Source organism: Hevea brasiliensis, chromosome 2 (genome assembly GCF_030052815.1).
Source record: "Hevea brasiliensis isolate MT/VB/25A 57/8 chromosome 2, ASM3005281v1, whole genome shotgun sequence".
Taxonomy (NCBI): domain Eukaryota; kingdom Viridiplantae; phylum Streptophyta; class Magnoliopsida; order Malpighiales; family Euphorbiaceae; genus Hevea; species Hevea brasiliensis.
Genome location: NC_079494.1, coordinates 29,478,188 through 29,622,366, shown reverse-complemented (window position 1 = coordinate 29,622,366; position 144,179 = coordinate 29,478,188).

Here is a 144,179-nt window from a genome sequence, read left to right as displayed (position 1 = left end):
TAATTTACATTGATATAAATTAGAGGAAGAAAAAATAATTATTTTGGGTTAAGAACTCAAAATTAAGACACAGGGGCATTTTGGTCATTTCACAGTGTAACACGTGGCACCATGAGATGGTGACACATGGGATTACACATAAGCTTGCCAAATATTTTTTAATCATATAAGATGATTAAAATCAAGATTAAATATAGGTTTGACACTTGGCACAATGTGATTGGATCACTTAAACCTAGAGCTAATCAAAGAGTGACATGTAGCAAGGGTTTAATGTGTTAACCTAGCTATATAAGTGTTGTTATGAAAAAGAAAAACAACCAGCAGCTACTCCTCTCCTTTGTCATGCCATTTTGAGGCTCTCCATCTATTCTTCTTCATCTCTCATCAATTCAAAGAAATTAGCCATCAATCTCTTGAATTAAGAACACTAGAAATTGTTTCTAGTGTCCTGTTTATATCTCTAATCTCTTAAAAGGCAGGACTTGAATTTCTAATTAATAGAAAAAGCTTTAGAAGCTGTTCAAGGGCTGCCATAGGTGTTCTGGGTGTGGACAAACTAGAGGGACAACATCTGGTTTCCTGAAGACAAATCTCAAAGGCGCAGACACGCTGCAGTGCATCAAGAGGTTAGTATAATCGTTATTGATTTAATCTAGGGTTCTAAAATTAATCTGATTAATTTTTAGAATCTTAAATGGCAAATACAGATCCAACAACATATTAAAAGAGTTTTAATATGTTGTTTATCATTGAAATCAAATAGATAAAAATAAATATTGCATGATGCATGTGACCCTAGGTGAAAATTTTTGAATTCAATGGTATAAACTTGTGCTTTTCACGCTTCCGTTCCTTCAATTGGTATCAGAGCTACTATATTTGCCATTTAGATTGATGTTTATATGATTTAATTGTGTGTTTGATCATGACATCGAAAGTTCATTGCTGGTTGCAAAGCCAAGGTGGCGGCACAAATGATGAACACCATGGTGCGCATGGTTGATGCACCATAATGGTGTACAAAGGTAAATGGATGGTGAATGTGCAATTGTTGCATGATTTAAGATCCATTTTATGTCTAATTAAATTCTTTAATTAGAATTTTTATCACACAATTAAATTATGATTCAAATCAAAATTTTAAAAATTGTTTGAATGTGATTCAAATCTGAATTTTAGAAGTTGTTTGAATGTGATTCAAATCTGAATTTTTAATGTTGTTTGAATCATATTTAAAACTGATTTTTTTTTTTAAATTGATTGAATAAAATTCAGATCTGATTTTTTTAAAAAATGTTTGAATGTGATTAAAATCTAATTTTTTTAAAAATGTTTGAATGTGATTCAAATCTGAATTTTTAAAGTTGTTTGAATGTGATTCAAATCTGAATTTTTAAATTTGTTTGAATGAGATTCAAATCTGAATTTTTAAATTTATTTGAATCATATTCAAATATGGATTTTTAAGTTGAATATGAGATATTCAATTTAATTTAAGTATCTATGTTTTATTTAATTGTTAAATAGTGATATGCATGATGGATGATCATGGACTATAAAAGACCAATGTGATTGGCTTTATTTCTTTTATGTTTCTTTGGGATTGTAAATTAATTAATTTATTTTAATTTATTTTGGGCATGTATTATTAAGTTTGTAATAATTTTTGGATTGTAATTTCATTTATTTAAGTTCTTATAAATTCGCCTTGGTATGCCAAGGATTACTATGTAATATTGGATTGCAAGAAGTTCAAGGAGGTCAAGAGCATTAGTGGGACCAGTGGGAGGAATTCAAGATCAAGTGTTGATTATGTAATCTTTCAGCAACTCTTGTAAAATGAATGAATGAAATGCACCTAGGAATACCCTGATTCAATTCTTGGTGGCTCAGAATTGAATCCCTTAGAAAGTCCATGATCATACCATATTTATTGCTTATCCATGAATGCATGAGATGTATGGGAATGTATACTATTATATGATATATGCATGCTAATTGGATAATGTGCAAAGTGAGACCTTAATAGTAATTAGAATGACGATAAAATCTTCCAAACAAATGATTAAGTTGGAAATGCTATAATTAAAGTAATTATAACATAGGCCCTCCATTGGGACAATTATTTTAAGAAATTTTAAATAGTTGCATAAGATGCAATTAATTTAAGAGATTTTCTTAAGAATAATGGTTAAGCATGAGATGTTGTAAATATGTAAATAGTTTGGTGACCAATATTGGATGTACCCGAGGACATTAAAATTATTGCATAATTACTGGCTCAATGGGATCAACTTAACTAATGCAAGATAAGTCAATGATGGATGTATCTGAGATTTTGAGCATTAGGGGCTAGGTAAAGGATTGAACTTCACATGAGATGTGATGGGCAAGGAGTTGCTCACTTATAGTTTATTGTAATTCCAATAATGGATGTACATGAGGATGATCAATAGAATTATAAGAATTCAATCACCCACTAGAAATCCATCCAACTAGGATTTCCGTTTTCTACTTTGGAAGTGTAGGATTCACTAAGTTAGTGGGAGGACCAATTTGATTAAAAGACCATAATCATTTTGATTAATTACATGATATATTTACTAATTAATCTAGTTATTTTCTGCAGTTAATTTTCTGATAAAAATGAGCACAGAACAACCACCACCATCCAATATCCTTGCAAGCATACTTGATCGCAATAGGTAAACAGGACCTAATCTCTCTGATTGGCTCAGAAATTTGAAACTTGTCCTGAACCTTGAACATATAGGATATGTTCTAGACTCAAATGTTCCTGGTCCCTTACATCCAGAGGCCACACAAGAGGAACATGAAACTCTGGATAAGTGGAAGGAGCATGATATGAGAGCTAAGTGTTACATGCTTGCTTCCATGAGTAATGAGTTACAAAAGCAGCATGAGAACATGTTGAGTGTGAGTGAGATCCTCCTTCACCTACAAGAGTTCTATGGTGAGCACAGTAGAAATGCTAGGTATGAGATATCTAGACAGCTATTCCGTATGAGGATGTCTGAGGGACAGAATATTGGGGATCATGTCCATAAGATGATTCGGCTGATTGAGCAGTTGGAACATCTTGACTTCAACATGGATTTCCAACTACAGACGGATTTGATCCTTTAGTCCCTTCCTGAGTCTTTTGGCAATTTTGTGACAAATTTCCATATGACTCAACAGGAATGCACCTTAGCTGGTTTACTCAACATGCTGGTTATTGCCCAAAAGAATATGCCAGGCAATAAAGGAAAAGTGGTAGCTTTGATTGCATCTTCTTCTGTTGGAAAGTCCAACAAGAAGAAGGGCAATAAGAAAAAGAAACCTCAGATTCCTAGTCCTTCCAAGAAAATAGCTAAACAGAAAAGGAAGACTAAAGCTGATGGAGGCAAAGGAAAGTGTTTCCACTGCCAAAAGGATGGGCACTGGAAAAGGAACTGCCCAGAGTATCTTGCTCTCTGAAGGACAAGAAGGATACACCTTCGGAAGGTATGTCCATATCTTGTTATTTAGATTCTAATGATACTCATAGTTCATCTACAGCTTGGGTTTTAGATACTGGTGCCAGTTCTCACATTTCTAATGATATGCAGGAACTAGCGAATAGTAGCAGCTTGCGTTCTCAAGATATTAGAGTCCGGATTGGCAATGGCTCAACTGTTGAAGTTTTAGCCATAGGATCTAAATCTTTTTACATGTTTGGACATGTTTTGTGTTTGGATAATATTTTATATGTACCTGATGATTTTAAGAACATCATTTCTATATCTAGTTTGACTAGAAATGGCTATGAATTTCAGTTCACATATGATGTTTGCAATATTTATTTTGGAAATAAATATGTTGGTTTGGGTTAAATTAATGATGGTCTTTATTATTTGGATAATAATGACAAACACAAATTGAATGCAAGTGATCTAAAATAATGCAATGCCATGGTGAAAATCAACTCAAGTTCAAAATATATTTGGCACTTAAGGTTATGTCATGTTGCAGAAGATAGGATTGCAAAACTGGAGAAAATGGGGATTCCATCCTCATTGGGCTCTGAGCCTACTCCAACTTGTGAATCTTGCCTTCAGGGCAAAATGACTAGATCACCCTTTGTTGGACAAGGGCTAAGAGCTAAAAGTATTTTGGAGCTAATACATAGTAATGTATGTGGTCCATTTAAAGAAATGGCTAGAGGGGGCTTTATTATTTTATTACCTTTACTGATGATAAATCAAGATTTGGGTATTTGTATTTTATGAAATACAAATATGAATCCTTTGAAAAGTTTAAAGAATTTAAATCTGAAGTAGAAAATCAAACAGGAAAGAGTATTAAAGCTCTTCGATCAGATCGTAGAGGTGAATATTTGAGTACTGAATTTGATGAATACTTGAGAGAGCATGGCATTGTTTCTCAGCTGACTCCTCCAGGAATGACACAGTTGAATGGTGTATCTAAAAGGAGAAATCGTACCCTATTGGATATGGTACGTAGTATGATGAGCTATACTGATATGCCAATCTTCTTTTAGGGATTTGCATTAGAATCAGCTTTGTATATTCTGAATAGGATTCTATTAAAATCAGTTTCTTCCACACCTTATGAGATATGGCATGGAATAAAATCAAATCTTAAGCATGTTAAGATTTGGGGCTGTCTAGCTTATATAAAAAAACTGAACACTGATAAATTGGAGACCAGATCAGAAAAAGGTCGATTTGTTGGATATCCAAAAGGTAGTTTTGGATATTATTTTTATTTGCCTACTTCACAAAAGGTTGTGATAAGTAGAGATGCCACATTTCTTGAACAACAGTTTGTTCAAGAAGGAGGCAAAGGAAGACAAATAGAGTTAGATTTGGAGAATTCTGACCAACCAACAGATCAGATGGATATAGATCCATCTATTCAACCTATACCCGTTTATGAAACATCTACAACTGTTCCTCATAGAACAACCAGGGTATCTCACCCACCAGTGAGATATGGTTTTCTTCATGAAGAAGAACAAGAGTTGTCTACTCATGAAGAAGTAGATCATAGAGATGATCCACTTACCTATGAAGAAGCTATATCAGATATAAACTCTTCAAAATGGATTGATGCTATGAAATACGAGATTGATTCCATGTATAAGAATCAAGTTTGGGATCTTGTTGACCCACCTGAAGGTATTGTACCTATAGGGAACAAATGGGTTTTCAAGAAGAAAATCGGTTCTGATGGAAAGGTAGAAACCTATAAGGCAAGGCTAGTAGCAAAAGGGTTTCGCCAAAGGCAAGGAGTCGACTATGAGGAGACTTTCTCGCCTGTTGCCATGCTTAAATCAATTAGGATTTTATTACCACTAGCTGCATACTATGATTATGAGATTTGGCAGATGGATGTCAAAATAGCTTTTTTCAATGGATACATTGAAGAAAACATTTTCATAGAACAACCTCGGGGTTTTGAATCCCAAGATGGTTCCAAGGTATGCAAGCTAAAGCGATCCATTTATGGGTTGAAACAAGCTTCGAGGAGTTGGAACATCTGCTTTGATGAAGCCATTAAATCCTTTGGTTTTATCAAAAATGAGGATGAGCCATGTGTATATAAGAAGGTTAGTGACAGTGCTATCACTTTCCTTGTCTTATATGCGGATGACATACTGTTGATGGGTAATGACACTGGTATGTTGACAACTATAAAGGTATGGTTGTCCAATACATTGTCCATGAAAGACTTAGGGAAGGCAACCTATATTGTTGGGATTCGCATATATAGAGATAAGGCGAAAAGAATAATTGGTTTATCCCAAAGTCTATGCTTGGAAAAGGTGTTAAAGAGGTTTAACATGCTTGATTCCAAGAGAGGATTGTTACCAATGAGACATGGTATCCACCTTTCTAAAGAGATGTCTCCAAAGACACCTGAAGAAAGAGATAAGATGGCCAGGATTCCATATGCTTCAGTTATTAGATGTTTAATGTATGCAATGTTGTGTACTAGGCCGGATATCGCATATGCTATTAGTTTGACTAGCAGGTATCAATCCAATCTAGGTTTGGAACATTGGATAGCTGTCAAGAATATCCTTAAGTATTTGAGAAGAAATAAGGATTTATTCTTGATTTATGGAGGTGGAGACTTGCAATTGGATGGTTATACTGATTATGATTTCCAATCAGATATTGATGATAGAAAGTCTACCTCTGGATATGGGTTCATTTGTAATGGAGGTGCAGTCAGTTGGAAGAGTTCCAAACAGAGCACGACTGCAGATTCCACTACGGAGGCTGAGTATATTGCTGCATCAGATGCTGCAAAGGAAGCTGTTTGGATAAAGAAGTTCATGACAGAACTTACAGTAGTTCCTTCCATTGAGTCAGCAGTTCCACTACACTGTGACAACAATGGAGCCGTCATACAGGCTAAGGAACCAAGGTCTCACCAGAAATCCAAACACATACAAAGGTGCTACCACATTATCAGAGAAATAGTTGGGTGAGGTGATGTAGCCATGCAGAAAATAGCATCAGCTGAAAATCTAGCTGATCCATTCACTAAGCGTATGTCACAGACTTAGTTAGACCGACATCTTGAGAAGATAGGTGTAAGATATTGTAATGAATGGCTCTAGTACTAGTGGGAGATTGTTAGTAGTATGTCCTAGAGCATATCATTTAGTATGTATCTTGTATATATTTTTATTAATAAAAGGCATTTCCACTTTTTCGTTTACATAATATATTTATGTGTAATAGAAAAGGTCCATTGATATTTTGTTAGAAATATTATTCTTAAGTTGTTAAGAATATGAGTGACAATATTTCTAGCACAAAGTATCATAAATAGGTTCACAATCGAGGATACTTCATAATAAGGACATGACCTATCCAGAAAGATTGTATTCATGTTTGTTCCCAAGTTATTTATATGAGATATAAATAAGATGGAATGGTGAGTCTCATGCCATATAACAAACATGATAGGCACTTATAAATGATAAGTAGGCAGAACCAGTGACACTTATGACAAACACATGGAGTTTACTCTTGTCAATGTTTTGTCATAAATCATATAAGTGCATATAATCTTTAGACCTGAGATAGCACAGTTATCTTGTATATAGGTAGTTTGAGCATGATACTGCTTTCATACTTGTACTGTGTATGGGTATATGGGCATTTGTTGGCTCCTACTAGTTATATATGGAGGTAGGTGTTGATCAAGATGGAATCTGTTCCTCTAAGTAAATAAAGATAAAATCCTATGTTCATTTAATTGTTCTTGATGTTACAAATTCCTGGCCAGGACAGATAGATTTATTCAGAAAAGAATTTCTGATGAGAAAATTTTTTTAAACAAGAACTGGAATTAAAAGAGAACATAATATTCATAACAAATGGAGTTTGACATAAACCATGACTCCAGCTTTAGTTGGGATTTTGTAACAGAGAGATTTTAGTGCATGGTAACATATGATTATAGGTTCATTTAAGGTAAACCTTCTTACTAATTGGGTGGCCATGGCATGCTATGCTAGGTGTTAACCATGGTCTATGAGGTTCATAAAATGATTTAGAGAAATCATTTATGGTAAGAAAGAGTTCTGATGATATTAAGAGTTGATATCATGTCTCATTGCCAATTAGTGATGAGCCTAGTAAGTCACACACATGCACAAGTTATCACCTTTTTAAATATGATTTAATTAATTAATTAAAAAGTTTAATTGATTAATTAAATAGGTTTGGTTTGCAATTAAATTGCAAAGTCCCTAGCATGACTTGAAACCAAATCTAGATTATTGGATGTATAGTATAAGTTAAATTTATATTTAAAGTGTTTAAATATGAATTTAATTAATGAGAAATTAATTAATAGTGATTAATTAATTTATTTATATTTGATATAAATTAGAAGAAGAAAAAATAATTATTTTGGGTTAAGAACTCAAAATTAAGACACAGGGGCATTTTGGTCATTTCATAATGTGACACGTGGCACCATGAGATGGTGACACATGGGATTGCACATAAGCTTGCCAAATGTTTTTTAATCATGTAAGATGATTAAAATCAAGATTAAATATAGGTTTGACACTTGGCACAATGTGATTGGATCACTTATATCTAGAGCTAATCAAAGGGTGACATGTGGCAAGGGTTTAGTGTGTTAACCTAGTTATATAAGTGTTGTTATGAAAAAGAAAAACAATCAGCAGCCACTCCTCTCCTTTGTCACACCATTTTGAGGCTCTCCATCTATTCTTCTTCATCTCTCACCAATTCAAAGAGATTAGCTATCAATCTCTTGAATTAAGAACACTAGTAATTGTTTCTAGTGTCCTTTTTACATCTCTAATCTCTTAAAAGGCAGAACTTGAATTTCTAATTTATAGAAAAAGCTTTAGAAGCTGTTCAAGGGCTGCCATAGGTGTTCTTGGTGTGGACAAACTAGAGGGACAACATCTGGTGTCCTAAAGACAAATCTCAAAGGTGTAGACACGCTGCAGTGCATCAAGCGGTTAGTGTAATCGTTTTTGATTTATTCTAGGGTTTTAAAATTAATCTGATTAATTTTTAAAATCTTAAATGGAAAATATAGATCCAAAAACATATTAAAAGAGTTTTAATATGTTGTTTATCATTGAAATCAAATAGATAAAAATAAATCTTGCATGATGCATGTGACCCTAGGTGAAAATTTTTTAATTCAATGGTATAAACTTGTGTTTTTCACGCTTTCGTTCCTTCAAGGACCAATTTGATTAAAAAATCATAATCATTTTGGTTAATTATTTGATACATTTACTAAATAATCTGGTTATTTTCTGCAGTTAATTTTCTGATAATAATGAGCATAGAACAACCACCACCATCCAATATCCTTGCAAGCATACTTGATCACAATAGGTTGACAGGACCTAATCTCTCTGATTGGCTAAGAAATTTGAAACTTGTCCTGAACCTTGAACTTATAGGATATGTTCTATACTCAAATGTTCTTGGTCCTTTACCTCCAGAGGCCACTCAAGAGGAACATGAAACTTTGGACAAATGGAAGGAGCATGACATGAGAGCTAAGTGTTACATGCTTGCTTCCATGAATAATGAGTTACAGAAGCAGCATGAGAACATGCAGAGTGTGAGTGAGATCCTCCTTCACCTACAAGAGTTATATGGTGAGCACAGCAGGAATGCTAGGTATGAGATATCTAGGCAGCTGTACCGCATGAGGATATCTAAGGGACATAATGTTAGGGATTATGTCCACAAGATGATTCGGCTGATTGAGCAGCTGGAACATCTTGACTTTAACATGGATTTTCAACTACAGATGGATTTGATCTTTCAGTCCCTCCCTGAGACTTTTGGGAATTTGTGACAAATTTCCATATGACTAAACAGGAATGCACCTTAGCTGGTTTACTCAACATGCTGGTTATTGCCCAAAAGAATATGCCAGGCAATAAAGGAAAAGATGTAGCTTTGATTGCATCTTCTTCTACTGGAAAGTCCAATAAGAAGAAGGGCACTAAGAAGAAGAAACCTCAGATTCCTGGTCCTTTCAAGAAAATAGCTAAACAGAAAGGGAAGACAAAAGCTGATGGAGGCAAAGGAAAGTGTTTCCACTGCCAAAAGGATAGGCACTGGAAAAGGAACTGCCCAGAGTATCTTGCTTCTCTGAAGGATAAGAAGGATAAACCTTCGGAAGGTATGTCCATATCTTATTATTTAGATTTTGATGATACTCATATTTCATCTACAGCTTGGGTTTTAGATACTGGTGCCAGTTCTCACATTTCTTATGATTTGCAAGAACTAGCAAATAGTAGCAGCTTGCGTTCCCAAGATGTTAGAGTCCGGATTAGCAATGCCTCAACTATTGAAGCTTTAGCCATAGGATCTAAATCTTTTTACATGTCTGGACATGTTTTGTATTTGGATAATATTTTATATGTACCTGATACTTTTAGGAACATCATTTTTATAAATAGTTTTGTAACACCCCTATGTTCGGTAGTGCGTTCTACTATTCCGGTGACCAGTGTTTGTCTGGATAGCTAGAATGCCTAGAACTACATTTAAATGTTAGTGAGGAGACATAGAGCAATGAAATAAAAGAAAGGAAAATACAAGAAAAACAAAGGAAAAAATAATGGCAATGAAATGAAACTAAGTTAAACGAGCCAGCACTACAGAGATGGGTGACCGCACAGAGAAGTTACGGCACAGGCAATAGCTGACCCTAGGACTGTAGGGAACCCTCAGAATTTAGTTTCAAGACATAATTAAAGACTTATTGAAGTATAAATGTCATTAGAAATATCAAAGAAAAACTAATTAATTAGTACAAAGAAAAATGAGAAATCGAGAAAATGACAAAACTCGGTGTTACTGAAAAATCAAGAATACAACCCGAATAGGGGCATTGTGGTCATTTGACACCTAGAGTTGGCTTTTGACCTAAATGTCAATGAAAAATAAATGGTATTACACTTGGGAAAATCAAATGAAAAGTGGAATTAAAGATTAAATGTAAATTAAGAGAAATTAAGGTTAAAATTACAATTTTTTAAACCTTAGATTATAATATCATTAATCTAGGTTTAGTGGAGCACTAAGTGAATCAATTAATACTTTAAATGAGGGTAGAATCTTCCACTCACTTCATCATCCTCACCAAGCTCTCCCATGATTGAAAATGGTGTCCCAACTTTCCTCCATGGAAACAACCCATGCAAGCTTGAGATCACCTTTATTTCAAGCTAAATTCTTGAACTTCCTTCATTAATCTTTGCCTACACACCTTGGGCAGCAATAAGGGAGTAAGAAAGATAAGTTTTGGTGGAGTTTTGAAGAAGTCCAAAAGAGGTAAGTAGTTATTTTCAATTCTTGTTTCATTAAAAGTGTAACTAAGGTTGTGGGTAGTTGAATTACGGAAGAATATTTTAGGTTTGGTGAATTGTTGGTGACGGATGTAACGATCGGGCTCTAACCACTAGAAGAATTGTCCGCTTTGGCCATAAGCCTCACGGTTTTGTCCCATAGGTGGAATGGAGAACTTTCCAGGAGGTCACCCATCCTAAGATTTCTCTCAAGCAAGCACACTTAACCCTGAAGTTCTTCCAACTGTCCAAGCCATTCCACCAAAAGGTGCCTCTAGTGATTATTTCTCCCATTTTACATATCATTACTTTTTGAATCCAAGGCAATCTCCATGCTTTGCAGATGTGGGATTTCCCTAAAGAACCTTTCTTCCCCCATTTTGGGACTCAGCGTCCTCGCTGAGGTTTGCCCCACCATCGCTCAAGAGGACACTTGAGCGGCTCTGATACCAATTGTAACGATCGGGCTCCAACCACTAGAGGAATTGTCCACTTTGGCCATAAGCCTCACGGTTTTGTCCCATAAGTGGAGTGGAGAACTTCCAAGGAGGTCACCCATCCTAGGATTTCTCTCAAGCGAGCACGCTTAACCCTGGAGTTCTTCCAACTCTCTAGGCCATTCCACCAAAAGGCGCCTCTAGTGATTAGTTTCCCTATTTTATATATCATTACTTTTTGAACCCAATACCATCTCCGTGCTTTGTTGATGTGGGATTTGCCTAAGGGACCTTTCTCCGCGCCCTTTTTTATTTTCCTCTCTTGTTGTTTGTTTTCTTCATTATGTTATAGAACTTGAGCATATCCTGTAAACGAGCTAGCTTCTAGGTTTATGGATGTAATATGATGAATACATTCTGATCTGAAACTCTGGTGGGTCAGCAGAAAGGGAGTTAGGGCCAACGAGGAAGGGGAAAGGGAAATAAAATAAAAGAAGAGAAAGATTACCATGCATATTATTAGTGATGTTTTGACTGTGAATTTCTGTCAGAGTAATGATTTTATATGGGATGTGTAAATTAGTAATTTTCATGATGTGAAGACATGCATGTTAGTCAATGCAAAATGCCCTTCATTTATTTATTCATCAATTTTTACCTTCTAAGTCAAAGGGCTTTTCATTACAAAATTAAGTGGATTTGTTTTGACATTGGTGCAGAGGTCCCTTAAGCAAATCCCACATCGGCAAAGCACAAAGATGGTCTTGGGTTCAAAAAGTAATGATATATAAAATGGGGAAAATAATCACTAGAGGCGCCTTTTGGTGAAATGGCCTAGAGAGTCAGAAGAACTCCAGGGTTAAGCATGCTTGGTTGAGAGAAATCCTAGGATGGGTGACCTCCTGGGAAGTTCTCCATTCCACCTATGGGACAAAATCGTGAGGCTTATGGCCAAAGCGGACAATTCCTCTAGTGTTTGGAGCCCGATCGTTACAATTAGTATCACAACCGCTTGCGTGTCCTCTTAGACGATGGTGGGGCAAACCTCAGCGAGGACGCTGAGTCCCGAAAGGGGGGGAGAAAGGTCTCTTAGGCAAATCCCACATCGACAAAGCACGAAGATGGTATTGGGTTCAAAAAGTAATGATATATAAAATGGGGGAACTAATCACTAGAGGCGCCTTTTGGTGGAATGGCCTGGAGAGTTGGAAGAACTCCAGGGTTAAGCATGCTCGCTTGAGAGAAATCCTAGGATGGGTGACCTCCTGAGAAGTTCTCCATTCCACCTATGGGACAAAACTATGAGGCTTATGGCCAGAGCGGACAATTCCTCTAGTGGTTGGAGCCTGATCGTTACAATGGAGCATTTTGGCAACCATGGAACTTTATCATGTACAGCTTGTCTTTGCGTGTAAATGGTTGCGTGTAAATGGTTGTTGAGATGTTAAATTAAGTGTTTAGATGTATTGGAGCTGATTTTCATGTATAAAGTTTGATTTGTAAGCTTGAAAATTAAAAATGGAAGTTGATGTGTATGTGTAATTTTTGGGCAGCCTCAAAATGGAAATTGGTAAGGTTCAAATTCATGAAATGTTGTTGAAATATTGTACAAATGAATGGTAGCATATATGTGTGTGGAATAATAGTGATAGGTATGTAATTTGATGATGGAACTTTGTGTGATAATTAGAAGTATTTATGTGTATATATTGTTGGGATTGGACTTGTGAATTGTGACTGCATTTGGTGTATTTTGGAAATGGTTATATTCTGTCCAAGTTGACATATAATGTAGAGAATTGAATGGTTTTGGTTAGTGCCAAATGCATAATGGTATGGAGAAGTGAGGAGGTAGTTGGTGAATGTGTGCGGGTTTGGTGTTTGAAAAGCATGTAGAAGGCAGTGTACAAATGGACCAATAACCCTAAATGTGTGATTCCAATTGGTATGAGGCCAATTGGAGGTGAAACTAGGCACAAAATGTGCCAACTTTCATGAAGAAAGCCTACCTAAATTCTGTCAAGAAAGTAACTTGAAAAATGACCAAATCCGGATTAGTGACTTGAAAGCCTGAAAATTGACCATTTGAGCAGCAGTTAGTCTTTGATCATAATTTACTCAAAACAGGCCCAAATGACCTAAAAGTTTTACCATGAATAGTTTAGACATAGATCTACAATTCTTATGAAGACACCAAAGCCAGAAATAGCAAGAACCAAGCCAAATAGCTTGCACAAGTTCAGGTACCAAATCTGGCCGAACCAAAAGTGACCTAAAAATGACCTAAGCCTACCATTTTAGTGCATTCTGTCCAGCATTGGCAAATTGACCATATCTTGGTCTACACAACTCATAATGACCTAAAATTTTAGCCTGCGTGCAATAAGACATGGACCTACAAGTTTGTAGTTTGGACCGGAATCTAAAAACCGAGGGAACTAGGTCGTCCGGCTAGGTCAAAATAATACACCGAAATTAGGTAAATTGCAATAAAATATAATACACTTGGAAATGAAATTGGTAACATATACCAACACTAAAGGGCTATAAAATGTGTCATAATAGTAACATTAAAATTGACTCAGAGTTCATTAAGGGTCAACATTATAGGTTGACTAATGAAATGAATTAAAGGGAATAGTACCAAGAAAATTTAAATATTGGATTTTATTGTTAAAAACAAATTCATTGAGTACTGAACACTTTAAATTGTGTGTTTCAGTTGAAAAGGATATTGAGAAGCATTAGGAACATTGAGTCAGGGCCAAGAGCCATATATCAGAGGTTTGTGCACAATACTTTTTATATTCACTGCTTTTACCAGAAAATTTATTTGGAGAAATGAGTTATGAATAATTTTTTATTGTTTTGGCTTTAGAAATATTATTTGGAAATTATTGTGTTGCCTACTTTGCAAATGGAAATTTTGAGTTAAAATGTGATTTGTGGTTTGTATGAAATATTTAAATATTATGATTTGGAATTGTTTTGATTCACACTTGACATGATAATATTAATTTGTTCCTCCTCCATTTATGGGGTGAGTGTGATTATATTCCTCCCTCTTTGACTTGCTAGTTTGAGGTGAGTGTCGATAAGTACTCACTATCTAGCTAGCTTCCTCCCTCATTGATTTCAATTAGTGGGGTGAGAGTGCCTTGTCGTGGTGTACAACATGGCATGTTCGGAAAATTTGTGTCATGACCTAAGTTGTGTTATTGATCGGCAACTTTGTGTTATTCAATTGTTTGATCGAATTGTGTTATATGAGCTTTGAAAAATTGTGAATTGTTTGGATTGTAAATTGTCAATAAAAGTTTTACATACCACATTTTAAATTGTTATTGTGCACCACTGAGTAAATTTTACTCAGCGATAGCTTTTTCATTATTGTCGCAGGTAGACAGACGGATAGAGCAGCAGAGTAGGCTGCTTGTACCACATTTTGAGATTTCGCCGGGTATATCGAGTATACCATATTGTGTAGTTTTTGTTGTAATGTATGTGCACTGTATGTATATATTGTACTTGGTCTTGAGTAGTTGTAAACTAAAATTGTAAATTATTTTGGCTTGTAAAAATATTATGACATATTTCTTTTATCTCATTTTTTGGGAACACTGGAAAATTGATTGTTGAACTGAGTTGATAATGTTGAGAAAATTATTGTGTTGAATTATTATTAGAGTTTGGGATTGAGCAATTATATTTTTGAAGTGCTTTTTACAGGTTTTTGAAGAATTGTTTTATTCAAAATACAGATGGCACTCTACCAAAAATTTTACATAAATTATTAATACTTCAAATGTGTTTTTTGGTTTCACTTTAGTTAAAAGAATTTTCAACACCTGTCAATAGTGCTCACCACTGTAAAAAGAAGTAAGAAAAGTTTTAAAATCCCTTGTAGTGTATTTAATGGGTTATCAGTAGATAAAGTTCGTAATTTTTTAGGTATAGTATGGGATCATGTTATGCCTTACGGAGGGGTAGGGTGTGACATGTTTTAGTGGTATCAGAGCTAGTTTTTTTTAAAAAAATTTTGTTTTCAATTGTAATTTGAATATTTTTTCTTCATAGTATAACTGCTCAATGTCATTGTTTGATACATATAGTACATTACATTATAAATATGCACTAACAGGAGGAAATCTCCTTGTGTTGGTTGTATAGGAAATAGAAAATCCTGTGAAAAGATATGGAAGAGTTTATCAGAGAAAAGTATTTTCTAACACACCATAAATTATAAAGCTAAATGGCAAGCCTACTTAATGTAAGGCAAGAGGACGTAAAAGTAAGTTGCGATAATAGACTTACTCTAGATGAGGGCAAAGATGTTACAGTTAGTAATTGTCAGTGGATATTGTAATTAGAATAAGTTTCGGATATTAGTGAATTCGAAAAGGATAAAAGATAGGAAAGTTTGATCTATTGGGATGTATCGTAGTAACTATGCAATGTTCTTGATGTTTACACTGTAAGTTGTAGATTACATTACTGACTGGAGATTATTGTGTAGAGCTACATACTATCCGATAGTGTACCAAGATGAGAATAGTTGCCAACGGCGTCTATATTGGTATAGTTATCCCAGGACAAATTTTGTTATTGGAAATGAGTTTGCAAATCCTACTTAGGGATTTATAACTTAAAAGTTAGAATATCGAAAGGTTATAGTTTAGTACAAAAGGAAGTAAGTTAGAGAATATTAATAGACAAAAAGAGTTGTGGAAGTAAAAATTTAAACAGTTGATTCAGATATAACAAAAAAATGTTACGAATATGAGTAAGATTGTTGACTAGAATGGTCGAAGGACCCATGATTAGATAAATAATTTTAACATGACCTCTGTCACACCTTACCTCTCTGTAAGGCATGACATGATCCTGTAGAATACCTAATGAACTACTGATTTCACTTACCGATAACTCATTAAGTACTCTACAAGGGATTTTAAAATAATTTTCTTACTTTTGATAAGTGGTGAGTATTTTCTAATAGGTATTAAAATATTTAATTAAAGTTGAAAACTAGTTAAAATTTTTGGCCCATTTTATTTTTCTGCAAATTTTATAAAAATTTCGGCAGAGTGCCATATGTATTTTGAGAAAATAGTTCTTCAAATACCTGTAAAAAGCACTTCTAATAATTTATCTGAATAATTTCAACAACTCCACAACAATCCCAACCAATTTCTCAAGTTTCAAAATTCAACAATCATCATTTCTCAATTTCTAAAAATTCAGTAATCAATAAAATACTATCAATCAATTTCATTCAAATTAAAATAAAATATTTCCATTCGTTAAAGATAAACTAATTTATATACATCATACTAAAAATTTACATTAGGAAAATCCAAACTAAAATTTATTACAAACTTTATACAAGCTTTATACAAGCTGCTCAAGACCAATTTTACATATCCATACATTTACGTACATTACATACATCAAAATAAATACTTACAGTCAGGGTATAAATTGTACCCGATAACTTCAAAGCAGGTAGCTTCTCTGTCCTCAGCAGCTCACTTTGCTGCTCTTCTAGTCTCTATATCTGCGACAGCAATAACAGTCATCTCTGAGTACTAGGACTCAGTGGTGCACAACATACTAAAATAATCTTTATACAAAGTTTAAATCATATTTATTCAAAATTTGGACTGAACATGAGAATAAAATACAAAACATGAATTATGAGATTTTAATCCAAACAATTTCATTTCAAAGTACCAAAAAACATTTCATAAAACCCACAGTTATATCATGCCATTCCAAACAAATATAATCTCAATAGCCAGAGACTAAGGAGAAGTCACATCACAATGCTAGCTAACTCAAATATATGGATATCCATTCAATTTCTTCTTCTACTGGCACACACCTCAACACTTCAGCCAGAGAAGGAATCAAAATTCGAAACTGATTACCCCCACTAGTCATGCTCGTGAGGTGTTCAAATATATGGTCATGACACTGTGGTTTCAAAACTTATCTTAACAATTTACTAAGTATTGCCATTTCAAATATACACAAATAACTTTTAACAATTTAAATAAAAAACATCATAAAATACTTCATCATAGTAATGTCACAATTCAATATTTCAAATTATTCAAAACAATATGTAGAAGATAATTTACAAAAATTATACGTTGTGCACAAACCTTAAGCGAGTCGCCACTTGGCCTGGACTCGATTCCTCAGGTTCTTTCCTGGCATTCTTTTCCACTAAAACACATAGTTTCATAGTGTTTCAATATCATAACTTAGCATAATTTCAAAAATAAATTTAAATTCACTTTTACCTAGCTTTAATATGCTAAACTCAACGTTCTTTAAATTTTGTGTTTTGGGGTTACTATTCACTATACTATTCAAGTCAATTTGTTGACTTTCTAAGGCTTAATAGGTATGAGAATTCCAACTTCACCCACATACCACATTTTGGTCACTAAATTTGTTGGTTTTTGTTGTTTACTCAAATTCTAAGTCTTTTAGGCAAATTTGCAAATTTTCAGTTTTGGTGTCTTAAGTTGCACTGTTCCATTAGTCATTTTGCTGTTAGAATTTGGCAAAACTTCCTTCATAGAAAATGTTCCCTATTGTCTTAACTTCATTCTTCTTTTTGGATCACTCCAATTAGAGTTTTGTAGCTCAAGTTATAGCCATTTGAATCATGACTGCCGGATTAGACTTAACCCAGATTTCTAGGCAAATTCTGGTTCTGGCAATTTTAGGTCACCAATTTTGGGTGGCCAAATGACTTGGTTAATGGCATAATTTGGGTTTGTGTTCTTCATGAAAGTTTTAGGTCTATATCTCATCTATCTACTAGAAAAATTTCAGATCATTTAGACCTTTCTAGCCCAAGTTATGGCCAAAGATCATTTGGTCATTTTTGTACAAGTCAGACTGAGAAAATCCGGATTTAGTCAATTTGTTCACTATGTTTTGGTCACTTTTTGGGCATGATTCCTAACTGAAAATTGTGTCATTTTGTGTCTACTTTCATTCCCAATTGGTCTCATACTAATTGGACTTGTAAATTGTTAGTTTTGGTCCTTCAAAGGGACCTTGGTCCTGCTGCCTGCAGCATGACCATATTGAATCCGAATTTAACCTCAATTCAAACACTTCCAACACACTTCATTGTTAGTAGTATGCCCTAGAGCATATCATTTAGTATGTATCTTGTATATATTTTTATTAATAAAAGGCATTTCCACTTTTCCGTTTACATAATATATTTATGTGTAATAGAAAAGGTCCATTGATATTTTGTTAGAAATATTATTCTTAAGTTGTTAAGAATATGAGTGACAATATTTCTAGCATAAAGTATCATAAATAGGTTCACAATCGAGGATACTTCATAATAAGGACATGACTTATCCAGAAAGATTATATTCATGTTTGTTCCCAAGTTATTTATATGAGATATAAATAAGATGGAATGGTGAGTCTCATGCCATATGACAAACATGATAGGCACTTATAAATGATAAGTAGGCCGAACCAGTGACACTTATGACAAGCACATGGAGTTTACTCTTGTCAATGTTTTGTCATAAATCATATCAGTACATATAATATTTAGACCTGAGATAGCACAGTTATCTTGTATATAGGTAGTTTGAGTTTGATACTGCTTTCATACTTGTACTGTGTATGGGTATATGGGCATGTGTTGGCTCCTACTAGTTATATATGGAGGTAGGTGTTGATCAAGATGGAATCTGTTCCTCTAAGTAAATAGAGATAAAATCCTATGTTCATTTAATTGTTCTTGATGTTTCAAGTTCCTGGCCAGGACAGATAGATTTATTAAGAAAAGAGTTTCTGATGAGAAAATCTTTTTAATCAAGAACTGGAATTAAAAGAGAACATAATATTCATAGCAAATGGAGTTTGACATAAACCATGACTCCAGCTTGAGTTGGGATTTTGTAACAGAGAGATTCTAGTGCATGGTAACATATGATTATAGGTTCATTTAAGGTAAACCTTATTACTAATTGGGTGGCTATGGCATGCTATGCTAGGTGTTAACCATGGTCTATGAGGTTCATAAAATGATTTAGAGAAATCATTTATGGTAAGAAAGAGTTCTGATGATATTAAGAGTTGATATCATGTCTCATTGCCAATTAGTGATGAGCCTAGTAAGTCACACACATACACAAGTTATCACCTAATTAAATATGATTTAATTAATTAATTAAAGAGTTTAATTGATTAATTAAATAGGTTTGGTTTGCAATTAATTTGCAAAGTCCCTAGCATGACTTGAAACCAAATCTAGATTATTGGATGTATAATATAAGTTAAATTTATATTTAAAGTGTTTAAATATGAATTTAATTAATGAGAAATTAATTAATAGAGATTAATTAATTAATTTATATTTGATATAAATTAATTAGAAGAAGAAAAATAATTATTTTGGGTTGAGAACTCAAAATTAAGACACAGGGGCATTTTGGTCATTTTGCAGTGTAACACGTGGCACCATGAGATGGTGACACATGGCATAACACATAAGCTTGCCAAATGTTTTTTAATCATATAAGATGATTAAAATCAAGATTACATATAGGTTTGACACTTGGCACAATGTGATTGGGTCACTTAAACCTAGAGCTAATCAAAGGGTGACATGTGGCAAGGGTTTAATGTGTTAACCTAGCTATTTAAGTGTTGTTATGAGAAAATAAAATACAACCAGCAGCCACACTCCTTGGTCACGCCATTTTGCAGCCCTCCCTCTATTCTTCTTCATCTCTCATCAATTCAAAGAGATTAGCCATCAATCTCTTGAATTAAGAACACTAGAAATTGTTTCTAGTGTCCTGTTTACATCTCTAATCTCTTAAAAGGCAAAACTTGAATTTCTAATTAATAGAAAAGGCTTTAGAAGCTGTTCAAGGGCTGCTATAGGTGTTCTTGGTGTGGACAAGCTAGAGGGACAACATCTGGTGTCCTGAAGCCGAATCTCAAAGGCGCAGACACTGCAAAGGCATCAAGAGGTTAGTGTAATCGTTCTTGATTTAATCTAGGGTTCTAAAATTAATCTGATTAATTTTAAAATCTTAAATGGCAAATACAGATCCAAAAAACATATTAAAAGAGTTTTAATATATTGTTTATCATTGAAATCAAATAGATAAAAATAAATCTTGCATGATGCATGTGACCCTAGGTGAAAATTTTTGAATTCAATGGTATAAACTTGTGTTTTTCACGCTTCCGTTCCTTCAATTGGTATTAGAGCCACTATATTTGCCATTTAGATTGTTTATTATATGATTTAATTGTGTGATTTGATCATGAGATGATTGATCCATTGCTGGTTGGATCAAGAGGTGTGGCGGCATGCTTGATGAACTCCTACATGGTGCGCATGGCTTTGGAAGATCATGGTGCGCATAGTTGTTATTAAATTCTGCAATTGTTGCATGATGAAAGGTTCATCATATGACTAATTAAAATGTTTAATTAGGTTTTTTAATCACACAATTAAATTATGATTCAAATCAGAATTTTAAAAAATTGTTTGAATGTGATTCAAATCTGAATTTTAAAAGTTGTTTGAATGTGATTCAAATCTGAATTTTTAAAGTTGTTTGAATCATATTTAAATCTGATTTTTTAAAATTAATTGAATAAAATTTAGATCTGATTTTTTTTAAAATGTTTGAATGTGATTCAAATGTGATTTTTTAAAAAATGTTTGAATGTGATTCAAATCTGAATTTTTGAAGTTGTTTGAATGTGATTCAAATATGAATTTTTAAATTTGTTTGAATGAGATTCAAATCTGAATTTTTAAATTTATTTGAATCATATTCAAATCTGGATTTTTAAGTTGAATATGAGATATTCAATTTAATTTAAGTATGTATGTTTTATTTAATTGTTAAATAGTGATATGCATGATGGATGATCATGGACTATAAAAGACCAATGTGATTGGATTTATTTCTTTTATGTTTCTTTGGGATTGTAAATTAATTAATTTATTTTAATTTATTTTGGGCATGTATTATTAAGTTTGTAATAATTTTTGGGTTGTAAATTCATTTATTTAAGTTCTTGTAAATTCGCCTTGGTATGCCAAGGATTACTATGTAATATTGGATTGCAAGAAGTTCAAGGAGGTCAAGAGCAATGGTGGGACCAGTGGGAGGAATTCAAGATCAAGTGTTGATTATGTACTCCTTCAGCAACTCTTGTAAAATGAATGAATGAAATGCACCTAGGAATGCCCTGATTCAATTCTTGGTGGCTCAGAATTGAATCCCGTAGAAAGTCCATGATCATACCATATTTACTACTTATCCATGAATGCATGAGATGTATGGGAATGTATGCAATTATATGATATATGCATGCTAAATGGATAATGTGCAAAGTGAGACCTTAATAGTAAATAGAATGACCATAAAATCTTCCAAACAAATGATTAAATTGGAAATGCTATAATTAAAGTAATTATAACATAGGCCCTCCATTGGGGCAATTATTTTAAGAAATTTTAAATAGTTGCATGAGATGCAATTAATTTAAGAGATTTTCTTAAGAATAATTGTTAAGCATGAGATGTTGTAAATATGTAAATGGTTTGGTGGCCAATATTGGATGTACCTGAGGACATTAAAATTATTTACATAATTACTGGCTCAATGGGATCAACTTAACTAATGCAAGATAAGTCAATAATGGATGTACCTGAGAATTTGAGCATGAGGGGCTAGGTAAAGGATTGAACCTCACATGAGATGTGATGGGCAAGGAGTTGTAATTCCAATAATGGATGTATCTGAAGATGATCAATAGAATTATAAGAATTCAATCACCCACTAGAAATCCATCCAACTAGGATTTCCGTTTTCTACTTTGGAAGTGTAGGATTCGCTAAGTTAGTGGGATGACCAATTTGATTAAAAGACCATAATCATTTTGGTTAATTACATGATACATTTACTAATTAATCTGCTTATTTTCTGCAGTTAATTTTCTGATAAAAATGATCACAAAATAACCACCACCATCCAATATCCTTGCAAGCATACTTGATCACAATAGGTTGACAGGACCAAATCTGTCTGATTAGCTAAGAAATTTGAAGCTTGTCCTGAACCTTGAACATATAGGATATGTTCTAGATTCAAATGTTCCTGGTCCCTTACCTCCAGAGGCCACACAAGAGGAACATAATACTTTGGACAAGTGGAAGGAGCATGATATGAGAGCTAAGTGTTACATGCTTGCTTCCATGAGTAATGAGTTACAGAAGCAACATGAGAACATGCAGAGTGCGAGTGAGATCCTCCTTCACCTACAAGAGTTGTATGGTGAGCACGGCAGGAATGCTAGGTATGAGATATCTAGATAGCTATTCCGTATGAGGATGTCTGAGGGACAGAATGTTGGGGATCATGTCCACAAGATGATTCGGCTGATTGAGCAGTTGGAACATCTTGACTTCAACATGGATTTCCAACTACAGACGAATTTGATCCTTCAGTCCCTTCCTGAGTCTTTTGGGAATTTTGTGACAAATTTCCATATGACTAAACAGGAATGCACCTTAGCTGGTTTACTCAACATGCTAGTTATTGCCCAAAAGAATATGCCAGGCAATAAAGGGAAAGAGGTAGCTTTGGTTGCATCTTCTTCTGCTGGAAAGTCCAACAAGAAGAAGGGTAATAAGAAAAAGAAACCTCAGATTCTTGGTCCTTCCAAGAAAATAGCTAAACAGAAAGGGAAGACCAAAGCTGACAAAGGCAAAGGAAAGTGTTTCCACTGCCAACAGGAAAGTGTTTCCATTGCCAGTAAGAAAGTGTTTCCACTGGCCAGAGTATAGCAATCTAAATGAATACAATGCCATGGTGAAAACCAACTCAAGTTCAAAATATATTTGGCACTTAAGGTTACGTCATGTTGCAGAAGATAGGATTGCAAAATTGTAGAAAATGGGGATTCTATCCTCATTGGGCTCTGAGCCTACTCCAACTTGTGAATCTTGCCTTCATGGTAAAATGACTAGATCACCCTTTGTTGGACAAGGGCTAAGAGCTGAAAATATTTTGGAGCTAATACATAGTGATGTATGTAGTCCATTTAAAGAAATGGCTAGAGGGGGTTTTCATTATTTTATTACCTTTACTGATGATAAATCAAGGTTTGGGTATTTGTATTTGTTGAAATACAAACATGAATCTTTTGAAAAGTTCAAAGAATTTAAATCTGAAGTAGAAAATCAAACAGGAAAGAATATTAAAGCTCTTCGATCAGATCGTGGAGGTGAATATTTGAGTACTGAATTTGATGAATACTTGAGAGAGCATGGCATTGTTTCTTAGCTGACTCCTCCAGGAACGCCACAGCTGAATGGTGTATCAAAAAGGAGAAATCGTACCCTATTGGATATGGTACGTAGTATGATGAGCTATACTGATATGCCAATCTTCTTTTGGGGATTTGCATTAGAATCAGCTTTGTATATTCTGAATAGGATTCCATCAAAATCAGTTTCTTCCACACCTTATGAGATATGGCATGGAAGAAAACCAAGTCTTAAGCATGTTAAGATTTGGGGTTGTCCAGCTTATATCAAAAGGCTGAACACTGATAAATTGGAGACCAGATCAGAAAAAGGTCGATTTGTTGGATATCCAAAAGATAGTTTTGGATATTATTTTTATTTGCCTACTTCACAAAAGGTTATAATAAGTAGAGATGCCACATTTCTTGAACAACAGTTTGTTCAAGAAGGAGGCAAAGGAAGGCAAATAGAGTTAGAATTGGAGAATTCTGACCAACCAACAGATCAGATGGATATAGATCCATCTAGTCAACCAATACCCGTTGATGAAACATCTACAGCTGTTCCTCGTAGAACAACCAGGGTATCTCACCCACTAGTGAGATATGGTTTTCTTCATGAAGAAGAATAAGAGTTGTCTACTCATGAAGAAGTAGATCATGGAGATGATCCACTTACCTATGAAGAAGCTATATCAGATATAGACTCTTCAAAATGGATTGATGCTATGAAATCCGAGATTGATTTCATGTATAAGAATCAAGTTTGGGATCTTGTTGACCCACCTAAAGGTATTATACCTATAGGGAACAAATGGGTTTTCAAGAAGAAAATTGGTTCTGATGGAAAGGTAGAGACCTATAAGGCAAGGCTAGTAGCGAAAGGGTTTCGCCAAAGGCAAGGAATCGACTATGAGGAGACTTTCTCGCCTGTTGCCATGCTTAAATCAATTAGGATTTTATTTGCAATAGCTGCATACTATGATTATGAGATTTGGCATATGGATGTCAAAATAGCTTTTCTCAATGGATACATTGAAGAAAACATTTTCATGGAACAACCTAAGGGATTTGAATCCCAAGATGGTTCCAAGGTATGCAAGCTAAAGCGATCCATTTATGGGTTGAATCAAGCTTCGAGGAGTTGGAACATCCGTTTTGATGAAGCCATTAAATTCTTTGGTTTTATCAAAAATGAGGATGAGCCATGTGTATATAAGAAGGTTAGTGACAGTGGTATCACTTTCCTTGTCTTATATGTGGATGACATACTGTTGATGGGTAATGACGCAGGTATGTTGACGACTATAAAGGAATGGTTGTCAAATACATTCTCCATGAAAGACTTAGGGGAGGCAACCTATATTCCTGGGATTCGCATCTATAGAGATAAAGCAAAAAGAATAATTGGTTTATCCCAAACTCTATACTTGGAAAAGGTGTTAAAGAGGTTTAACATGCTTGATTCGAAGAGAGGATTGTTACCAGTGAGACGTGGTATCCATCTTTCTAAAGAGATGTCTCCAAAGACACCTGAAGAAAGAGATAAGATGGCCAGGATTCCATATGCTTCGGCTATTGGAAGTATAATGTATGCAATGTTGTGTACTAGGCCGGATATCGCATATCTTTGTTAGTTTGACTAGCGGTATCAATCCAATCCAGTTTGGAACATGGATAGTCACAAGAATATTCTTAAGTACTTGAGAAGAACTAAGGATTTATTCTTGATTTATGGAGTGGAGACTTGCAATTGGATGGTTATCTTGATTACGATTTTCAATCGGATATCGATGATAGAAAGTCTACCTCTAGATATGTGTTCATTTGTAATGGAGGTGCGATCGGTTGGAAGAGTTCCAAGCGAGCAAGACTGCAGATTCTACTACAGAGGTCGAGTATATTCTTTGCATCGAGATCTTTGCAAAGGAAGCTGTTTGGATAAAGAAGTTCGTGACAGAACTTACAGTAGTTCCTTCCATTGAGTCAGCAAATCCACTACACTGTGACAATAATGGAGCAGTCATACAGGCTAAGGAACCAAGGTCTCACCAGAAATCCAAACACATAGAAAGGCGCTACCGCATTATCAGAGAAATAGTTGGGCGAGGCGATGTAGCCATACAGAAAATAGCATCAGCTGAAAATCTAGCTGATCCATGCACTAAGCCTTTGTCACAAGCTCAGTTAGACTGACATCTTGAGAAGATGGGTCTAAGGTATTGTAATGAATGGCTCTAGTGCTAGTGGGAGATTGTTAGTAGTATGCCCTAGAGCATATCATTTAGTATGTATCTTGTATATATTTTTATTAATAAAAGGCATTTCCACTTTTCCGTTTACATAATATATTTATGTGTAATAGAAAAGGTCCATTGATATTTTGTTAGAAATATTAATTTTAAGTTGTTAAGAATATGAGTGACAATATTTCTAGCACAAAGTTTCATAAATAGGTTCACAATCGAGGATACTTCATAATAAGGACATGACTTATCCAGAAAGATTGTATTCATGTTTGTTCCCAAGTTATTTATATGAGATATAAATAAGATGGAGTGGTGAGTCTCATGCCATATGACAAACACGATAGGCACTTATAAATGATAAGTAGGCCGAACCAGTGACACTTATGACAAGCACATGGAGTTTACTCTTGTCAATGTTTTGTCATAAATCATATCAGTGCATATAATCTTTAGACCTGAGAGAGCACAGTTATCTTGTATATAGGTAGTTTGAGTTTGATACTGCTTTCATACTTGTACTGTGTATGGGTATATGGGCATGTGTTGGCTCCTACTAGTTATATATGGAGGTAGGTGTTGATCAAGATGGAATCTGTTCCTCTAAGTAAATAGAGATAAAATCCTATGTTCATTTAATTGTTCTTGATGTTTCAAGTTCCTGGCCAGGACAGATAGATTTATTAAGAAAAGAGTTTCTGATGAGAAAATCTTTTTAATCAAGAACTGGAATTAAAAGAGAACATAATATTCATAGCAAATAGAGTTTGACATAAACCATGACTCCAGCTTGAGTTGGGATTTTGTAACAGACAGATTCTAGTGCATGGTAACATATGATTATAGGTTCATTTAAGGTAAACCTTATTACTAATTGGGTGGCTATGGCATGCTATGCTAGGTGTTAACCATGGTCTATGAGGTTCATAAAATGATTTAGAGAAATCATTTATGGTAAGAAAGAGTTCTGATGATATTAAGAGTTGATATCATGTCTCATTGCCAATTAGTGATGAGCCTAGTAAGTCACACACATACACAAGTTATCACCTAATTAAATATGATTTAATTAATTAATTAAAGAGTTTAATTGATTAATTAAATAGGTTTGGTTTGCAATTAGTTTGCAAAGTCCCTAGCATGACTTGAAACCAAATCTAGATTATTGGATGTATAATATAAGTTAAATTTATATTTAAAGTGTTTAAATATGAATTTAATTAATGAAAAATTAATTAATAGAGATTAATTAATTAATTTATATTTGATATAAATTAATTAGAAGAAGAAAAATAATTATTTTGGGTTGAGAACTCAAAATTAAGACACAGGGGCATTTTGGTCATTTTGCAGTGTGACACGTGGCACCATGAGATGGTGACACATGGAATAGCACATAAGTTTGCCAAATATTTTTTAATCATGTAAGATGATTAAAATCAAGATTACATATAGGTTTGACACTTGGCACAATGTGATTGGGTCACTTAAACCTAGAGCTAATCAAAGGGTGACATGTGGCAAGGGTTTAATGTGTTAACCTAGCTATTTAAGTGTTGTTATGAGAAAATAAAATACAACCAGCAGCCACACTCCTTGGTCACGCCATTTTGCAGCTCTCCCTCTATTCTTCTTCATCTCTCATCAATTCAAAGAGATTAGCCATCAATCTCTTGAATTAAGAACATTAGAAATTGTTTCTAGTGTCCTGTTTACATCTCTAATCTCTTAAAAGGCAAAACTTGAATTTCTAATGAATAGAAAAGGCTTCAGAAGCTGTTCAAGGGCTGCCATAGGTGTTCTTGGTGTGGACAAGCTAGAGGGACAACATCTGGTGTCCTGAAGACGAATCTCAAAGTCGCAGACACGCTGCAGTGCATCAAGAGGTTAGTGTAATCGTTCTTGATTTAATCTAGGGTTCTAAAATTAATCTGATTAATTTTAAAATATTAAATGGCAAATACAGATCCAAAAAACATATTAAAAGAGTTTTAATATATTATTTATCATAGAAATCAAATAGATAAAAATAAATCTTGCATGATGCATGTGACCCTAGGTGAAAATTTTTGAATTCAATGGTATAAACTTGTGTTTTTCACGCTTCCATTCCTTCATTCATTTGGTCACAAATGGCCATTTCCCACTTCAAACTAGGTCAAATACATCATTTCACCATTTCTCCAAATTTTTTACTCTTAAACCCTAAGTGTCCAAAACCCTAACTCAATAAATTGTTGCATTTAACCAATTCAATACCTATATACATGCTTCTTCAACCCAATCAAGATCGCATACACTTTTAAGTCCATCAAATTTATGCATACACACATCAAAAACCTAGTTGACTGAAATTGAGGTTTGGTCCCTCATAATTATTTTTATTTCATTTCTTTAGTTTCTAAGTTCATTTAAGTAACTAAACATGCATTTAAATAGAAAATTAAAAGTTAAAATATTAACCTTAGGTGAAGTCTTTGATCTTCACTTTTTCCTCCAATTTCTCACTTTTTTTTGCTCAATTCTTTCTTTCTAGGGTAATTTAGAAGTTTTCTAGGGTTCAAGGTTAAAATTTATGGGAGAGATTCAAGTTACTCAAGTTTTAATAACTCATCAATGGTGGAAAGCTATGGAGTTTAGAGAGAAAAGAGGTTCGGCTAGCTTGATGATAGAGGAAGGAAAATGAATTTTGTTTCTTTAATTTGTATATTTATCTTCTAATTGACTTAGTCAAATTATCAAGTAAATAAAAATTATTTATGACCTCATGTATGATGTCACCATGATGATGTCGTAATCCTTCATTAAATTTGTTTTCTTTTCCTTTTGTTTTTCCATAACTTCATCAATTTAATTATATAATTCAATATTTTCTTTTCCCTAATTTTATTTAACAGTTAGGTCAGGAGTCAGCTCTCGGGGTCAATTAAACAAATTGCCCCTCGCCGGTTCAATGCATTTGCAAATAATTTAATATTTCTTCCGGATCCCTGACCTAATTATTTGACTGGCTTAACAATTCTTTTTCATGATTTTCTATTTTCCACTGTGTTTGTAATGGTCCTAAGGACCGCGGCGTCACATTTTACGGTTCGAAAATTGAGTTTAAATCGACTTTGCAATCCTTCCCGAGAAGGTCATCCATCGCTATGACTCTCGGCTCGTTTAACTTCTTATGTTCTGTTTTTCTTATTTATACTTAACTAATTGACAATTACTAATTATTTGTGTTTATGACTTATCTAGTTGTCTTAAGTGTTGTTTTAATCCCCTTAATTGTCTGGACCGACTCTGATCACCAGAACAGTGAAATATACCAGGCTATACAAATAGGAGTGTTACAACCTCAATGGTCTTTCAAAAAGGGAACATGAATCGAAATATTAGATGGAACGATAGTAAGAAAAGATTAGTGCAATATAAACAAAGTAAATATTATATTAGATTGTTAAAAGTTTTACATAAATTCAAAGGAAAGAAGATTATACGATCATATAGAAAGGAGAAAATAAATGTGTAAATATTTTAAGACAGCCATTGGGTAAAATTTCGCGGACGAAATTTATTTTAAGGGGGGGAGAATTCTAACACCCCTATGTTCGATAGTGCATTATATTGTTCCAGTGACCAGTGTTTGTCCGGACAGCTAGGATGCCTAGAACTACACTTAAATGTTAGTGAGGAGACATAGAATAATGAAATAGAGGAAAGGAAAATACAAGAAAAACAAAGGAAAAATAATGGCAATGAAATGAAACTAAGTTACACGAGCCAGCATTGCAGCGATGGGTGACCGCACGGGGAAGTTACAGCACAGGCAATAGCCGACCCCAGGACTGCAGGGAACCCTCAGAATTTAGTTTCGAGACATAATTAAAGACTTATTGAAGTATAAATGTCATTAGAAATATCAAAGAAAAATTAATTAATTAATACAAAGAAAAACGAGAAATCGAGAAAACAACAAAACTCGGTATTACTGAAAAATTGAGAATACAACCGGAATAGGGGCATTGTGATCATTTGACACCTAGATTTGGATTTTGACCTAAATTTCACTGAAAAATAAATGGTATTACATTTGGAAAAATCAAATGAAAAGTGGAATTAAAGATAAAATGTAAATTAAGAGAAATTAAGGTTAAAATTACAATTTTTTAAACCTTAGATTATAATATCATTAATCTAGGTTTAGTGGAGCACTAACTGCATACATTAATACTTAAAATGAGGGTAGAATCTTCCACTCACTTCATTATCCTCACCCTCTCCCATGGCTGAAAATGGTGTCCCAACTTTCCTCCATAGAAACCACCCATGCAAGCTTGAGATCACCTTCATTTCAAGCTAAATTCTTGAACTTCCTTCATTAGTCTTTGCCTACACACCATGGGCAGCAATAAGGGAGCAAGAAAGATAAGTTTTGGTGGAGTTTTGAGGAAGTCCAAAAGAGGTAAGTGGTTATTTTCAATTCTTATTTCATTAAAAGTGTAACTAAGGTTGTGGGTAGTTGAATTATGGAAGAATTTTTTAGGTTTGATGAATTGTTGGTGATGGAGCATTTTGGCAGCCATGGAACTTCATCATGTACAGCTTGTCTTTGCATGTAAATGGTTGTTGAGATGTTAAATTAAGTATTTAAATGTATTGAAACTGGTTTTCATGTATAAAGTTTGATTTATAAGCTTGAAAAGTAAAAATGGAAGTTGATGTGTATGTGTAATTTTTAGGTAGCCTCAAAATGGAAATTAGTAAGGTTCAAATTCATGAAATGTTTTTGAAATATTTTGCAAAAGAATGGCAGAATATATGTGTGTGGAATAGTAGTGATAGGTATGTAGTTTGATGATGGAAGTTTGTGTGATAATTAGAAGTATTTATGTGTATATATTATTGGGATTGAACTTGTGAATTGTGACTGCATTTGGTGCATTTTGGAAGTGGTTATATTCTGTCCAAGTTGACCTATAATGTAGAGAATTGAATGGTTTTGGTTAGTGCCAAATGCAGAATGGTATGGAGAAGTGAGGAGGTAGTTGGTGAATGTGTGTTGGTTTGGGGTTTGGAAAACATGTAGAAGGCAGTGTGCAAATAGACCTATAACCCTATGTGTGTGACTCCAATTGGTATGAGACCAATTGAAGGTGAAACTAGGCACAAAATGTGCCAACTTTCATGAAGAAAGCCTACCTAAAATCTATCCATAAAGTAACTTGAAAAATGACCAAATCTGAATTAGTGACTTGAAAGTCTGAAAATTGACCATTTGGTCAGCAGTTAGTATTTTGACCATAACGTACTCAAAATAGGTGCAAATGACCTAAAATTTTTACCATGAATAGCTTAGACATAGATCTACAATTCTTATGAGGAAACCAAAGCTCAGAAATGTCCAAAACCAAGCCAAATAGCTTGCACAATTTTAGGTACCAAAACTGGTCGAACCAAAAGTTACCTAAAAATGACCTAAGCCTACCATTTTAGTGCATTCTGTCCAGCATTGGTAAATTGACCATATCTCTACACAACTCAGAATGACCTGAAATTTTGGTCCGCGTGCAATAAGACATAGACCTACAAGTTTGTAGTTTGGACCGGAACCCGAAAAACTTGGGAACTAGGTCGTCCGGCTAGGTTAAATTAGTATACCGAAATCCAGTAAATTGCAATAAAATGCAATACACTTGGAAATGAAATTGGCAACATATACCAATACTAAAGGCCTATAAAATGTGACATATTGGTAACATTAGAATTGACTCACTTAGAGTGCATCAAGGGTCAACATTATAGGTTAACTAGCGAAATGAATTGAAGGGAATAGTACCAAGAAAATTTAAATATTGGATTTTATTATTAGAAACAAATTCATTGAGTACTGAAACACTTTAAATTGTATGTTTCAGTTGAAAATGATATTGAGAAGCATAAGGAACACTGAGTCAGGGCCAAGAGGCATATATCAGAGGTTTGTACACAATGCTTTTTATATTCACTGCTTTTACCAGAAAATTTATTTATAGAAATGAGTTATGAATAATTTTTTATTGTTTTGGCTTTGGAAATATTATTTGGAAATTATTGTGTTGCCTACTTTGCAAATGGAAATTTTGAGTTAAAATGTGATTTTTGGTTTGTATGAAATATTTAAATATTGTGATTTGGAATTGTTTTGATTCACACTTAGCATGACAATATTACTATGTTCCTCCTCCATTTACGGGGTGTGTGTAATTATATTCCTCCCTCTTTGACTTGCCAGTCTCAGGTGAGTGTGGATGAGTACTCATTATCTAGCTAGCTTCCTCCCTCATTGATTTTGATTAGTATGGTGAGTGTGCCTTTTCGTGGTGTACAACACGGCACATTCGGAAAATTTGTGTCATGACCTAAGTTGTCTTATTGATTGGTAACACTGTGTTATTTAATTGTTTGATCACATTGTGTTATATGAGCTTTGAAAAATTGTGAATTGTTTGGATTGTAAATTGTCAATAAAAGTTTTACATTGCACATTTTAAATAGTTATTGTGCACCACTGAGTAAATTTTACTAAGCGATAGCTTTTTCATTGCTGTCACAGGTAGATAGATGGACAGAGCAGCAAAGTAGGCTGCTTGTATCACATTTTGAGATTTCGCCGGGTATATCTAGTATAACATATTGTGTAGTTTTTATTGTAATGTATATGCACTGTATGTATATATTGTACTTGGTCTTGAGCAGCTGTAAACTAAAATTGTAAATTATTTTGGCTTGTAAAAATATTGTGACATATTTCTTTTATCTCATCTTTTGGGAACACTGGAAAATTGATTGTTGAACTGAGTTGATAATGTTGAGAAAATTATTGTGTTGAATTGTTATTAGAGTTTGGGATTGAGGAATTATATATTTTAAGTGCATTTTACAGGTTTTTAAAGAACTATTTTAATCAAAATACAGATGGCACTTTGCCAAAATTTTTACATAAATTATTAATACTTCAAATGTGTTATTTGGTTTCACTTCAGTTAAAAGAATTTTTAACACCTGTCAATAGTGCTCACCACTGTAAAAGGAAGTAAGAAAAGTTTTAAAATCCCTTGTAGTGTATCTAATGGGTTATCAGTAGACGAAGTTAGTAATTCTTTAGGTATACTACGGGATCATGTTATGCCTTACGGAGGGGTAGGGTGTGAAAAATTTGACTAGAGATGCCTATGAATTTCAATTCACAGGTGATGTTTGCAATATTTATTTTGGAAATAAATATGTTAGTTCGGATTATATGAATGATGGACTTTATTATTTGGATAATAATGACAAACACAAAATGAATGCAAGTGATCTAAATGAATGCAATGCCATGGTAAAAACTAACTCAAGTTCAAAATAAATTTGGCACTTAATGTTATGTCATGTTGCAGAAGATAGGATTGCAAAATTGGAGAAAATGGGGATTCTATCCTCATTGGGCTCTGAGCCTACTCCAACTTATGAATCTTGCCTTTAGGGCAAAATGACTAGATCACCCTTTGTTGGACAAGGGTTAAGGACTGAAAATATTTTAGAGCTAATACATAGTGATTTATGTGGTCAATTTAAGGAAATGGCTAGAGGCGGTTTTCATTATTTTATTACCTTTACTGATGATAAATCAAGGTTTGGGTATTTGTATATGATGAAATACAAACATGAATCCTTTGAAAAGTTCAAATAATTTAAATCTGAGGTAGAAAATCAAACAGGAAAGAGTATTAAAGCTCTTCGATCAGATCGTGGAGTTGAATATTTGAGTACTGAATTTGATGAATACTTGAGAGAGCACGGCATTGTTTCCCAACTGACTCCTCCAGGAACGCCATAGCAGAATGGTGTATCTGAAAGGAGAAATCGTACCCTATTGGATATGGTACGTAGTATGATAAGCTATATTGATATGCCAATCTCCTTTTGGGGATTTGCATTAGAATCAGCTTTGTATATTTTGAATAGGATTCCATCAAAATCAGTTTCTTTCACACCTTATGAGATATGGCATGGAAGAAAACCAGGTCTTAAGCATGTTAAGATTTGGGGTTGTCCAGCTTTTGTCAAAAAGCTAAACCTTGATAAACTGGAAACCAGATTAGAAACAGGTTGATTTATTGGATATCCAAAAGATAGTTTTAGATATTATTTTTATTTGCCTACTTCACAAAAAGGTTGTGATAAGTAGAGATGCCACATTTCTTAAACAACAGTTTGTTCAAGAAGGAGGCAAAGGAAGGCAAATAGAGTTGGAATTGGAGAATTCTGACCAACCAATAGATCAGATGGATATAGATCCATCTACTCAACCTACACCCATTGATGAAACATCTACAACTGTTCCTTGTAGAACAACCAGGGTATCTCACCCACCAGTGAGATATGGTTTCCTTCATGAAAAAGAACAAGAGTTGTCTACTCATGAAGAAGTAGATCATGGAGATGATCCACTTACCTATGAAGAAGCTATATCAGATATAGACTCTTCAAAATGGATTGATGCTATGAAAGCCGAAATTGATTTCATGTATAAGGATCAAGTTTGGGATCTTGTTGACCCACCTGAAGGTATTGTACCCATCGGGAACCAATGGGTTTTCAAGAAGAAAATTGGTTATGATGGAAAGGTAGAGACCTATAAGGCAAGGCTAGTAACGAAAGGGTTTCGCTAAAGGCAAGGAATCGACTATGAGGAGACTTTCTCGCCTGTTACCATGCTTAAATCAATTAGGATTCTATTAGAAATAGCTGCATACTATGATTATGAGATTTGGCAGATGGATGTCAAAACAGCCTTTCTTAATGGATACATTGAAGAAAACATTTTCATAGAACAATCTAGGGGTTTGAATCCCAAGATGGTTCTAAGGTATGCAAGCTAAAGCGATCCATTTATGGGTTGAAGCAAGCTTCGAGGAGTTGGAACATCCATTTTGATGAAGCCATTAAATCATTTGGTTTTATCAAAAATGAGGATGAGCCATGTGTATATAAGAAGGTTAGTAACAGTGCTATAACTTTCCTTGTCTTATATGTGGATGTTATACTGTTGATGGGTAATAACACAGGTATGTTGACAACTGTAAAGGTATAATTGTCAAATACATTCTCCATGAAAGACTTAGGGGAGGCAACGTATATTCTTGGGATTCGCATCTATAGAGATAGAACGAAAAGAATAATTGGTTTGTCCCAAAGTCTATACTTGGAAAAGGTGTTAAAGAGGTTTAACATGCTTGATTCGAAGAGAGGATTGTTACCAGTGAGACATGGTATCCATCTTTCTAAAGTGATGTCTCCAAAAACACCTGAAGAAAGAGATAAAATGGCCAGGATTCCATATGCTTTGACTATTGGAAGTTTAATGTATGCAATGTTGTATACTAGGCCAGATATTGCATATGCTGTTAGTTTGACTAGCAGGTATCAATCCAATCCAAGTTTGGAACACTGGATAGCTGTCAAGAATATCCTCAAGCACTTGAGAAGAATTAAGGATTTATTCTTGATCTATGGAGGTGGAGACTTGCAATTGGATGGTTATACTGATTATGATTTCTAATCAAATATCGATGATAGAAAGTCTACCTCTAGATATATGTTCATTTGTAATGGAGGTGCAGTCAGTTAGAAGAGTTCCAAACAGAGCACGACTGCAGATTCCACTACCGAGGCTGAGTATATTACTGCATCAGATACTGTAAAGGAAGCTGTTTGGATAAAGAAGTTCGTGACAGAACTTACAGTAGTTCCTTCCATTGAGTCAGTAGTTCCACTACATTGTGATAATAATGGAGCAGTCATACAAGCTAAGAAACCAAGGTCTCACAAAAAATCCAAACACATATAAAGGCGCTACCACATTATCAGAGAAATAGTTGGGCAAGGCGATGTAGCCATGCAGAAAATAGCATCAGCTAAAAATCCAGTTGATCCATTCACTAAGCCTAAGTTACAGACTCAGCTACATCGACATCTTGAGAAGATGGTTCTAAGATACTGTAATGAATGACTTTAGTGCTAGTGGGAGATTGTTAGTAGTATGCCCTAGAGAATATCATTTAGTTTGTATCTTGTACATGTTTTTATTATTAAAAGGAATTTCTACTTTTCCGTTTACATAATATATTTATGTGTAATAGAGAGGTCCATTGATATTTTGTTAGAAATTCTATTCTTAAGTTGTTAAAAATATGAGTGACAGTATTTCTAGCACAAATTATCATAAATAGGTTCACAATCGAGGATACTTCATAATAAGGACATGACTTATCCAGAAAGATTGTATTCATATTTATTCCCAAGTTATTTATATGAGATACAATTAAGATGAAATGGTGAGTCTCATGCCATATAACAAACATGATAGGCACTTATACATGATAAGTAGGCTGAACCAGTGACACTTATGACAAGCACATGGAGTTTACTCTTATTAATGCATTGTCATAAATCATATCAGTGCATATAATCTTTAGACCTGAGATAGCACAGTTATCTTGTATATAGGTGGCTTGAGTTTGATACTGCTTTCATACTTATACTGTGTATGGGTATATGGGCATGTGTTGGCTTCTACTAGTTATATATGGAGGTAGGTGTTGATCAAGATGGAATCTATTCCTCTAAGTAAATAGAGATAAAATCCTATGTTCATTTAATTGTTCTTGATATTTAAAGTTCTTGGCCAGGACAGATAGATTTATTCAGAAAGAGTTTCTGATGAGAAAATCTTTTAATCAAGAACTGGAATTAAAAGAGAACATAATATTCATAGCAAATGGGGTTTGGCATAAACCATGACTCCAACTTGAGTTGGGATTTTGTAACAGAGAGATTCTAGTGCATGGTAACATATGATTATAGGTTCATTTAAGGTAAACCTTATTACTGATTGGGTGGCCATGGCATGCTATTCTAGGTGTTAACCATGGTCTATGAGGTGCATAAAATGATTTAGAGAAATCATTTATGGTAAGAAAGAGTTCTGATGATATTAAGAGTTAATATTATGTCTCATTGCCAATTAGTGATGAGCCTAGTAAGTCACACACATACACAAGTTATCACCTATTTAAATATGATTTAATTAATTAATTAAAGAGTTGAATTGATTAATTAAATAGGTTTGATTTGCAATTAGATTGCAAAGTACCTAGCATGACTTGAAACCAAATCTAGGTTATTGGATGTATAGTGTAAGTTAAATTTATATTTAAAGTGTTTAAATATGAATATAATTAATGATAAATTAATTAATAAAGATTAATTAATTAATTTATATTTGATATAAATTGGTTAGAAGAAGAGAAATAATTATTTTGGGCTGAGAACTCAAAATTAAGACACAGGGGCATTTTGGTCATTTCACAGGGTGATATGTGACACCATGAGATGGTGACACATGGCACTACAGATAAGCTTGCCAAATGTCTATTAATTGTGTAAGATGATTAAAATTAAGATTAAATATAGGTTTGACACTTGGCACAATGTGATTGGGTCAATTAAACCTAGAACCAATCAGAGGGTGACATGTGGCAAGGGTTTTATGTATTGGCCTACCTATATAAGTGTTGTTATGAAAAGAGAAAAAACAACCAACAGCTATTTTCTTTAGTGCCGCCACCCAAGAAGGTCTCCCTCATCTCTCATCTATTCTATGAGATTAACAAACAATCTCTTGAATTAAAAATACTAGAAAATGTTTCTAGTGTCCTGTTTACAACTTTAATCTCTTAAAAAGGCAAAACTTGATTTTCTAATTAATAGAAAAACCTTTAGAAGCTGTTCAAGGGCTGCCATAGGTGTTCATGGTGTGGACAAGGCAGAGGGACAACATCTGGTGTCCTGAAGACTCATCTCAAAGGCATAAATATATTGCAGTGTATCAAGAGACTAGTGTATATGTTTTTGATTTAATCTAGGGTTCTAAAATTAATTTGATTAATTCTAAAATCTTAAATGGCAAATACAGATCCGAAAAACATATTAAAAGAGTTTTAATATGTTGTTTATCATTGAAATCAAATAGATAAAAATAAATCTTGCATAATGCATGTGACCCTAGGTGAAAATTTTTGAAATTCAATGGTATAAACTTGTGTTTCTCACGCTTCCGCTCCTTCACATTAATCAATACAAAACCCTAATTCTCAAAGTCAAGGTCAACAATATATACTTACAAACAATTAGTTAATACTTGAAATTTTCATTAACAAGTTACAATACACTCCCACTAATCTATTAATACCATAATTCAACAATAAAATTCATGAATTACTAATCCCTTAAGTACCTTAAAGCTGCTACAATTAAGCTCGAATGTCCAAAGTCTCTAACACTTATTCAAACCCCAAATTCAATTATCATTTTAAACATACACATGCCCATAAGCTCTAATTCATCTATTTACTTAAATCAACATGTCTAACCATCAATTACAAGTAGAATTAACCAACTTCCCATGGACTTCCTTGGCTGCTAAATCTAAATCCCCACAAATACTCATCCAATTCTTTCAATTTCTCCATTATTCAACTTATCACAACATCAACTCAAAGTTTAATTAAGCAAGGGAGGAAAAATAAGCACTAACATTTGTTTGGAGCTTGCTAAACCTTGAAATTTTCTCTTTTTCTTGCTGCCTAAAGCTTTCCCATGGTGTGTAGACTAAGTTTAATGAAGAACAATTGTAGAAATTACGGCTTAATGATGGAAAGAGAAAGCTTCATGCATGGTGCGGCCATTGAGAATTTTTGGGTTCCATTTTCAGCAAAGAAGAAGATGAAAGTGGCTGAATTTTTGGCATTTTAATACTTATATGTTAGCGAGACATTCCACTAATCTCCACTAAGTTCCACTAAGTATAGTTTAAACATTATAATAATCCAAGGTTCTCATAATTATAATAATGCCCTCATATTTCTTTAAATTACATTATGTGTAATATTTCTTATATTCATGACATTTTTAAGATTTAATACTACTTATTTTTAATAGACATTTAGGTCAAAAGTCAACTCGAGGTGTCAAATGAGAAAAATGCTCCTACTCAGGTTATATTTCGAATTTTTCGATACTACTGATTAACTATTTGTACCGCCGATTTCTTTAATTTTCCTTTTTTTTTATATTGACTCACTCATTTTCTTTGACATTTCCAATGTCAATTACACCTTAGTAGACCTTTAATTTGGTCCCGAAAATTTTTCCCTGGGTTTTCCGCAGTCCAGGGCTAGTCAACGGTCCTCGCCGTAACATCCCAGTGCGGTCACCTATCGCTACGGGTTCGGCTCGTTTAACTTAGTCACATTTTATCTCTTTTATTTTTCCTTAATTTTTCTCATCACATATTTCATTATTTTATGCTTCCTCACTGCCATTATAGTGTAGTTCCAGACATTCTGACTTTCCGGAGTAGACATTAGTTGTCAGAACAGTAGGATGTACGAACTAAAAAAATAAGGGTGTTGCAACTCTTCCCCTCTAAAAAGGAATTTCATTCTCGAAATTCATCGAATTTAAACAACTGAGCTTATCGTTATCTTATAATTCTATTCACTTTCCCATCATTGTTTTCTTTTGCCTTTATTATATCTACTCATGAAAGTCTATTATTCATTAGTTTTCTGATTTCTCATACTGGAATCCTTATTGGTCATTCAGTCTCTTTTACCAATTCCAACTCTATTAAATTACCCTTTGTCTAGGTATTATGCATTTATCTCATACAAGACCTTATACCTTGGTATCTTAATGCTTATTTAATAAATATCACTACACACAAACTCCATCAATGGAAGGTATCTATTCTTGCTTCCAGAGGGAATAGCACTACAACTTCTAAATATATTTTCAAATACCTAAATCATTCTTTTCTAACAAAAATATCAAAATAATTATAAGACTCTATATCAATGTCTAGATATCTTTACCCAACTCAGTTCAATGTACTGGTGTTCCGCACTTTTTCCCTTACAGTGTTTCATAGGGTGCTGTTTGTATGCTAGCTTGACACTTATTATTGTATACAAATTCTGTTAGTGTGAGGTATCTGTCCCATCTCCCCTCGGATTCAATGACACAAGTTCTCAGTATATTCTTGAGGGCTTATCACATATTATAGGTTATTATTATCATTTTATTTCATTGTTTATAAGAACTTAATGAGTTTCAGAATTTACCTGAATTACTCGTTTCGACTGTCCATCCGTCTGAGGATGATAAGTCGTATTGATATCTCTAAGCTTATAGCAATTACTGTGGTACAGGTAGTTCACATTAATGTAACTGAGTCACTGACTCTAGCTACCTTACAAGTGTAGTCTTTTGATAGGCTAGTTCTGAAGTTTTAAATTTCTGATTAAAATTTTCACATTTATTTCTCGTAATAGTACTCTATTCAGGCGTAACTGTATCAATTTATAGATTACTTACAAATATTCTTATTTTATTGTACCACGAGGAAACATGTAGCTCTATACAATAATCCCATGTTGGTACTGTAATCTATAACTTACAATACAAAGATAGAGAACATTACTTAGTCACTATGTTATAACATCATGAACTAAGTTTTCTACTTCTTTTTCTAATTCCCTCTATGAATCTGAGTCCATATCTTAACTTTGAATAATTAAAAGTAAACAGATCTGTATTAGTGTCACCTTGACTCTTACGAATGCAATGCATATATGCACACTAGTTCTTTCTACTTATCTGTGCCTAGGAATGCCTAAACCGTGCTCTGATACCACTAAATATAACACCCCTCACCCGTCTACATTGTAGCTGAGCAAGGTGTGTCGCACGGAGTGCCGGAGCACCTGATCTTATCTGATTTCATTACAGTTCTTAATTTATATATTAAAAAACTTTATCTAAGGTTTAGGTTATTTTTTACTTTTATCAAAATTTAACTAATTTGGAAATTTCAAAAATTTTAATGACAATCCAGCAGAGTGGACTAACAGTTCTTCTAAACCTGCCAAAAATAATTTCAATATATATGCTCAAATTCACAACTCAGAATCAATCTCAAAATTTCTCATACTCAATCTCAATCAGAATCATCATGATCAGATACTTAACTCATATATTAGAATTCTTACATTTCATTAACTTACATAATTTGCCAACTAATTACATAAGTTTGTCAAGTATAGGATATACAAATAATTTATAATATACTTAGAATGAACAAAATTCATAACATGTGTAATATGAGCCCTATCCACATGCATTACTGAGGAGGTGACAACCTTGAACTATTCTGAAACTTCTACAAATCTGGACTCCAAAATCTCAGTCGAAGCACCTACACGAGGAAAACAGTTCCATCACGCTAAGCATTTCTGCTTAGTAGTGCAATAGTATAACAAGAAATACTATATATAAATAAAGAAAGAAAGAAATCATAATTCGGATACTCAGGAATCAATTTAATTTTGTATGATATTTTTAGTATCAACTATCTTATATACTAGTTTGATCTTCTTTGGAAGCACTAAGTTATAACCTTTCAGTAATAATGCCTAGCATATAAATTATTCTAATTGTATTGTATTTTAAGTCTCTATGGTTTTGCAAATTGTATTTTTGTTATGTTTCTATTGCTAATCTCTTTTACTCATTTCATTCAATACTTAACTTAATTGTACTGAAATTTCATTATACTTAACTTAACTTAACTGCCTGAATTGAATAATGTTTTAATTGACTGCCCGTGTAGCCTATACACTGACCAAACTGGATAAACAGATATACTAGCACTGGGTATCTAGTACCTCGGGCCGTCACACCATCGGTCACAAAGTATCTCTCGATGTGCAAACAATGTGGCTAAAAAGCCATATAATCAATCAGTAAGGCAACAAGCCAAGTATAATAACATAATCCATATAGCCATAGGATATTAAAATCACAGTGTCGCATAATAAGCCATAAAACACAATATAGTGTAAAGCCATTTACAGAATAGCTGTCAGAACCCTATTGGCAAGTCAACCGATCCAAACTAGTCAACTTGGCAAAATAGGGCATATTACAATGTTACATATTCAATTCTTTATTCTTAGGGTTTATAAGTCTTGATGCCTTTCACTAGTCAACAAAATTGTTAACCTTTTTATGCATAATGGATAGATTGATTCTAGTATCAACATTTCATAATTATTCAGTAGATCATCAGACAGATCACATTTCATATCAATTGTTCTGAAGTACCATTATGCTCAAAGCATTTTTCCTGTCTCTGATAATAAGGACTAATGTCCCATTCATACATTTATGTGATTTATTAAGTCATTATGTTTCTTATTCAGATTACTAGTTAAACATAAACATTTACTTTTTCACACTGAACAGATATGTTGGTTCTAGTTGCACTAGGATTCCTAATTTTGAGTTTATACTTGTTGACATTGATTTCCAAACTCAATTCAAGGCTAATTATATGTGATTCCAAATTTTCAGATTTCATGGCCAATAGTTACTGTTCCATTGGGTCAGGCTATAGGGTGAAATTAACAAAATTCTCTTCATCAAATTGTTTCTTATTATGTCTTCTTTAATTCCCTTTTCGAATTACTCCATTTTGCGTTATATAACTCAAGTTATGGTCAATTAACCATAACTAGGTCAAATATGAATTTTGGTTCCCTTAGTAGTCATTTTGATTCTGGAATTTACTAATTTATTTGAATTGCTTATAATGATATTTAGGCCTAGTGTACTTCATAGGATTTGTTGCCCTATGTCTTATATTCATTTAGAAATTTTACTTGTAATTTTTCAAGTCTTATAGAATTATTTATAGTCAAATTGTTGACTTGGACTCAAAGGTCCTATATTGGTATGGTCCTCAATTAGGTTAATGTCCTTGACCTTAAATTCTGGCCTTATATATTTATAATCTGAGGAAGTGGCCTAAAATAAAGTTTTAGGTCTCTTTCTTAGCTTTCCAGATTGGTATGGATCATTACGTTGGGAGACTTCTTGTGGGAGATATACCTATTTGAATTTTCTGGACTTAATGGTCAATTGTACCAATTCCATATTTAGTGTGTCAAATTAATCAACTTAATTGGCCTAGTTCCCTTGATTTTTGGGTTCTGGTCAAAATTTTAATATTTTAGGTTTGTCTTATTGAACTTTTGGCACTGATTTTAGGACATTCTGAGCTGTATAGACCAAGATATGGTCAATTTACTAAAGCTAGACAGATTGCATTTTCAATGCAACTTTAGGTCATTTTTAGGTTAAGTTCAATTCTGGCAGGTTTGGTACCCTAAATTGGGCAAGCAATTTGACTTGGTTCTAGTCATTTTTGGGCTTTGGTGTCTGCATAAGAGTTGTAGCTCTATGTTTAATCTTTCCATTGATATAAAGTTTAGGTCATTTGGGCCTGTTTTGAGTGAGTTATGGTCAAATGAGTGACTACTGTTCATTTGGTCAAATTCTGGGCTGTAATGGTTCTGGACAGCTTTGTTACCTCAACTTGTGCAAGCAATTTGACTTAGTAAATGACATTTCTGGGCTCTGTATTTTCACCAAAGTTGTAGCTCTATGTCTAAGCTTTCCAACGGTATAGATTTCAGGTCATTTGGAGTTATGTAGACCAAGATATGGTCATTTTACTATGGCTGGTCAAGTTGCACTTATATTGCACTATTAGGTCATTTTTAAGTCGAAGTCAATTTGACCAGTTTTTGTAACCCAACTTGGGTAATCAATTTGACTTGCTTAATGGCATTTTTGGGCTTGGTAGTCTCTACCAAAGTTGCAGCCCTATGTATAAGCTTTCCAATGATATAAATTTCAGGTCATTTAGACCTGTTTTGAGTGAGTTATGGCCAAAATACTGGCTACTATTCATATGGTCAAAATTTTTGGGTTTCAAGTTACCAATCTGGATTAGGTCACGAAATTGGTCATTTTTTGGACAGAATTTTGGCAAGTTTTCTACATGAAAGTTGGTCCAATTTAGGTCTAGTTTTACCTCCAATTGGCCTCAAGCCAATTGGGGTCACACAAGGTCAATTATGGCCTAATTTATACACTGCCTTCATCAATCACACAACCTGCACACAAATTGCACTTCCAATGTTTAATCCTCCTTATCTCAAACTACAATAAAACATTCATAGCACTTCTAATCTCATTCATCAAGTCTTAAATTGGTCAATTCCCAATAGTTTACTCAAGTCCTCATTAATCAATACAGAACCCAAATTCACAAAGTCAAGGTCAATAATATATACTTGCAAACAATTAGTTAATACTTGAAATTTCCACTAACAACTTACAATACACTCCCACTAATCTATCAATACCATAATTCAACAATAAAATTCATGAATTACCAATCCCTTAAGTACCTCAAGGCTTCCACATTGAAGCTCAATTGTCCAAAGTCTCTAACACTTATTCAAACCCCTAATTCAATTATCATTTTAAACATACACATGCCCATAAGCTCTAATTCATTTATTTACTTAAATCAACATGTCTAACCATCATTTACAAGTAGAATTAACCAACTTCCCATGGCCTTCCTAGCTACTGAATTTAAATCCCCTCAAATACTCATCAAATTCTTTCAATTTCCCCACAATTCAACTAATCACAACATCAACTCAAAGTTTAATTAAGCAAAGGAGGAAAAATAAGCACTAACCTTTGTTTGGAGCTTGCTAATCCTTGAAATTTTCTCTTTTTCTTGCTGTCTAAAGCTTTCTCATGGTGTGTAGACTAAGTTTAATGAAGAAAAATTACAGAAATTATGGCTTGATGATGGAGAGAGAAAGCTTCATGCATGGTGCGGCCATAGAGAATTTTGGGGTTCCATTTTCGGCAAAGAAGAAGAATGGGGAAGAAGAAGATGAAAGTGGCTGAATTTTTGGCATTTTATGTACTTGTATGTTAGTGGGACATTCCACTAATCTCCACTAAGTTCCACTAAGTATAGTTTAAACATTATTATAATCCAAGGTTCTCATAATTGCAATAATGCCCTCATATTTTTTTAAATTACATTATGTGTAATATTTCTTATTTTCATGGCATTTTCAAGATTTAATACTACTTATTTTTTATAGAAATTTAGGTCAAAAGTCAAGTCGGGGTGTCAAATGATCAAAATGCCCCTATTCGAGTTATATTTCGGATTTTTCAATACTATCGATTAACTCCTTGTACCGACGATTTCTTTAATTTTCTTTTTTCTTTATATTGACTCACTAAATTTATTTTGACATTTCCAATGTCAATTACACCTTAGTAGACCTTTAATTTTATTCCAAAAATATTTCCCCTGGTTTTTCGCTGTCCAAGGCTAGTCAACGGTCCTTGCCGTAACTTTCCGATGCAGTCACCCATTGCTACGGGTTCGACTCGTTTAACTTAGTCACATTTTATCTCTTTTATTTTTCTTTAATTTTTCTCATCACATATTTCATTATTTTATGCTTCCTCATTGTCATTACAGTGTAGTTTCAGACATTTCGACTTTCTAGGGCAAACATTAGCTGTTGGAACAGTAGGATGTACAGACTATGAAAATGAGGGTGTTACAAGTGCCCGTAGATTTGGGCCATCTTCTACTACTACAGAAGGATCTATTTAGAGTTCTACTACTAGAGGTTCACAAACTTCTAGAGGTTCACAACCAGTTAGTAGAGGGAGGGGGCAGAGATCAGGGCAGCACTTCAGGTAGTCAGGGTACAGTAAACTAGTCAAAACAAGGTAGTGCTCCGGCCAGAGTCTACACGATGGGACAGAGGGAAGAAGCTGAGACTTTTAACATTGTAGCTGGTACATTCTCTACCTCTGATCAAGAAGTATTTCTATTGTTTCACCCAGGTTCTACCCATTCCTATGTTAGTGTTAGCATTATTAGTTCTCTTATTGTTCCATGTGTCAAAATGAATTTTGAGTTGTTAGTAACAAGTCCATTGGGGAAAGAGGTCAGAGTCAATAGAATGTATAGAGATTATCCTTTGGTGATCCAAGGACATGTTTTTTTATTAGATTTGATTGAAATGCCCTTCAGAGATTATGATATCATCTTGGGCATGGATTGGTTAGCCATGCATCACGCTATGATTGACTGTAGACTGAAGACAGACACTTTTGGTCTCCCTCTGTACGGTGAAGTGGTAATACACAGGGAGAGGCTGTTATTGCCATCAAACATCATTTCGGCTGCACTAGCCAGAAAAATGATCAGAAAAGGATGAGAAGCATACTTGGCACATGTGATAGACACCTAAGTAGAGAGTCCAACATTGAGGGACATCCCTATAGTATGTGACTTTCCTGATGTGTTCCCTGATGAGTTGCCAGGATTACCTCCGGAAAGAGAGGTGCAGTTTGAGATTGATGTAATGCCTGGTGTGGACCCAATCTCGATAACACCATACAGAATGGCACCAGTAGAATTGAAAGAGTTGAAGGTGCAGTTGCAAGAATTGCTTGACAAGGGCTATATTCACCCTAGTGTGTCACCTTAGGGAGTGCCAGTGTTATTTGTTAAGAAGAAAGATGGCACTCTCTGCTTATGTATTGATTATCGACAGTTGAATAAGGTGACAATAAAGAATAGATATCCATTGCCCCGCATTAATGACTTGTTTGATCAGTTAAGGGGTACAGCTGTGTTATCCAAAATTGACCTGAGATCGGGTTATTATCAGTTGAAGGTGTAAGAGCAAAGTATCCCTAAAACTACTTTTAAAACTCGATATAGCCATTATGAGTTCCTGGTCACGCCATATTGGTTAACCAATGCTCCAGCTACATTTATGTATCTGATGAACACTATCTTCAGACCATACTTAGATCAGTTTGTGGTGGTGTTTATTGATGACATCTTGGTCTACTCCAGGAGTGCAGAGCAGCATGATAGACATTTACGGAGTGTACTGCAGACCTTAAGGGAGAAATAGGTATATGCCAAATTATCAAAGTTTGAATTTTGGCTGAAGGAAATATCCTTCTTGGGGCACATAGTATCGGCAGAGGGCATTAAGATAGATTCCAACAAGATTGAAGCTATCCTTAATTGGAAGCCACCCAAGAATGTCACAGAAATTCGTAGTTTTCTAGTTTTAGCCGGATACTACCATCGATTTGTGAAGGGGTTTTCCATGTTAGCTTCTCCACTGACCAAGCTACTTCGAAAAGATGTGAAATTTCAGTGGACAGATAAATGTCAATAGAGTTTTGATGAGTTAAAGAAATGTTTGACTAAAGTTTCAGTCTTGACTTTACCTACACCGGGTAAAGAATATATAGTTTATAGTGATGTATCTCACAATAGGTTAGGTTGTGTACTGATGCAAGATCGAATTGTTATTGCACATGCATCACGCCAGCTGAAACAGCATGAGAGGAATTATCCAACACATGACTTAGAGCTTGTAGCTATTGTATTTGCTCTTAAGATCTGGAGGCACTACTTATATGGGGAGAAGTCTTACATCTACATAGATCATAAGAGTTTGAAGTATTTAGGCACCCAGAAAGAGCTGAATTTGAGACAGAGGAGATGGTTAGAATTGATTAAAGACTATGATTGTCTGATAGACTATTAGCCAGGAAAAGCTAATGTGGTGGCTGATGCCTTAAGTCGTAAGACTATGGCAAGTCTAAGAGTTTCTTCTTTGTCCATGGTGCATGAATTGAAAGTACTGCAAGCTAGCTTAGAAGTAAATGATGAGGGACAGATAGTAGTTGCATGGCATGTACAGCCAGTATTGATTGATCAGATCAGAATGGCTATGTCACACCCTACTCCTCCCTAAGGCATAACATGATCCCGTAGTATACCTAATGAATTACCATATTTTGCCTACCGGTAACCCATTAAATATATTACAAGGGATTTTAAAATAATTTCTATTCATTTTTAAGTTGGTGGGTAAATTTTTTTCACAAATATTAAAACTTTTAACCGACATTAAGTCATAAATCAAATTTTTGGATATTTAAAACTATCGCAATTTTTACAAAAATTTCAGCAGAGTACCGGCTGTATTTTGAGAAAATAGTTCTTAAAAACCTGAAAAGAAACACACTTCCAATATTTTTACTCAACCATAACTCCAATACAAATCCATTTCATCTCACAATCTCATACAAGATGCTCAACTCAAAATCAACCGCAATTCAAAGCATCTCATTTCAAAATAAAGAATAATTTATCATTCACAATTTACAAAAAGAATTAATTATTTACATTAATCACAAAACTTAGAGATAAGTTTGAACACTATAATAATATGCATTTTAATTACATGCCCAAAATAATATTACAAAAGTTCTTGTACAACTGCTCAAATAAATAACATACATATAATTACATGCATACATCAAAATCTATGTACAAGGGTATACCTATGATATACCCGGAGCTAATCCAAATGTGTCTTTAAGGCGCAGCTATAGGAAATCTCACTCGGCTACTCTATCTTTACTTTTACCTGTGACAACATACAAAGCTATCGCTGAGTGGTGAACTCAGTGGTGCACAACCATAATTTAAACATAATATATAATACCTTACCAAAATTTTAGCAAAGAATTTGGGAATCTTGAAATTCAATAAAAATTCTAAAAATCAAAATATTCATTGCTGATAAAATAAATCATTTGTTAAAATGACTCTGCTCAAGAATTTCAATTTATCAAATCATAACTGAATATTTAAAGTAATTCCAATACTTTATGGAAACAAATCTTAATTTTAATAAAATCAATTATGCATAAATCCCATTTGAAATTACAATTCTTACTTTTCAAACCCATTCTTTGTCTCACTAACTATGCAACACTAATCCATAAGGGCCATCTTCGGGGCGATTCTAACTCCCTATGGTCGGGGAGGTCCAATCAAGATTCTAACTCCCTATGGTCGAGGAGGTCGAATCATCGTGCACAGTACACAACACAATAATGAAACTTCCAAAAGGGCCAACGAAAAACTTAGATCTAACCTCTAATAAGCGGAGAATCTAAGCCTGTGCACATGCCATGGTATTCAAAACAAAACAAAGCTAACTCCATTGTCTCCTCAACAAATGAGAGAGATGGGTAATAACCTAGTCAAGCATCTATAGTGAGATATAAAACACATCATGAATCTCTTTGTCCTTTTTGTGAGCATAAATCACAATACAATTTAATTTAAAGCCAATTCCAATATCCAATAATTATTTTTATGCCCATTACAATTCAAAACATATTTAATCCATTTCCCATGTTAAGTATAAACCAATTTTCAAATCAAATTTTCCATGTAAACCATGTAAATATATTTCAATCAAAAATTTTCCAAAGCTAGTTTCATTCAATTCATAACAAAATAAGATCATAATTAATTTCATTTTTTCAAAACTAAACTCAGTCATACTATAACACAATTCAATAATCATTGAAATAAATTCAATAATTGGTAAACATAATACATAAAGAAACTAAAATTATTTAATCAAATAAAGTATGCAAAACATGAACAATTTAAAACTAGTTGTGCATAAACCTCTTTATTGACTAGTTTACTTCAAATTTTGGTTTTTCCTTGAAGATCCCTTTCCAGTCTCTTTTTCAACTGAAACACATAGTTTACAGTGTTTCAATACCATATCTCATAATAAATCTATTAATTTATTTCATGCCCACTTAGTTGTAGCCTTAAACTTGCTTAAATTGGTATCCTTCGAATTTTGTATTTTGGGGTTACTATTTATTGCACTATTTAAGTCAAAATGTTGACTTTTTCCTACTAAATAGGTTTATTAATTCTAATTGCACTCATATACCACATTTTGGGTCATGTTTTTGTTGGCATTGACCACCAAAATCAATTCAAAGTCTATTAGGGTTAAAGCTCAAATTTTCAATTTTGGATTACTTTGTTTTTACTGTTCCATTGGTCTAGCTGTAGTGGGAATTTGGCTAAATATCCTTCATCAAAGTTGTTCCTTATTGTCTTATCATTAATTCCCTTTTTGAATCACTCTATTTTGAGTTTTGTAGCTTAAGTTATGGACATTTTCCTAAGGTTAGCCAGATTGGTATCTACCTAGAATTCTGGGCAGGTTTTTGGTTTTGGCAGTTTTGGGCAACCAAATTTGGGTGGCAAAATAACTTGGTTATGGGCAGAATTTGGGTTGGTGTTCTTCATAAAAATTGTAGTGCTATGTCATAGCTTTCTAATGGTTCAAAAATTAGGTCATTTGAACCTTCCTAGACCAAGTTATGGTCACTGTTCATTTGATCATTTCTATACAGTGGCAGTGTGCCAATTTCCGGTTTGACCTAATTGTTCACTAACTTAGAGTCACTTTCTGGGAATGGTTTCTGCATGAAAAATATGTTATTATGTGTCTATTCTCATCTCCAATTAGCCTCACGCCAATTGGAATGATAGAATTATAGCTTTGGTCCCCTAAGTGGACCGAGGTCAGGCTGTCCAGAATTGGACCCCTACCTATCCGAATTTCGTTTTATTTCTAACCATTCAAAGACATCGTAATTTGTCTCAATTGACCATTTTGAGTCTCATTTAGGTCAAAATACATCAATTTACTGATTTCTCAAATTTCCTCCCAAAACCCTAAGGGTCAAGAACCCTAATTATTCCAAATGTTTTAATTCATTCAATTCACACATATAATTCACCTATCCATCATCAATTCACCAAGAATTTTAGTTTAATTGAACTAAGCACCATCACATCCCACTTATCCCAAGCATCACCAAAATTCTCCAATGGTCTACCATGCTTGATTTTTTGTTAAATTTTCTCACAATTTCTAAACTAATTTATACACATAAACAAAATTCTAAAGAGAAATTAGATGGTTAATCACTAGCCTTTTTTGTGTAGTTATAAATCTTCAATTCTCTTCAACTTTTCCTTCAATTTACATCTCCGAGCTTATTTTCAACACTCAAACATAAGATTTACCTAAAGAAATTAGGGTAATTATGGTGGAATTTAGGGTTTAGAAAGCTTGCAAATAAGCTTTCATGGTAGAAAATTAGAGAGAGGGACATGATAGAGAGTGGTGGCGGCAAGGAATGAAGATGAAAACCCCAAATTAATTTCTTTTATTTGTTATTTTGTATATTTATCTCTAATATTGACTTGGTCAAATTAGTAAATAAAAAGAGAAATTAATTATGAGGTCACGTAGGTAATGTCACCAAGATGTAATAAACATTTTTCTTTTCTTTTTCTTTTCCTTTCTTTTTCTCCATACTTCTTTAATTTAAATCTATATTTCATAATTTCCATTTCTCAGATTTTATTGAACAGTTAGGTCATTAGTCACCTCTAGGGGTGAATTCACCAATTTGCCCATCGCCGGACTTATCCGGTTTACCAATAATTCTATATTTCTTCCAGAATCCTGATCTAGTTATTTGATATGGTTCTCTACCTTTTTCTGTGATTTTCACATTTCCCCTAGCTTCACAATTTTTCCTAGGACTGCAGTGTCACGATGTCCCGTACGAAACATGTCACACCCTACTCCTCCGTAAGGCATAACATGAACCCGTAGTATACCTAACGAATTACAGTACTTCAACTACCGGTAACCCATTAAATATACTATAAGGGATTTTAAAATAATTTCTATTCATTTTTAAGCTGGTGGGTAAATTTTTTCACAAATATTAAAACTTTTAACCGACATTAAGTCATAAATCAAATTTTTGGATATTTAAAACTACCGTAATTTTTACAAAAATTTCAGCAGAGTACCGACTGTATTTTGGGAAAATAGTTCTTCAAAACCTGAAAAGAAATACACTTTCAATATTTTTACTCAACCATAACTCCAATACAAATCCATTTCATCTCACAATCTCATACAAGATGCTCAACTCAAAATCAACCGCAATTCAAAGCATCTCATTTCAAAATAAAGAATAATTTATCATTCACAATTTACAAAAAGAATTAATTATTTACATTAATCACAAAACTTAGAGATAAGTTTTAACATTATAATAATTTGCATTTTAATTACATGCCCAAAATAATATTATAAAAGTTCTTGTACAACTGCTCAAATAAATAACATACATATAATTACATGCATACATCAAAATCTATGTACAAGGGTATACCTATGATATACCCGGAGCTAATCCAAATGTGTCTTTAAGGCGCAGCTATAGGAAATCTCACTCGGCTACTATATCTTTACTTTTACCTGTAACAACATACAAAGCTATCGCTGAGTGGTGAACTCAGTGGTGCACAACCATAATTTAAACATAATATATAATACCTTACCAAAATTTTAGCAAAGAATTTGGGAATTTTGAAATTCAATAAAAATTCTAAAAATCAAAATATTCATTGCTGATAAAATAAATCATTTGTTAAAATGACTCTGCTCAAGAATTTTAATTTATCAAATCATAACTGAATATTTAAAGTAATTCCAGTACTTTATGGAAACAAATCTTAATTTTAATAAAATCAATTATGCATAAATCCCATTTGAAATTACAATTCTTACTTTTCAAACCCATTCTTTGTCTCACTAACTATGCAAGACTAATCCGTAAGGGCCATCTTCAGGGCGATTCTAACTCCCTATGGTTGGGGAGGTCGAATCGAGATTCTAACTCCCTATGGTCGAGGAGGTCGAATCATCGTGCACAGTACACAACACAATAATGAAACTTCCAAAAGGGCCAACGAAAAACTTAGATCTAACCTCTAATAAGTGGAGAATCTAAGCCTGTGCACATACCATGGTATTCAAAACAAAACAAAGCTAACTCCATTGTCTCCTCAACAAATGAGAGAGATGGGTAATAACCTAGTCAAGCATCTATAGTGAGATATAAAATAGATCATGAATCTCTTTGTCCTTTTTGTGAGCATAAATCACAATACAATTTAATTCAAAGCCAATTCCAATATCCAATAATTCTTTTTATGCCCATTAAAATTCAAAACATATTTAATCCATTTCCCATGTTAAGTATAAACCAATTTTCAAATCAAATTTTCCATGTAAACCATGTAAATATATTTCAATCAAAAATTTTCCAAAGCTAGTTTCATTCAATTCATAACAAAATAAGATCATAATTAATTTCATTTTTTCAAAACTAAACTCAGTCATACTATAACACAATTCAATAATCATTGAAATAAATTCAATAATTGGTAAACATAATACATAAAGAAACTAAAATTATTTAATCAAATAAAGTATGCAAAACATGAATAATTTAAAACTAGTTGTGCATAAACCTCTTTGTTGACTAGTTTACTTCAAATTTTGGTTTTTCCTTGAAGATCCCTTTCCAATCTCTTTTTTAACTGAAACACATAGTTTACAGTGTTTCAATACCATATCTCATAATAAATCTATTAATTTATTTCATGCCCACTTAGTTGTAGCCTTAAACTTGCTTAAATTGGTATCCTTCGAATTTTGTATTTTGGGGTTACTATTTATTGCACTATTTAAGTCAAAATGTTGACTTTTCCTACTAAATAGGTTTATTAATTCTAATTGCACTCATATACCACATTTTGGGTCATGTTTTTGTTGGCATTGACCACCAAATTCAATTCAAAGTCTATTAGGGTTAAAGCTCAAATTTTCAATTTTGGATTACTTTGTTTTACTGTTCCATTGGTCTAGCTGTAGTGGGAATTTGGCTAAATATCCTTCATCAAAGTTGTTCCTTATTGTCTTATCATTAATTCCCTTTTTGAATCACTCTATTTGGAGTTTTGTAGCTTAAGTTATGGACATTTTCCTAAGGCTAGCCAGATTGGTATCTACCTAGAATTCTGGGCAGGTTTTTGGTTTTGGCAGTTTTGGGCAACCAAATTTGGGTGGCAAAATAACTTGGTTATGGGCAGAATTTGGGTTGGTGTTCTTCATAAAAATTGTAGTGCTATGTCATAGCTTTCCAAGGGTTCAAAAATCAGGTCATTTGAACCTTCCTAGACCAAGTTATGGTCACTGTTCATTTGATCATTTCTATACAGTGGCAGTGTGCCAATTTCCGGTTTGACCTAATTGTTCACTAACTTAGAGTCACTTTCTGGGAATGGTTTCTGCATGAAAAATATGTTATTATGTGTCTATTTTCATCTCCAATTAGCCTCATGCCAATTGGAATGACAGAATTATAGCTTTGGTCCCCTAAGTGGACCTAGGTCAGGCTGTCCAGAATTAGACCCCTACCTATCCGAATTTAGTTTTACTTCTAACCATTCAAAGACATCGTAATTTGTCTCAATTGACCATTTTGAGTCTCATTTAGGTCAAAATACATCAATTTACTGATTTCTCAAATTTCCTCCCAAAACCCTAAGGGTCAAGAACCCTAATTTTTCCAAATGTTTTAATTCATTTAATTCACACATATAATTCACCTATCCATCATCAATTCACCAAGAATTTATGTTTAATTGAACTAAGCGCCATCACATCCTACTTATCCCAAGCATCACCAAAATTCTCCAATGGTCTACCATGCTTGATTTTTTGTTAAATTTTCTCACAATTTCTAAACTAATTTATACACATAAACAAAATTCTAAAGAGAAATTAGATGGTTAATCACTAGCCTTTTTTTGTGTAGTTATAAATCTTCAATTCTCTTCAACTTTTCCTTCAATTTACATCTCCGAGCTTATTTTCAACACTCAAACATAAGATTTAACTAAAGAAATTAGGGTAATTATGGTGGAATTTAGGGTTTAGAAAGCTTGCAAATAAGCTTTCATGGTAGAAAATTAGAGAGAGGGACATGATAGAGAGTGGTGGCGGCAAGGAATGAAGATGAAAACCCCAAATTAAATTCTTTTATTTGTTAATTTGTATATTTATCTCTAATATTGACTTGGTCAAATTAGTAAATAAAAAGAGAAATTAATTATGAGGTCACGTAGGTAATGTCACCAAGATGTAATAAACATTTTTCTTTTCTTTTTCTTTTCCTTTCTTTTTCTCCATACTTCTTTATTTTAAATCTATATTTCATAATTTACATTTCTCAGATTTTATTGAACAGTTAGGTCATTAGTCACCTTAGGGGTGAATTCACCAATTTGCCCCTCCCCGGACTTATCCGGTTTACCAATAATTCTATATTTCTTCCAGAATCCTAATCTAGTTATTTGATATGGTTCTCTACCTTTTTCTGTGATTTTCACATTTCCCCTAGCTTCACAAATTTTCCTAGGACTGCAGTGTCACGATGTCCCGTACGAAACATGTCATACCCTACTCCTCCGTAAGGCATAACATGATCCCGTAGTATACCTAACGAATTACCGTACTTCAACTACCGGTAACCCATTAAATATACTATAAGGGATTTTAAAATAATTTCTATTCATTTTTAAGCTGGTGGGTAAATTTTTTCACAAATATTAAAACTTTTAATTGACATTAAGTCATAAATCAAATTTTTGGATATTTAAAACTACCGTAATTTTTACAAAAATTTCAGCAGAGTACCGACTGTATTTTGGGAAAATAGTTCTTCAAAACCTGAAAAGAAATACACTTTCAATATTTTTACTCAACCATAACTCCAATACAAATCCATTTCATCTCACAATCTCATACAAGAATCTCAACTCAAAATCAACCGCAATTCGAAGCATCTCATTTCAAAATAAAGAATAATTTATCATTCACAATTTACAAAAAGAATAAATTATTTACATTAATCACAAAACTCAGAGATAAGTTTGAACATTAAAATAATTTACATTTTAATTACATACCCAAAATAATATTATAAAAGTTCTTATACAACTGCTCAAATAAATTACAAAGGTATACCAATGATATACCCAGAGCTAATCCGAATGTGTCTTCAGGGCACAGCTATAGGAAATCTCCCTTGGCTGCTCTATTTTTACTTTCACATACGACAGCATACAAAGCTATCACTGAGTGGTGAACTCAGTGGTGCACAACCATAATTTAAAACATAATATACAGTACCTTACCAAAATTTTAGCAAAGAAATTGGGAATCTTGAAATTCAATCAAAATCCCAAAAATCAAAATATTTATTGCCAATAAAATAAATCATTTGTTAAAATGACTCTGCTCAGCAATTTCAATTTACCAAATCATAATTGAACATTTAAAGTAATTGAAGTAATTTATGGAAACAAATCTTAATTTCAATAAAATCAATCATGCATAAATCCCATTTGAAATTACAATTCTTACTTTTCAAACCCATTCTTTATCTTACTATCTATGCAAGACTAATCTGTAAGGGCTATCTTCGGGGTGATTCTTGCTTCTTATGGTCGGGGAGGTCGAATCGAGATTCTAACTCCCTATGGTCAGAGAGGTTGAATTATCGTGCACAGTACACAACACAATAACGAAACTTCCGAAAGGGCCAACGAAAAACTTAGATCTAACATCTAAAAAGAGGAGAATCTAAGCTTGTGCACATACCATGGTATTCAAAACAAAACAAAGTTAACTCCATTGTCTCCTCAACAAATGAGAGAGATGGGTAATAAGTTTGTCAAGCATCTATAGTGAGATATAAAACACATCATGAATCTCTTTGTCCTTTTTGTGAGCAAAAATCATAATATAATTCAATTCGAAGCCAATTTCAATATCCAATAATTTTTTTTATGCTTATTACAATTCAAAACACATTTAATCCATTTCCCATGTTAAGTATAAACTATTTTTCAAATCAAATTTTCCATGTAAACCATTTACACATATTTCAATCAAAGTTTTTTCGAAGCCAGTTTCATTCAATTCATAACAAAATAAGTTAATAATTAATTTCATTTTTTCAAAACTAAACTCATTCATACCATAACACATTTCAATAATCATTGAAATAAATTCAATAATTGGTAAACATAATACATAAAGAAACTAAAATTATTTAATCAAATAAGATATGCAAAACATGAACAATTTAAAACTAGTTATGCATAAACCTCTTTGTTGACTAGCTTGCTCCAAATTTCGGTTTTTCCTTGAAGATCCCTTTCCAGTCTCTTTTTCAACTAAAGCACATAGTTTACAGTGTTTTAGTTTTATATCTCATAATAATTCCATTAATTTATTTCATGCCTACTTAGTTGTAGCCTTATATTTGCTTAAATTGATATCCTTTGAATTTTGTATTTTTGGGTTACTATTCATTGTACTATTTAAGTCAAAATATTGACTTTTTCCTACTAAATAGGTTTATTAATTCTAATTGCACTCATATACAACATTTTGGGTCATGTTTTTGTTGGCATTGATTGCCAAATTCAAGTCAAAGTCTATTAGGGTTAAATCTCAAAATTTCTGTTTTGGGTTATTTGATTGTACTGTTCCATTGGTCTGCCTACAGTGGGAATTTGGCTAAGTGTCCTTCATCAAAGTTGTTTCTTATTGCCTTATCATTAATTCCCTTTTTAAATCACTCCATTTGGAGTTTTGTAACTTAAGTTATGGCCATTTTCCTAAGCCTGGCATGATTGGTATCTACCCAGAATTCTGGGTAGGTTTTTGGTTCTGGCAGTTATGGGCAACCAATGTTGGGTGCAAACTGACTTAGTTATGGGCAGAATTTGGGTTACTGTTCTCCATGAAAATTGTAGTTCTATTTCATAGCTTTCTAATGGTTTAAAAATCAGGTCATTTGGACCTTCATAGACCAAGTTATGATCAAATGACCAAACACTGTTCATTTGATCATTTCTGTACAGTGGCAGTGTGCCAATTCTAGGTTTGATGTAATTGTTCACTAACTTAGAGTCACTTTCTGGGCATGGTTTCTACATGAAACATGTGTCATTATGTGTCTATTTTCATCTCCAATTGGCCTCACACCAATTGGAGTGGCAGAATTATAGTTTTGGTCCCCTAAGTAGACCTAGGTCAGGCTGTCTAGAATTGGACCCCTACCTATCCGAATTTGGTTTTACTTCTAACCATTCAAACACATCGTAATTTGTCTCAATTGACCATTTTGTGTCTCATTTAGGTCAAAATACATCAATTTACCAATTTCTTAAATTTCCTCCCAAAACCCTAAGGGTCAAGAACTCTAATTTTTCTAAATGTTTTAATTCATTCAATTCACACATACAATTCACCTATCCATCATCAATTCACTAAGAATTTAAGTTTAATTGAATGAAGCACCATCACATCCTACTTATCCCAAGCATGACTAGAATTCCCCAATGGTCCACCATGCTTGATTTTTTGTTAAATTTTCCCACAATTTATAAACTAATTCATACACATAAACAAAATTCTAAAGAGAAATTAGGTGGTTAATTACTAACCTTTTTTGTGTAGTTTTAAATCTTCAATTCTCTTCAACTTTTCCTTCAATTTACATCTCCAAGCTTCTTTTCAACACTCAAACATAAGATTTAACTAAAGAAAATAGGGTAATTATGGTGGAATTTAGGGTTTAGAAAGCATGCAAATAAGCTTTCATGGTGAAAAATTAGAGAGAGGGACATGAGAGAGAGTGGTGGTGGTAAGGAATGAAGATGAAGACCCCAAATTAATTTCTTTTATTTGTTATTTTGCATATTTATCTCTAATATTGACTTGGTCAAATTAGTAAATAAAAAGGGAAATTAATTATGAGGTCATGTAGGTGATGTCACCATGATGTAATAATCCTTTTTCTTTTCTTTTTCTTTTCCTTTCTTTTTCCCCATACTTATTTAATTTAAATCTATATTTCACAATTTTCATTTCTCAGATTTTATTAGACAATTAGGTCATGAGTCTCCTTAAGGGGTGAATTGACCAATTTGCCCCTTGCCGGACTAATCCAGTTGACCAATAATTATGTGTTTCATTCGAAACCCTGATTTAATTATTTGATATGGTTCTCTACCTTTTTCTGTAATTTTTACATTTCCCCTAGCTTCGCAATTTTTCCTAGGATTGCAGTGTCATGGTGTCCCGGTGTCCCGTATGAATTTAGGGTTACAGTTGACTTCGCAGTCACTTCCCAGTGTGGTCACTCATCCCCGTTTCCCTCTGCATACTTAACTTTTTATGCTTGTTTTCTTTATTTATATTTTTCTTTCTTATAATTGTTATTTATTTTTATCTATGACTTTTCTGGATGTCACAGATATAGCTCCAGATGTCTTGACTATCCGGACAAACATCAGGCATCGGAACAGTAGATTGTACAGAAGTGTCCAATGTGAGGGCGTTACAGGTTACTTAGAATGATGAAAGGTATTAGAAACTACTGAAAGAAGTTCGGCAGGGCAAGAAACCTAAATTCTCAGTGTGAAATGATGGTCTATTGCTATACCAGGGTAGAATGTGTATTCTTAATGACATTGACTTGAGACAGATCATTATGAAGGAAGCACATGAGTCTCCTTTTGCTATGCACCCTAGTGGCACTAAAAAGTACAGAGGATTAAATGAGCATTATTGGTGGATGGGTATAAAAAGGGATGTAGCTAATTTTGTCTCCAAATGCCTAACTTGTCAACAAGTGAAGGCAGAGCATCAAGTACCAGCTAGTTTGTTACATCCATTACCAATACCAGAATGGAAATGGGAATGAATAACTATGGATTTTGTGATGGGACTTCTGAGGACACAGAAAAGCCATGATGCAGTATGGGTTATAGTGGACAGATTGATTAAGTCTGCTCATTTTCTGCCAGTCCAGATGGTCTATAGTTTAGAGAGATTGGCCAAATTGTACATAGATGAGATTGTAAGGCTACATGGAGTGCCAGCATTGATTATATCCGACAGAGATCCTAGGTTCACTTTTAGATTCTGGGGTAGTCTTCAGAGAGCCCTAGGAACTAGATCAAACTTTAGCACGGCATTCTACCCACAGACATATGGCCAGTTTGAGAGGGTAATTCAGATATTGGAAGATATGCTATGGGCTTGTGTAATTGAGTTGGAGGGTAGTTGGGACACACACTTGCCTTTGATTGAGTTCGCTTATAACAACAGCTATCAATCAAGCATAGGGATGCCTCCATATGAAGCTCTGTATGGCAGAAAGTGCAGGACTTCTTTGTGTTGGTATGAAGTGGATGAAAGAAAATTAGTTGGCCCATAAATTGTTCAACAGACAGAGGAGAAAATCAAACTGATCAGAAATCGACTCAAGGCTGCATTAGACCATCAGAAGTCCTACATCGATATGAAGAGGAGAGATATTGAATATGCAGCGAGTGATAAAGTATTCCTCAAGGTTTCCCCTTGGAGAAAAATTATGAGATTTGGCAAAAACAGAAAACTTAGTCCTCGCTTTATTAGACCATATGAGGTTCTAGAAAGAGTGGGTTCTTTAACATACTGTTTGGCACTACCTCCAGAGTTAGAGAAAATACACAATGTCTTTCATGTATCCATGTCGAGGAGGTATAGATCCGACCCATCTCATGTGTTATCAGTAGAAGAAATTGAGGTGAATCCAGACCTTTCAAATGAGGAAAAACCCATAGAGATTCTAATATATGAGGTGAAGCAGCTGAGAAATAAGCAGATACCACTGGTAAAAGTGTTGTGGAACCATCACTCAGGCCAGGAGGCTACTTGGGAATGAGAAGAGGACATGAAGAAACAACACCCATAGTTGTTCAGAGACTAATACAGGTAAAATTTCGAGACAAAATTTATTTTATGGGGGGGGGGGGGAATTGTAACACCCCTATATGCATAGCTTAGTATATTTCATTATTCTGGTGATCGGTGTCAATCCGGACAATTAAGAAGATTAGAACCACATTTAAGACACTTAAAAAAAAACCTTGAATGAAAATAAATAGTGATTGCCAGATAGTTAAGTATAAATAAGAAAAACAGAGCATAAAAGGTTAAATGAGCCGAGGGTCAGAGCGATGGGTGATCTTACCGGGAAGTGACTGCGAGGTCAGTCCTAACCGTAATTTTGAACTAAAAAATATGACACCGTGGTCCTAAGGACTATAGCGAAGGCAGTGAAAAATAGAAAATCATAGAAAAGAGTTGATAAGTAGGTCAAATAATTAGGTCAGAGTTTCAAAAGAAACACTAGGTTATTTGCAAACAAGATCAATCCGGCAAGGAGCCAAATTTGTCAGTTCACCCCTAGAGGTGACTCCTGACCTAACTGTCTAATAAAATCAGAGAAATAAATATTTCAGAATATAAAATTTATTTAAAGAAGAATGGAAAAATAAAGGAAAAAGAAAAAGAAAAGAAGAATGAAAATGACATCACTCACATGACCTCACACATGAAATCATAATTAGATTTTACTTAAATAAAATTTGGCCAAGTCAATTTAAGACATAAAAACCAAAAATTGGAAATTTTTTTTTTTTTTTTTATCTTCTTCCCACAACCCTTGCCGTTCCCACTCTCTTCCCTCTCTCTGTAAAACCTCCATTAAAGATTTATCCAAGCTTTTAATTCCACAAGTCAACCCTAAATTCCCCAAAAATCCCCCATAAACCTTGCTATTTCTACTTGTAAAGAATATTGATAAAGAAAATTTGAAAGAAAATGAAGAGAATTGGAAGATTGAAATCCAAAGTCAGGGTTAGTGTTCTAACTCTTCAATTCCCCTTTAATTTTATGTTTATGTGTGTGAAATAAACTTAGAATTGTTGAAAGAAATGAAAACAAGTCAAGTGTGTGGGTTACATGTGGAATTCGGCCAGCTTATAGGGGGACTGAAATTGTTTGAGTTTGATGAAGTTTAAGTGATGTAGAAGTGTAATTATGTAGATTAAGGATATACACTTTGATTTCATTAAGTGAATGAAATTAATAAATTAGGGTTCTTGAACTTTTAAATTTGAGGGAAAAATTGGAGGAAATGGTCAATTGATGCAAATGACCTTAATTGAGATTAGAAATGGTCAATTGGGACCATTTGTGATGTGTTGGAATTGGTAGAATTGAAATACAATTCGAATTGGTTAGGAGTCCCAATCTGGCAGTTTGACCTAGGTCCTTTTCGGGGACCAAAACTGAAATTTTACCAATCCAATTGGTATGAGGCCAATTGCGAATGAAATTAGACACATAATGACACATTTTTTATTGAGAAACTATGCTCAGAAAATGACATTAAGATAGTGAATAATTAGGTCAAATCCTGGTATTGTGCACTGCCACTATACAAAAATGATCAAATGAACAATGTTTGTTCATTTGGCCATAACTTGGGCTAGATAGGTTTAAATGACCTAATTTTTGTGGCATTGGAAAAGTATGATATAGAACTACAACTTTCATGAAGAACATCAACCCAAATTCTGCCCATAACCAAGTCATTTTGCCACCCAAAGTTAGTTGTCAAAAACTGCCAGAACCAATAAAGTGCCCAGAAATTCTGGGTAACACCAATCCGGGCAGCCTTAGTTAAATAGCCATATCTTGGGATACATAACTCGAAATGGAGTGATTCAAAAAGGGAATTAAAGATAAAACAATAAGGAACAACTTGTATGAAGAACACTTAGCCAAATTCCTACAGTAACTAGACCAATGGAACAGTGCAAAACAGGGCACTAAAACTGAAAAATGGCAATTTCTCTTAGGAGAGTTATAAATTGAAATGGCAACCTAAACCAACAAATTAGGCACCCAAAATGTGGTATGTGGGTGTAATTGGAATCCAAAAATGTATTAAGCATAAGAAAGTCGACATTTTGATATTAACCCCGAAATGCGAATTTTAAAGAACGTGATTTAAGCATATTAGGGCTAGAATTTAGTAGACTTGAATTTAGTTATTGGATTTATTATAAGTTGTGATATTGAAACACTGTAAATTTGTGTGTTTCATTTGAAAAGAATACTGAGAAGGGAAAGGAAACATCGAGTCAAGGCTAAAAGGCGACTCGTACGAGGTTTGTGCACAACATAGAAATTTCTGTAAATTTTCTTCTATCTATTGTTTTGAATGAATTGTGATATTAAATTGTGACTTATTTGTATTGAAATTATTATTGAAAGGAACAATACGCTTTTGATCTAAACTGTTGGAAAAATAAATTGTGTGTATTTGAATTACAAAGTAATGTTTAGAAAATTGTTAAGATAGTTTTGAAACCACAGTGTCATGACTAAACATCTGAATGCCTCACTAACTTGACTAGTGGGAGGAATTAGTTTTATATTCCCTCTCTGGCTGAAGTGTTGAGGTGTGTGCCAGTAAAGAAAGAAATTTGAATGGGTACCAATAGATTTGAGCTAGCTAGCCTTGGTATTCCTCATAAGGCTTTAGCTATTGAGATGAAAAATATATAGATGGCATGATATGACTGTGTTAATTTATAAAAATTATTTTGTAACTTCAAAAGTGAAAAATGTCTTTGACAGAAATTTTAAATTGTGTTCGTATCTATTTATTAATTTCAGTACCGTATTTGGATTAATTGTGATTTAATATATGGATAAATTAGTATTTTTGTTATGTTGTGCACCACTAAGTAATTGTACTAAGCGATGGCTTTTCGTTGCTATTGCAGGTAGAGAGACTGGTAAAGTAGCCAAGTAAGCTGCTAAGGACTGAAAGTACTTCACTTTTGGATTTTTATCGAGTATTAAATTATACCCTTTGTACATATTTATTTTGATGTATATGACTGTATGTATATGTTGTAAATTAGTCTTGAGCAGTTGTACAGAACTTGTAATAATATTATTTTAAATTTTTTGATGTAAATTTAGACTGATGAATGTAAATCAATTTTTCTTTAATGGAATGTAAATGAAATTATTCAATATTATTTTTAAAAATATTTGAGTTGAGATTTATGAATTGTGCAAATTTGCATTGAATTGTGGAGATGGAGCAAATTTGTGCTGAATTGAGTTGTATTGGTGGTTGATTTTGATGAAGTGAAATATTTGGAAGTGTTATCTATATGTCAAAATTTTTGGTTTTCTTAAATACAGCCGGCATTCTGCCGAAATTTTTCCAAAATTTGCAAAAAAATAAAAATGGACAAAAATTTTACTAATACTTGTTAGTAATGCTCACCACTTTTAAAAAGCAAGAAAATTATTTTAAAATCCCTTGTAGTGTATTTAATGGGTTATCGGTAGACGGAGTTGGTAATTCATTAGGTATGCTACGGGATCATGTTATGCCTTACAGAGGGGTAAGGTGTGATAAGTTTTCTATGAATGATGAGGACCTGTTGTTATATCAGGGCATAATGTGCATTCTTGATAATGTTGAATTGAGACAGATCATTTTAAAGGAAGCACATGATTCACCTTTTGCTATGCACCCTGGTGGAACCAAAATGTACAGAAGCGTGAAAGAGGAGCACTATTGATGGAGGGGAATGAAGAAGGACATTGTAGAATATGTTGCCAAATGCCTAACTTGTTAGCAAGTAAAGGCAGAACACCAAGTGCCAGCAGGGTTGCTATAGCCATTGCCAATTCTCAAGTGGAAATGGCAAAGAACACTATGGAGTTCATGACAGGACTTCTGTTAGTAGTATGCCCTAGAGCATATCATTTAGTATGTATCTTGTACATGTTTTATTAATAAAAGGCATTTCCACTTTTTTGTTTACATAATATATTTATGTGTAATAAAAAAGGTCCATTAATGTTTTGTTAGAAATTTTATTCTTAAGTTATTAAGAATATGAGTGATAGTATTTCTAGTACAAAGTATCGTAAATAGGTTCACAATTGAGGATACTTCACCATAAGGACATGACTTATCTAGAAATATTGTATTCATCTTTGTTCCCAAGTTATTTATATGAGATATAAATAAAATGGAATGGTGAGTCTCATGCCATATGACAAACATGATAGGCACTTATACATGATAAGTAGGCCGAACCAGTGACACTTATGACAAGCACATGGAGTTTACTCTTGTCAATGTATTGTCATAAATCATATCAGTTCATATAATCTTTAGACCTGAGATATCATAGTTATCTTGTATATAGGTGATTTGAGTTTGATACTGCTTTCATACTTGTACTATGTACGAGTATATGGGCATGTGTTGGCTCCTACTAGTTATTCATCAAGATGAAATCTGTTCCTCTAAGTAAATAGGGATAAAATCCTATGTTTATTTAATTGTTCTTGATGTTTCAAGTTCCTAGCTAGGACAGATAGATTTAATCATAAATTGATAAGAAAAATCTTTTTAATCAAGAACTAGAATTAAAAGAGAACATAATATTCATAGCAAATGGGGTTTGAAATAAACCATGACTCTAGCTTGAATTGGGATTTTGTAACAGAGAGATTCTAGTGCATGGTAACATATGATTATAGGTTCATTTAAGGTAAACCTTATTACTAATTGTGTGGCCATGGTATGCTATGCTAGGTGTTAACCATGGTCTATGAGGTGCATAAAATGGTTTAGAGAAATCATTTATGGTAAGAAAGAGTTCTGATGATATTAAGAGTTGATATCATATCTCATTGCCAATTAGTGATGAGCCTAGTAAGTCACACACATACACAAGTAATCACCAAATTAAATATGATTTAATTAATTAATTAAAGATTTTAATTGATTAATTAAATAGGTTTGGTTTGCAATTAGATTGCAAAGTCCCTAGCATAGCTTGAAACCAAATCTAGGTTATTGGATGTATAGTATAAGTTAAATTTATATTTAAAGTGTTTAAATTTGAATTTAATTAATAAGAAATTAATTAATAGAGATTAATTAATTAATTTATATTTGATAAGAATTGATTAGAAGAAGAGAAATAATTATTTTGGATTGAGAACTCAAAATTAAGACCCTGGGGCATTTTGGTCATTTCATAGGGTGACATGTGGCACCATGAGATGGTGACACATGGCATTACACATAAGCTTGCCAAATCTCTTTTAATCATGTAAGATGATTAAAATTATGATTAAATATAGGTTTGACACTTGGCACATTGTGATTGGGTCAATTAAACCTAGAACCAGTCAGAAGGTGACATGTGGCAAGGGTTTTAAGTGATGACCTAGCTATATAAGTGTTGTTATGAAAAAAAAAATTACAACCAGCTGCTACTCCTCTTTGTGCTGCCACCCAAAGGCTCCTCTCCCTTCTCATCTTCTTCATCTCTCATCAATTCCAAGAGATTAGCAAATAATCTCTTGAATTAAAAATACTAAAAATTGTTTCTAGTATCCTATTTACATCTTTAATCTCTTAAAAGGAAAAACTTGATTTTCTAATTCATAGAAAAAGCTTTACAAGCTGTTCAAGGGCTGCCATAGGTGAACTTGGTGTGGACAAGCTAGAGGGAGGACATCTGGTATCCTAAAGACGCATCCCAAAGGTGCAAATACGCTGCAGTTCATCAAGAGCTTAGTGTATTTGTTCTTGATCTAATCTAGGGTTTTAAAATTAATTTGATTAATTCTAAAATCTTAAATGGCAAATACAAATCCAAAAACATATTAAAAGAGTTTTAATATGCTGTTTATCATTGAAATCAAATAGTTTAAAATAAATCTTGCATGATGCATGTGACCCTAGGTGAAACTTTTTGAATTCAATGATATAAACTTGTGTTTTTCATGCTTCCGCTCCTTCAGCTTCCACATATAGAAAAGAATCATAATGTAGTTTGAGTTATTACTGATAGATTGGCCAAGTCTAAAGATGGATTGTAGTATGGAAAGATTGGCTAAATTGTACATTGATGAAGTGGTGAGGTTGTATGGAGTGCCAGCGTCTATTAAATGAGATAGAGATCTAAGGTTCACTTCTAAATTCTGGGGTAGTCTCCAAAAAGCCCTAATAAGTCTCCAAAAAGCCCTAAGAATTAGATTGAATTTTAGCACAACATTCCATCTGTAACATCCTCACTTTAGCTAGTCCGTACAGTCTACTGTTCCAGTGACCAATGTCGGTCGGGGTAGCTAGAATGTTTGAAATTATAAATAGACTATAGTGAGCAGTTATAATGAAACTAAATAATACTCATAAAAATCAAGTAAAAATTTTAGAAACTAAATACACTACGATTAAACGAGCCGAAACCCAAGGGATGAGTAACCCGAAGGGGAAGTGACGGTGAAGGCTGTTAGCAAACCTAGACCCAGGGAAAAAATTATAAAATAATTATTGGGACTCCAGAGAAGGGTCATTGAGGTTCTTATGGCATTAGAATGCTAAGAAAATGCTTAGAAAAATTTTTCAATCGGTACAGACAATTTTGGCTCATTAGGCCAAATGGAGGACATTTTGGTCATTTTGTCTTCAGAGATGATTTTTAGCCAACGTGTCCAGTTAAATAAATAATTTATATAATATAAAATATAAATAAATATTGTTAAAAATTTAATTGAAATTAAATAGACAAGAAATGGAGAGAAAATGAAAGAAAATAGAATTATGACATCATCATGATGTCATTAAAATTCTCCCAACCAATCCAATGTTGACACATGGCATAAACTTACTTAAAAGAGACCAAATGGGCTGAAAAAAATGAAAAAAAAAAAATCAAAACTCTCTTCTTCTTATTCTTCTTGCCGTCACCCCTCCTCCATTGCTAACCATCAACAAGCTTTTCAAAGCTTGATTTCACTAGCTTTTGTCCCACTAAATCCTATACTCCCAACACAAAAAAGTGTTCTTACACCTTGGAGAGTCTTTTGGGAGCAAAAGCTAGTAATCAAGACATTATGGTCACAAATCCACTAGGCCACAGTGTGGTAGTGAATAAGGTGTATAAAGGTTGCCCATTGAGGATTTAGGGGTATGAATTCTCGATAGACCTAATTGAATTGCCCTTCCACGGGTTTGACGTGATTTTGGGAATGGATTGGTTGTCACGTCATCAGGCAATAGTTGATTGTAAATTTAAGAGGATTTCTCTGAAAACTTCTGAGGGTAATAAGATCACTATTATGGGTGAAAGGACAGATTTCCTGTCCAATGTTATCTTAGCCACAGTTGCGAGAAGATTGATGAGAAAAGGTTGTGAAGCTTACCTAGCACATGTGGTTGATACTAGGTAGGTTAAGCCAAACCTGTGTGATATACCCACAGTAAGAGACTTCCCAGATGTATTTCCTGAAGAGTTGCCTAGTTTAACACTGGAAAGGGAAGTCGAGTTTGCTATTGAGGTAATGCTGGGTACAACACCAATTTCTATTGGTCCTTATAGGGTGGCACCCACTGAATTGAAGGAGTTGAAAATTCAATTGCAGGAGTTACTCGATAAGGGGTTCATACGCCCCAGTGTGTCACCATGGGGAGCTCCGGTGCTGTTTGTGAAGAAGAAAGATGGAACCTTGAGATTGTGTATTGATTACCGGTAGTTGAACAAAGTAACTGTGAAGAATAACTATCCATTGCCCAAAATTGACGATCTGTTTGATCAGTTGAAGGGAGCCGGTGTATTTTCAAAAATTGATCTCAGATCAGGGTATCATCAGTTGAGGGTAAAGGATGCAAATGTGTCAAAAACTGCATTTAGAACCTAGTATGGGCACTATGAATTTTTAGTGATGCCGTTTGCGTTAACAAATGCACCAGCAGCATTTATGGACCTTATAAACCGTATATTCCATCCATACTTAGATCGGTTTGTAGTGGTCTTTATTGATGATATTCTGGTGTATTCAAAGACCAGGAAAGAACATGATGAATATTTGAGGATTGTTCTGCAAATCCTGCGAGAAAATAAGCTGTATGCTAAGCTGTCCAAGTGTGACTTCTGGATGAGTGAAATCTCCATTCTTGGACACATAGTATTAGCTGAGGGGATTAGAGTGGATACCAAAAAGATAGAAGCAGTGATGGAATGGAAGCCTCCTAGAAATACAACTGAGGTCAGAAGTTTCTTGGGGCTAACTGGGCACTACAGAAGATTTGTGAAGGGGTTCTCTCTTATAGCTGCTCCAATGACCAAGTTGTTGCACAAGAATGTGAAATTTGGCTGGAACGACAAGTGCTAAGCCAATTTTGAGAGGCTGAAGGCTATGTTGACAGAAGCACCAGTGTTAACACAGCCAGTGTCGGGAAAAGACTTTGTGGTCTACAGTGATACCTCGCATAATGGGCTAGGGTGTGTATTGATACAAGAAGGGAAAGTGGTCGCCTATGCTTCCAGCCAGTTAAGGCTACATGAACAGAACTACCCTACTCATGACCTGGAGTTAGCAGCAATTATCTTCGCAGTGAAGATATGGAGGCATTACTTATATGGTGAAAAATGCTACATCTATACAGACCATAAGAGTCTAAAATATTTGCCAACCCAGAAGGAGCTCAATCTTAGACAGAGGCGATGGATTGAGTTCTTAAAGGACTATGATTGTGTGATAGATTATCATCCTGGGAAGGCAAATGTAGTTGCTGATGCTTTAAGCAGGAAGTCCATCATAGCTTTAAGATCACTAAATGCCTGTCTGTCCTTAGCTCAAGATGGAGCTATTTTGGCCGAGTTACAAGTAAGGCCAAACCTGCTACAGCAAACACAAGATGGGCAGAAGGCAGATGAAAAATTAATGGCCATTGTGGGTAAAATTCCAGAGGGAAAGGAAACTAATTATGAGGTGAAAGTAGATGGGTGTCTGTATTACAGAGAAAGAGTGTATGTACCAAATGATGGGGAATTGAAGGCTAGTATTATGAGAGAAGCACACACTAGTGTTTATGTAATGCACCCGGGAAGCATAAAAATGTATAATAATTTGAAGCATCATTATTGGTGGCCTGGTATGAAGAAGGAAATAGCTGATTATGTGACTAAGTGTTTGACATGTCAGCAAGTTAAAGCAGAACATCAAGTTCCATCAGCATTGCTATGGCCTATAAGCATACCTGAATGGAAATGGGACTGGGTCACTATGGATTTTGTTAGTGGTTTACCTCGCACCAAGAAGAGCATGATGCAGTATGGGTGACAGTGGATAGATTGACGAAGTCAGCACATTTTCTGCTATTTAGGACTGACTACTCATTGGCAAAGCTAGCAGAATTGTGTATCAGTGAGATAGTTAGACAGCATGGAATCCCACTTTCCATCATATCTGATTGAGACCCAAGGTTTACATCGAGATTCTGGAAAAAGTTGCACGAAGCCTTGGGCACACAACTTTGCTTTAGCACGGCTTTTCATTCCCAGACGGATGGACAGTCAGAATGAGTAATCCATGTAAACCTAGAAACTAATTAAATTTTCACAATTAATAAATTGAAATGATAGTAATAATGTGAATTATGTGATAGATCCTGGAGGATATGCTAGGGAGTTGTGTCATTGAGTTTGAGGGGAGTTGGGATAGATACCTCCCACTGGCTGAATTCGCATATAACAATAGCTACCAAGCTAGCATTCAAATGGCTCCGTATGAAGCACTGTATGGGAGGAAATGTAGAACCCCAGTGTGTTGGACTGAATTGGGCGAAGATAAGCTGGTAGGACAAGACTGGTGAAACAGACTGAGGAGAGAGTGAAGATAATTAAAGCTAACCTGAAGAGTTGCCTGGTTTGCCCTAGAAAGGGAAGTCGAGTTTGCTATTGAGGTAATGCGGGTACAACACCAATTTCTATTAGTCCTTATAGGATGGCACCCACTGAATTGAAGGAGTTGAAAATTCAATTGCAGGAGTTACTCGATAAGGGATTCATACGCCCCAGTGTGTCACCATGGGGAGCTCCGGTGTTGTTTGTGAAGAAGAAAGATGGAACCTTGAGATTGTGTATTGATTACCGGTAGTTGAACAAAGTAACTATGAAGAATAAATATCCATTGCCCAAAATTGACAATTTGTTTGATCAGTTGACGGGAGCCGATGTATTTTCAAAAATTGATCTCAGATCAGGATATCATCAGTTGAGGGTAAAGGATGCAGATGTGTTAAAAACTGCATTTAGAACCCGGTATGGGCACTATGAATTTTTAGTGATTCCGTTTGGGTTAACAAATGCACCAACAGCATTTATGGACCTTATGAACCGTATCTTCCATCCATACTTAGATCGGTTTGTAGTGGTCTTTATTGATGATATTCTGGTGTATTCCAAGACCAGGGAAGAACATGATGAACATTTGAGGATTGTTCTACAAATCCTGCGAGAAAAGAAGCTGTATGCTAAGCTGTCCATGTGTGACTTCTAGATGAGTGAAATCTCCTTTCTTGGGCACATAGTATTAGCTAAGGGGATTAGAGTGGTTCCCAAAAAGATAGAAGCAGTGATGGAATGGAAGCCTCCTAGAAATACAACTGAGGTCAGAAGTTTCTTGGGGCTAACTGGGTACTATAGAAGATTTGTGAAGGGGTTCACTCTTATAGCTGCTCCAATGACCAAGTTGTTGCACAAGAATGTGAAATTTGGCTGGAACGACAAGTGCCATGCCAGTTTGGAGAGGCTGAAGGCTATGTTGACAGAAGCACCAGTGTTAACAAAGCCAGTGTTGAGAAAAGACTTTGTGGTCTACAGTGATGCCTCGCATAATGGGCTAGGGTGTGTATTAATACAAGAGGGGAAAGTGGTCGCCTATGCTTCCAGCCAGTTAAGGCTACATGAACAGAACTACCCTGCTCATGACCTGGAGTTAGCAGCAATTATCTTCGCAATGAAAATATGGAGGCATTACTTATATGGTGAAAAATGCTACATCTATACAGACTATAAGAGTCTAAAATATTTACCAACCCAGAAGGAGCTCAATCTTAGACAGAGGCGATGGATTGAGTTCTTAAAGGACTATGATTGTGTGATAGATTATCATCCTGGGAAGGCAAATGTAGTTGCTGATGCTTTAAGCAGGAAGTCCATCATAGCTTTAAGATCACTAAATGCCTGTCTGTCCTTAGCTCAAGATGGAGCTATTTTGGCCGAGTTACAAGTAAGGCCAAACCTGCTACAGGAAACACAAGATGGGCAAAGGGCAGATGAAAAATTAATGGCCATTGTGGGTAAAATTCCAGAGGGAAAGGAAACTAATTATGAGGTGAAAGTAGATGGGTGTCTGTATTACAGAGAAAGAGTATGTGTACCGGATGATGGGGAATTGAATGCTAGTATTCTGAGAGAAGCACACACTAGTGTTTATGTAATGCACCCGGGAAGCACAAAAATGTATAATAATTTGAAGCATCATTATTGGTGGCCTGGTATGAAGAAGGATATAGTTGACTATGTGACTAAGTGTTTGACATGTTAGCAAGTTAAAGCAGAACATCAAGTTCCATCAGGATTACTATGGCCTATAAGCATACCTAAATGGAAATGGGACTAGGTCACTATGGATTTTGTTAGTGGTCTACCTCTCAGCAAGAAGAGCTTGATGCAGTATGGGTGACAGTGGATAGATTGATGAAGTCAGCACATTTTCTGCTAGTTAGGACTGACTACTCATTGGCGAAGCTAGCAGAATTGTGTATTTGTGAGATTGTTAGACAGCATGGAATCCAACTTTCCATCATATCTTATCGAGACCCAAGGTTTACATCGAGATTCTGGAAAAAGTTGCAAGAAGCCTTAGGCACACAACTTTGCTTTAGTACGGCTTTTCATTCCCAGACGGATGGACTGTCAGAATGAGTAATCCAGGTAAACCTAGAAACTAATTAAATTTTCACAATTAATAAATTGAAATGATAGTAACAATGTGAATTATGTGATAAATCCTAGAGGATATGCTAAGGAGTTGTGTCATTGAGTTTGAGGGGAGTTGGGATAGATACCTCCCACTGGCTGAATTTGCATTTAACAATAGCTACCAAGCTAACATTCAAATGGCTCCGTATGAAGCACTGTATGGGAGGAAATGTAGAACCCAAGTGTGTTGGACTGAATTGGGCGAAGATAAGCTGGTAGGACCAGACTGGTGAAACAGACTGAGGAGAGAGTGAAGATAATTAAAGCTAACCTGAAGAGTTGCCTGGTTTACCCCCAGAAAGGGAAGTCGAGTTTGCTATTGAGGTAATGCCGGGTACAACACCAATTTGTATTGGTCCTTATAGGATGGCACCCACTGAATTGATGGAGTTGAAAATTCAATTGCAACAGTTACTCGATAAGGGGTTCATCCGCCCCAATGTGTCAACATGGGGATCTCCGGTGCTGTTTGTGGAGAAGAAGAATGGAACCTTGAGATTGTGTATTGATTATCGGTAGTTGAACAAAGTAACTGTGAAGAATAAATATCCATTGCCCAAAATTGACCATCTGTTTGTTCAGTTGAAGGGAGCTGGTGTATTTTCAAAAATTGATCTTAGATCAGGGTATCACCAGTTAAGGGTAAAGGATGCAGATGTGTCAAAAACTGTATTCAGAACCTGGTATGGGCACTATGAATTTTTAGTGATGCCTTTTGGGCTAACAAATGCGCCAGCAGCATTTATGGACCTTATGAACCGTATCTTCCATCCATACTTAGGTCAGTTTGTAATGGTCTTTATTGATGATATTCTGGTGTACTCCAAGACTAGGGAAGAACATGATGAACATTTGAGGATTGTTCTGCAAACCCTGCGAGAAAAGAAGCTATATGCTAAGCTGTACAAGTGTGACTTCTGGATGAGTGAAATCTTCTTTCTTGGACACATTGTATCAGCTGAGGGGATTAGAGTGGATCCCAAAAAGATAGAAGCAGTGATGGAATGGAAGCCTCCTAGATATACAACTGAGGTCAGAAGTTTCTTGGGGCTAACTAGGCACTACAGAAGATTTGTGAAGGGGTTCTCTCTTATAGCTGCTCCAATGACCAAGTTGTTGCACAAGAATGTGAAATTTGGCTGGAACGATAAGTGCCAAGCCAGTTTTGAGAGGCTGAAGGCTATGTTGACAGAAGCACCAGTGTTAACACAGCCAATGTCGGGAAAAGACTTTGTGGTCTACAGTGATGTCTCACATAATGGGCTAGGGTGTGTATTGATGCAAGAGGGGAAAGTGGTCGCCTATGCTTCCAGGCAGCTAAGGCCACATGAACAGAACTACCCTACTCATGACCTAGAGTTAGTAGCAATTATCTTCGCACTGAAGATATGGAGGCATTACTTATATGGTGAAAAAATGCTACATCTATACAGACCACAAGAGTCTAAAATATTTGCTAACCTAGAAGAAGCTCAATCTTAGACAGAGGCAATGGATTGAGTTCTTAAAGGACTACGATTGTGTGATAGATTATCATCCTAAGAAGGCAAATGTAGTTGCCGATGCTTTAAGCAGGAAGTCCATCATAGCTTTAAGATCACTAAATGCCTGTCTATCCTTAGCTCAAGATGGAGCTATTTTGGCTGAGTTACAAGTAAGGCCAAACCTGCCACAGCAAGTACAAGATGGGAAGAGGGCAGATAAAAAATTAATGGCCATTGTGGGTAAAATTCCAGAGGGAAAGGAAACTAATTATGAGGTGAAAGCAGATGACAGAGAAAGAGTGTGTGTACCAGATGATGGGGAATTGAAGGCTAGTATTCTGAGAGAAGCACACACTAGTGTTTATGCTGTGCACCGGGAAAGCACAAAAATGTATAATAATTTGAAGCATCATTATTGGTGGCCTGGTATGAAGAAGGATATAGCTGACTATGTGACTAAGTGTTCGACATGTCAGCAAGTTAAAGCAGAACATCAAGTTCCATCAAGATTGCTATGGCCTATAAGCATACCTGAATGGAAATGGGACTGCGTTACTATGGATTTTGTTAGTGGTTTACCTCTCACCAAGAAGAGCATGATGCAGTATGGGTGATAGTGGATAGATTGACGAAGTCAGCACATTTTTTGCTAGTTAGGACTGACTACTCATTGGCGAAGCTAGCAGAATTGTGTATCAGTGAGATAGTTAGACAGCATGGAATCCCACTTTCCATCATATCTGATCGAGACCCAAGTTTTACATCGAGATTCTGGAAAAAGTTGCAAGAAGCCTTAGGCACAAAACTTTGCTTTAGCATGGCTTTTTCATTCCCAGATGGATGGACAGTAAAAATGAGTAATCCAGGTAAACCTAGAAGCTAATTAAATTTTCACAATTAATAAATTGAAATGATAGTAACAATGTGAATTATGTGATAGATCCTAGAGGATATTCTAAGGAGTTGTGTCATTGAGTTTGAGGGGAGTTGGGATAGATACCTCCCACTGGCTGAATTCGCATATAACAATAGCTACCAAGCTAGCATTCAAATGGCTCCGTATGAAGCACTGTATGGGAGGAAATGTATAACCCCAGTGTGTTGGATTGAATTGGGCGAAGATAAGCTGGTAGGACCAGACTGGTGAAACAGACAGAGGAGAAAGTGAAGATAATTAAAGCTAACCCGAAGAGTTGCCTGGTTTACCCCCAGAAAGGGAAGTCGAGTTTCCTATTGAGGTAATGCCGTTTACAACACCAATTTATATTGGTCCTTATAGGATGGCACCCATTGAATTGAAGGAGTTGAAAATTCAATTGCAAGAGTTACTCGATAAGGGATTCATACGCCCCAGTGTGTCACCATGAGGATCTCCGGTGCTGTTTCTGAAGAAGAAGAATGGAACCTTGAGATTGTGTATTGATTATCGGTAGTTGAACAAAGTAACTGTGAAGAATAAATATCCATTGCCCAAAATTGACGATCTGTTTGATCAGTTAAAGGGAGCCGGTGTATTTTCAAAAATTGATCTTAGATCAGGGTATCATCAGTTGAGGGTAAAGGATGTAGACGTGTCAAAAACTACATTCAGAACCCGGTATGGGCACTATGAATTTTTAGTGATGCCATTTGGGTTAACAAATGCACCAGCAGCATTTATGGACCTTATGAACCGTATCTTCCATCCATACTTAGGTCAGTTTGTAGTGGTCTTTATTGATGATATTCTGGTGTATTCCAAGGCCAGGGAAGAACATGATGAACATTTGAGGATTGTTCTTCAAACCCTGCGAGAAAAGAAGCTATATGCTAAGCTGTCCAATTGTGACTTCTGGATGAGTGAAATGTCCTTTCTTAAACACATAGTATCAGCTGAGGGGATTAGAGTTGATCCCAAAAAGATAGAAGCAGTGATGGAATGGAAGCCTCCTAGAAATACAACTGAGGTTAGAAGTTTCTTGGGGCTAACTGGGTACTGCAGAAGATTTGTGAAGGGGTTCTCTCTTATAGCTGCTCCAATGACCAAGTTGTTGCACAAGAATGTGAAATTTGGCTGGAACGACAAGTGCCAAGCCAGTTTTGAGAGGTTGAAGGCTATGTTGACAAAAGCACTAGTGTTAACACAGCTAATGTCGGGAAAAGACTTTGTGGTCTACAGTGATGTCTCGCATAATGGGCTAGGGTGTGTTTTGATGCAAGAGGGGAAAGTGGTCGCCTATGCTTTTAGGCAGCTAAGGCCACATGAACAGAACTAACCTACTCATGACTTAGAGTTAGTAGCAATTATCTTCGCACTGAAGATATGGAGGCATTACTTATATGGTGAAAAATGCTACATCTATGCAGACCACAAGGGTTTAAAATATTTGCTAACCTAGAAGAAGCTCAATCTTAGACAGAGGCGATGTATTGAGTTCTTAAAGGACTATGATTGTGTGACAGATTATCATCCTGAGAAGGCAAATGTAGTTGCCGATGCTTTAAGCAGGAAGTCCATCATAGCTTTAAGATCACTAAATGCCTGTCTATCCTTAGCTCAAGATGGAGCTATTTTGGCCGAGTTACAAGTAAGGCCAAACCTTCCACAGCAAGTACAAGATGGGGAGAGGGCAGATAAAAATTTAATGGCCATTGTGGGTAAAATTCCAGAGGGAAAGGAAACTAAATAGGAGGTGAAAGCAGATGACAGAGAAAGAGTGTGTGTACCAGATGATGGGGAATTGAAGGCTAGTATTCTGAGAGAAGCACACACTAGTGTTTATGCTGTGCACCGGGAAAGTACAAAAATGTATAATAATTTGAAGCATCATTATTGGTGGCCTGGTATGAAGAAGGATATAGCTGACTATGTGACTAAGTGTTCGACATGTCAGCAAGTTAAAGCAGAACATCAAGTTCCATCAGGATTGCTATGGCCTATAAGCATACCTGAATGGAAATGGGACTGCGTTACTATGGATTTTGTTCGTGGTCTACCTCTCACCAAGTAGAGCATGATGCAGTATGGGTGATAGTGGATAGATTGACGAAGTCAGCACATTTTCTGCTAGTTAGGACTGACTACTCATTGGATAAGCTAGCAAAATTGTGTATCAGTGAGATAGATAGACAGCATGGAATCCCACTTTCCATCATATCTGATCGAGACCCAAGTTTTACATCGAGATTCTGGAAAAAGTTGCAAGAAGCCTTAGGCATATAACTTTGCTTTAGCATGGCTTTTTCATTCCCAGATGGATGGACAGTAAAAATGAGTAATCCAGGTAAACCTAGAAGCTAATTAAATTTTCACAATTAATAAATTGAAATGATAGTAACAATGTGAATTATGTGATAGATCCTAGAGGATATTCTAAGGAGTTGTGTCATTGAGTTTGAGGGGAGTTGGGATAGATACCTCCCACTGGCTGAATTCGCATATAACAATAGCTACCAAGCTAGCATTCAAATGGCTCCGTACGAAGCACTGTATGGGAGGAAATGTATAACCCCAGTGTGTTGGACTGAATTGGGCGAAGATAAGCTGGTAGGGCCAGACTGGTGAAACAGACAGAGGAGAAAGTGAAGATAATTAAAGCTAACCTGAAGAGTTGCCTGGTTTACCACCAGAAACGGAAGTCAAGTTTCCTATTGAGGTAATGCCGGGTACAACACCAATTTCTATTGGTCCTTATAGGATGGCACCCATTGAATTGAAGGAGTTGAAAATTCAATTGCAAGAGTTACTCGATAAGGGGTTCATACGCCCCAGTGTGTCACCATGAGGATCTCCGGTGCTGTTTCTGAAGAAGAAGAATGGAACCTTGAGATTGTGTATTGATTATCGGTAGTTGAACAAAGTAACTGTGAAGAATAAATATCCATTGCCCAAAATTGACGATATGTTTGATCAGTTGAAGGGAGCCGGTTTATTTTCAAAAATTGATCTCAGATCAGGGTATCATCAGTTGAGGGTAAAGGATGCAGATGTGTCAAAAACTGCATTCAGAACCCGGTATGGGCACTATGAATTTTTAGTGATGCCATTTGGGTTAACAAATGCACCAGCAGCATTTATGGACCTTATGAACCGTATCTTACATCCATACTTAGGTCAGTTTGTAGTGGTCTTTATTGATGATATTTTGGTGTATTCCAAGGCCAGGGAAGAACATGATGAACATTTGAGGATTGTTCTACAAACCCTGCGAGAAAAGAAGCTGTATGCTAAGCTGTCCAAGTGTGAGTTTTGGATGAGTGAAATCTCCTTTCTTGGACACATAGTATCAGCTGAGGGGATTAGAGTGGATCCCCAAAAGATAGAAGCAGTGATGGAATGGAAGCCTCCTAGAAATACAACTGAGGTCAGAAGTTTCTTGGGGCTAACTAGGTACTACAGAAGATTTGTGAAGGGGTTCTCTCTTATAGCTGCTCCAATGACCAAGTTGTTGCACAAGAATGTGAAATTTGGCTGGAACGACAAGTGCCAAGCCAGTTTTGAGAGGCTGAAGGCTATGTTGACAGAAGCACTAGTGTTAACACAGCCAATGTCGGGAAAAGACTTTGTGGTCTACAGTGATGTCTTGCATAATGGGCGAGGGTGTGCATTGATGCAAGAGGGGAAAGTGGTCGCCTATGCTTCCAGGCAGCTAAGGCCACATGAACAGAACTACCCTACTCATGACATAGAGTTAGTAGCAATTATCTTTGCACTGAAGATATGGAGGCATTACTTATATGGTGAAAAATGCTACATCTATACAGACCACAAGAGTCTAAAATATTTGCTAACCTAGATGAAGCTCAATCTTAGACAGAGGCGATGGATTGAGTTCTTAAAGGACTATGATTGTGTGATAGATTATCATCCTGAGAAGGCAAATGTAGTTGCCGATGCTTTAAGCAGGAAGTCCATCATAGCTTTAAGATCACTAAATGCCTGTCTATCCTTAGCTCAAGATGGAGCTATTTTGGCCGAGTTACAAGTAAGGCCAAACCTTCCACAGCAAGTACAAGATGGGGAGAGGGCAGATAAAAATTTAATGGCCATTGTGGGTAAAATTACAGAGGGAAAGGAAACTAATTATGAGGTGAAAGCAGATGACAGAGAAAGAGTGTGTGTACCAGATGATGGGGAATTGAAGGCTAGTATTCTGAGAGAAGCACACACTAGTGTTTATTCTATGCACCGGGAAAGCATAAAAATGTATAATAATTTGAAGCATCATTATTGGTGGCCTGGTATGAAGAAGGATATAGCTGACTATGTGATTAAGTGTTTGACATGTCAGCAAGTTAAAGCAGAACATCAAGTTCCATCAAGATTACCACAGTCTATAAGCATACCTGAATGGAAATGGGACCGGGACACTATGGATTTTATTAGTGGTCTACCTCTCACCAAGAAGAAGCATGATGCAGTATGGGTGATGGTGGATAGATTGACGAAGTCAGCACATTTTATGCCAGTTAGGACTGACTACTCATTGGAGAAGCTAGCAGAATTATATATCAGTGAGATAGTTAGACTGCATGGAATCCCACTTTCCATCATATCTGATCGAGACCCAAGGTTTGCATCGAGATTCTGGAAAAAGTTGCAAGAAGCTTTGGGCACACAACTCTACTTTAGCACGGCTTTTCATCCCCAAACAGATGGACAGTCAGAACGAGTAATCTAGGTAAACCTAGAAACTAATTAAATTTTCGCAATTAATAAATTGAAATGATAGTAACAATGTGAATTATGTGATAGATCCTGGAGGATATGCTAAGGAGTTGTGTCATTGATTTTGAGGGGAGTTGGGATAGATACCTCCCACTGGCAGAATTCGCATATAACAATAGCTACCAAGCTAGCATTCAAATGGCTCCGTATGAAGCACTATATGGGAGGAAATGTAGAACCCTAGTGTGTTGGACTGAATTGGGCGAAGATAAGCTGGGAGGACCAAACCTGGTGAAACAGACTAACGAGAAAGTGAAGATAATTAAAGCTAACCTGAAGGTTGCCTCAGATAGACAGAAATCTTATGCCGACTTGAAGAGAAAAGAGATAGAGTACGCAGTTGGCGATAAAGTGTTTCTCAAAGTGTCACCGTGGAAGAAAGTATTGAGGTTTGGGATAAAGGGTAAGTTAAGCCCTAGGTTCATTGGCCCATATGAAGTCATTGAACGTGTGGGACCAGTGGCCTATCAGCTAGGTTTACCACCAGAACTGGATAAAATTCATAATGTATTCCATGTTTCTATTGCTGAGAAGATATCACTCAGGCCCTTCACATGTCATTTCCATGGAAGAGATTGAAATCCAACCGGACTTGACATATACAGAAGAACCTATATAGATCCTAGCTCAGGAAATGAAGGAAATGAGAAATAAACAAATTCCACTGGTGAAAGTGCTTTGGAGGCGCCACAACACTGAAGAGACAACTTGGGAAAGTGAAGAGATGATGAGGCAACAGTTTCCTCAACTATTTGCATAACTTTAGCTAGTCTATACAGTCTACTGTTTCGGTGACCAATGTCGGTCCGAGCAGCTAGAATGTTTGAAATTATAAATAGACTATAGTGAGGAGTTATAATGAAACTAAATAATGCTCATAAAAATCAAGGAAAAATTTTAGAAACCAAATACATTAAGGTTAAACGAGTCGAAACCCCAGGGATGAGTAACCCGAAGGAGAAGTGACGGTGAAGGCCGTTAACAACCCTAGACCATGGGGAAAAGTTATAAAATAATTATTGGGACTCCAGAGAAGGGTCATTGAGGTTCTTATGCCATTAGAATGCTAAGAAAATGCTTAGAAAATTTTTTCAATCGGTATAGGCAATTTTGGCTCGTTAAGCCAAACGGAGGGCATTTTGATTATTTCGTCCTCAGAGATAATTTTTGGCCAACATGTCCAGTTAAATAAATAATTTATATAACATAAAATATGAATAAATATTGTTAAAAATTTAATTGAAATTAAATAGATAAGAAATGGAGAGAAAATGAAAGAAAATGGAATTATGACATTATCATGATGTCATTAAAATTCTCCCAACCAATTCAATGTTGACACATGGCATAAACTTATTTAAAAGAGACCAAATTGGCTGAAAAAAATGAAAAAAAAAAATCTAAACTCTCTTTTTCTTCTTCTTCTTGCCGTCACCCCTCCTCCATAGCTAACCATAAACTAGCTTTTCAAAGCTTGATTTCACTAGCTTTTGTCCCACTAAATCCTATACTCCCAACACAAAAAAGTGTTCTTACACCTTAGAGAGTCTTTTGGGAGCAAAAAGAAAAGGAAAGGAAGAACTCTAGCAAGTGGGAGATCTCACTACATTAGAGGTATGTGACCTAACCTTGGATTTCACTTTAAATTTATGATTAAGGACTATGAATGAGTGCAAATGACAAAGAAATTGATGAAATACCATTTGTATGCCACCCCTAAATTTCAGCAGCCTTGGTTGGTGTATGCTTGTGATGAGTTTTATGGAGCTAACATGCTAGTATCGCTGCCCTTAATATGCATCTTGTAAATGGAGTGATGAAATGCAATGATAATGCATGATTTATAATGTTTGAGTTAGGGTTTGGGGTGAAAAATGAGACTTTGATCATGTGATGATGAAAGTAGGTTTTAATGGTCAATTAGTGACCATTTGGTTCTGTTTAAATAAAAAATGAAGTGAATGGTGAAATGGAATTAGAGTTTGGTGTGGCTGCCCTTGGTGACCTGCAAGACTGGGCATGAGTCCAGCAGATTTGGGAAGCAATAACTAGAATTGTAGAGGTTCAATTAGTGTAAGGCCAATTGGACATGAAACTAGACACATAATGTCACAACTTTGGTGAAGAAACCATGCCCAGAAAACCAAACCAAGTTGACCAAAAGATTGCCCTAATCTGGGTGACCTGCATTCTGCTTGGGCAAAATGATCAAATGAATAGTATTGAGTCATTTGCCCATAACTTAGCGTAGAAAAGTCCAATTGACCTGAAATTTTACCAACAATAAGATGAGATATAGAACAACAACTTTCATGAAGAAACCTAACCCAAATTATGACCATATCATATTCAAAAAGTGACTTAAAGTCACTGCTCCTAACACTGTAGATTTGGTCAGTCTGGAAATTCTAGAAAAATTTCAATCCGGCCAGTTGTGGTTTTTGGGCCATAACATAAGCTACAAAATCCAAATGGAGTGATTCAAAAAAAGAAATGCAACTAAACAAAAAAAGGAACAACTTTCATGTTGATCATTTTGCCAAATTCCCACTGAAAAATGACTAAAGGAATAGTAAACCTAAAGCTTGAAAACTGAAAATTTTGTCCCATTAACATTAAGCTTAGAAATGGTATTGGTAACCAATACCAACAAATTTAGAATGCATAATGTGGTATGTTGGGAGTATTAGAACCAATGTACCTATTGTCTATGCAAAAGTTAACATTTTGTTGACTAATGAATGGAATAGTAACACTAAACCTTAAATTTCAAAAATTGTGAAACTTAAAAGTGCAAAATGCCCTAGTATACCTAGCAAGATTGGTTTGGATAGGTTGGCATGCCAATAGGGTTCTGTTAGCAGTACTGCATATGGCTTCATGCCATTCTGTGTTTCATGGCTTCCCATGCCATTCTATGATATAATAGCCTTTGACTATGTTATTTGAGTTATTACACTCGGGTTTTATCCCTGATAATTATTACAGCTTATTAGCTATTTTGTTGCACACCGGGAGACACAATGTGACCGATGGTGTGATGGTCCGAGGTACTTAGTACCTAGTGCCAGTTTACCCGTTTATCCAATCCAGTCAACTAGTATGGGTTACTCAGGCAATGATAATAAGCCTTACCAAATTTTAATCGAATAATACTGCAAATAATATCAGAAATTAAGTCTACCCAAAAATGTAAACATACATTCTGCATACTTATTTTTATTTTATTTTATTTTATATTGTCACCACTTAGCAGAATTGCTTAGCGCGTCGCTTTTGCCACGCACAAGTACTGGAGACCTAGCTGGGGAGCCCAGCAGACATCGCAGGTGAGCTTTGAGTCGCATCCGAGTCCATAGTCACCTCACATCTGCAGTGCACATGGTAGGACATTAGGACTTTGGGGTAGCATTTTGTATTTTGTATTTTGTATTAGTTTTGGATTATAACTAAAAACTCTTGTAATTATGTAATAATGTAAATATATGAAATTTCATGTTACTGAAATTTTCTATATAATGTATGTTGATAAATGAAATGTGGAGAAATATTTATAAATGCACTTCAAGTGATGAAGTGAACAGAAAAGTTCTGAAAATAGTATTGAGATTTTGAGATTGATTTGAAATGTGTGTAATGGAGTTTTTGGATTTGGGAAATTATATTGGAAGTGTTTTTAAATAGGTTCAGAAGAACTATTTTTCCAATTTACAGCCGGCACTCTGCCGGATTTTCTATAAAAATTTCAGAAAAATTCAAATTTTTCAAAAATTGTAAATAAATGAATTAAAAGGGATAAATTGTAACTAAAATATGAATTGGTGCTCCAGCACACTGAGTGGAATAACTTGCTTGGCTACACTGTAGACAGGTAAGGGGTGTCACACCATCCATAGATAGATGGCCAGTCTGAAAGGATCATTCAGATTTTGGAGGATATGCTTCGGGCTTGTGTGATTGAGTTTAAAGACAGTTGGGATACACATTTTCCTTTGGTTGAATTTGCCTACAACAACAGTTATCAGTCAAGCATTGGGATGCCTCCATACGAAGCTTTGTATGGCAGGAAGTATAGAATTCCCTTATGTTAGGATGAAGTAGGTGAGAGAAAGTTGATTGACCCAGAGATTGTACAGCAGACTGAAAAGAAAACTAAGCTTATTAGAAACAGACTAGCGGCATCAGACAGACAGAAGTCCTATATAGATTTGAAGAGATGGGACATTGAGTATTATGTGGGTGACAAGGTGTTCCTAAAAGTTTCCTCATGGAAGAAGATAATGAGATTTGGCAGAAAGGGAAAACTAAGTTCTTGCTTCATCAGGCTATATGAGGTTCTGGAAAAAAGGTTCTGTTGGCATATAGACTTACATTGCCTCCAGAGTTTGAGAAGATCCACAATGTTTTTCATGTCTCCATATTGAGGAGGAACAGATCAGACCCATCCCATGTCTTGCCAGTAGAGCAAATTAAAGTGAGTCTAGACCTAACCTATGATGAAGAACCCATAAAGATCTTGACACATGAGGTAAGACAGCTGAGGAACAAGCAAATACCTCTAGTGAAAGTATTGTGGAACCATCATTCAGGCCAAGAAGCTACATGGGAACGTGAGGAGGACATGAGGAGGCAATACCCACAACTATTCAGAGATCGAGTCTAGGTAAATTTTGAGGATGAAATTTTATATTTAAGGAGGGGAGAATTGTAACACCCCGAACCTCTGAGCTCTGAATAGTACCATTTTTTATTTGTGAATAATACTATTTAAAGCTACCTTGAGGACTAAAAATAAAGGGAAAAATTATTGAGTTAGACACAACAAAAATTTAAATGAACAAGAAACCTAAGGAACCATTGGGTATTATGAAAAAGATGGACTATAACCCGATGAGGGGCATTTTGGTCAATTCACTCCAAGAATTGATTTTTGACAAAAATGTCAATTAAATTAAGTGAAATTAAGGTATTGATTTATGAAGAAAATTTTGAGGAAAAGTTGAATTATAAATATGAAAAGAAAAGAAAAGAAAAGAAAAGAAATTTTTAATTTTTTTATTACAATTATGACATAAGCATGACATAATTAAAATTAGGAATTAAATAAATTAAATTAGGGATAAATATATAAAGGAGACAAATCTTCTTCCCATTTTCCCATTCTTGGTTGAAACTCTCTCTCTCCCTCTCTCTTTCTCCCTTTTTCTTCAATCTTCCACCATTGATGCCCTTCCAAGCTTTTGATTTCCTTCAATTTCCTCCATAAATCTCATAGCCACTAGGACAAAAACTTGATCTTGGACATAGATAAGAAGATTGAAAGCAAATGATTGAAGAAATTTGGAAGAAGGGAAGTTGTCAATTGAGGTAAACTCTCTTCCAAGCTTAATCGCATGTATAATTACTTGAATTAAGTTTAGTAATGGGGAATATGCTTAAGAAATTGAAGAAATCTTGCATGTGTAGGAAGGGATGATTTTCGACCAACTTGGGGAAATCCATGGTTTTGATGTGTTAGATTTAAATTGAACATGAATTCTAACTTAAATAAGGTAGTATGTGAGATTTGTGAATGGAAATTGACGGGATTTGCATGAATTAGAAAATGGAAGATTAGGGTTCAATGAAAATTAGCGTTTTTGTGCTATAAAGTATTATTAAGGTGTTTGATTAAAAATTTACCTTGAATCTTAGTGTAGATAAATTTATATGCCTACTATGAGTGTGAAATTGCATGGAATGACATGGATTAGAGAAAATGTGCATTTAGGGTTTTGAAAAATTGGCGCTTTTATGCTAGAGAGTGCCATTGATATGTTTAATTTTAAACTATGGCCAGTTGTTATGAATTGAATGTGGTTTGATGTTGGTTGGTGGAAAGAATTAATGGGACAGGAAAGGGGTGAGTGTGCTAGAATTCTAGACACTGGAGTCTAGCACACTTAAATGCTCATAAGTTGAGCTACATAACTATAATTGGTGTGAAACCAATTGAAAATGAAACATAATACATAGGGCTAAAACTTTCATGAATAATACTTGCCTAGAAAATGACCATAAGTCACCCTAAATGAGCCTTGAATCCGAATGTGGAAATTCTAAACTTGCCAGAATGAGCATGTGAACAATATTTTTAAAATTGTCATAACTCACTTTAGAAAACTCTAATTTAGGTGATTCTTGAACTGATGGAAACCTGAAACATAGTAGAACATTTCATATGAAGAACTTAAGGCAAATTATGAACTTAATCAAATTGCTGAGCAAAATTGGGTCAACAAATCTACCTAAGCCTAGACCAACCTAGAAATTCTAGAAAATGGCTATCCGACCAGTTTATGGCAAAATTGGCATAACTTGGGCTAAAAAATTGCAAATGCAGTGATTCTAAAGCCAAAATTCTTACAACACATAGAACTACAACTTTTGTGTTTTGACCAAAACCTAGATCTTAGGGCAACTTAGGGAAACTGCTAGAGCAAATAGGAATGCATAAGCTGGATTTGTTGCAATTAAGCTAGATGGCCTTATGACCCCAGCATGGTTATCAAGTCATAACTTTCTCTAAAAAACTCCAATTAGAGTGATTCAAAATGATTTTGAAACCTAAGACAGAGACCTACAATATTGTTTTAGGACCTAGATCAAATTATGAACATAAGAGGCCTAGATGTTAGACAAAAAATTGGGTAAAATTTTAAAAACATGGAATCTGCAGGGTTGCCCGCGTGAATAGCAATTAGTAATTTGATCACAACTAGAGCTACAAAACTCCAAATTAAGTGATTCAAAAAGGAAAATAAAGCTGAGACACCTCACTAAATTATGAATGGAACTAGATAAAAATTGGGTTCAAAAATCAAAGTACTAAGCTATCCAGAAGACCAAAACTCATTGAAATTGCAAAGCTAACTTAGGGATGCATTAGACATTCATGTAATGAGTACTTGGCAATAGTTGAGATGAGTATTGAGACTTTCTACTTATGTGTTTTCAGTAAAAAAAGATGTTAAGACAGACAAGGAGAAGTAAGTAAAGAGAAAGGAGATCTTTGAAGGTTTGTGCACAACTAATTTCCTTCTTTGTTTTTAACTTGAAATTGTTTTGAATTAGCTTTATATGAATGAGATAAGGTTTTTCCCTTGCATTTGAGATAATTTTGTGTTGCCAACCCTTTATGGATTTTATGATGATTTGAATGTGTTTATTGTTTTGCAAATGTGATTATTGTTTGAGAAACTCTTGAAATTTTGTTTTAAAATCACAGTTAGCATGACAGTCCCTTTCGGAATTCCCCAGTACTAACGGCTATTTGGGGGGTTTGATAATTGACTTTGATTATGTCCCCCATTAATAACGGTTAGTGGGATGAGACTATATGAGTACTCATTAGCTAGCTAGCCCTTCTCTCATTAATAATGGTTAGTTAGGTTAATTTTTTTTGTCGTGGTGTACAACACGACATGCAACACACCTATGTTCGGTGGTGCGTTCTACTGTTCCGGTGACCAGTGTTGTCCGGACAGCTAGGATGCCTAGAACTACACTTTGATATGAGTGAGGAGACATAAAATAATGAAATACAAGAAAAGAGAATATACGAAAAACAAAGGAAAAATAATAGCAAAGAAATGTAACCAAGTTAAACGAGCCGAGAACCCTGGCGATGGGTGACCGCACCGGGAAGTCACGGCGTGGACCGTTGACTAGCCCTAGACCACGGGGAACCCTTGAAAATATTTTTAGGACTTAAATAGACACCTATTGAAGTATAAATTCCATTAGAAAAATCAAAGAAAAATTAATTAATTAGTACAAAGAAAAGTGAGAAATCGAAAAACGGACAAAATCTGGTATTATCGAAAAATCGGTAATGCAACCCGAACAGGGGCATTGTGGTCATTTGACATCTCGAGTTATCTTTTGACCTAAATGTCCATTAAAAATACATGATATTACACTTGAAAAATATAATGAAAATTTAAATTAGTGGTACCTAATATAAATAGTAAAAATGTAGAGTTTAATGTGGGAATAAGGAAAGTTATGAATAAACAATCATTAAATATCACTTAGTGCTCCACTCACACCTAAAGTGGACCACTTAATCTGCATTTGGACAGAAGATTCATTTTCTTCTTCAACCTCAAAAATTCAGTCGTGAGCCTCCATTGAAGAACCACCATGGCCATCCATGGCCAAGCTCCATGCAACCATGATTTAGCGATATTTTTCACTAGCTTCGTTCACAAAAACTATTCTACACCACTTGGGCAGTAGATAGGAAGCAAGAAGACCAAGTTTTGGTGAAGTTTTGAAGAGTTTCCAAAGTGGTAAGTAGGTGTTTTTGATGTTTGCTTCATTAAAGATTGTGTGGATGTTATGGGTACTTGAATTGTGGAAAGAATTTTGGAGTTTGATGTTCTAAGGGAGATGTTTATTTTTGGCAGCCATGGAAACTCCTTAAGGGCAGTTTATTCTTGCTTGTAAATGGTAGATTAAAGGGTTGATTATGTGTTTATATAGGTAGGAATAAATTGAGTGATGTATACTAAGTATATTGTGAATGTATACTTGAATTTGGAAGCTTGGAACTTTATTCAAAGTGAGGTATAAATTGGCAGCCTGGTTTGGTGAACCATAAGGATGTTATTTCATGTTTGGATTATGGAATATTAATGTTGAATTGTGTTAGTTGTTATGGCAGTTTGGTATATGTGTGATGGTGTGAAGTTTGACATGTAAATGAGCATGAATAGGTGATTAAATTATTGTAAATGAATTTGAAAAATTCTGCACTTTATGGTGTATGTTGAATGTGATTGTAAGCTGCCAAAACGATCAACAATATGTGGTAAAATATGTTTAGTTTATGGTACAAACCAGATTGGTTAAGAATGTGTGAATTGGTAAATGCTAAAAGTGAGCTTTGATGAGTAATAAAGAAAGTGCAATATGGCAGTATGCATTTTGGCCTAAAACTTTAAGTGTGTGGCTCCAATTGGTATGAGACCAATTGAAGGTGAAACTAGGCACAAAATGTGCCAACTTTCATGAAGGAAGCTTGCCAAAATTCTGCTTGTAAGGTAACTTGAAAAGTGACCAAATCCGGATTAAGTGCAAATAAGGCCTGAAAATTGACTAATTGAGCAGCAGTTAGAGTTTAGGCGATAACTCACTCAAAACAGGTCCAATTGACCTGAAATTTTGACCATGAATATTTAAGACCTATATCTACAAGTCTTATGAAGACACCAAAGCCCATAAATGACCATAAGAAAGTCAAACAGCTTGCACAAGTTCGGGTCCAAAAACTGGCCGAACCTAAAATGACCTAAAGTGACCAATTTTGATGCATTTTGACCAGCAATAGTAAAATGACCATAACATGGTCCACATAACTCAGAATGACCTGAAAATTTGCCCCGCGTGCAATAAGATATAGATCTACAAGTTTGTAGTTTTGACCGAAACCAGAAAACCGAGGGAACTAGGTCGTCCGGCTAGGTCAAACTAGTATCCCAGAATCCAGCAAGTTGCAATAAAACACAGTATACATGGGAATGAATTTGGTAACATGTACTAACCCTAAAAGACTAACGAATGTGACATATTAGCAACATTAAAACCTAATTTACCTGGATTGCATCGAGGGTCGACATATTAGGCTGACTAAGCAAGTAATAGAATTCAGTGTATTAATTATCAAGCATTATCGTTAGAGACTGTTTAAATGAGTACTGAAACACTTCAAATTGTGTTTCTCAGTTAGCAAAGACTCAGGGAAAGGGAAGGAAACACTGAGTCAAGGCCAGGAGACAGTTATCAGAGGTTTGTGCACAACAGCTATTTCTTTTGAATTTTTCAATTGAAATAAATTATGACTATTTGTATATTATTGTTTTCAATTATGGAAATGTGTTTGAATGAATACTTATTGCTTAAAAAGCATTGTAAATGGTTTGAAACTGTGGAAAAATTGATTTAGTGTGATTTTTGAAAATTGAAGTTAATTATGAATTGTGTTGCCATTTTACGAATGAAATTATAACTTTGGAAATTTATTGGATTCTTGCGAATCATTTGAATAAAATGTTTGGAATTGATTTTGTGTTCACACTTAGCATGACAGTATCACATCATTCCTTCTCCATTTATGGGGTTGTGATCGTTTATTTTTCTTCTCCATTTATGGGGTTGTGATCATTTATTTTTCTCCCTCTCTGGTTTACCAGTTGAGGTGATCGGATGAGTACTCATTATATAGCTAGCTTCCTTCCTCATTGATTTCGATTAGTGGGGTCATGATTGCTTTGTCGTGGTGTACAACGCGGCATTGATCAGAAATTTGTGTCATGGCTTAAGTTGTGAATGAATTGGCAACACTGTATTCTTAAATTATTCGACTAAATTGTGTTATTATGAGATTTGATAATTTGTGAAATGGAGTTTAAATTCTTATTGACATTCACTGTCTTTTGAATTTAACCATGTTTTGACTATTGAGATTTATTGTGATATTGTAAAATGGAGTTTAAATTATTATTGACATTCACTGTCTTTTGAATTTAACTATGCTTTGATTACTGAGATTTAATGTGATATTGTGTTAAATTCCTTATGACATTCATTGTCTTGAATTTAATTATGGTTTTACGTATCCATCATTTATATGATTTATGAATTGTGATTTAAAGTTGTATTTGGTTAATGTTGTGCACCACTGAGACATTGTCTCAGCGATAGCTTTTCATTGTTGTCGCAAGTAGACAGACGGATAGGGCAGCAGACTAGGCTGCTAGTGCATTCAGTGAGAGATCATCGGGTATATAGAGTATACCACATTTTGCATTTTGTACTATAATGTATGTTCACTGTATGTATATATTGTTTTTGGTTTTGAGCAGTTGTAAATTAAAATTGTACATTGAAGTTGTAAAGTAAATTATGAGTTATGTTGACTTGTAAAAAAATTGTATTATATTTCTTTTATCTCATCCTTTGAAAATACTGAAAAATTGTTGTGGATTTGAGTTGAGAAAAATATTGTGTATTTTAATTGTTGTAGTTGAGATTGGGAAATATATTTGAAGTGCTTTCTACAGGTTTTTGAAGAACTGTTTTATCCAAATTACAGAGGGCACTCAGCCAAAATTTTTACAGAAATTACTAATAGTCTAAATGTGTTAGCTAATTCACTGCAGTTCAAAATGGTTTTTAACACCTGTAAATAGTGCTCACCACTGTAAAAGAAGTAAGAAAAGTTTTTAAAATCCCTTGTAGTGTATTTAATGGGTTATCAGTAAACGAAGTTGGTAATTCATTAGGTATACTACGGGATCATGTGATGCCTTACAGAGGGGTAGGGTGTGACATGTTTTAGTGGTATCAGGGCAGGTTTTTAAATTCTGTTTTCACCTGTTACTTGAATATTCTTTTTTCATAACACAACTGTTCAATATCATTGTTTGATACATACAGTACATTACATTATAAATATACACTAACGGGAGGAAATCTCCTTGTGTTAATTGTTCGGGAGGTCTAAGATCCTCGAATTGACTATGGAAGAGGGTGATCATTCAGTCGATCAATCGATAGAGGCTGAGGTACAAGTTGAGGCCCCAGCTCGACAAAGTGTCGAAGGCCCGACTGTACCAGTTTTACCGGTACAAATTACTGCACAAATGGCTTAGTTTTACCGGTACAGTTTTACCAGTTTTAATACTTTTTTCTGTTTGATTTTCTACTTCAGATTTAAATTCTTTAAACTTTTCAAAGGATTCATGTTTGTATTTCATTAAATATAAACACCCATACCTTGATTTATCATCAGTAAAGGTAATGAAGTAATGAAAACCACCTCTAGCCATTTCCTTAAATGGACCACATACATCACTATGTATTAGTTCCAAAATATTTTCAACTCTTCACCCTTGTCCAACAAAAGGTGATCTAGTCATTTTGCCTTGAAAACAGGATTCACAAGTTGGAGTAGGTTCAGAACCCAATGAAGATAAAATCCCCATTTTCTCTAGCTTTGTAATCCTATCTTCTGCGATATGACCTAATCTTAAGTGCCAACGACGTTTGGGATTGGAGTTGATTTTCATTATGGCATTAAATTCATTTAGATTGCTTGCATTGGATTTGTATTTATTATAATTATCCAAATAATAAAGTCCATCATGCATATAACCTGAGCCAATATATTTATTTCTAAAATAAATATTGTAAACATCATTTGTAAACTAGAATTTATATCCATTTATAGTCAAACTAGATGTAGAAATGATGTTCTTAAACGTATTAGGTACATGCAAAACATGATCTAAATACAAAACATGTATATACATGTACAAAGATTTAGATCCTATGGCTAATGCTTCAACAGTTGAGCCATTGCCTGTAATACCTTCACTTTAACTAGTTCGTACATTCGACTTTTTCGATGACCAATGTCTATCCGGACTGCTAGAATGACTGGAACTATATGTAGACTAGAGTGAGGAGTCATAAATAACTCAAATATTAATAAGAAAGATTTAGGAAAAATTTTAGAAATAAAATACAACTAAATTAAATGAGCCGGTGCCCTAGTGATGGGTAACCCAGTAGGAAGTTATGGTTTCGCAGCTAGAAGCCCAAAACCCAGGGGAAAATCCATGAAAAAATTTTTGGGACTCCAGAGAATAGTTATTGAGGTTTTGATGGCATTAGAATACCAAGAAAATATTTAGAAAAATTTTTAGATTGGTACAGACAATTTTGGCTCGATAAGCCAAACGGAGGGCATTTTAGTCATTTCGTCTTCAGAGATAATTTTTGGCCAACTTGTCCAGTTAAGTAAATAATTATTATGATATAAAATATGAATAAGTATTGCTAAAATTTAAATTGAAAATGAGTAGAAAATAAAAGAAAAGAAAATGGATGAAAATTTGAATTTTGACATCACATGATGTCATTAAACCACTTCCACCCAATCACCTTGCAACAGGCCACTAAAAACCAAATTAAAAAGAGATAAAATAAGGAGAATGGAAAAAAAGAATTCTACACTTCACCTTTCTTCTTTGGCCGACCCGCATCTCTCTCTCTCTTCCTCCATTGATCTTCATCCTCTAAGCTCCATTTTTAACTTAAAATCACCATGAAACCATTGATTCCTTCATTAAATTTAATCCCTACACTTTGATTAACCCCTAGGTAGCAAAAAGAAGAGGAGAATTGAAAGTTTATCAAGTTGAGAATTCTATCAAACAAGGTTAGTGCCATCTCTCTCTCTCTCTCTCTTCTTGTTTGCATGTTAAGATACAATAAAATCAACTAGAAATTGTGGAAAAAGAAGAAAAATATGCATGATAGGACCACTTTAAATTTCGGTAGCCAAGAGAGGGTGAGGGTTTTGATGATTTACTTACAATTAAACTTGTGTATTGATGTCAATTGATGTGTATATATGGATTGGAGTTGGGGATTTTAGGAGTTGCATGAGATTGAGACTTTGATTAATTAGGGTTTGTGATGAATTGAGGGTTATTGTATTTTAATGTTAAGTGGAGTTTTAATGGTCAATTAGTGACCATTTAGCTAAGTATAATGAGGAATTGAAGTGAATTGTAGCTTTGGATTTGAGGTTGGGTGTGCTGCCTTGAGTGACCTGCAGGATTGGATGTGAGTCCAGCAAGTTTAGGTAGCTATAACTTGAGTTGTGTAGGATTAATTAGTGCAAAGCCAATTAGACATGCAATTAGACAAATAATGGCACAACTTTGTTGAAGGAACTCAGTCCAGAAAACAAACTTAGGATACCCTAAAATTGACCAAATCCGGATAGCACCAATTCTGCCTGGGCAAAATGACTAAATGAACAGTGTTCATTCATTTGGTCATAACTTAGTGTAGAAAGGTCCAATTGACTTGAAATTTATATCAATGGAAATCTTAGGCAAATTAGAACAACTTTCAGGTAGAACACAAACTTAAATTCTGGACTTAACTAAATGAAATTGCTAGCCAAAGTTGAACTACCAAATCTTGAAGAACTAAAGTTGCCCAGAAATTATGGGTAAAGGCAATCCGACCAATTATGGTGAAATAGCCATAACTTGAGCTAGAAAACTCCAAATGGGGTGATTCAAAAAGTGAAATATAACTAGACACAATAAAGAATAACTTTGATCAAGAACACTTGGCCAAATTCTCACTGTAGAATGACCTAATAGAACAGTGAACTCTAGCACCCAAAACTGAAATTTTTGATTTGTTTTCCATTGGTTAAAAGTATGGATTGGCAATTAATGTCAACACTTTTGGGAACCAAAATGTGGTAAATCTATGTGATTAAAACTCATGTAACTATTATATATGAGAAAGTCAATATTTTGACTTAAATGACTAAATGAATAGTAACCTTACATGTTAAGTACAAATATTCAAGAAATAACTTTGTAATATGCCTTAGTAGGCATAGGCGTAGTATGATTGGTTTGGATAGGTTGGAATGACAATAGGGTTCTAATAGCAGTATTGCGTATGGCTTCATGCCATTCTGTGACATGATAGTCTATGGCTATACTGATTATGATATTATACTTGGCTTTATGCCTTATTGCTTTTATGGCTTATTAGCCATTCTGTCTGCACACTGGGAGACATATTATGACCGATGGTGTGACGACCTAAGGTACCTAGTACCCAGTGCTAGTTTACCCGTTTATCCAGTCCGGTCAATTTGTATAGGTTACTTGGGCATGAAAAAGTATAAATGTAATTGAATTAATTATTAAAAGAAGTAAGAAAATTAAATACCAAGATAAAGAACAAGAATAATTACAATAAAAGAGGCTCAAAATCATCAAGAAAACGATTAATAAAATGCTAGAAAGAGTTAATATCATAAGATGTAATTAGCCTTCGACTAAACAATAAGTTAGTAATTATTTATTTCTTATAAGCACAATAACTAGGAAATTTTTACTTTTATTTGCATATTATATTTTCTTTTATTATTGGCAACACTAAGCTTTATGCTTAGCACGTCACTTTTGCAGTGCGTAGGTACTGAAGATTTGGCCAGAGAGCCCAGCAGACCACAAACTGGGTGAGACTTGTATACAGATCTACATAGTGTCCGTGTCACCTCACAGACTTCAGTGCATTGGTAGGACACTAGGTCCCATTTTGGAATTTTGTACTATTTGTATTTTGTAATTGAACATTTATTTTATCATGTATAGTTAAAACTCATGAAATATATTTTGGTATTAATGCAAATATTTGTAATTTGTGTTTATAAATAAAAATTTAGTATTTATTTATGATTTATACATGATTATAATGTGAAATGAATGAATGATAAATAGAAGAATTTTTGAGAAATGGTTGAGAAATGTTAAGATTATGTTGATAAAATGGAGTTTGAGAATGATTGAAAATGTATTGAAAGTGTTTTTCATGTTAATAGTATGCCCTAGAGCATATCATTTATTATGTATCTTGTACATTTTTTTTATTAATAAAAGGCATTTATACTTTTTCGTTTACATAATATATTTATGTGTAATAGAAAAGGTCCATTGATATTTTGTTAGAAATTCTATTCTTAAGTTGTTAAGAATATGAGTGACAGTGTTTTTAGGACAAAATATCATAAATAGGTTCACAATCGAGGATACCTCACAATAAGGACATAACTTATCCAGAAAGATTGTATTCATATTTGTTCCTAAGTTATTTATATGAGATATAAATAAGATGGAATGGTGAGTCTCATACCATATAACAAACGTGATAGGCACTTATACATAATAAGTAGGTCGAACTAGTGACATTTATGACAAGCACATAGAGTTTACTCTTGTCAATGTATTGCCATAAATCATATCAGGGCATATAATCTTTAGACCTGAGATAGTACAGTTATCTTGTATATAGGTGGTTTGAGTTTGATACTGCTTTCATACTTGTATTGTGTATGGGTATATGGCCATGTGTTGGCTCCTACTAGTTATATATGGAGGTAGGTGTTGATCAAGATAGAATATGCTCCTCTAAGTAAATAGGGATAAAATCCTATGTTCATTTAATTGTTCTTGATGTTTCAAGTTCCTAGCCAAGATAGATAGATTTAATCAGAAATGAGTTTCTGATGAGAAAAATCTTCTAATCAAGAACTGGAATTAAAAGATAACATAATATTCATAGCAAATGGAGTTTGACATAAACCATGACTCCGGCTTGAGTTGGGATTTTGTAACAGAGAGATTCTGGTGCATGATAACATATGATTATATGTTCATTTAAGGTAAACCTTATTACTAATTGGGTGGCCATGGCATGCTATGTTAGGTGTTAACCATGGTCTATGAGGTGCATAAAATGCTTTAGAGAAATCATTTATGGTAAGAAAGAGTTCTAATGATAGTAAGAGTTGATATCATGTCTCATTGCCAATTAGTGATAAGCCTAGTAAATCACACACATACACAAGTAATCACTAAATTAAATATGATTTAATTAATTAATTAAAGAGTTTAATTGATTAATTAAATAGGTTTCGTTTGCAATTAGATTGCAAAGTCCCTAGCATGGCTTGAAACCAAATCTATATTATTGGATGTATAGTATAAGTTAAATTTATATTTAAAGTGTTTAAATATGAATTTAATTAATAAGAAATTAATTAATAGAGATTAATTAATTAATTTATATTTGATACAAATTGTTTAGAATAAGAGAAATAATTATTTTGGCTTGAGAACTCAAAATTAAGACACACGGGCATTTTGGTCATTTCACAGGGTGACATATAACACCATGAGATAGTGACACATGGCACTACACATAAGCTTGCCATATGTCTTTTAATCATGTAAGATGATTAAAATCAAAATTAAATATTAGTTTGACACTTGACACAATGTGATTGGGTCAATTAAACCTAGAACGAATCGAAAGGTGACATGTGGCAAGGGTTTTAAGTAGTGACCTAACTATATAAGTGTAAGGATGTAAGAAAAAATTACACAGGCTGCCCATTCTCTTTGTGCTGCCACCCTTGGCTGCCATTCCCTTCTTTTCTTCTTCTTCTCTCATCAACTCAAAGAGATTAGCAAACAATCTCTTGAATTAAAAACACTAGAAATTGTTTCTAGTGCTTGTTTACATATGTAATCTCTTAAAAGGCAAAACTTGATTTTCTGATTCATAAAAAAAGCTTTAGAAGTTGTTCAAGAGCTGCCATAGGTGATCTTGGTGTGGACAAGCTACAGGGACAACATCTGGTGTCCTAAAGATGCATCCCAAAGGTGCCAAACACACTACAGTGCATCAAGAGGTTAGTGCACTTGTTCTTGTTCTAATCTAGGGTTCTAATAATTAATCTGATTAATTCTAAAATCTTAAATACAAATGTAGATCCAAAAATATATTAAAAGAGTTTTAATATGCTATTTATCATTGAAATCAAATAGATAAAAATGAATCTTGCATGATGCATATGACTCGAGATGAAAAATTTTGAATTTCAATGATCTAAACTTGTATTTTTCATGCTTCCACTCCTACAATTGGTATCAGAGCCACTATATTTGCCATTTAGATTGTTGATTATATGATTTAATTGTGTGATTTGATCATGAGATGATTAATTCATTGCTGTTTGCAAGGTCAAGGTGGCGGCATGGAGGTGAACTCCATTGATGCGCATGGTTTGGTTTATCCAACCATGCACATGGCTTTGGGCTTGTTTGTGGGCTTGGATTCAAAGGACCATAATTAGGCCCATGACTAATTAAAGTGTTTAATTAGATTTTTAAGCACACAATTAAATTTTGATTCAGATCTGAATTTTAAAAATTGTTTGAATGTGATTTAAATCTGAATTTTAAAAGTTGTTTGAATGTTATTCAAATCTGAATTTTTAAAGTCGTTTAAATGTGATTCAAATTTAAATTTTTAAAGTTGTTGAAATCATATTCAAATATGAATTTTTAAAGTTGTTTGAATGTGATTCAAATCTGAATTTTAAAAGTTGTTTGAATATGATTCAAATCTAAATTTTTTTTTAAAAGGCTGTTTGAATGTGATTCAAATCTAAATTTTTAAATTTGTTTGAATGTAATTCAAATCTGAATTTTTAAATTTGTTTGAATCATATTAAAATATGGATTTTTAAGTTGAATATGAGATATTCAATTTAATTTAAGTATGTATGTTTTATTTAATTGTTAACTAGTGATATGCATGATAGATGATCATGGACTATAAAAGACCAATGTGATTAGATTTATTTCTTTTATGTTTCTTTGGGATTGTAAATTCATTAAGTTATTTTAATTTATTTTGGGCATGTATTATTAAGGTTGTAATAATTTTTGAGTTGTAATTTCATTTATTTAGTTCTTGTAAATTTGCCTCGGTATGCCAAGGGTTACTATGTAATTGGATTGCAAGAAGATCAACGAGGTCAAGAGCATTGGTGGGACCAGTGGGAGGAATTCAAGATCAAGTGTTGATTATGTACTCATTCAGCAACTCTTGTAAAATGAATGAATAAAATGCACCTAGGAATGCCCAGATTCAATTCTTGGTGGCTCAGAATTGAATCCCTTAGAAAGTCCATGATCATACCATATTTACTGTTTATCCATGAATGCATGAGATGTATGTGAATGTATGCAAGTCTATGATGTATGCATGCTAAATGGATAACGTGCAAAGTGAGACCTTAATAGTAATTAGGATGACCATAAAATCTTTTAAACAAATGATTAAGTTGGAAATGCTATAATTAAAGTAATTATAATATGGGCCCTCCATTGAGGCAATTGTTTTAAGAAATTTTAAATACTTACATAAGATGTAATTAATTTAAGAGATTTTCTTAAGAATTATTGTTAAGCATGAGATGTTGTAAATATGTAAATGGTTTGGTGGCCAATATTGGATGTACCTGAGGACATTAAAATATTGGATGCACCTGAGGACATTAAAATTATTTGCATAATTATTGGCTCAATGGGATCAATTTAACTAATGCATGATAAGTCAATGATGGATGTACCTGAGATTTTGAGCATTAGGGGCTAGGTAAAGAATTGAACCTTATATGAGATGTGATGGGCAAGGAGTTGCTCACTTATAGTTTATTGTAATTCAAATAATGGATGGACCTGAGGATGATCAATAGAATTATAAGAATTCAATCACCCACTAGAAATCCATCCAACTAGGATTTCCGTTTTCTACTTTAGAAGTGTAGGATTCACTAAGTTAGTGGGAGGACCAATTTGATTAAAAGACCATAATCATTTTGGCTAATTACATGATACATATACTAATTAATCTGGTTATTTAATGTAGTTAATTTTCTGATAATATTGAGCACAGAACAACCACCACCATCCAATATCCTTGCAAGCATACTTGATCGCAATAGTTTGATAGGACCTAATCTATCTGATTGGCTAAGAAATTTGAAACCTGTCCTAAACCTTGAACATATAGGATATGTTATAGACTCAAATGTTCCTGGTCCCTTACCTCCAGAGGCCACTCAAGAGGAATATGAAACTTTGGACAAATGGAAGGAGCATAATATGAGAGCTAAGTGTTACATGCTTGCTTCTATGAGTAATGAGTTACAGAAGTAGCATGAAAACATGCAGAGTGTGAGTGAGATCCTCCTTCACCTACAAGAGTTGTATGGTGAGCACAGCAGGAATGCTAGGTATGAGATATCTAAACAGTTGTTCCGCATGAGGATGTCTGAGGGACAGAATGTTGGGTATCATGTCCACAAGATGATTCGGCTGATTGTGCAGTTGGAATATCTTAACTTCAACATGGATTTCCAATTACAGACGGATTTGATCCTTCAGTCCCTTCTTGAGTCTTTTGGGAATTTTGTGACAAATTTCTATATGACTAAATAGGGATGCACCTTGGCTGGTTTACTCAACATACTGGTTATTGTCCAAAAGAATATGCCAGGCAATAAAAGGAAAAGAGGTAGCTTTGATTACATCCTCTTCTACTGGAAAGTCCAACAAGAAGAAGGGCAATAAGGAAAAGAAACCTCAAATTCCTTGTCCTTCCAAGAAAATAGCTAAATAGAAAGGGAAGACTAAAGCTGATGGAGGCAAAGGAAAGTGTTTCCACTGCCAGAAGGATGGGCACTGGAAAAGGAACTGCCCAGAGTATCTTGCTTCTCTGAAGGACAAGAAGGATAGACCTTTGGAAGGTATGTCCATATCTTGTTATTTAGATTCTGAGGATACTCATAGTTCATCTACAGCTTGGGTTTTAGATACTGGTGCCAGTTCTCACATTTCTCAGAACTAGCAAATAGTAGCAGCTTGCGTTCTCGAGATGTTAGAGTCCAGATTGGCAATGGCTCAACTGTTGAAGCTTTAGCCATAAGATCTAAATCTTTTTACATGTCCGACATGTTTTATATTTGGATAATATTTTATATGTACTTGATGCTTTTAAGAACATCATTTCTATATCTAGTTTGACTAGAAATGGCTATGAATTTCAGTTCACAAATGATGTTTGCAATATTTATTTTGGAAATAAATATTGTAATACCCCTATATTCGTATTGTGTTCGATCGTCTTGATAAGTGTCAGTCCGGACAGCTAGGATGCCTAGAACTACATTTAATTGTTAGTGAGGAGACATAAAATAATGAAATACAAAAAAAGAAAATACAAGAAAAATAAAGGAAAAATAATAGCAATGAAATGTAATCATGTTAAATGAGCCAAAAACCAGAGCGATGGGTGACCGGGGAGAAATTACAACAGAGGCAATAGCCACCTCAGGACTGCAAGAAACCATCGGAATTTAGTTTTGAGACATAATTGGAGACTTATTGAAGTATAAATGTCATTAGAAATTTCAAAGAAAAATTAATAAGTTAGTATAAATGAAAAATGAAAATTAAAGAAATCGGTGGTACAAGGAGTAAATCGGTAGCATCGAAAAAGTCCGATTTGACCCGAAGAGGGGCATTTTGGTCAATTGACACTTAGAGTTGACTTTTGACCTAAATGTCCATGAAAAATAAATATTATTAAAATTTGAAAATGCCATGAAAAATTAAAAATCATATATATAGAATAATTAAGGAAATTTAAAGGGTGTAATTAGAATTTATTAGAGTTAATTATTATAATGTTTAAAGTTAATTAGTGGAGCACTAAGTAGGATTTAATGGGATATAAAAAGGGCCATAGTGGATAGATTTCTCTACTTAAAGTCATCTTCAACCTTCATTTCTTCTTCTTGCCGAATTGTTCCACTCCCATAAAACTCCATTGCCACACCTTGCATAAAGCTTCACTCTACCATGATCAAGCCCTAGTTCCTTCAAAATTTCTTCACTAAACCTTGTCTACACACCTTGGGCAGCAATAAGGAAGTAAGAAAGATAAGTTTTGGTGAGGTTTTGAAGAAGTCCGAAAGAGGTAAGTGGGTGTTTTCAATTCTTGTTTCATTAAAAGTGTAACCAAGGTTGTGGGTAGTTGATTTATGAAAGAATTTTTTATGTTTGATGAATTATTGGAGTTGAGCCATTTCGGCAGCCATGAAACCTCACCATGAACAGCTTGTCTTTGCATGTAAATGGTTGTTTGGATGTTGATTTAAATGTTTAATTGTATTGAAGTTGAATTCCATGTTTAAAGTTTGATTTGTAAGCTTGAAAAGTGAAAATGGAAGTTGATGGGTATGTGTAAACTTGTGGCAGCCTCATGAAAAAGATTGAAGTGTTTAAGTTCATGAAATATTGTTGAATTATGTTGCTGATGATGGCAGCATGTGTATGTGAATAATTGTTTGGGTTTGGACATGTAAATGAGGTATGTTCATGTGGTTAAATAGTTGTAATTGGACTTTGAAAATTCTGAGTTATAATGTGTATGTTGAGAGTGTTTACAAGCTGCCCAAAATGACCAAAATGTGATGTAAAGAGTGTTAATGTTATGGTACCAAATCAAAATTGGCATGAAAGGTAAACTTGGTAAGTATTGAATGTGTAATTGGTAAGTGTGGAAGAATGTGTAGTAGGGTAGTGTATGTTTTAGCTTAGAACCTTAAGTGTGTGACTCCAATTGGTATGAGACCAATTGGAGGTCAAACTAGGCACAAAATGTGCCAACTTTCATGAAGGAAGCTTACCTAAATTCTGCCTAGAAGGTGACTTGAAAAATGACCAAACCCGGATTAGTGACTTGAAAGCCTGAAAATTGACCATTTGAGCAAAGAGCTAGTGTTTTGACCATAACTTACTAAAAACAGGTCCAAATGACCTGAAATTTTTACCATGAATAGTTTAGACATAGATCTACAATTCTTATGAAGTAACTTACTCAAAACAGGTCCAAATGGCCAGAACCAAGCCAAATAGCTTGCACAAGTTCGGGTACCAAAACTGGCCGAACCAAAAGTGACCTAAAAATGACCTAAGCCTACCATTTTAGTGCATTTTATCCAGTTTTGGTAAATTGACCATATCTTGGTCTACACAATTCAGAATGACTTGAAATTTTGCCCTGCGTGCAATAAGACATAGACCTACAAGTTTGTTGTTTGGACCGGAACCCGAAAACCGAGGAAACTAGGTCGTCCGGCTAGGTCAAAATTGTACACCAAAATCTGGTAAATTGTAAGAAAATGCAATACACTTGGAAATGAATTTGGTAACATATACCAACACTAAAGGGCTATAAAATGTGACATATTGGTAGCATTAGAATTGACTCACTTAGAGTGCATCACGGGTCAACATTATAGGTTGACTAATGAAATGAATTGGAGGGAATAGTACCAAGAAAATTTAAATATTGGATTTTATTATTAGCAGCAAATTCATTGAGCACTGAAACACTTTAAATTGTGTGTTTCAGTTAAAAAGGATATTGAGAAGCATAAGGAACACTGAGTCAGGGCCAAGAGGCATATATCAGAGGTTTGTGCATCATATTTTTATATTCACTGCTTTTACCAGAAAATTTATTTTGAGAAATGAGTTATGAATAATTTTTTATTATTTTGGCTTTGGGAATATTATTTGGAAGTTATTGTGCTGCCTACTTTGCAAATGAAAATTTTGAGATAAAATATAATTTGTAGTTTGTATGAAATATTTCAATATTGTGATTTCGAATTGTTTTGATTCACACTTGGCATGACAATATTACTATGTTCCTCCTCCATTTATGGGGTGAGTTGAAGGAACGGAAGCGTGAAAAACACAAGATTATACCATTGAATTCAAAATTTTCACCTAGGGTCACATGCACCATGCAAGATTTATTTTTATCTATTTGATTTCAATGATAAAAAACATATTAAAACTCTTTTAATATGTTTTTGGATCTGTATTTGCCATTTAAGATTTTAAAATTAATCAGATTAATTTTAGAACCCTAGATTAAATCAAGAACGATTACACTAACCTCTTGATGTGCTGCAGCGTGTCTGCGCCTTTGAGATTCGTCTTCAGGACACCAGATGTTGTCCCTCTAGCTTGTCCACACCAAGAACACCTATGGCAGCCCTTGAACAGCTTCTAAAGCCTTTTATATTAATTAGAAATTCAAGTTCTGCCTTTTAAGAGATTAGAGATGTAAACAGGACACTAGAAACAATTTCTAGCATTCTTAATTCAAGAGATTGATGGCTAATCTCTTTGAATTGATGAGAGATGAAGAGAAATAGCTGGAGAGGCTCAAAGTGGCGTGACAAATGAGAGGAGAGGCTGCTGGTTATGTTTTCTTTTCATAACCACACTTAAATAGCTAGGTTAACACATTAAACCCTAGCCACATGTCACCTTTTGATTAGCTCTAGGTTTAAGTGACCCAATCACATTGTGCCAAGTGTCAAACCTATATTTAATCTTGATTTTAATCATCTTACATGATTAAAAAACATTTGGCAAGATTATGTGTTATGCCATGTGTCACCATCTCATGGTGCCACGTGTCACAATCGTAAAATGACCAAAATGCCCCTGTGTCTTAATTTTGAGTTCTTAACCCAAAATAATTATTTTCTTCTTCTAATTAATTTATATCAAATATAAATTAATTAATTAATCTCTATTAATTAATTTCTCATTAATTAAATTCATATTTAAACACTTTAAATATAAATTTAACTTATATTATACATCCAATAATCTAGATTTGATTTCAAGTCATGCTAGGGACTTTGCAATCTAATTGCAAACCAAACCTATTTAATTAATCAATTAAACTCTTTAATTAATTAATTAAATCATATTTAAATAGGTGATAACTTGTGTATGTGTGTGACTTACTAGGCTCATCACTAATTGGCAATGAGACATGATATCAACTCTTAATATCATCAGAACTCTTTCTTACCATAAATGATTTCTCTAAATCATTTTATGAACCTCATAGACCATGGTTAACACCTAGCATAGCATGCCATAGCCACCCAATTAGTAATAAGGTTTACCTTAAATGAACCTATAATCATATGTTACCATGCACTAGAATCTCTCTCATACAAAATCCCAACTCAAGCCGAGTCATGGTTTATGTAAAACTCCATTTGCTATGAATATTATGTTCTCTTTTAATTCCAGTTCTTGATTAAAAGATTTTTCTCATCGAAACTCTTTTATGAATAAATCTATCTGTCTGCCAGGAACTTGAAACATCAAGAATAATTAAATGAACATAGGATTTTATCTCTATTTACTTAGAGGAACAGATTCCATCTTGATCAACACATACCTCCATATATAACTAGTAGGAGCCAACAAATGCCCATATACCCATACACACAAGATAAGTATGAAAGCAGATCAAACTCAAACTACCTATATACAAGATAATCGTGCTATCTCGTGTCTAAGGATTATATGCATCGATATGATTTATGACAAAACATTGACAAGAGTAAACTCCATGTGCTTGTCATAAGTGTCACCGTTCGGCCTACTTATCATTTATAAGTGCCTATCATGTTTGTTATATGGCATGAGACTCACCATTTCATCTTATTTATATCTCATATAAATAACTTGGGAACAAACATGAATACAATCTTTCTGGATAAGTCATGTCCTTATTATGAAGTATCCTCGATTGTGAACCTATTTATGATACTTTGTGCTAGAAATATTGTCACTCATATTCTTAACAACTTAAGAATAATATTTCTAACAAAATATCAATGGACCTTTTCTATTACACATAAATATATTATGTAAACGGAAAAGTGGAAATGCCTTTTATTAATAAAAATATATACAAGATACATACTAAATGATATGCTCTAGGGCATACTACTAACAATCTCCCACTAGCACTAGAGCCATTCATTACAATATCTTAGACCTATCTTCTCAAGATGTCGGTCTAATCAATCTGTGACATAGGCTTAGTGAATGGATCACCGGATTTTTAGTCGATGTTATTTTTCTGCATGGCTATATCGCCTTGCCCAACTATATCTCCGATAATGTGGTAGTGCCTTTCTATGTGTTTGGATTTTGGGTGAGACCTTGGTTCCTTAGCTCAGATGATCGCTCCATTATTGTCACAAAGTGTAATGAAACACGACTCAATGGAAGGAACTATCGTAAGTTCTCACACGAACTTCTTTATCCAAACAGACTTCTTTTGCAAAGATCTCGATGTCGCAATATACTCACCTAGTAGTGGAATCTGCAATGCGTTCGCTTGGAACTCTTCCAACCGATCGCACCTCCATTACAAATGAACACATATCCAGAGGTAGACTTTCTATCATCAATATCTGATTGGAAATCGTAATCAAGAAACCATCCAATTGCAAGTCTCCACCTCCATAAATCAAGAATAAATCCTTAGTTCTTCTCAAGTACTTAAGGATATTCTTGATACTATCCGATGTTCCAAACCTGGATTGGATTGATACCGCTAGTCAAACTAACAGATATGCGATATCCGCCTAGTACACAACATTGCATACATTAAACTTCCAATAGCCAAGCATATGGAATCCTCGCCATCTTATCTCTTTCTTTAGGTGTCTTTGGAGACATCTCTTTAGAAAGATGGATACCATGTCTCACTGGTAACAATCCTCTCTTGGAATCAAGCATGTTAAACCTCTTTAACACCTTTTCCAAGTATAGACTTTGGGATAAACCAATTATTCTTTTCGCTCTATCTCTATAGATGCGAATCCCAAGAATATAGGTTGCCTCCCTAAGTCTTTCATGGAGAATGTATTTGACAACCATACCTTTATAGTTGTCAACATACCCGTGTCATTACCCATCAACAAGATGTCATCCACATATAAGACAAGGAAAGTGATAGCATCACACTAACCTTCTTATATACACATGGCTCATCCTCACTTTTGATAAAACCAAAGGATTTAATGGCTTCATCAAAACGAATGTTCCAACTCCTCGAAGCTTGTTTCAATCCATAAATGGATCGCTTTAGCTTGCATACCTTGGAACCATCTTGGGATTCAAATCCCCTAGGTTGTTCCATGAAAATGTTTTCTTCAATGTATCCATTGAGAAAAGCCGCTTTGACATCCATCCGCCAAATCTCATAATCATAGTATGCATATTGCTAATAAAATCCTAATTGATTTAAGCATGGCAACAAAGTAGAAAGTCTCCTCATAGTCGATTCCTTGCCTTTGGCGAAACCCTTCGCTACTAGCCTTGCCTAATAGGTCTCTACCTTTCCATCGTAACCAATTTTCTTCTTGAAAACCCATTTGTTCCCTATAGGTACAATACCTTCGTGGGTCAACAAGATCCCAAACTTGATTCTTATACATGGAATCAATCTCGGATTTCATAGCATCAATCCATTTTGAAGAGTCTATATCTGATATAGCTTCTTCATAGGTAAGTGGATCATCTCCATGATCTACTTCTTCATGAGTAGATAACTCTTGTTCTTCTTCATGAAGAAAACCATATCTCACCGGTGGGTGAGATACCCTGGTTGTTCTACGAGGAACAGCTGTAGATGTTTCATCAATGGGTATTGGTTGACTATATGGATCTATATCCATCCTGATGCATTGGTTGGTCGAATACTCCAAATCTAACTCTATTTGCCTTCCTTTGCCTCCTTCTTAAACAAACTGTTGTTCAAGAAATGTGGCATCTCTACTTATCACAACCTTTTGTGAAGTAGGCAAATAAAAATAATATCCAAAACTATCTTTTGGATATCCAACAAATCGACCTTTTTCTAATCTGGTCTCCATTTTATCAGTGTTCAGCTTTTTGATATAAGCTGGACAACCCCAAATCTTAACATGCTTAAGACTTGGTTTTCTTCCATGCCATATCTCATAAGGTGTGGAAGAAACTGATTTTGATGGAATCCTATTCAGAATATACAAAGCTGATTCTAATGCAAATCCCCAAAAGAAGATTGGCATATCAGTATAGCTCATCATACTACGTACCATATCCAATAGGGTACGATTTCTCCTTTCAGATACACCATTCAGCTGTGGCGTTCCTGGAGGAGTCAGCTGAGAAACAATGCCATGCTCTCTCAAGTATTCATCAAATTCAGTACTCAAATATTCACCTCCACGATCTGATCGAAGAGCTTTAATACTCTTTCCTGTTTGATTATCTACTTCAGATTTAAATTCTTTGAACTTTTCAAAGGATTCATGTTTGTAAATCATCAAATACAAATACCCAAACCTTGATTTATTATCAGTAAAGGTAATAAAATAATGAAAGCCCCTTCTAGCCATTTCTTTAAATGGACAACATACATCACTATGTATTAGCTCCAAAATACTTTCAGCTCTTAGCCCTTCTCCAATAAAGGGTGATCTAGTCATTTTTCCCTGAAGGCAAGATTCACAAGTTGGAGTAGGCTCAGAGCCCAATGAGGATAAAATCCCATTTTCTCCAATTTTGTAATCCTATCTTCTACAACATGACATAACCTTAAGTGCCAAATATATTTTGAACTTGAGTTAGTTTTCACCATGGCATTGCATTCATTTAGATTGCTATACTCTGGCTAGTGGAAACACTTTCTTACTGGCAATGGAAACACTTTCCTGTTAGCAATGGAAACACTTTCCTGTTGGCAGTGGAAACACTTTCCTTTGCCTTTGTCAACTTTGGTCTTCCCTTTCTGTTTAGCTATTTTCTTGGAAGGACCAGGAATCTGAAGTTTCTTTTTCTTATTGCCCTTCTTCTTGTTAGACTTTCCAGCGGAAGAAGATGCAACCAAAGCTACCTCTTTTCCTTTATTGCCCAGCATATTATTTTGGGCAATAACTAGCATGTTGAGTAAACCAGCTAAGGTGCATTCCTGTTTAGTCATATGGAAATTTGTCACAAAATTCCCAAAAAACTCAGGAAGGGACTGAAGGATCAAATCCGTCTGTAGTTGGAAATCCAAGTTGAAGTCAAGATGTTCCAACTACTCAATCAGCCGAATCATCTTGTGGACATGATCCCCAACATTCTGTCCCTCAAACATCCTCATACGGAATAGCTGTCTAGATATCTCATACCTAGCATTCTCCGTGCTCACCATACAACTCTTGTAGGTGAAGGAGGATCTCACTTGCACTCTGCAAGTTTTCATGCTGCTTCTGTAACTCATTACTCATGGAAGCAAACATGTAACACTTAGCTCTCATATCATGCTCCTTCCACTTGTCCAAAGTTTCATGTTCCTCTTAAGTGGCCTCTGGAGGTAAGGGACTAGGAACATTTGAATCTAGAACATATCCTATATGTTCAAGGTTCAAGACAAGTTTCAAATTTCTTAGCCAATCAGACATATTAGGTCCTGTCAACCTATTGCGATCAAGTATGCTTGCAAGGATATTGGATGGTGGTGGTTGTTCTGTGCTCATTATTATCAGAAAATTAATTGCAGAAATAACCAGATTAATTAGTAAATGTATCATGTAATTAAACAAAATGATTATGGTCTTTTAATCAAATTGGTCCTCCCACTAACTTAGCGAATCCTACACTTCCAAAGTAGGAAACGGAAATCCTAGTTGGATGGATTTCTAGTGGGTGATTGAATTCTTATAATTCTATTGATCATCCTCAGGTACATCCATTATTGGAATTACAATAAACTATAAGTGAGCAACTCCTTGCCCATCACATCTCATGTGAGGTTCAATCCTTTACCTAGCCCCTAATGCTCAAAATCTCAGGTACATCCATTATTGACTTATCTTGCATTAGTTAAGTTGATCCCATTGAGCCAGTAATTATGCAAATAATTTTAATGTCCTCAGGTACATCCAATATTGGCCACCAAACCATTTACATATTTACAACATCTCATGCTTAACAATTATTCTTAAGAAAATCTCTTAAATTAATTGCATCTCATGCAACTATTTAAAATTTCTTAAAATAATTGCCCCAATGGAGGGCTTATGTTATAATTACTTTAATTATACCATTTCCAACTTAATCATTTGTTTGGAAGATTTTATAGCCATCCTAATTACTATTAAGGTCTCACTTTGCACATTATCCATTTAGCATGCATATATCATATATTGCATACATTCCCATACATCTCATGCATTCATGGATAAGCAGTAAATATGGTATGATCATGGACTTTATAAGGGATTCAATTGAGCCACCAAGAATTGAATCTTGGCATTCCTAGGTGCATTTCATTCATTCATTTTACAAGAGTTGCTGAAGGAGTACATAATCAACACTTGATATTGAATTCCTCCCACTGGTCCCACCAATGCTCTTGACCTCCTTGAACTTCTTGCAATCCAATATTACATAGTAATCCTTGGCATACCAAGGCGAATTTACAAGAACTTAAATAAATGAAATTACAACCCAAAAATTATTACAAACTTAATAATACATGCCCAAAATAAATTAAAATAAATTAATTAATTTACAATCCCAAAGAAACATAAAAGAAATAAATCCAATCACATTGGTCTTTTATAGTCCATGATCATCCATCATGCATATCACTATTTAACAATTAAATAAAACATACATACTTAAATTAAATTGAATATCTCATATTCAACTTAAAAATCCAGATTTGAATATGATTCAAATAAATTTAAAAATTCAGATTTGAATCTCATTCAAACAAATTTAAAAATTTAGATTTGAATCACATTAAAACAACTTCAAAAATTCAGATTTGAATCACATTCAAACATTTTTTAAAAAATCAGATTTGAATCACATTCAAACATTTTTTAAAAAATCAGATCTGAATTTTATTGAATCAATTTTAAAAAATCAGATTTAAATATGATTCAAACAACTTTAAAAATTCAGATTTGAATCACATTCAAATAACTTTTAAAATTCAGATTTGAATCACATTCAAACAATTTTTAAAATTCTGATTTGAATCATAATTTAATTGTGTGATTAAAACAACTAATTAAACACTTTAATTAGTCAAAGAATAAGCCTTAGATCATACAACAATTGCAGAATTAAAAGCCAAACCTTGAACCACCCATGGAACCATTGTTGCCGCCACCAATGGTGGCTTCACCATGTGTGACGCCACATCTCATGATCCAACCAGCAATGAATCTCTTGATCTCATGATCAAACACACAATTAAATTATATAATCAACAATCTAAATGGCAAATATAGTAGCTCTGATACCAATTGAAGTAACGGAAGCGTGAAAAACACAAGATTATACCATTGAATTCAAAATTTTCACCTAGGGTCACATGCACCATGCAAGATTTATTTTTATCTATTTGATTTCAATGATAAAAAACATATTAAAACTCTTTTAATATGTTTTTGGATCTGTATTTGCCATTTAAGATTTTAAAATTAATCAGATTAATTTTAGAACCCTAGATTAAATCAAGAACGATTACACTAACCTCTTGATGTGCTTCAGCTTGTCTGCGACTTTGAGATTAGTCTTCATGACACCAGATGTTGTCCCTCTAGCTTGTCCACACCAAGAACACCTATGGCAGCCCTTGAACAGCTTCTAAAGCCTTTTATATTAATTAGAAATTCAAGTTCTGCCTTTTAAGAGATTAGAGATGTAAACAGGACACTAGAAACAATTTCTAGCATTCTTAATTCAAGAGATTGATGGCTAATCTCTTTGAATTGATGAGAGATGAAGAGAAATAGCTGGAGAGGCTCAAAGTGGCGTGACAAATGAGAGGAGAGGCTGCTGGTTATGTTTTCTTTTCATAACCACACTTAAATAGCTAGGTTAACACATTAAACCCTAGCCACATGTCACCTTTTGATTAGCTCTAGGTTTAAGTGACCCAATCACATTGTGCCAAGTGTCAAACCTATATTTAATCTTGATTTTAATCATCTTACATGATTAAAAAACATTTGGCAAGCTTATGTGTTATGCCATGTGTCACCATCTCATGGTGCCACGTGTCACAATCAGAAATGACCAAAATGCCCCTGTGTCTTAATTTTGAGTTCTTAACCCAAAATAATTATTTTCTTCTTCTAATTAATTTATATCAAATATAAATTAATTAACTAATCTCTATTAATTAATTTCTCATTAATTAAATTCATATTTAAACACTTTAAATATAAATTTAACTTATATTATACATCCAATAACCTAGATTTGATTTCAAGTCATGCTAGGGACTTTGCAATCTAATTGCAAACCAAACCTATTTAATTAATCAATTAAACTCTTTAATTAATTAAATAAATCATATTTAAATAGGTGATAACTTGTGTATGTGTGTGACTTACTAGGCTCATCACTAATTGGCAATGAGACATGATATCAACTCTTAATATCATCAGAACTCTTTCTTACCATAAATGATTTCTCTAAATCATTTTATGAACCTCATAGACCATGGTTAACACCTAGCATAGCATGCCATAGCCACCCAATTAGTAATAAGGTTTACCTTAAATGAACCTATAATTATATGTTACCATGCACTAGAATCTCTCTGTTACAAAATCCCAACTTAAGCTGGAGTCATGGTTTATGTCAAACTCCATTTGCTATGAATATTATGTTCTCTTTTAATTCCAGTTCTTGATTAAAAGATTTTTCTCATCAGAAACTCTTTTCTGAATAAATCTATCTGTCCTGGCCAGGAACTTGAAACATCAAGAATAATTAAATGAACATAGGATTTTATCTCTATTTACTTAGAGGAACAGATTCCATCTTGATCAACACCTACCTCCATATATAACTAGTAGGAGCCAACAAATGCACATATACCCATACACAGTACAAGTATGAAAGCAGTATCAAACTCAAACTACCTATATACAAGATAACTGTGCTATCTCAGGTCTAAGGATTATATGCACTGATATGATTTATGACAAAACATTGACAAGAGTAAACTCCATGTGCTTGTCATAAGTGTCACTGGTTCGGCCTACTTATCATTTATAAGTGCCTATCATGTTTGTTATATGGCATGAGACTCACCATTTCATCTTATTTATATCTCATATAAATAACTTGGGAACAAACATGAATACAATCTTTCTGGATAAGTCATGTCCTTATTATGAAGTATCCTCGATTGTGAACCTATTTATGATACTTTGTGCTAGAAATATTGTCACTCATATTCTTAACAACTTAAGAATAATATTTCTAACAAAATATCAATGGACCTTTTCTATTACACATAAATATATTATGTAAACGGAAAAGTGGAAATGCCTTTTATTAATAAAAATATATACAAGATACATACTAAATGATATGCTCTAGGGCATACTACTAACATGAGTGTGATTATATTCCTCTCTCTTTGATTTGCCAGTCTGAGGTGAGTGTGGACGAGTACTCATTATCTAGCTAGCTTCCTCCCTCATTGATTTCGATTAGTGGAGTAAGTGTGCCTTGTCGTGGTGTACAACACGGCATGCTCAGAAAAGTTTATGTTATGACCTAAATTGTGTTATCGATTGGCAACACTGTGTTATTCAATTATTTGATCAAATTTGTGTTATATGAGCTTTGAAAATTTGTGAATTGTTTAGATTGTAAATTGTCAACAAAAGTTTTACATGCCGCATTTTAAATTGTTATTGTGCACCACTGAGTAAATTTTATTCAGCGATAGCTTTTTCATTACTATCGCAGGTAGATCGACGGACAGAGCAGCAGAGTAGGCTGCTTGCACCACATTTTAAGATTTCGCCACGTATATCGAGTATACCATATTGTGTAGTTTTTTGGTAATGTGTGTGCACTGTATGTATATATTGTACTTAGTCTTGAGCAGTTGTAAACTAAAATTGTAAACTATTTGGCCTGTAAAAGTGTTGTAATAAATTTATCTTATCTCAATTTTTTGGAATCACTGGAAAATTGATTGTTGAACTGAGTTGATAATGTTGAGAATTTATTGTGTTGAAAAAATTATTGGACTTTGGGATTGAGAAATTATATATTTGAAGTGCTTTTTACAGGTTTTTGAAGAATTGTTTTATTCAAAATACAGATGGGACTCTGCCAAAATTTTTACAGAAATTATTAATACTTCAAATGTGTTATTTGGTTTCACTTCAGTTAAAACAAAAATTTTTTAACACCTATCAATAGTGCTCACCACTATAAAAAGAAGTAAGAAAAGTTTTAAAATCTCTTGTAGTATATTTAATGGGTTATCAGTAGACGAAGTTGGTAATTCATTAGGTATACTACGGGATCATGTTATGCCTTACGGAGGGGTAGGGTATGACATGTTTTAGTGGTATCAGAGCTAGTTTTTAAATTATGTTTTCACCTGTAATTTGAATATTTTTCCTTCATATTACAACTGCTCAATGTCATTGTTTGATACATACAGTACAATATATTATAAATATGCACTAACAGGAGGAAATCTCCCTGTGTTATTTGTTCAGGAGGTGTAATATCCTCTAATTGACTATGGAAGAAGGGGACTGTTCAGTTGATCAATTAATAGAGGCTGAGGTACAAGGGGATGCCCCAACCCTTCAAAATGTTAGTGGATTAGCTACACCAATCCCCTCAATACCACAGTTCCCTGCTTAATTTGCTCAGCAAATGGGTGCAATGTTCTAACAGATGGCTGGTAACATGCTTACTCAAGCCCCACTGCAGACACCAATGGTTCAACCACATCCTTCAGCTAGGCAGTACGATAAGCTGATTAAGTATGGGGCTACTGAGTTCAAGGGGACAGTGGATACACTAGAGGCAGAACAATGGTTGGAAAGGATGGAAAGAGTTTTTAGGAAGCTGAACTGCACCTATGAGCTGAAGTTTGAATACTCAGTCTCACTTCTACTGGGAGATGCATATCATTTGGAAAACCATTCTCCACAGTTTGGTAGAACCCCCAGTGCTGACATGGGATGACTTTCTCAGATAATTCAGACAAAAATATGTCCCAGATGCCTATGTGGACCAGAAGCTGCAGGAGTTCTTAAGTCTAAAGCAAGGAGGCAGAACAGTGATAGAATATTAGAGAAACTTCTCTCGATTGAGTCATTATGCAGGAAGCCTGCTTACTACTCCTAGAGACAGATGTAAACGTTTTGAGACCGGGTTAAGGCCTAGTCTAAGAATGCAAGTTGTGGGGTTTCGACACCAGAACTTCTCAGAGCTAATATCGCAAGCCCGGGAACTGGAAAGAATTGAGAATGAAGAAACAGTTAAAAAGGGTACAGAAGAAAAAGAGAAAATTAAAAAGACTACTGATCAAGTTCCTGATAGTGGGTCAGGAAAGAGGAAGCACTTTGGAGGATCTAGCTCACATGAATCGGGTAGAGATAGATCTTCTGGACAGAAGCCACGTCGATCGGATCAACAAACTCAGCAAAGACCCAAAAATGCATTCTCGGATCGACTTTGTGAAACTTGTGGTAAACCACATAGTGGGGTATGTTATAGTGTAACACCCCTATGTTCGGTAATGCGTTCTACTGTTCCGGTGACCAGTGTTGCCCGGACAGCTAGGATGCCTAGAACTATACTTCGATATGAGTGAGGAGGCATAAAATAATGAAATACAAGAAAAGAAAATACAAGAAAAACAAAGGAAAAATAATAGCAAAGAAATGTAACCAAGTTAAGCGAGCCGAAAACCCTAGCGATGGGTGACCGCATCGGGAAGTCACGGCATGGACCGTTGACGAGCCCTGGACCGCGGGGAATCCTGGAAAATATTTTCAGGAATTAAATAGACCCCTATTGAAGTATAAATATCATTAGAAATATTAAATAAAAATTAAATAATTAGTATAAAAAAAAGTGGGAAATCAAAAAACGGACAAAACCCGGTGTTTCCGAAAAATCGGGAATGCAACCCGAACAGGGGCATTGTGGTCATTTGACATCCCGAATTGTCTTTTAACCTAAATCTCTATTAAAAATACATGGTATTACACTTGGAAAATATAATGAAAAATTAAATTTGGGGTACTAATATAAATAGCCAAAAGTGGAGTGTAAATGGAGTAATTAACACATTTAACATATAATATTAATTAAATAAAGTTAGTGGAGAGTTAGTGGGAATTATCTACACCTAAGTGGACCACTAACTCACCCTTTGGACAACAGATTGAAGTTCATCTTCAAGCTCCCAATTTCAGCTGAAAATGGTGAAAAGAAGATCCACCATTGTTGTCCACTTGAAAGCTTCATGCATGCTTGATTTAAGCTTCATTCTTGGCACCTTTCTTCACTAAAAGTAACCACCAGACCTTGGGCAGCATTTAGGGAGTGAGAAAGGTAAGTTTTGATGAGTTTTTAAGAAGCTTAAAAAATAGGTAAGTTTGTGTTTTTGAATGTTGCTTTGTTAAAGTTTGTAAGCATGTTATGGGTGTTTGATTTATGAAGAAATTTTTGAGTTTTGATGTTGAGTGGGAATGTGTACTTTTGGCAGCCATGGAAGCACCTTGAAGGCAGTTTATTTGTGCTTGTAAATGGTGAATTAAATGATTGATTAAATTTATATTGTGTAGGAAATTGTTTGGGTGATGTATACGTAGTATATGTAAATGTAAAATGAGATTTAAAGCTTGGAAAGTAATGGAATGTAAGTGTACTATTGTGGCAGTTTGTTAGCTCTTGAAGAATGCTGGAATTCATGTTTGGTTTATGGAATAATGATGTTAAAATGTGTTGGTTGTTATGGCAGTTTGAGTGTGTGTAAGGTAGTGTGAAGTGGGACATGTAAAAAGGTGATTGAATTGTTGTAAATTGGATTGAAAAATTCTGCACTTGTTGGTGTATGTTGAATGTAATTGTAAGCTGCCAAAATGACTTATAATGTGTTGTGAATTATGTTTAGGTTGTGGTACAGCTAGAATTGGTTTGAATGTTAAGTTTGGTGAGTGTTAAAAGTGATGCTTGATGTGTATGCAAGAAATGCAATAAGGCAGTTTGAGTTTTAGGCCTATAACTTTAAGTGTGTGGCTCCAATTGGTATGAGACCAATTGGAGGTGAAACTAGGCACAAAATGTGCCAACTTTCATGAAGAAAGCTTACCAAATTCTGCTTTCAAGATAGCTTGAAAAATGACCAAATCCGGATTAAGTGCAAATGAGGCCTGAAAATTTACCATTTAGGCAGCAGTTAGTATTTAGGCCATAACTCACTCAAAACAGGTCCAATTAACCTGAAATTTTAACCATGAATAGTTAAGACCCATACCTACAAGTCTTATGAAGACACCAAAGCCCAGAAATGATAATAAGCAAGTCAAACAGCTTGCATAAGTTCGGGTCTAAAAACTGGCCGAACATAAAATGACATAAAGTGACCTAAAATGACCAATTTTGGTGCAATTTGACCAGCAATAGTAAAATGACCATAATTTGGTCTACATAACTCAGAATGACCTGAAATTTTGCCCCGCGTTTCATAAAACATAGATCTAAAAGTTTGTAGTTTTAACCAAAACCCGAAAACCGAGGAAACTAGGTCGTCCGGCTAGGTCAAACTAGTATCCTAAAATTCAGCAAATTGCAAGAAAATGCAGTATACACAGAAATGAACTTGGTAACATGTACCAACCCTAAAAGACTATTGAATGTGACATTTTAGTAACATTAAAACCTAATTTACCTAGAACGCATCGAGGGTCAACATATTAGGTTGACTAAGGAAATAATAAAATTCGATAAATTAATTATTGAACCTTATTCTTAGAGACAGTTTAAATGAGTACTGAAACACTTCAAATTGTGTTTCTCAGTTAGCGAAGACTCAGGGAAGGGGAAGGAAACACTGAGTCAGAGCCAAGAGACAGTTATCAGAGGTTTGTGCACAACTAGTTTTTAACTAATTTTGTTTGAATATTTCATATGATTAAATGACATACTTTTCTCATGTATTATGTTTAATAAGCATTGGATTTAATTCAATGATTATTGAAAATTGTTATAGTATGTATGAATTTAGCTTTGTGAAATGGTATTTCCACAAGTATTAAGCATTGTTATGGATTGAATAAATTATGTTTTGAAAAATTGTGATAGAACATGTTTTGAATTGTGATGGTAATTTTCATGGAAAAATACAAATTTATGATTTGAATTGTGATGAGCATAAAAAATTATTGGATATTGGAATTGACTTTGAATCGAATTATATTGTGATTTATGCTCACTAAAAGGATTGTGATATTGTTTTATATCTCACTATAGATGCTTGACTAGGTTATTACCCGTCTCTCTCATTTGTTGAGAAGACAATGGAGTTAGTTGTGTTTTGATTACCATGGTACGTGCACAAGCTTAGATTTTCCTCTGATTTGAGGTTAGATCTAAGTATATTTTATCGTTATGGCCCTTACGGAAGATTCATTATTGTGATGGTACTGCGCACGATGATTCGACCTCCCCGACCATAGGGAGTTAGAATCTGATTCGACCTCCCCGACCATAGGGAGTTAGAGTCACATTGAATATGGCCCTTTTGGATTAGTCTTACATAATCAATGAAATATTTCTTCATGATAAGATTGGTTTGAAAATGAATTGATTGTTTATTGAGAATTGAATTGTGAATTGAAATAAAGTTTATTGGAGTTGTATTTGAGAAAACATATTGGGAGCATTTTCTTTCGCAGGATTGAAGAACTGTTTTCTCAAAATACAGCCGGCACTTTGCCGAAATTAAAAAAAAAAAAAATTTATAACACCAGATTTTAATCTATGACTTAAATTTTCCGAAAATTATTTTAAAATCCCTTGTAGTATATTTAAAGGATTATCGGTAGGAGAAGTACGGTAATTCATTAGGTATACTACGGGATCATGTTACATCTTATAGAGGAGTAGGGTGTGACATATAGAGCCATAGGAGCATGTTTTAATTGTGGAGAGACTGGTCATTTTGCTAGGGATTGTATCAATCCACGCCGTTCTGGATCATTTACTACACTAGAGGGATCAACCCAAGTTTCTACTCCAAAGAGTTCACCATCAGTTAGTAGAGGCAGAGGTAAAGGTAGGGGTAGTACACCTAGAAGTCAGAGTACTGTGAATCAGCCAGAACAGGGTGATGCTTCAGCTAGAGTAAATGCTATACAACAGAGGGAAGAGGCTGAGACTTTTGACATTGTTGCTGGTACTTTCTCAATTAGTAACTAAGATATATATATATGTATTGTTTGACCTGGTGTCTGTATACTTTTATATTAGTGCCAATATTGTTTGCCTTTCTACTGTCCCTCGTATAAAAAAAAAATTCAATTATCTAAAAGTAAGTTACAGTAATGGAATTGCTCTAGACGAGGACAAAGATGTTACAGTTAGTAATTGTCAGTGGATATTGTAATCAGAACAAGTTTCGGATATTAGTAAATTTGAAAAGGATAAAAGATAGGAAAGTTTGTTCTATTGGGATGTATCATAGTAACTATGCAATGTTCTTGATCTTTATACTGTAAGCTACAGATTACAGTACTAACTTGAGATTATTGTGTAGAGCTACATACTACTCGATTGTACACCAAGATGAGAATAGTTGCCAATGGCATCTGTTTTGTTATAGTTATGCCAGGACAAAATTTTATTGTTGGAAATAAGTTTGAAAATCCTATTTAGGGATTTAAAACTCAAAAGTTAGAATATCGAAAGGTTATAGTTTAGTACAAAAGGAAGTAAGTTATAGAATATTAATAGATAAAAAGAGTTGTGGAAGTAAAAATTTGAACAGTTGGTTCAGATATAACAAAAAAATGTTATGAATGTGAGTAAGATTATTGACAAGAATGGTTAAAGAACCCATGATTAGATAAGTAATTCTAATATGACCATAATGGTCATTCAAGAAGGGAACATGAATCGAAATATTAGACAGAACGATAGTAAGAAAAGATTAGTGCTGTATAAACAAAGTAAATGTTATATTAGATTGTTGAAATTTTACACTAATTCAGAGGAAAGAAGATTATACGATCATATAGAAAGTAGAAAATAAACGTGTGAATATTGTAAGACAGCTATTTGGGTAAAATTTCACATATGAAATTTATATTAAGGGGGGGAGAATTGTAACACCCCTATGTTCGATAGTGTGTTCTACTGTTCCGCTGACCAGTGTCGGTCCGGATAGCTAGGATGCCTAGAACTACATTTAATTGTTAGTGAGGAGACAAAAATAATGAAAAACAAGAAAAGAAAATACAAGAAAAATAAAGGAAAAATAATAGCAATGAAATGTAATCAAGTTAAACGAGCCAAAAACCGTAGCGATGGGTGACCGCACGGGGAAGTTACGATGCAGGCAATAGCCGACCTCAGGACTGCAGGGAACCCTCGGAATTTAGTTTTGAGACATAATTAAAGGCTTATTGAAGTATAAATGTCATTAAAAATGTCAAAGAAAATTAATAAGTTAGTATAAACGAAAAACGAAAATTAAAGATATCGTCTGTATAAGGATTAATTAGGTAGCACCGAAAAAGTCCGAATTTGACTCGAAGAGGGGCATTTTGGTCAATTGACACTTAGAGTTAACTTTTGACCTAAATTTCCATGAAAAATAAATAGTATTAAAATTTGAAAATGCCATGAAAAATTAGAAATCATATATATAGAATAATTAAGGAAAATTAAAGGGGTGTAATTAGAATTTATTAAAGTTAATTATTATAATGTCTAAGTTAATTAGTGGAGCACTAAGTAGGATTTAATGGGATATAAAAAGGGCCATAGTGGACAGATTTCTCCACTAAAAGTCATCTTCAACCTTCATTTCTTCTTCTTGCCGAATTGTTCCACTCCCATAAAACTACATTGCCACGCCTTGCATGGAGCTTCACTCTACCATGATCAAGCCCTAGTTCCTTCAAAAGTTGTTCACTAAACCTTGTCTACACACCTTGGGCAGCAATAAGGGAGCAAGAAAGATAAGCTTTGGTGAGGTTTTGAAGAAGTCCAAAAGAGGTAAGCGGGTGTTTTCAATTTTTGTTTCATTAAAAGTGTAACCAAGGTTGTGGGTAGTTGATTTATGGAAGAATTTTTTATGTTTGATGAATTATTGGAGTTGATCCATTTCGGCAGCCATGAAACCTCACCATGAACAGCTTGTCCTTACATGTAAATGGTTGTTTGGATGTTGATTTAAATGTTTAATTGTATTGAAGTTGAATTCCATGTGTAAAGTTTGATTTGTAAGCTTGAAAAGTGAAAATGGAAGTTGATGGGTATGTGTAAACTTGTGGCAGCCTCATGAAGAAGATTGAAGTGTTTAAGTTCATGAAATGTTGTTGAATTATGTTGCTTTTGGTGGCAGCATGTGTATGTGAATAATTGTTTGGGTTTGGACATGTAAATGAGGTATGTTCATGTGGTTAAATTATTGTAATTGGACTTTGAAAATTCTGAGTTATAATGTGTATGTTAAGAGTGGTTACAAGCTGCCCAAAATGACCAAAATGTGATGTAAAGTGTGTTAATGTTATAGTACCAAATCAAAATTGGCATGAAAGGTAAACTTGGTAAGTATTGAATGTGTAATTGGTAAATGTGGAAGAATGTGTAGTAGGGCAGTGTATGTTTTAGCTTAGAACCTTAAGTTTGTGACTCCAATTGGTATGAGACCAATTGGATGTGAAATTAGGCACAAAATGTGCCAACTTTCATGAAGGAAGCTTACCAAAATTCTGCCTAGAAGGTGACTTGAAAAATGACCAAATTCGGATTAGTGACTTGAAGCCTAAAAGTTGACCATTTGAGCAGCAGTTAGTATTTTGATCATAACTTACTCAAAACAAGTCCAAATGACCTGAAATTTTTACCACAAATAGTTTAGACATAGATCTACGATTCTTATGAAGGCATAAAAGCCCAGAAATGGCCAGAACCAAGCCAAATAGCTAGCACAAGTTCGGTTACCAAAACTGGCCGAACCAAAAGTGACCTAAAAATGACCTAAGCCTACCATTTTAGTGCATTATGTCCAGCATTGGTAAATTGACTATATCTTGGTCTACACAACTCAGAATGATCTGAAATTTTGCCCCACGTGCAATAAGACATAGACCTACAAGTTTTTATTTTGGACTGAAACCCGAAAACTGAGGGAACTAGGTCGTTCGGCTAGGTCAAAATAGTACACCGAAATCCGGTAAATAGCAATAAAATGCAATACACTTGGAAATGAATTTGGTAACATATACCAACACTAAAGGGCCATAAAATGTACATATTGGTAACATATACCAGCACTAATGGGCTATAAAATGTGACATATTAGTAACATTAGAATTGACTCACTTAGAGTGCATCAAGGGTCAATATTATAGGATGACTAATGAAATGAATTAAAGGGAATAGTATGAAGAAAATTTAAATATTGGATTTTATTGTTAGAAACAAACTCATTGAGTAGTAAAACACTTTAAATTGTGTGTTTCAGCTGAAAAGGATATTGAAAAGCATAAAGAACACTGAGTCAGGGCCAAGAGGCATATATTAGAGGTTTGTGCATAATATTTTTATATTCACTAATTTTACCAGAAAATTTATTTGGAGAAATAAGTTATGAATAGTTTTTTATTGTTTTGGCTTTGGGAATATTATTAGGAAGTTATTGTGTTGCCTACTTTGCAAATGGAAATTTTGAGATAAAATATGATTTGTGGTTTGCATGAAATATTTAAATATTGTGATTTGGAATTGTTTTGATTCACACTTGGCATGACAATATTACTATGTTCCTCCTCCATTTATGGGGTGAGTATGATTATATTTCTCTCTCTTTGAATTTCCAGTCTGAGGTGAGTGTGGATGAGTACTCATTATCTAGCTAGCTTCCTCCTTCATTGATTTCGATTAGTGGGGTAAGTGCGCCTTGTCGTGGTGTACAACACGACATGTTCGGAAAAGTTTGTGTCATGACCTAAATTGTGTTATCGATTGGCAACACTGTGTTATTCAATTGTTTGATCAAATTTGTGTTATATGAGCTTTGAAAATTTGTGAATTGTTTGGATTGTAAATTGTCAACAAAAGTTTTACATATCGCATTTTAAATTGTTATTGTGCACCACCGAGTAAATTTTAGTAAGCGATAGCTTTTTCATTGCTATCGCAGGTAGATTGATGGACAGAGCAGCGGAGTAGGCTGCTTGTACCACATTTTGAGATTTCGCCGGGTATATCGAGTATACCATATTGTGCAGTTTTTGTGGTAATGTATGTATATATTGTACTTAGTCTTGAGCAGTCATAAACTAAAATTGTAAACTATTTGGCTTGTAAAAGTATTGTGATAAATTTATCTTATCTCAGTTTTTTGAAAACACTGAAAAATTGATTGTTGAACTAAGTTGATAATGTTGAGAAATTTATTGTGTTGAACAAATTATTGGAGTTTGGGATTGAGGAATTATATATTTGAAGTGCTTTTTACAAGTTTTTGAAGAACTGTTTTATTCAAAATACAGATGGCACTCTGCCAAAATTTTTACAGAAATTGTTAATACTTCAAATGTGTTATTTGATTTCACTTCAGTTAAAAAAAAAAAAAAAATTAACACCTGTCAATAGTGCTCACCACTATAAAAAGAAGTAAGAAAAGTTTTAAAATCCCTTGTAGTGTATTTAATGGGTTATCAGCAGACGAAGTTGGTAATTCATTAGGTATACTACAGGATCATGTTATGCCTTACGGAGGGGTAGGGTGTGACAAATATGTTGGTTCAGGTTATATGAATGATGGTCTTTATTATTTCGATAATAATGACAAACACAAAATGAATGCAAGTGATCTAAAAGAATGCAATGCCATGGTGAAAATCAACTCAAGTTCAAAATATATTTGGCACTTAAGGTTATGTCATGTTGCAGAAGATAGGATTGCAAAACTGGAGAAAAGGGGGATTATTTTCTCATTGGGCTCTAAGCCTACTCCAATTTGTGAATCTTGCCTTCAGGGCAAAATGACTAGATCACCCTTTGATGGACAAGGGCTAAGGGCTGATAATATTTTGGAACTAATACATAGTGATGTATGTGGTCCATTTAAGGAAATGGCTAGAGGCGGTTTTCATTACCTTATTACCTTTACTGATGATAAATCAAGGTTTGGGTATTTGTATTTGGTGAAATACAAACATGAATCCTTTAAAAAGTTCAAGGAACTTAAATCTGAAGTAGAAAATCGAATAGGAAAGAGTATTAAAGCTCTTCGATCAGATCGTAGAGGTGAATATTTGAGTGCTGAATTTGATGAATACTTGAGAGAGCACAACATTATTTCCCAGTTGACTCCTCTTGGAACACCACAGCTTAGTGGTGTATTTGAAAGGAGAAATCGTACCCTATTGGATATGGTACGTAGTATGATGAGCTACACTGATATGCTAATCTCTTTTTGAGGATTTGCATTAGAATCAGCTTTGTATATTCTGAATAGGATTCCATCAAAATCAGTTTCTTCCACAACTTATGAGATATGGCATGGAAGGAAACCAAGTCTTAAGCATGTTAAGATTTGGGGTTATCCAGCTTATATCAGAAAGTTGAACACTGATAAATTAGAAACTAGATCAAAAAAGGATCGATTTGTTGGATATCCAAAATATAGTTTTGGATACTATTTTTATTTGCCTACATCACAAAAGGTTGTGATAAGTAGAGATGCCACAATTCATGAACAACAGCTTGTTCAAGAAGGAGGCAAAGGAAGGCAAATAGAGTTAGAATTAGAAAATTCTTGCCAACCAACAGATTAAATGGATATAGATCCATCTAGTCAACCTACACCTGTTGATGAAACATCTACAGCTATTCCTCATAGAACAACCAGGGTATCTCACCCACCAGTGAGATATGGTTTCCTTCATGAAGAAGAACAAGAGTTGTCTACTCATGAAGAAGTAGATCATATAGATGATCCACTTACCTATGAAGAAGCTATATCAGATATAGACTCTTCAAAATGGATTGATGCTGTGAAATCCAAAATTGATTCCATGTATAAGAATCAAGTTTGGGATCTTATTGACCCACCTAAAGGTATTGTACCTATAGGGAACAAATGGGTTTTCAAGAAGAAAATTGGTTCTGATGGAAAGGTAGAGACTTATAAGGCAAGGTTAGTAGCGAAAGGGTTTCACCAAAGGCAAGGAATCGACTATGAGGAGACTTCTCGCCTGTTGCCATGCTTAAATCAATTAAGATTCTATTAGCCATAGCTTCATACTATGATTGTAATGGTCGGGCTCCAACCACTAGAGAAATTGTCTGCTTTGGCCGTAAACCTCACGGGTTGTCTTATAGGTGGAATGGAGAACTTTCCAGGAGGTCACCCATCCTAGGATTTCTCTCAAGCGAGCATGCTTAACCCTAGAGTTCTTCCAACTCTCCAGGCCATTCCACCAAAAGGCACTTCTTTAACTCATCAAAACTTTCCTGGCACCGATCAGTCCACTGAAATTTTACATTCTTCCTAAGTAACTTGGTTATGCTAGCATGGAGAATCCCTTCACAAACCTTCGGTAATACTCGGCTAAACCAAGGAAACTTCGAACTTTCGTGATATTTCTAAGTGGTTTCCAATTAAGAGTGGCTTCTACTTTGCTAGGATCCACCTGGATACCTTCTACAGATACAACATGCCCCAAAAATGTAATCTCCTTTAGCCAAAACTCACATTTCGACAGTTTGGTGTACAACTGCTTCTCCCTCAAAGTCTCCAATACTATCCTCAAGTGCTTGTCATGTTCCTCTGCATTCTTTGAGTACACCAAAATATCATCAATGAACACCACAATAAACTGGTCTAAATATGGCCTGAAGATAGTGTTCATCAAGCCCATAAAAGTAGCTGGAGCATTAGTCAACGCGAATGGCATTACCAAGAACTCATAGTGGCCATATCGAGTCCTAAAGGCAGTTTTAGGAATACTTTGCACCTGCACTCTCAACTGGTAGTAGCCCGATCTTAAGTCAATTTTGGAGAATACAGTTGCATCCTTCAACTGATCAAACAAATCATCGATCCGTGGTAGATGATATCTATTCTTTATGGTCACCTTATTCAACTGTCTATAGTCTATGCATAGGCAGAGAATACCATCCTTTTTCTTCACAAATAATACTGGTGCTCCCCAAGGCGACACGCTAGGGCGGATGAAACCCTTATCTAACAATTCCTGCAATTGCACCTTCAACTCTTTCAACTCAGTAGGTTCCATCCTATAATGAGTGACGGAGATTGGCTCCACACTAGGCATAGTCTCAATTTCAAACTGCACCTCTACTTTTGGAGGCAATCCCGACAATTCTTCTGGAAAGCCATCCGGAAAATCCCATACCGTAGTAATATCTTTAAGATCTGGACTCCCCACCTGGGTGTCTATCACATGAGCTAGACAAACTTCACATCCATTTCTAATCATCTTTCTACCAAATGCAGCCGAAATGATGTTGGATGGCAATAACTGCCTCTCCCCATATATCACTACATTTGCATACTTGGGAAGACCATAAGTGACTGTCTTCAGTCTACAGTCGATCATGGCAGGATGCCTGGCTAACCAATCCATGCCCAAGATGATATCATAATCTCGAAAGGGTATGTCAATTAAGTCTGATAGGAATGTAAGTCCTTGGATCACCAAAGGACAATCCTTACACAATTTGTTCACCCTAACCTCTTATCCTAAAGTACTAGTCACTAGCACATCATAATCCATTTTCAAGCAAGGAGTGGCAATAGAACATGCAATACTGGCACTAGCATAAGAATGTGTAGAACCAGGGTCAAACAACATATATACATCTCTACCAAAGATAGAGAAAGTACCAACCACAACATCTGATGTCTTAGCTTCATCCCTCTGGCGCATGGTGTACACCCTGACTGATGCGCTACTCTGCTTTGGTTGGCTCACTGTGCCCTAGCTACCAGAAATGTTACCTCTACCCCTGCCTCTGCCTCTACCAGTTGTCTGTTGTCCTCTGGAAGCAGAACCTTGAACAGATCCCTCAGTGGTGGTAGCCGACCCAGACCTGCGAGCACTAGTGCAATCTCTAGCAAAATGCCCATTTCCACCACAATTGCAACAGGCTCCTATGGCCTTATAACACATTCCTGAAGGAACGGAAGCGTGAAAAACACAAGATTATACCATTGAATTCAAAAATTTTCACCTAGGGTCACATGCATCATGCAAGATTTTTTTTTATCTATTTGATTTCAATGATAAACAACATATTAAAACTCTTTTAATATGTTTTTGGATCTTTATTTGCCATTTAAGATTTTAAAATTAATCAGATTAATTTTAGAACCCTAGATTAAATCAAGAACGATTACACTAACCTCTTGATGTCTTTGCAGCGTGTGCGCCTTTGAGATTCGTCTTGAGACACGGATGTTGTCCCTCTAGCTTGTCCACACCAAGAACACCTATGGCAGCCCTTGAACAGCTTCTAAAGCCTTTTCTATTAATTAGAAATTCAAGTTCTGCCTTTTAAGAGATTAGAGATGCAAACAGGACACTAGAAACAATTTCTAGTGTTCTTAATTCAAGAGATTGATGGATAATCTCTTTGAATTGATGAGAGATGAGGAGAAATAGCTGGAGAGGCTCAAAGTTGCGTGACAATTGAGAGGAGAGGCTGCTGGTTATGTTTTCTTTTCATAACCACACTTAAATAGCTAGGTTAACACATTAAACCCTAGCCACATGTCACCTTTTGATTAGCTCTAGGTTTAAGTGACCCAATCACATTGTGCCAAGTGTCAAACTTATATTTAATCTTGATTTTAATCATCTTACATGATTAAAAAACATTTGGTAAGCTTATGTGTTATGCCATGTGACACCATCTCATGGTGCCACGTGTCACACTGTGAAATGACCAAAATGCCCCTGTGTCTTAATTTTGAGTTCTCAACCCAAAATAATTATTTTTCTTCTTCTAATTAATTTATATCAAATATAAATTAATTAATTAATCTCTATTAATTAATTTCTCATCAATTAAATTCATATTTAAACACTTTAAATATAAATTTAATTTATACTACACATCCAATAATCTAGATTTGGTTTCAAGTCATGCTAGGGACTTTGCAATTTTATTGCAAACCAAATCTATTTAATTAATCAATTAAACTCTTTAATTAATTAATTAAATCATATTTAAATAGGTGATAACTTGTGTATGTGTGTGACTTACTAGGCTCATCACTAATTGGCAATGAGACATGATATCAACTCTTAATATCATCAGAACTCTTTCTTACCATAAATGATTTCTCTAAATCATTTTATGAACCTCATAGACCATGGTTAACACCTAGCATAGCATGCCATGGCCACCCAATTAGTAATAAGATTTACCTTAAATGAACCTATAATCATATGTTACCATGCACTAGAATCTCTCTGTTACAAAATCCCAACTCAAGCTGGAGTCATGGTTTATGTCAAACTCCATTTGCTATGAATATTATGTTCTCTTTTAATTCCAGTTCTTGATTAAAAGATTTTCTCATCGAAACTCTTTTACGAATAAATCTATCTGTCTGGCCAGAACTTGAAACATCAAGAACAATTAAATGAACATAGGATTTTATCTCTATTTACTTAGAGAACAGATTCCATCTTGATCAACACCTCCCTCCATAGATCACTCGCAGGAGCCACCACATGCCCATCTACCCAGCCATAGTACAAGTATGAACGCAGATCAAACTCAAACTACCTATATACAAGATAAGCTGTGCTATCTCGTGTCTAAAGATTATATGCATCGATATGATTTATGACAAAACATTGACAAGAGTAAACTCCATGTGCTTGTCATAAGTGTCACTGGTTCGGCCTACTTATCATTTATAAGTGCCTATCATGTTTGTCATATGGCATGAGACTCACCATTCCATCTTATTTATATCTCATATAAATAACTTGGGAACAAACATGAATACAATCTTTCTGGATAAGTCATGTCCTTATTATGAAGTATCCTCGATTGTGAACCTATTTATGATACTTTGTGCTAGAAATATTGTCACTCATATTCTTAACAACTTAAGAATAATATTTCTAACAAAATATCAATGGACCTTTTCTATTACACATAAATATATTATGTAAACGGAAAAGTGGAAATGCCTTTTATTAATAAAATATATACAAGATACATACTAAATGATATGCTCTAGGGCATACTACTAACAATTCCTCCATGATTCCTGCCACAGGTTTCATAGGTACGAGTAGGAAAGGAACCCCTAGATGTTTGCTGTCTGGATCTAGGTGGCCTCTGCCCTGAGAATCTTCCCCAACTAGATCCTCTTTTACTTGGTCCTCCAAAGCTCTTCCTCTTACCCGGATTGTTACTTGGACTCTAACCTGTAGGCTTACTGCTCTTCTCTTTTTCAGTGGTTACCTTCTTAGATTCTCCTTCCAGTTCTATCCTTTCCAATTCAAAGGCCTATGATATCAACCCAAAGAAGTTTTTATATCAAAACCCAAGCACTTGCAATCTCAAACTAAGCCTCAAATCGGCCTCAAACCATTTGCATCTATCTCTACTGGTAGTGAGTAGGCTTCCAGCATAGTGGTTAAGGCGAAAAAAGTCTCTCTCATACTCGGCTATAGTCTTGTTCCCTTGCTTCAAACTGAGAAACTCCTGTAGCTTCATATACACATAGGTATCAGGAACATACTTCTGTCTAAACTCCCTTAGAAAGTTATCCCATGTCAGCACTGGTGGCTCAACCAAACTGTGAGGAATGGTCTTCCACCACTCATATGCATCTCCATGCAATAAAGAGACTGAGTATTCGAACTTAAAATCATCGGTGCAGTGCAGTTTCTTGAATACTCTCTCCATTCCCTCTAACCATTGCTCGGCTTCCAATGGGTCCACTGTACCCTTGAACTTTGTTGCCCCATACTTCATTAACTTGTCATATTATCTGGTTGGGGATGGTGGTTCCACTGGAGGTGCTTGCACAGGAGCTTGGATTGGTATATTGCCAGCCATTTGCTGAAATAATGCAGCCATCTGCTGAGCAAACTGAGTAGAAAACTGCATGGGTGGGATGGCTGCAGCTGACCCACTAGCATTTTGAGGAGCTGGGGCCTCCCCTTGTACCTCAGCTGCTACTGATTGCTCTACTATGTGATCACCCTCTTCCATACTGAATCATAAAAAATTCTACTCCCTGGACAACCAACATAAGGAGATTTCCCTCCATTAGTCTATATTTATGATGTAATGCACTATATGTATCAATTAATGACAGTTGAGCAGTTGTACTAATCAAAAATTTTCAAACATGCAATTTCAAAACTTTTATAAAAACCAAAGCTCTGATACCACTAAAACAATGTCTTTTGGTGGGATTTAAGGGTACCTATCAGAGCACTTACAGGCATTACGTATCGCCATCCCTGCTTTGCTCACTTTTGGGTAAGGAGTGTACCATATACAATGATGCTTCTCATAATGGATTAGGCTGTGTGTTGATGCAAGATAGAAACGTCATTGCCTATGCTTCACGCTAGCTTAAACCGTATGAGAGGAATTATCCTACACATGACTTGGAGTTAGCAATCATTATCTTTGCCTTGAAGATCTAGAGACATTACTTGTATGGAGAGAGATGTTATATATACACAGATCATAAGAGTTTGAAATACTTAGGCACACAGAAGGAGTTAAATTTGAGGCAGACGAGATGGTTAGAGCTGATAAAAGATTATGATTGTTTGATATACTATCAGGCTGGAAAAGCTAATGTTGTAGCTGATGCTTTAAGTCACAAGACTATGACTGGTTTGAGGGTTTCTCCATTGTCCATGGTGCATGAGTTAAGGTAATTGCATGCTAATTTGGAGATTAATGAAGATTGGCAAATGGTAGCTACTTGGCAAGTGAAGCCAATGCTAGCAAAATAAATTAAAGCAGTTGCACAGAAGGATGATAAGTATGTGAAGTTAATGGAAGAGGCTTGGGATAGCAAGAAACCAGAATTATCAGTAAATGATGAGGGATTGTTGTTATATAAGGGCAGAATGTGCATTCCTGAGAATGTTGAACTAAGGCAGACCAATTTAAAGGAAACACATGATTCACCATTTGCAATGCACCCTGATGGAACCAAAATGTGCAAAAGTGTGAACGAGCACTATTGGTGGAGAGGAATGAAGAAAGACATTGCAGAAAAAGTTGCCAAATGCTTAACTTGTCAGCAAGTAAAGGCAAAACACCAAGTGCCTGCAGGGTTACTGCAGCTATTGCCAATTCTCGAGTGGAAATGGGAAAGAATCACTATGGATTTCGTGACAGGACTTCGACATACACAAAAGAATCATGATGTAGTTTGGGTTATTGTAGATAGATTGACCTAGTCTACACACTTTTTGCCAGTGAGGATGGATTACAGCCTAGAAAGATTAGCTAAAATGTACATTGATGATGTGGTGAGGTTACATCGAGTGCCAGTGTCTATTATGTCAGATAGAGACCCAAGGTTCGCTTATAGATTTGTGGTAGTCTCCAAAAAGCCTTAGGAACTAGATTGAACTTCAGTACAACATTCCATCCACAGACAGATGGCTAATCTGAAAGGATCATTCAGATTTTGGAGGATATGCTTCAGGCCTGTGTGATTGAGTTTGAAGGGAGTTGGGACACACATTTGCCTTTAATTGAATTTGCCTACAATAACAGTTATTAGTCAAGCATGGGGATGCCTCCATATGAAGCACTTTATGGCAGAAAGTGTAGAACTCCCTTGTGTTGGGATGAAGTGGGCGAGAGGAAGTTGATTGGCCCAGAATTAGTGCAGCAGGTAGAAGAAAAGGTTAAGCTCATTAGAGGCAGACTCAAAGTTGCAACGGATAGATAGAAGTCCTACATTGACCTAAAGAGAAGAGATATTCGGTATAGTGTGGGTAACAAGGTGTTCTTGAAAGTTTCCCCATAGAAGAGGATCATGAGGTTTGGTAGAAAGGGGAAACTAAGTCCTCGCTTCATTGGGCCGAATGAGGTTCTAGAAAGAGTGGGTCCATTGGCATATAGACTTGCATTGCCTCTAGAGTTGGAAAAGATTCATAATATCTTCCATGTCTCCATGTTGAGGAGGTACAGATCAGACCCCTCTCACATTTTGCCAGTAGAAGAGATCGAAGTGAATCCAGACCTGACATATGACTAAGAGCCCATAAAGATCTTGGCACATGAGGTGAAGCAGCTGAGGAATAAGCAAACACCTCTAGTGAAAGTGCTGTGGAACCATCATTCAGCCCAGAAGGCTACATGGGAGCGTGAAGAGGACATGAGGAGACAGCACCCACAGCTATTCAGAGACTGAGACAAGGTAAATTTCGAGGATGAAATTTATTTTTAAGGAGGGGAGAATTATAACACCCCAAACCTCCGAGTTATGAATAGTACTAATTTTGGTCCATGACTAGTACTATTCAAAGACACCTTGAGGACCAAAAAAAAATAAAAAATTAATTGAGATAGACATAATAAAAATTTAAGTGACTAAAAAATATAATGACTCACCGGGTATATTGTAAAAGAGGGATTATGACCCGATAAGGGGCATTTTGGTCAATTCACTTTAAGAGTTGATTTTTGACCAAAATGTCAATTTAATTAAATGAAAATAAAATATTGAATTATGAAGAAATATTTAGGGAAAAATTAGACTAAAAGTGGAAAGAAAATAAAATAGGCAAAAATCTATAATTTAAATTCCATTTTTGACCTAATTAAAATTAATGACTTATGGGCTTTTGACAATTAAACTTAATTATTTAATTAAAAAGGAATAAATAAGTATAAAAGAAGACAAGTCTCCTTCTTTCCCTCCTTCCATGCCACCACCCATCTTCCCTCTCCCTCTCTTTTCTTTTCTTTCCACTTTTACTCTAATTTTTCCCTCAATATTTCTTCATAATTCAATATTTTATTTTCATTTAATTAAATTGAAATTTTTGTCAAAAATCAACTCTTAAAGTGAATTGACCAAAATGCCCCTTATCGGGTCATAATCCCTCTTTTACAATATAGCCGGTGAGTCCTTATATTTTTGGGTCACTTGAATTTTTATTGTGTCTATCTCACTTAATTTTTTATTTATTTTTGGTCCTCAAGATGTCTTTGAATAGTACTAGTCACAGACCAAAAATGGTACTATTCATAACTCGGAGGTTCGGGGTGTTACAATGATTATGAGATTTGGCAGATGGATGTCAACACAGCTTTTCTCAATGAATACATTGAAGAAAACATTTTCATGGAACAACCTAGGGGTTTTGAATCCCAAGATGGTTCCAAGGTATGCAAGCTAAAGCGATCCATTAACGGGTTGAAACAAGCTTCGAGGAGTTGGAACATCCGTTTTGATGAAGCCATTAAATCATTTGGTTTTATAAAAAATGAGGATAAGCCATGTGTATATAAGAAGGTTAGTGACAGTGCTATCACATTCCTTGTCTTCTATGTGGATGACATACTGTTGATGGGTAATGACACAGGTATGTTGACAACTATAAAGGTATGGTTATCAAATACATTCTCCATGAAAGACTTAGGGGAGGCAACCTATATTCTTGGGATTCGCATCTATAGAGATAGAGCAAAAGGAATGATTGGTTTATCCCAAAGGCTATACTTGGAAAAGGTGTTAAAGAGGTTTAACATGCTTGATTCCAAGAGAGGATTGTTACCAGTGGGACATGGTATCCACCTTTCTAAAGAGATGTCTCCAAAGACACCTGAAGAAAGAGATAAAATGGCCAATATTCCATATGCTTTGGTTATTGGAAGTTTAATGCATGCAATTTTGTGTACTAGGCCGGATATCGCATATGCTATTAGTTTGACTACCAGGTATCAATCCAATCTAGGTTTGGAATACTGGATAGCTGTCAAGAATATCCTTAAGCACTTGAGAAGAACTAAGGATTTATTCTTGATTTATGGAGGTGGAGACTAGCAATTGGATGGTTATACTGATTCTGATTTCCAATCAGATATCGATGATAGAAAGTCTACCTCTGGGTATGTGTTCATTTATAATGGAGGTGCAGTCAGTTGGGAGAGTTCCAAACAGAGCACAATTGTAGATTCCACTATCGAGGCTGAGTATATTGCTACATCAGATGCTGCAAAGGAAACTGTTTGGATAAAGAAGTTTGTGACAGAACTTGCAGTAGTTCCTTCCATTGAGTCAGCAGTTCCACTTCACTGTGACAACAATGGAGCAGTCATACAGGCTAAGGAACCCCGGTCTCACCAGAAATCCAAACACATAGAAAGGCGCTACCACATTATCAGAGAAATAGTTGGACGAGGCGATGTAGCCATGCAGAAAATAGCATCAGCTTAAAATCCAGCTGAACCATTAACTAAGCCTATGTCACAGACTCAGCTAGATCGACATCTTGAGAAGATGGGTCTAAGATACTGTAATGAATGGCTCTAGTGCTAGTGCAAGATTGTTAGTAGTATGCCTTAGAGCAAATCATTTAGTATGTTTCTTGTACATATTTTTATTAATAAAAGGCATTTTCACGTTTCCGTTTACATAATATATTTATGTGTAATAGAAAAGGTCCATTGATATTTTGTTAGAATTTCTATTCTTAAGTTTTTAAGAATATGAGTGACAATATTTATAGTAGAAAATATCATAAATAGGTTCACAATCAAGGATACTTCACAATAAGGACATGACTTATCCAGAAAGATTGTATTCATATTTTTTCCCAAGTTATTTATAAGAGATATAAATAAGATGGAATGGTGATTCTCATACCATATAACAAACATGATAGGAACTTATACATAATAAGTAGGTCGAACTAGTGACATTTATGACAAGCATATGGAGTTTACTCTTATCAATTTATTGTCATAAATCATATAAATGCATATAATATTCAGACCTGAGATAGCACAGTTATCTTGTATATAGGTGGTTTGAGTTTGATACTGCTTTCACACTTGTACTGTGTATGGGTATATAGGCATGTGTTGGCTCCTACTAGTTATATATGGAGGTAGGTATTAATCAAGATGGAATCTATTCCTCTAAGTAAATAGGGATAAAATCCTATGTTCATTTAATTATTCTTAATGTTTCAAGTTCCTGGTCAAGACAGATAGATTTAATCAGAAAAGAGTTTCTAATGAGAAAAATCTTTTAATCAATAACTGGAATTAAAAGAGAATATAATATTCATAGCAAATGGGGTTTGACATAAACCATGACTTCAGCTTGAGTTGGGATTTTGTAACAGAGAGATTCTAGTGCATGGTAACATATGATTATAGGTTCATTTAAGGTAAACCTTATTACTAATTGGGTGGCCATGGCATGCTATGCTAGGTGTTAACCATGGTCTATGAGGTGCATAAAATGATTTAGAGAAATCATTTATGGTAAGAAAGAGTTCTAATGATATTAAGAGTTGATATCATGTCTCATTGCCAATTAGTGATGAGCCTAGTAAGTCACACACATACACAAGTAATCACCAAATTAAATATGATTTAATTAATTAATTAAAGGGTTTAATTGATTAATTAAATAGGTTTGGTTTGCAATTAGATTGCAAAGTCCCTAGCACGACTTGAAACCAAATCTAGGTTATTGGATGTATAGTATAAGTTGAATTTATATTGAAAGTGTTTAAATATGAATTTAATTAATGAGAAATTAATTAATAGAGATTAATTAATTAATTTATATTTGATATAAATTGATTAGAAGAAGGGAAATAATTATTTTGGGTTGAGAACTCAAAATTAAGACACAAAGGCATTTTGGTCATTTCACAGGGTGACATGTGGCACCATGAGATGGTGATACATGGCATTACACATAAGCTTTCCATAGATCTTTTAATCATGTAAGATGATTAAAATTAAAATTAAATATCGGTTTGACACTTGGCACAATGTGATTGGGTCAATTAAACCTATAACGAATCAGAAGGTGACATGTGGCAAGGGTTTTAAGTGGTGACCTAACTATGTAAGTGTAAGGATGTAAGAACAAATTACACAAGCTGCTCATTCTCTTTGTGCCTCCACCCTTGGCTGCCATTCCCTTCTCTTCTTCTTCTTCTCTCATCAATTCAAAGAGATTAGCAAACAATCTCTTAAATTAAAAATACTAGAAATTGTTTCTAGTGTTTTGTTTACATCTGTAATCTCTTAAAAGGCAAAACTTGATTTTCTAATTCACAGAAAAAGCTTTAGAAGCTGTTCAAGGGTTTTCATAGGTGATCTTGGTGTGGACAAGCAAGAGAGACAGCATATGGTGTCCTTAAGACGCATCCCAAAGGTGCCAAACACACTGCAGTGCATCAAGAGGTTAGTGCACTTGTTCTTATTCTAATCTAGGGTTCTAATAGTTAATCTGATTAACTCTAAAATCTTAAATAGCAAATGTAGATCCAAAAATATATTAAAAGAGATTTAATATGCTTTTTATTATTGAAATCAAATAGATAAAAATGAATCTTGCATGATGCATGTGACCTTAGATGAAAAATTTTGAATTTCAATGATCTAAACTTGTGTTTTTCATGCTTTCGCTCATACATTTCACAGGTTCCAAAGAACTATTTTCTATAAAATTTTTGGAACCTCCAATGAATTTATAATTTCAATAAATGACTTAAATGAGTTAAATTTCACAAATTGCACTTCATAAACATGAAGAAATAAATTAAAGAAGGATAAAAATAATTGAGATAAAATATGGTGTTCCAGTACACTATGTGGCATATCTTGCTCGGCTATACTGTAGACGGGTAAGGGGTGTCACATTGCCAATCCGGAGTCTAACATCTCTAGTCTGCAAGCTACTACTGCTTACTAGTTTTTACATATCAAAAGGAATGTGAGAACTTGCACCAATATCTAAAACCCAAGTTTTAGATGAACTAAGAGCATCATCAGAATCTAAATAGCAAGATATAAACATTCCTTCTGAAGGTTTATCTTTCTTGTCCTTCAGAGACGCTAGATACTCTGGGTAGTTCCTTTTCCAGTGCCCATCCTTCTGGCAATGGAAACACTTTCCCTTGCCTTGCCCAGCTTCGGTCTTGCCCTTCTGTTTGGCTATTTTCTTGGAAGGTCTAGAAACTTGAGGTTTCTTTTTCTTGTTGGCCTTCTTCTTCTTGGACTTTCTAACTAAAGAAGAAGATGCAACTAAATTTACCTCTTTTCCTTTATTGCCCATTATATTCTTTTAAGCAATAACCAGCATGTTAAGTAAGCCAGCCAAAGTGCATTCTTGTTTGGTTATATTGAAATTTATGACAAAATTTCCAAAAGACTCTAGTAGGGACTGAAGGATCAAATCCGTTTGCAATTGGAAATCTATGTGAAAGTCAATATGTTTCAGCTGCTCTATAAGCCGGATCATCTTGTGAACATGATCTCCTACATTTTGTCCCTCTGTCATCCTCATTCGGAATAACTGTCTAGATATCTCATACCTAGCATTTCTATTGTGTTCAGCGTACAACTCTTATAGGAGAAGAAGGATCTTAGATGCACTTTGCATGTTTTCTTGCTGCTTCTATAATTCATTAGTCATAGAAGCCAGCCTGTAACACTAGGTTCTCATATCATGCTCCTTCCACTTATCCAATATTTCAAATTCTTCTAAAGTGGCCCCTAAAGGTAAGAGACTAGGAACTTTTGAATCTAGAACATATCCTATATGTTCTATGTTCAGGACAAGCTTTAGGTTTTCTAAGCTAATAAAAAAGATTAGGTCCTGTCAACCTATTGTGATCAAGTATGCCCGCAAGGATATTGGATGATGGTGGTTGTTGTTGTTGTTGTGTGCTCATTATTATTAGAATATAAACTGTAGAAAATAACAAGATTAATTAGTAAATGTATCAAGTAATTAACCAAAATGATTATGGTATTTTAATCAAATTGGTCCTCTCACTAACTTGGCGAATCCTACACTTTCAATGTAGGAAACAGAAATTCTAGTTGGATGAATTTCTAGTGGGTGATTGAATTCTTATAGTCTTGTTAATCAACCTCAGGCATATCCATTATTGAAATTACAACAAACTATAAGTGAGCAACTCTTTTCCCATCACATTTTATGTGAGGCTCAATCATTTATTTGGCCCCTAATGCTCAAAACTTTAGGCACATTCATTATTGGTTTATCTTGCATTACTTAAGTTGATCCCATTGAGCTAGAAAATATGAAAATTAACTTTAATGCCCTTAGGCACATACTTACAACATCTTATGCTTAACAATTACTCTTAAAGAAATCTCTTAAAATAAATGCATTATTCCCATGTTTCCATATCTAATAATATAAGTGATTAAAATTCCCTAAAGTAATTGCTTCAATGGAGGGCCATGATATAATTACCATAATTATACCATTACCAACTTAATCATTTAATTGGAAGATTTTCTGGTTGGCTTAATTACTATTATGGTCTCACTTTGTACATTAACCAATTTGACATGCATATATCACATATTTGCATTCAACCATATACATCTCATGCATACATGGATAATCAAATAAAATGGTATAATCATGGACTTTCTAAGGGATTCAATTCTGAGCCACCAAGAATTGAATTAGGGCATTTCCTATGTGTATTTCATCTATTCTATTACAAGAGATGCTGAAGGAGTACATAACCAACATTTGGATCTTGATTTCCCTCCACTGGTCCCACCAATGTTCTTGGCCTCCTTGTCCTTTGTGCAATCCAATTACATAGTAGCCCTTGGCATACCAAGGTGAATTTAGAAGAATTTGGACTTTAAAGTCCTTAAATAAATGAAAATATATCCTAAGTTAACATAACACTTATGATACATGCCATTGAAATAAAATTAATTATTATTACATCCCAAAGAAAAATAAAAGAAATTAATCCAATCACATTGGTCTTTTCTTGTCCATGATCATCCATCATGCATATAAACATTTAACAATTAAATATAAATATACATGTTAAATTAATCTTAAATTTAGGAACCCTTCCCAAATTTAATTTTTATGAAAATAATTTTCAAAATTTATTTGTGTAATTAGAAATCCTAATTAAACCATTTAATTAGGTCTACGCTTTATTTTGGGTCACAAATTACACATCAATTGCATAAAAACCCAAAATTTCAGCCAAAATGCGCCCCTAGCAGAAGATTACACTCTCCTGGTGTGTAATTACGCGGGTTGTGTAAAGCTACAGGCCACTGCCAGAAGAAAACATGCCCCTGAGCGCATTTTTACATGGGCCGCTGTTAAGTAAAAAGAAACACGAGTTGTGGCATGCGGAATCATGGGCCGTGTACTGCTACATGCCTGGGTTGTGATCACCGACATCCAGAACACGACCCTGTTAATAGTATGCCCTATAGCATATCATTTAGTATGTATCTTATACATATTTTTATTAATAAAAGGCATTTTTACTTTTCTGTTTGCATAATATATTTACGTGTAATAGAAAAGGTCTATTGATATTTTGTTAGAAATATTATTCTTAAATTGTTAAGAATATTAGTGACATTATTTCTAGCACAAAGTATCATAAATAGGTTCACAATCGAGGATACTTCATAATAAGGACATGACTTATCCAGAAAGATTGTATTCATGTTTGTTCCCAAGTTATTTATATGAGATATAAATAAGATGGAATGGTGAGTCTTATGCCATATGACAAACATGATAGGTACTTATAAATGATAAGTAGGCCGAACCAGTGACACTTACGACAAGCACATGGAGTTTACTCTTGTCAATGTTTTGTCATAAATCATATTAGTGCATATAATCTTTAGACCTGAGATAGCACAGTTATCTTGTAAATAGGTAGTTTGAGTTTGGTACTGCTTTCATACTTGTATTGCGTATGGGTATATGGGCATCTGTTGGCTCCTACTAGTTATTTATGGAGGTAGGTGTTGATCAAGATGGAATCTGTTCCTCTAAGTAAATAGAGACAAAATCCTTTGTTCATTTAATTGTTCTTGATGTTTCAAGTTCCTAGCCAGAATAGATAGATTTATTTAGAAATGAGTTTCTAAAGAGAAAATATTTTTAATCAAGAACTGGAATTAAAAGAGAACATAATATTCATAGTAAATGGAGTTTGACATAAACCATGACTCCAGCTTGAGTTGGGATTTTGTAACAGAGAGATTCTAATGCATGGTAGCATATGATTATAGGTTCATTTAAGGTAAATCTTATTACTAATTGGGTGGCCATGGCATGCTATGCTAGGTGTTAACCATGGTCTATGAGGTTCATAAAATGATTTAGAGAAATCATTTATGGTAAGAAAGAGTTCTGATGATATTAAGAGTTGATATCATGTCTCATTGCCAATTAGTGATGAGCCTAGTAAGTCACACACATACACAAGTTATCACCTATTTAAATATGATTTAATTAATTAATTAAAGAGTTTAATTGATTAATTCAATAGGTTTGGTTTGCAATTAAATTGCAAAGTCCCTAGCATGACTTGAAACCAAATCTAGATTATTGGATGTATAGTATAAGTTAAATTTATATTTAAAGTGTTTAAATATGAATTTAATTAATGAGAAATTAATTAATAGAGATTAATTAATTAATTTATATTTGATATAAATTAGAAGAAGAAAAAATAATTATTTTGGGTTAAGAACTCAAAATTAAAACACAGGGGCATTTTGGACATTTCACAGTGTGACACGTGGCACCATGAGATGGTAACACATGGGATTACACATAAGCTTGCCAAATGTTTTTTAATCATGTAAGATGATTAAAATTGTAACACCCCTAAGTTCGGTAGTGCGTTCTACTGCTCCGGTGACCAGTGCTGTCCGGACAGTTAGGATGCCTAGAACTACACTTCAATATGAATGAGGAGACATAAATAATGAAATACAAGAAAAGAAAATACAAGAAAAACAAAGGAAAAATCATAGCAAAGAAATGTAACCAAGTTAAGCGAGCCGAAAACCCTAGCGATGGGTGACCGCACCGGGAAGTCACGGCGTGGACCGTTGACTAGCCCTGGACTACGGGGAACCCTGGAAAACATTTTTAGGACTTAAATAGACCCTTATTGAAGAATAAATATCATTAGAAAGATCAAAGAAAAATTAAATAATTAGTACAAAGAAAAGTGAGAAAACGAAAAACAGACAAAACCCGGTAATACCGAAAAATCGGGAATGCCACCTGAACAGGGGCATTATGGTCATTTGACATCCCGAAGTATCTTTTGACCTAAATGTCCATTAAAAATAAATAATATTGCACTTAGAAAATAAAATGAAAAATTAAATTGGTGGTACCTAAAGTAAATAGTAGAAATTAAAGGTTAAATGTGGAATAAGTGGGAATTTAGCCTATTATATGATTAAATGACTAAGTGGACCACTAAAGGGATTAATTAAATACATAGTGGGACATGTGTACACTTAAAATGCAGCTGAATAAGTCATCTTCCTCATTTGCATTCAACTTGCCGAATTGAAGAGTGAAGGAACCCACCATTGACGTTTTGCATGAGCTTCATCTTCTCCCTTCATTTCATCTCTAAATACTTAAGTAGCTTTATGAAAAATGGTCTACAAATCACAAGGAAGATATTGATACCAATTTTGAGAAGTTTGGTGAAGGTTTAGCAAGTTACAGTTAAAGGTAAGTTTGCATTTTTGAGAATTTCTTTGTTAAAGTTTATGTTCATGTTATGGGTGTTGGTTTGGTGAAGGAAAATTTTGAGTTTGAAGGGTTATTGTTGTTTTCATTTTGGACAGCCATGAATCACGTTTTTGATGAGATATTTGTGCATATAATTGATGAGAAATGGTGTTGATCATGATGAATTAGTAACCTAGTGAATTATTTCATGTTTATATGGTGATTTATGCACTTGGATGGGAATTGGTAAATTGGATGGCACTTTGATGTTGAAGAATGGTTTATGCAGCTTGGGGACACTTGAGTAATGGTATATATTGAAGGAAGTGTGGGCAGAATATTGACCTAGAAGGTTGATGAGATGTATGTAGATTGATATTGTAAAGTGTATGTAAAATTTGTAATGGTTAGGTGTGTTTGTAATGGTAATTAGAAATTGTAATTGTGAATGATATTTGGTGTGTTGAGGGTAATGGTAATCTGCCCAAAATAATGTTAATGTAAAGTAGATAATGCTTTTGGTAATGTACCAAAACAGATTGGTAGGGTATGGAAGTAAACTTTGCAAGTTAAATGTGTGTTTGAAGTGGGGTGTGAAAGGCATAGTGAGGGCAGTGTACATTTTAGCCTATAACCTTAAATGTGTAACCTCAATTGGTATGAGACCAATTTGAGGTGAAACTAGGCACAAAATGTGCCAACTTTCATTGAGAAAACATACCAAAATTCTGCTTGCAAGGTGACCTAAGAAAATGACCAATTCGGATTAGGTGCAATTAGGACCTGAAAAAATGACCAATTGGGCAGCAGTGAGTGTTTAGGCCATAACTCACTCAAAACAGGTCCAATTGACCTGAAATTTTAACTATGAATAGTTTAGACCCATACCTACAAGTCTTATGAAGACACCAAAGCCCAGAAATGACCATAAGCAAGTCAAAAAGCTTGCACAAGTTCGGGTCCAAAAACTGGCCGAACCAAAGTTGACCAAATTGACCTAAAAATGAGCTAATTTGATACCATTTGACCAGCAATAGTATAATGACCATAACTTGGTCTACTTAACTCGGATTGACCTAAACTTTTGCACCGCGGTCCATAAGACATAGATCTACAAGTTTGTAGTTTTGACCGAAACCCGAAAACTGAGGGAACTAGGCCGTCCGGCTAGGTCAAACTAGTATCTCGGAATCCAGCAAGTTGCATTAAAATGCACTAAACAATGAAACGAGTTTGGCAAAATGTACCAAACCTAAAACCCTATCGAGTGTGACATATTAATGACACTAAAACCTAATTTACCTAGAAAACAACGAGAGTCGGTATATTAGGTGATTTAGCAAATAAAGGTATTCAGTGAATTGTTTAGCGAACATTATCGTTAGAGGCAAATTAATTTAGCACTGAAACACTTCAAATTGTGTTTCTCAGTTAACAAGGACTCAGCAAAAGGGAAAGAAATACTGAGATTTAATGTGATATTGTGTTAAATTCTTTATGACATTTATTGTCTTGAATTTAATTATGGTTTTACATATCCATCATTTATTTGAATTATGAATTGCGATTTAAACTTGTATTTGGTTAATGTTGTGCACCACTGAGACATTGTCTCAGCGATAGCTTTTTATTGCTGTCGCAGGTAGAGAGACAGACAGGGCAGCAGACTAGGCTGCTAGTACCGTCAGCGAGAGATTTTCGGGTATAATGAGTATACCAGTATTTTGCATTGGTTTGAGCAGTTGTAAATCCAAATTGTACATTTGACTTGTAAAATAATTATGAGTGGTTTTGGCTTGTACAAATTGTATTATATTTCTCATATCTCAACCTTTGAAAAATCACTATGGAATTGAGTTGATAAATTGTTGTGTTGAGAAATGTGTTGGAGTTGAGATTTGGAAAATTATTGAAGTGCTTTTTACAGGTTTTCTGAAGAACTGTTTTGTCCAAAATATAGATGGCACTTTGCTAAAATTTTTATAGGAATTCCAAATAAACCAAATGAGTTAGTTGTTTCACTTCAGTTCACCAAAGTTTTTAATACCTGTAAATAGTGCTCACCACTGTAAAAGAAGTAAGAAAAGTTTTTAAAATCCCTTGTAGTGTATTTAATGGGTTATCAGTAGACGGAGTTGGTAATTCATTAGGTATACTACGGGATCATGTTATGCCTTACAGAGGGGTAGGGTGTGACAAAAATCAAGATTAATATAGGTTTGACACTTGGCACAATGTGATTATGTCACTTAAACCTAGAGCTAATCAAAGGGTGACATGTGGCAAGGGTTTAATGTGTTAACCTAGCTATATACGTGTTGTTATGAAAAAGAAAAACAACCAGCAGCCACTCCTCTCCTTTGACATGCTATTTTGAGGCTCTTCATCTATTCTTCTTCATCTCTCATCAGTTCAAAGAGATTAGCCATCAATCTCTTGAATTAAGAACACTAGAAATTGTTTATAGTGTCCTGTTTACATCTCTAATCTCTTAAAAGGAAGAACTTGAATTTCTAATTAATAGAAAAAGCTTTAGAAGCTATTCAAGGGCTGCCATAGGTGTTCTTGGTGTGGAGAAACTAGAGGGACAACATCTGGTGTCCTGAAGACAAATCTCAAAGGTGCAGACACGCTGCAGTGCATCAAGAGGTTAGTGTAATCGTTCTTGATTTAATCTAGGGTTTTAAATTAATCGGATTAATTTTTAAAATCTTAAATGGCAAATACAGATCCAAAAACATATTAAAAGAGTTTTAATATTTTGTTTATCATTGAAATCAAATAGATAAAAATAAATATTGCATGATGCATGTGACCCTAGGTGAAAATTTTTGAATTCAATGGTATAAACTTGTGTTTTTCACGCTTCCGTTCCTTTCAATTGGTATCTGAGCCACTATATTTTCCATTTAGATTGATGTTTATATGATTTAATTGTGTGTTTGATCATAAGATCAAAAGTTTATTGCTGGTTGCTAAGCCAAGGTGGCGGCACAAATGATGAACACCATGGTGCTCATGGTTGATGCACCACAATGGTGTGCAAAGGTAAATGGATGGTGAATGTGCAATTGTTGTATGATCTAAGATCTATTTTATGTATAATTAAATTGTTTAATTAGAATTTTTATCACAAAATTAAATTATGATTCAAATCAGAATTTTAAAAATTGTTTGAATGTGATTCAAATCTGAATTTTAAAAGTTGTTTGAATGTGATTCAAATCTGAATTTTTAATGTTGTT